The sequence below is a fragment of the Bubalus kerabau genome, chromosome 3, assembly GCF_029407905.1.
Source record: "Bubalus kerabau isolate K-KA32 ecotype Philippines breed swamp buffalo chromosome 3, PCC_UOA_SB_1v2, whole genome shotgun sequence".
NCBI lineage: Eukaryota > Metazoa > Chordata > Mammalia > Artiodactyla > Bovidae > Bubalus > Bubalus kerabau.
The window spans coordinates 41614307-41758485 of record NC_073626.1 but is presented as its reverse complement, the minus strand read 5'-3'; the positions used below and the strand labels follow the sequence as shown (position 1 = coordinate 41758485).

General features: G+C 41.7%; 3 protein-coding genes across 9 annotated transcripts; 1 reads left to right on the top strand and 2 right to left on the bottom strand.

The window, feature by feature from the left end:
* Positions 1-25220: 25220 nt before the first annotated feature.
* Positions 25221-33556, bottom strand: PXT1 (peroxisomal testis enriched protein 1). The gene is made up of 4 exons (XM_055571581.1): positions 33533-33556; positions 32692-32830; positions 30883-31013; positions 25221-25970 (listed from the first exon to the last, which is right to left on the bottom strand). The coding sequence occupies exons 1-4, from the start codon at positions 33539-33541 to the stop codon at positions 25866-25868; spliced, it is 384 nt and encodes a 127-aa protein (XP_055427556.1). The 5' UTR covers positions 33542-33556; the 3' UTR covers positions 25221-25865.
* Positions 33557-57810: 24254 nt separating this feature from the next.
* Positions 57811-94790, top strand: KCTD20 (potassium channel tetramerization domain containing 20). 3 transcript variants are annotated; one of them, XM_055571579.1, is made up of 10 exons: positions 57811-58207; positions 77755-77808; positions 78968-79112; positions 80595-80800; positions 84003-84276; positions 86578-86680; positions 87044-87164; positions 88232-88429; positions 89827-89937; positions 91235-94790. In XM_055571579.1, exons 4-10 carry the CDS (start codon positions 80641-80643, stop codon positions 91525-91527), a joined length of 1260 nt encoding a protein of 419 aa, XP_055427554.1. In that variant the 5' UTR covers positions 57811-58207; positions 77755-77808; positions 78968-79112; positions 80595-80640; the 3' UTR covers positions 91528-94790. The 3 variants fall into 3 exon arrangements, with proteins under 3 accessions (XP_055427554.1, XP_055427553.1, XP_055427555.1); XM_055571578.1 differs by lacking the exon at positions 78968-79112; XM_055571580.1 differs by lacking the exons at positions 77755-77808; positions 78968-79112.
* A 2233-nt stretch (positions 94791-97023) lies between these two features.
* Positions 97024-140682, bottom strand: STK38 (serine/threonine kinase 38). Of its 5 annotated transcripts, none has more exons than XM_055571574.1 (14): positions 140376-140682; positions 135796-135931; positions 123104-123155; positions 122098-122220; positions 120440-120523; positions 116753-116876; positions 114145-114299; positions 110554-110656; positions 109413-109474; positions 103800-103917; positions 102685-102808; positions 102373-102468; positions 101346-101440; positions 97024-98883 (listed from the first exon to the last, which is right to left on the bottom strand). In XM_055571574.1, exons 2-14 carry the CDS (start codon positions 135924-135926, stop codon positions 98384-98386), a joined length of 1767 nt encoding a protein of 588 aa, XP_055427549.1. In that variant the 5' UTR covers positions 135927-135931; positions 140376-140682; the 3' UTR covers positions 97024-98383. The 5 variants fall into 5 exon arrangements, with proteins under 5 accessions (XP_055427549.1, XP_055427548.1, XP_055427550.1 ...); XM_055571573.1 differs by having other exon boundaries at positions 135796-135928; XM_055571576.1 differs by lacking the exon at positions 97024-98883 and adding an exon at positions 99290-100908 and having other exon boundaries at positions 135796-135928.
* Positions 140683-144179: the final 3497 nt, after the last annotated feature.

The window sequence follows — 144179 nt, the reverse complement described above, 5'->3', positions numbered from 1 at the left end:
GAAGCCCAAGAAAATAAAATTTGTTACTGCTTCCACTTTTTCCCTTCCTATTTACTATGAAGTGATGGGACCAGATGCCATGATCTTAGTTTTTTAAATGTTGAGTTGTTAGCCAGCTTTTTCACTCTCCTCTTTCACCCTTATCAAGAGATTCTTTAGCTCCTCTTCACTTTATGCCATTAGAGTGGTATCATCTTCATATCTGAGGTTGTTAATATTTCTCCTGGCAATTTGATTCCAGCTTGTGATTTATCTAGTCTGGCATTTCACGTGATGTACTCTGCATATTAATTAAATAAGCAGGGTGACAGTATACAGCCTCATCATACTCCTTTCCCAGTTTTGAACCAGTCAGTTTTTCCATGTCCAGTTTTAACTCTTGCTTCTTGACCCACATACCAGTTTCTCAGGAGACAGGTAAGGTGTCTGGTACTTCCATCTCTTTAAGAATTTTCCACAGTTTGTTGTGATCCATACAGACAAAGCCTTAAGCATAGTTAATGAAGCAGAAGTACATGTTTTTCTGGAACTCCCTTGCTTTCTCCATGATCCAGTGAATGTTGACATTTGATCTCTGGTTCCTCTGCCTCTTTGAAACCCAGCTTGTACATCTGGAATTTCTTGGTTTAAGTACTGCTGAAGCCTAGCTTGAAGGATTTTGACCATAAACTTGCTAGCATGTGAAATGAGCACAATTGTATGGTAGTTTAAACGTTCTTTGACATTGCCCTTCTTTAAGATTGGAATGAAAACTGACCTCTTTCAGTCCTGTGGCCACTGCTGAATTTTCCAAATTTGCTGACATATTGAGTGCAGAATTTTAACATCAACAAATCTTTTACGATTTTACAACAAATTTAGAAAATTTACTTTACAAATCTTACAACAAATTTTAGCAAATCTTTTAGGATTTTAAATAGCTCAGCTGGAATTCTGTCACCTCCACTAGCTTTTTTCATAGAAATTCTTCCAAAAGCCCACATGACTTCACACTCCAAGGTGTCCAGTTCTAGGTGAGTGACCACATCATCATGGTTATCCAGGTCATTAACTTTTTTGTATACTTCTTCTGTGTATTCCTGCCACCTCTTCTTAATCTCTTCTGCCTCTGTTAGGTCCACACCATTTCTATCCTTTCTCATGCCCATCCTTGCTTGAAACAGTCCCTTGATATCTCCAATTTTGTTGAAGAAATCTTTGGTGTTTCTCATTCTGTTGTTTTCCTCTATTTCTTTGCATTGCTCAGTTAAGAGGGCCTTCTTATCTCTCCTCACTATTCTCAGGAATTCTGTATTCAGTTGGGTATATCGTTCCCTTTCTCCTTTGCCTTTCATTCTTCTTTCTCAGCTATTCTCCTCAGACAACCACTTTGCTTCCTTGCATTTCTTTTTCTTTTGGATGATTTTGGTCACTGCCTCCTGTACAATGTTTTGAACTTCTGTCCATAGTTCTTCAGGCCCTCTGTCTATCAGATCTAGTCCCTTGAATCTATTTATCACTTCCATTGTATAATCATAAGGGATTTGATTTAGGTCATACCTGAATGGCCTAGGGGTTTTCCCTACTTTCTTCAATTTAAGCCTGAATTTTGCCATAAAGAGCTCATGATGTAAGCCACAATCAGCTCCAGGTCTTGTTTTTGCTGACTGTATAGAGTGTTTCCGTCTTTGGCTGCAAAGAATATAATCAATCTGATTTTGGTATTGACCATCTGGTGATGTTCACTTGTAGAGTTGTCTCTTGGGTTGTTGGAAAAGGGTGTTTTCTGTGACCAGCATGTTCTCTTGACAAAACTGTTAGCCTTTGCCCTGCTTCCTTTTGTACTCCAAGGCCAAATTTGCCTGTTATTTTAGGTATCCCATGACTTCCTACTTTTGCATTCTAATCCCCTGCGATGAAAGGGACATCTGTTTGTTTGTTTTTTTTTGGTGTTAGTTCTAGAAGGTGTTGTGGGTCTTCATAGAACCAATCAGCTTCAGCTTCTTCAGCATCAGTGATTGGGGCATAGACTTGGGTTACTGTGATGTTGAATGGTTTGGCCTTGGAAATGAACCAGGATCATTCCATCATTTTTGAGCTTGAACCCAAGTACTGCATTTCAGACTCTTGTTGACTCTGAGGGCTACTTCATTTCTTCTAAGGGATTCTTGCCCACAGTGGTAGATATAATGGTTGGCTGAATCAAGTTCGCCCACTCTTATCCATGGTGGCTCAGAGGTTAAAGCATCTGCCTGCAATGCAGGAGACCTGGGTTCGATCCCTGGGTTGGGAAGATCCTCTGGAGAAGGAAACGGCAACCCACTCCAGTATTCTTGCCTGGAGAATCCCATGGACGGAGGAGCCTGGTGGGCTACAGTCCACGGGGTTGCAAAGAGTTGGACGCGACTGAGCGACCACTTCACTTAGTTCACTGATTCCTATGATGTTGATATTCAATCTTGCCATCTCCTGCTTGATCATGTCCAATTTACCTTGATTCATGGACCTAACATTCCAGGGTCCTACGCAATATTGTTCTTTACAGCATCGGATTTTGCTTTCACCACCAGACACATCCACAACTGGGTGTCGTTCCTGCTTTGTCCCAACTGCTTCATTCTTTCTGGAGCTGTTAGTAATTGCCCTCTGCTCTTCCCCAGTAGTATATTGGACACTTTCCGACCTGGGGGGCTCATCTCCCCTGGGCGTGTCATATCTTTTTGCCTTTTCATGCTGTTCATGGGGTTCCAGCGGCAAGAATACTGGAGTGGTTTGCCACTCCCTTCTCCAGTGGACCACATTTTGTCAGAACTCTTCACTGTGACCCATCTGTCTTGGGTGGACCTGCACTGCATGGCTCAGAGCTCCACTGAGTTATGAAGCCCCTTCCCCGGTAAAAGGCTATGATCCATGAATGGGTAGTATATCATGGGTGCTTAGTACACAGTTGTTAAGTAAATAAATGATTTCATTTGAAGTTTCTCAACAAAATGCAGCCAGTAGAGCAGAGAATGCTGTTACTTATTCTACAGATATGGAAACTTAGGCTCAGATGTTTGACTTCACTAAAGTCACCAGGGAACTGAGGGAGCTCAGTCCTTTCAATTTCTAATCAGCGGCTGAGGGTGTGGGTAGAAGGTAGGGAGGCTTGTGCCCCAGAGAGGACTCATCTGGGCCTCTGCTCAGCAAGTTGGTGACCTACTCAGAGATAAGGTGATAAGAAAAGGAGTTAAGTTATTCCCAAGAAAGAGCCTGGGAAGCTAGGAATTGCAAAAACCATTGCCGGGCTGGTTGGGAAAGGAGAAGTGACATCCTTGAACAGGTAGCTTTTTGGTGCCCACAGTTCCACCCTCCCTCCTGCTACTAACTCTGCCCCGAGAGGTAGTGAGCGCCCCATCACTGGAAGTGTTCAAACAGGGGCTGGATGTCTCCTTACAGAGCATGCCTGAGTTGGAGAGTTACATACATCTTGGTAGGAGAAGGCAGGCCTTCTGTCTCAGAACAGACACTCTGCAGATTAGTGACCCAAACACCAACACAAGAGGCTTTGCGCCACCTGGTGGACAAGGGTTTAAACTGCAGGCCCTTCCAGGGAGAGAAGCCTGCAGCCTGAGTGTCCCTGGAATCCTAAACAGTGAAGCCAGTTTCCAACCATTTCAGAACCACAGTGAGAGCTCGGAAAGGTTAGCACTGGGCCAGGCACCGGCATGTATCAGAGAAGTCACTGTTACAGGGAGGACTTGTTAACAGGACTCAGGAGTTCTGAGCACGTGCCTGGATTTGAAGAGACCACGTCTTTCCCAAACTTTATTCCAGATTCCTGGGATGACAAACTGGGAAGCTACTTGGGGGAAGCGGGAGTGGGGGCCGCGGCATGGAGATGGGGTGTTGGGGAGGTGAGGAGGAGGCTTATTTGTTCATTCTGCCCATCTTTGTGTTTGGGAGTGACCCTGAATTATCTCTGCCTAGAAGTAAAATTCCCCAATTCAGTTCTGCATGAGCCTCCACGAAACCACCCATAAAACCCCATCCCCGTCATAGAAACAAAACAAAACAAAAAAATCTCTCTATATTTTTGCTCCATGGGTATCAGATTCTGAAAGATTTTGTCTACCAAAGTGCATATCTATTATCTTACTGTATCATTTATTATCAGTCAAAGGCCTCTGCAGTAGGTGGGAGGAGCTATGATGAGCTTCGTGCCTTGCCTTACCACAGAGAGTTCATTTAAGGTGAGCATAAGTGAAACATCTGAGAGCGCAGCGGGTCGGTGCAGCCCCATCTGAGGTGAGCCTCATCCTGCTCATCCCCTCCTAAAAACCTGAAACAGGCCCCAGCTCCGGCCCCGGGCTCTGCTCTGGGTGGTGAACCACAGAGAACGAGCCCCCATCTTGGGCCGGCTGCTCTTCTCACCATTTCTCCTTCTGGTTTCACTCATTCCTGAGGAAAGAGCACAGGTTTAATCAGCGGGTCACCCCAAGCCTGGATCTGGCTGTCAGAGGCCAGCCAGGATCCTGTGACGGGGTGCAGGGGAGCCCCCAGCACAGGACCTGGGACTGCACCTCTCAGGAAAGTCTGTTGGGTGAACAACTGAAGGCCCCCTGTGGACGGGCTTCAGATAGTTTTTTATTCTCAGAGCATCACTTACCACATGAAGTAGGTTATGTGCAGGTTTTGCTGTTGGGAGTTTCCCTCTGCGTTCCTCACTGGTCAGACCCAGAACCAGTGAGAAAGAGACCACCCTCTCCCTAAGGCCTCTGCCCTCACCTTCTCAGGGTCTCAGTCCCAGTCCTGATCTGCTTCCCTGAGTGAGCCAGGCTGACCCCAGCACGAGCTTCAGGGACCCCTTTGCCAGGGATGGGCCTCTGCAGCCTGCCCTGCACCCAACATTGTCCCTGACCCCTCGGACCAGAAGGCCCCCCTCCCCACTGCACCTCCAGACCTCACCCTTCTCTCTCCACTTGCCACCCCCAAACGTAAGCTTTTCTTTGGAGCTGTGTTTGTTGGGATAACTTTTATTGAAATGGTGATGATGTTAAAAATCAGAAGAGACATGTGTTTCTGTTTTAGCAACACTCCCCAAGGCTTGGGCATTTTGTTGTTGTTAAGAAGTGTCCAGTGAGTCAACTTTTATTTAGATGATGATAATATTGGGGGTCAGAAAAAAATTTAATAAATTAAAGGGTAATGACGACTTGGTGGCCAGAGGTTTCTCTTCTCCACTTGCCACAGACAATGCCGTAGCATTCAGGCGTCTTCTCCAGAATGGGCATGAGTTTTTACATAAATGGAGCCTTTCTCAGAGCTACTTTTGGCAGAAATTTTATAACCACTTCACCATATCTCTCTGCAAGTGGCCACTTGTGAGAGTAACAATGGCTTTGTAATACAGACCACATCTTTAACACAGAACTGAGTTCTAAGGGGGGGTTTTATCTAGGCCTCAGCGATGGAAGCATCCTGCTTGGAGAGAACAGAAGACTTAGTGAATTACAGTATTCTGCCCTTAGCTCTGCTGCCTGATGACGCTGTTGATCAGCAGCAGCTGGGCTTTCTGACCTGAACATCAACCTCAAGTTCCATTTTGGATACAGAGATGAGTGGGTGTGGGGGGAGAGGGAGATTGAAGATGACAGACGTGGCCTCAAGCAGAAGAGTAACTAAATTAGTAATTGGTTGTGTTCTGTTTGCTCATTTTTGGTTTTTTGGCCAGGCCTCGCTTGCCGGAGAAGGCGATGGCACCCCACTCCAGCACTCTTGCCTGGAAAATCCCATGGACAGAGGAGCCTGGTAGGCTGCAGTCCATGGGGTCGCGAAGAGTTGGACACGACTGAGCGACTTCACTTTCACTTTTCACTTTCATGCACTGGAGAAGGAAATGGCAACCCACTCCAGTGTTCTTGCCTGGAGAATCCCAGGGATGGGGGAGCCTGGTGGGCTGCCGTCTATGGGGTTGCAGAGAGTCAGATACGACTGAAGGGACTTAGCAGCAGCAGCAGCATGGCTTGCAGGATCTTAGTTCCCTGACTAGGGATTGAACCCAGGCCCACGGCAGTCAAAGCACTGAGTCCTAACCACTGGACTGTCAGAGAATTCCCTAGTAACTTTTTTTTTTTTAATTGGAGGAAAATTGCTTTACAATATGTGGTCTAGTAACTAGTTTTTAAAGGTATAATGAATTTCTTCTCTAACTCCTTTTATTATCGGCAGGTGTGTAAAGTGCTGCTTTTCCTCCCATCAAGCCGTGTGTGTCTGTCAGAGCTGATTGTAATTCCTGTAAGATGCGTTCAGTTTAAGTCCACTCATTTGCCTGTCTTTCCTTCCAGGTAGCTATAGATTCTCCTGCATTGAACAGGGACCCCAGGAACAGTTGTTCTCCACACTACATCCACCACTAGCAGCCCAGCGAGTACCTGAAGGCCTTGGTGGCTGCAGGGGAGATTTGCCAGGACTCTGCCAGATATGAGACTCCCCATCTCTGTGGGTTCCCATGGCCCCTGGATGACCCTGGGCGGAAGAAGGGAAATTGAGTCATGCTAACGCTAAGGAGGGGGCAGAAAGACGCCTACGTTATCGTCTCTGCATCAAGAGGACCTGAGTTCATGCCAAGCTCACACTGAGCACCAAAAACAATCCTTGCTCAGCTTGCTTCTTCTCCTTGACTGGCAGGACCACTGGATAGTGGTTTTGGTTTCCCTTTTGTGAAGTTTCAGTTTGTGCCTTGCAATGCAAAGTCTGGTTCCGTGGACCAGCAGCATAACCTAGGAACTTAGAACGTCAAGCCCCACTTGAGAATCCGAATCGACATCAGCCTTGTAACATGATTCCCAGGAAGTTTGGTGATTCATGTGTACTCTGGAGTTTGAGAAGCACCAGTTTAGCGGGCACTATTCCATCTGATCCTCACATTAACCCTTCTGTCGTGGGTGCTGTTCAATAGCAGAGGAAAGCCGTGAAGGGAGGTGAAGTGCCCTGTCACACAGCCAGAGGCAGGATTTGAACCCAGATGCAGCTCCTTCCACACCGTTAGCTCATAATTGTGGGGGTCACAGCTTTAAAGTGGAAGTGAAAGTCACTCAGTCATGTCCAATTCTTTGGGACCCCATAGACTGTATAGTCCAGGAGTTCTCTAGGCCAGAATACTGGAGTGGGCAGCCTTTCCCTTCTCCAGGGGCTCTTCCCAACCCAGGAATCGAGCCCAAGTCTCCTGCACTGCAGGCAGATTCTTTACCAGCTGAGCCACAAGGGAAGCCCTTGGTAACTTGAGCTATTGATAACTTTAGCGAGGGTCTGTCTGACCATGTGCACATGTATGTGTCCACGCCAGTGTGTGTGTGTTGGTATGTGTGTATATAGCAAGCACAACTTTGAGATCAGATGAGATCAGATTGGTATTATATATTTATTTTAACTAGGTGACAACTTCGGAGAAGGCAATGGCACCCCACTCCAGTGCTCTTGCCTGGAAAATCCCATGGACCGAGGAGCTTGGTGGGCTGCGGTCCATGGGGTCGCTAGAGTCGGACACGACTGAGCGACTTCACTTTCACTTTTCGCTTTCATGCATTGGAGAAGGAAATGGCAACTGACTCCAGTGTTCTTGCCTGGAGAATCCCAGGGACGGGAAGCCTGGTGGGCTGCCGTCTATGGGGTCGCACAGAGTCGGACACGACTGAAGCGACTTAGCAGCAGCAGCAGGTGGTAACTATGGGCCTTTACCATGAAGACCTTTACCCTGTAAGAAATAATTTATATAAATTACATTAAACTGAATTTATTCTGCCTTTCCAGTATTTCCACACTGAGGTGACATTGCTCACATGTTTGATTGATGCAGGAGGCTCTTTGAAGTAGGACCAGTATAAATATAAATATGGGTAGATCTCAGTTGAGTGCCTGGTGTGATGGTAAAACAGGGCTAGTTAGTAATGAGTAGCAACTGATTGACTTGTTAAACTAGGAAAATAGAGTGACTCCAGTTTCAGAGAGATTTCATGGGATAGCTGATTTCTGTTCGTCCTCATAATTGGTGATAACTATATTAAAAGTCTGGCACCATAGGGAGTGACACAACCTACTGACCAGCAGATGCAGAGAAACCAAAAGACAGGCAATAGGAAAGTTTCCATCAGTGTCCTTCCTACTGGCAAGTCTGGATTCAGCTTGGTCATCGCCAGTAACTCAAATGGGTGTGAGGCCAGTTGAGGGCAAATGAACAGGCCCAATCAAATCAGACAGCTCTAAACACTAGGCCCCTGCCCTGCTGACATTCCCCATCTTCATGTCTGGAATAGAGGGCAATAATAGCATGTTTTTTCTTTTAGTCGTGCCAAGGGGCTTATGAGATCTTAGTTCCCTGACCCGGGACTGAACCCACACCCCTGGCAGTGAAAGCAGTGTCCTAACCACTGGACTGCCAGGGAATTCCCGATGATAGCATTTAAATTTTATCTTGTTGAAGTGCCACGTGTGTTATTGTCTGTGAGGACAACTTGAATCTCAGCTCTGATTCCCTCAGGTGCCAATTCAGGGAGGATTCTTAGAGAGGCTCATGTCACATGGCGATTTCTACCAAGGAGGGAAAAGATGGACAGATTGCGTCCCCACTGTCAGAAACTCCTCCAGATGTCCCCAAGACACCAACACAGCGATCCTCTTCCGGGGTCTCTGTTCCTCTGGCCCATGTGCTTCTCTTTGTGCCATTTCTAGGGTGTGATTTCTGTAACGTCACAATGTGGTTTCAAGTCAATGCGTGAGTTTCCTCCAGCTGCTGTTCTCCTTTCTCAAGATCCTCCTGGCTGTTTGGGGTCCTTTATGGTTCCGTGCAAATGTCAGGATTGTTTGCTCAGCTTCTGTGAAAAAATCCATTGGAATTTTGATGGGAATTGTATTGAATGTGCATACTGTTTTGGGTAGAATGGACATTTTAGCATTACTAATTCTTCCCATTCATGAGCTCAGAATATCTTTCCATTTATTTGCGTCTTCAAATTTCTTCATCGATGTCTTAAGGTTTTCAATGTGCCCCTCTTTCACATCTTGGGTTAAATTTATTCCTAGGTAGTTGGTTCTTTTGATGTTTTTGTAAATGGGATTGTTTTCTGGATTTCTGTCTCGGATAGTTCATTGTTAGTGTGTAGAAACACGACAAGTGATGTTTGTATACTGATGTTGTATCCTGCAGCTATACTGAATTCATATATTGGTCCTAACAGATGTTATTGGTGATTTGATGTGGAAAGCTGGAATTAGAAATCCCACTGTTTCTGCCACATCCCGGTCATCCACAACACCCAAGACACAGTGACTACTAATATAATCTTCCCACAGCGCCCTTTTAAAATACGTGAAATCATATAAAGGTGAATTGCGTCGTCATTTTGGGTGAGCAGCATCTGGGCGGGCCTTGGCCTCTATAGCAAAGCTTGTTGTTTTCTGGCCTTTTATTGACACGAGTGTTCTGAAAAGTAACTTATTTACCAGTAATTTCAAATGTACAGGAACTCTTCAGTGGTGGTACAAAGTACTGACTCTCGCCGCTGCTCACAAAACACGCCAGTGTGCCTTGCCCAGAATCATGACAGTCTTCCAGGGAACGAGCACGAGACCTTCACATAAGGAAATCACTGTGGTTTCCACATTGTCATCCAATCCGCAGGCCCACTCCAACTTTCACCAGCTGCCCCGGCTCTCGGGAAATGCCTCTCTTCATTCGGATCCTGTTTATTCTTCTGGAACCATGAGGATACTTTTCCCTCATTATTGCAACCTTGATGGATTGAAAGTGTACAAAATAAGTAAGATCTGGGTGGCCTTTTCTGTATTGTAACATGTATTAGTACTTCATTTTTTATTGTGATTAAATGTACTAACATTTACCATTTAAACCACTTTACGTACACACTTCCCTGGCATTAACCACATTCACACTGTTGTGCAAATTTCCTCACCATCCATGTTCAGATCTTTTCCATTTTCACCAATGAAACTCTGTAGCCATTAGATACCAATTCCCCTCAGCCCCTGGCAACTGCATTCTACTTTCTGTCTTTGATTTTGACTTCTCTGGATACCTTGTTTAAGTGGAATCATATCATTTTTCATATATGTTGTAGCTTGTGTCTGAATTTCCTTTGTTTTTAGGGCTGAATTTTCAGTGCTTTTTGTGTATACCACATTTATTGATTGATGGACACTTGGATCACTTCCACCTTTTGCTATTGTAATTAATATTGCTATGAAGATGGGGGTACTATATCATTTCCTACTTTCAATCTTTTAGGTTATATACCCTCATGTGGAGTTAGTTGATGGATCATATGTTAATTCTATGTTGAAGTTTTTGAGGAACTGCCGTACTATTTTCGACTGAGGTGATGTCATTTCCCTTGATTCTTTTTCTGGCAGAATAATATGGCTCAGCCATCGTATCGCTTATCCATTTACCCGTTGGTGGACATTAGTGTTGTTGATCTCTCTTGGCTATTGCGAACACTGCAGTTTCAATAGACGTGTACATCTGTTTTCAGTTCTTTGGGTTCTATATCCAGGGGTGGAGTTGTTGGGCCATATGGCAGTTGCATATTCATAGGGTAAACACAGGTTGCATCGTTTTCCAATTTCCACAATAAGGTTTAAAAGTTCCAGTGTCGCTGCATTGTTGCCAATATATGTTATTTTTAATTTTCTTGATTATACTCACTTTAACGTGGGTGAAGGAGTTATTGCATTGTGATTGTAAGTTGCATTTCCATCATGTCTTTTCATCTGCTTGTTGACCATTTGCATGTCTAGTATGGAGAAGAGTCTATTTAAGTCCTTTGTCCATATTTAAAACTGGGCTGTCTTTGTTGATGAGTTGTAAAAGTCCCTGATACATGCGGGATAAAGACTCATCAGATATATAATGTGGAATTATTTTCCTCCATTCTCTGAGCTGTCATTCCACTTTCTAAGTTGCATTTTTTGATGCAAAAAGGGTTTTTGATTTTGAGGAAAGCTGTTTTCCTTTGGTTGCTGGTGCTTTTGCTGTCAGATTGAAGAAACCATTGCTAAATCCAAGATTCTGAAGATTTATCCCCATGTCTTATTGGAGATTTTACACAGTTTTCCTTCAGTATCCATGAGGGATTGGCTCCAGGACACCCTGCAGATACTGAAATCTATAGATGCTCAAATCTCTTATGTAAAATAATCGAGTTTTGCAAATAACCTAGGCACATCTTCCTGTATACTTTGAATCATTCCTAGGTTATGTTGAAGAACTAATCCAATATAAATGCTATATAAATGTTGTAAAACAAGTAAATGCTATGTAAATAGTTGCTGGCATGTGGTAAATTTAACTTTTTCTTTTTGAAAATTTTTGATTTTTTTAAAAAATATTTTTTGCTCTGGCATTAGTTGAATCCATTGACATGGAACCCGTGGATACAAGGGACTAAGTGAAATTTTACTTTTTACTTTTAAGGCTTCTGTGTGTTTTGAGATACTCTTTGTGTGTGGTATGGAGTACGAGTCCAGTTTCATTCCTCTGCTTGTGGATAGCCAATCACTTGGCACCATTTGTGGAAAACACCATTTCCCCCATTTGTTTTCTTTTTTTCTTTTCTTTTTTTTTGGCTGTGTGGCATGCAGGATCTTAGTTCCCTGACCAGGGGTCAAACTCATGCCCCTACAGTGGAAGTGCAGAGTTTTCACCACTGGACAGCCAGGGAAGCCCCCCACTTCCCCCCATCTTTATTGCTGTTGACTGTAGTCTGACATCCATTCATCGAAGACAAATGGGTTTATCTCTGGGACCTCTATTCTGTCCCATTCATCTCTATGTGTATCTTCATGCCAGTATCACCATGTCTTATTCAGTATTGCTGTGTGCTAACATCAGATGTTGGTAAGGGTGAACCTCCAACATGGATTTTCTTTTTAAAAAATGGTTTAGCTCTCTTTAGGTTCTCTTGAAATCCCGTATTTCAGGTGTCGTATCCTGCTGTCCTTCACATGGAGGAACCCCAATTTGCTTATGCATTATCTCCTGAAGACATCCTGATTGCCGTAAGGTTCAGACATGAGAAGAAGTTCTGTGCATAATAGCATCCTTGTTTTTGTTTGGATACAGCTTTTCCAAGCAGTTGTATGATTACTGGACGCATGAAGGGTGGCTCTCAAGGTATGAGACCTGTTTGGCTTTGGAAGATACTGCCAGCCCGTGTCTCAAGAGGCCGAATGCGAGTCCCATCCCCAGTGAAGGAGGGCTGCTGCTGTTCCTCCTCTTCCGGTTAGCAGTGTTGCCATTTTGGGAAGAGGTTAGCAGCCCTAGTAGGGGTGGGCTGTCTTGTTGTTTTTAAGATTGTTGTGTCTTTTTTTTTGGCTGTGCTGGGTCTTCGTGGCTATGTGGGCTTTTCTCTATTTGCAGCAAGCAGGGGCGTCTATGGGGTCGCACAGAGTCGGACACGACTGAAGCGACTTAGCAGCAGCAGCAGCAGCAGGGGCTACTCTCTAGCTGTGGTGTGTGGGCTTCTCATTGCAGTGGCTTCTCTCGTTGTGGAGCACAGGCTCAGTAGTTGTGGGACACAGACTTAGTTGCTCTACAGCCTGTGGGATCGTCCCAGACCAGGGCTTGAACCCATATCCCCTGCATTGGCAGACAGATTCTTTACCATTGAGCCACCAGGGAAGCCCCTGTCTTGTTGTTTTAATTTGTCATTCTCTAATGGTATATACGATGCTGATCATATTTTGTCCACTTATTTATTGTCTGTATATCTTCTTTGGCCAGGTGTCTGTTCAAATCTTTACTCATTTGTAATGAAGGTGTTTGCTTTATAGTTGTACAAATTCTTTATCAGATATGCATTTTTCAAATATTTTTTTCTCCCAATTTATGACTTGTCTTTCAGTTTTCTGAATATTTCATAAAGTTTTAAATTTTTAAAGTCTGTATTCAAAACTTTATTTATTTTGTGAATAGGCTGTTGAGGTTTTGTGTTAAAATTCACCAAGCCCAAGTTTATGTAGATTTCCTTCTACGTTTTCATCTAACAGTTTTTATCCTTTTGCATTTTAAATGTGTTTGTGAACAATTTCTAGTGAGTTTTGGTGTAAATTGTAAAGTTTGTGTCTACAGTCTTTTGATTGCATGTGGTTTCCAATTAATTATTCTATAGCTATTTTTTGGAGAAGTCATGGGTTATTTGGCTCCATTTCAGTTTGATTTTCCAAATTTAATGGCTTCTGCAGGTTTGCCAACTGGGAGCACGGACTCCACTTAACTGGGAGGTCGCAGCCTGCGCTTCCCGACCAGCCAGCAGCAGTCCTGCCTCTCTGACCCTTGAGATGCATTTGTGTTTCCTTCCAACCTGTCACAGCCCAGGGTTTGGGCGTCTCCCCTTCCTGTCCCCTCCACAGCCCGTTGCCTCTCAGCAATGTTGAAGGTGACCTGAAGGTCTAGAAATCTCCTCACCCTCTGTGTCTGAGAAATGGCCTCCTGTGAAGAACCTTCCCCACAACGATTCTGCTGGAACTCAAGATATCCCCTTCCTTTTTTTCTTTTTCTTTTTGCACACCACCCCCCCTCACCCCACACAGCATGTGGGGTCTTAGTTCCCCGCCCAGGATTGAACCCAAGTGAGAGTGAGGAGTCCCAACCATTGGACTGCCAGGATCCACCCTTTCCTGACCAGGCCACACAGTCCCAGACCCGCCCTGGGCTTATCAGCCCGGAGCTGACCCGCTTCCCAGGATCAGTCAGAAAGAGGACCTGCCCCATGTGTTCCCCACCTCCCCAGTGGGAACTGCAGCCACTGCCCTCCCCCTCGGCAGAAGGCCCCTCAGGGCATCTCCCGAGTCAGCCTCTGATCCTCAGTCAGGCCACCTTTCATGCCAGCCCTAGCCCGGGCCTTTGTACTTGTGTTTACACCTCTCCGTGGAGAAATCTCCTTGCCCCAGCTATCCAAATGTTTGCAGACCTTGTCTCTCTCCTTCCAGCATTTCAGCCTCAGAGTTACCTGTCACCACTCACAGTCCCTGCAGAGGCCAGAGATTTCTCCTGGAAGGAAAGACTCTAGAGAAATCACAGGGATAAAGGCAGAGTGCAGCCAAGCCTTGCCTGTGCTGATGCCCAAGAGGGTGAATGATTTCTGGTGAGAATTTTAAAGTCCCCCAAGTAATAGATCATCTGCACGCATACTGTGTCTTCCTGCTCATTCTAAATGCTTGTCATTCCAGAACTTTAATGGGGGAATTTCTTTATCTCCTAAATATGCCAAGTGGGGCTTATGTTTAAAAAACAGTATCACGGTACCTCCAAGGGTTTCCACACACAGCAAGGATGCCATTTGTTCAGACACTGGCTGAGAGCTTGCCAACAGAAGCCTTGGTCACGACCCTCCTCCCATAGGTGAGCCTCCTCAGGTGCCTCCTACACATGGGCCCAACCCCATCGCAGAATCCTAGATCGGCCAAGGGCCTGGCAGGCAGCTGGCTAGAGATGCAGATAAGAGAAAACTGCCCAACAGTGGTTCAGAAGCCTGGTCCAGCCAACAGCATCCCCACGCCAGGAGCCACACACCACACCTGGAGTTCTGCTAGGTGGGGATGTGCCAGGAAACCGTGAGTTAGAAGGAGAGGTGATGGCGGGCGCAGCGAGAGAAGCTTTGCAGTGAGAACAGTTTCTGTTCCCACCCCTGCCACCGGCTTGGTGTTTGGTCTCCAGCACGCCCCTCCCTCGTCGGCCTGGGCTTTCTCACCGGTGGAGAAGTGAATTGGATGCCAGCTTATTGAGTTTTCTCTGAGTTTGAGGTGCCTCTTCTAGCCCCATGGGCACCTCCCTCGCACTTAGGCACCTAGTCGTTTGGGGTCCTCAGCTGATGCAGGTTAGATTTCCGTTGGTCCTTTCCTAAGGGAAAGGTGGGAAGGAAGGTGCGGTTTGTTGCAGAGACAGATCTCCCTGCCCCTGGGAAGGCAGGACCGCCGTTCCCGTTAGCTCCTCTGATAGCCCTCCACTGCCATCAGCCGGTGAGTAAGTGTGGCTTCTTCCCGATCACGGTGCAAAATGTAGAATTTCTCACAAAGAAATTTGACTTTAATGAGAGGGTAGATCATAGGAGAGAATAATTAGACAGTATACACATGCCAGGTTAATTTTAAAGCAAAGCTTTTAGGTCAAGTTATCTTAGTTACTCCATTAACTGTTTTCAGCTAGCGGTTTCAAAAATTGTATTATCAAAATACCTGGCAGTGTAATTGCTTTCTGCAGCCTGTTCTCATTGTGACCTCAGAGTCAGTGCCTGGGCTGGTGTGAGTGTGTGTGTATGTGTGTGTCAGAGAGAGGATATGAATATGAGAGTGTGTGCACACACACTGGGGGGAGGGGCCTTCCTCCTGTTTTTTCCTACAGTAGTACCTTATGTTTATTTATTATGTATAATAATTCGTATCTCCTAATCCCAAACTCCTAATTTATCCCTCCCTCCTTTCCCCTTGGCTCACCTTAAGTTTGTTCTCTATGTCTATGAGTTTGTTTCTTTTTATTTAAATAAGTTTGTTGTGTCATATTTTAGATTCTATATGTAAGTCATACCATATGGCGTTTGTCTTTCTCTGATTTACTTATTTTACTGATTTAATTATGATAAACTCTAGGTCCACCCATTGCTGCAAATGGTGTTATTTTGTTCTTTTTTCATGGCCGAGTAATATTCCATATTAGTTATATACCATATCTTCTTTATCCATTCATCTGTCGATGGATATTTAGGTTGCTTTCATGTCCTGGCTATTGTAACTACTGCTGGTATGAACACTGGGGTACACGTATCTTTTCGAATGAGAGTTTTCCCTGGATATATGCCCAGGAGTATCACTGCCGGATCCCATGGCAACTCTATTTTTAGTTTTTGGGGCATCTCCATTCTTTTCTCCATAGTGACTGACTGATTTAAAGCCAGCTTATGTGATTTCAGGGGATGCTGATTGATTTAAAGCTGACTCACTGACTTAAAGTAGTGGGGTGGGCTAGGGAGGGGCAAGTGACCTGGGAGGTTTGAGAGAGAAATGCCCCCCTCTGCAGGCCACTTCTTTGTGCTTGGAGGGAGAGGGGGAAGCAATCAGGCAGCAGTTCGCCCAGGGCTGAGGAGGGAGGGAGGGGGAAGGGCTGAGAGCGGGCCTTAGAGCAGATGGCCACTGGAGGGCGCCAGAGCACCGGCAGAGCCCACCCGCAGCTCTCGGGCTGGCCCTCCGGGCTGGGAAAGGAGCTGGAGCCCGGGCTGGTGAAATCCCAGGGACGTGCCCAGAGAGGAGGGGTTGGGTACCGGGAGCTTCTACCCCGGCCCAAACTGCCTCGCCTCACAGAGGGCCCAGAGGTCTACCGTCAGCACCCGACGCGGACACTTCCAGCTTGGTCGGCTGGCGCAGTGGTTGGACAGCCTGAGAGGAAGTCTGCGGTGTGACTGCCCTTTGTTTCCCCAGAGGCGGGGCTCGGCCCAGAAATACTGGGCTTGACTTCTGGGCTTGCAGTTTCTAAGCTATAGGCCTGCATGCGTGTTGACATCTGGAAAACGCGGCTGTGGTTGTGAACATGGAGCAGGCAAAAGCGGTAGTATTCTGGTGGGCGTCTGGTGGGCGCTGTGCCCTTTCTCTCAAGAGTTCTCCCCAGACTTTCTTCTTCCCTTCCCATCTGAGCCTCTTCCTCTTCCCTCTTCCCTCCCCCCGGCCCCTTTCTAGGTGGATCTGACCTAAAGCCAGGTCATGTGACTTAAGGGTGTATGACTGATTTAAAGCCAGATCATATGACTTAAAAGGTATGACTTCGTTTTCTTCCGATTTTTAAAAGAAATTGGGCGATTTTCATGGGCCCCTAAGAGTATGGAGGCCCTCGCACTGTACCTGCGATGCTTCTCTCCAGAGCTCTTCATCGCTTCCTGCCCCCAGCTGCGTGAGAGTGGAAGGTGCTCAGGGCTCATCAGGTCCAGCCTGATAGGTAAGAAAACCGAAGCAGAGAAGAGAAACGACTGTCTGAGGCCACCCCTTGACAATGACAAGGACTAAGCCAACCTCTGACCACCACGTCCCAAAACAACACAAAAGAGAGAACTAGTTTTCGTGTTTGGGAAAAAAGAGATATGCATCATGCATTCCTTCCTTTATTCCAGCTCCAGCCACGTGCCAGGCACCATGCTGCTGCTTGGGACAGAGCACAGAGTGAAGCTGGCAGGAGGGACCCCAGGAACCAATGACTGTCTCATGACAGTCCTGACCAGAGACACAGACGAAAAGTGCGCTGCGCTACAAACAGAAAGCAGAGCAACAAAACCCAGCATGGGAGGAAGAAGAGGCGTCCGTTCTTTATTTGGAGACCTAAGAAAGAAGAAGAAATGTCTGAATTGACCCAAATATTATTTAAGGGGAAAAAAAAGGAATAGAAGTGAGAGTTGGCCTTTGTGGACAAAACCACATAATCAGGATCTGATGGTACTAACCAAAGATTGACAAGTATCCCTGGAAAAGAAGGAGGGAGCCATATGTGTGTGTGTGACATTAATTTAGTGGGAAAGGTTAGCTAATTTTAGGTAAGATAAAACCACAACTGGCTCTCTACCTGGAAAAATCTGTATTTGGACCTTCACCTCCCACTCGTCACAAAAATCAGTTCCAGATGGATTAAGGCCTAATGAACTGAACAATAAATAGCAACCCTAACAGAAGTGGAAATAGAAAACCATATGCACTGAACAAGAGTAGCAGAGACTCAGCCGGGACTGGAAACTCAGAGACTGTAATAAAAAGTGAAGCACATATTTGGCTGCATTAATTTTTATATGTGTGTCAAAAGATACCATAAACAAAATGAAAAGAAGATGGATTTGGGGGAATTCCAAAATTCCCCGTTGCAATGCAGATGGCAGATAAAATGCCTGCAGGCTTCCCTGGGTGGCTCAGTGGTAAAGAGTCTGCCTGCCAACCCAGGGAGACACGGGTTTGATCCCCGATTCCTGGGAAGATCCCGCATGCCGCGGGGCAACTAAGCCCATGTGCCACAGCTACTGAGCTTGTGCTCTGGAGCCGGGGGCCCCGCAGCTACTGAGCGCACGTGCCACGACCACTGGAACCTGTGCTCCCTAGAGCCCGGACTCTGCAGCAAGAGAAGCCACTGCAGTGAAAAGCCCATGTGCCGCAACTACAGAGAAGGCCCAGCATGGACAAATAAATTATTTTAAAAAATAAAATGCCTGTGACAGGTCGAGAGCATCTCTAAATTGATTTTTTTTTTTAAAGACAAAGAACCTTCCCAGCAGTTCACAGTGCAGCCGGGTTTATCAGCCTCGGCACTGTAGACCAGCGCCTTGCTGTGGGTGCTTTATAAGATACATAGCAGCATCCCCGGTGCCTACCCACTAGATGCCAGCCTCACCCCTCCCCAACTCACGAGTTGTGATAACCAAAAATGTCTGCAGACATTGCCACATGTCCCTGGGGAGGGAGAGAAAAACCGCTCAGTTGAGAAGCTCTGCAGCAGAGCGGATCCACTAATAAACATGTGGCAGGATGCCTCAGTAGCCAGGGACAGGCAGAGAGCAAAGTGAGATGTCATTTTAATGATAACACCTATACCTAGCATGAATGCAAGGAAAAGGCTGTGTGGAGAATAGCAGTAGGACTTTAGAGTCTCCAAGGGAGATCTCTGATAATGCAGAAGGGAGACACAAAAAGTTACCTGCTGGGGCCTCCCTGATGGTCCAGTGGTTAAGAATCTGCCTTGCAATGCAAGGGACACAGGTTTGGTCCCTGGTCTGGGAAGATCCCACATGTCATGGAGCCACTAAGCCCATGCTGCACAACTACTAAGCCAATGCTCTTGAGCCCAAGAGCAGCAACTACTGAGCCCACGAGCCCTGGAGTGCATGCTGTGCCACAAGAGAAGCCATTGCAACAGAAAGTGTGTGCACTGCAACCAAGAGCAGCCCCGCTCACCACAACCAGAGAAAGCCTGTGTGTGGCTGTGAAGACCCACCACAGCCAAAAAATAAAATAATTAATTTTTAAAAAGCTGTATGATGTACAGCTCAGAGGCTGTGTGCCGGTGTCATGCAGGTGTCGGGGCAGGCCTGCACAGACAGCCAGGACTTCCAGGAACTCTAGGGACCAACTGCCAATTGCATTTTGAATGTGGTTCTCTATTCTGTGATATTTGAGACCAACAGCCCCCAAATTCAAAATTACGATATCTGAGTCAGAGGGGTCTATTTTCCTGTGTTTGGCTGGAGGGTGGGAAAGAATTCCACCCCTTTCTGGCTGTTCTGCCTCCATGAAAACACGAAAACTATGCTGAGAGGGAAACCCCTGAATTTTGCAGACATTATCAACCACAGATGGGGTCCTCCCAGGTCCAAAGAGATGGGCAGGAATTTCCCTCGTGGTCTCTGAAGGACCTAAGGTCACACACAACCCCCAGTAGCACCTGAAACTTTGAAGCCTGTCATCTTCCTGGAATGTAATTTGTTTTTTCTTTCATTTCCACATGCTGACTCCTACCCTCACCTTTCATTCTCTTGCAGTCAGCACCTCCAGTCCAGTGATAAGTAAAAGGGACTTTTTTCAGTCTACAAATAATAAGTGCTGGAGAGGGCGTGGAGAAAAGGGAACCGTCCTGCACTGTTGGTGAGAATGTAAATTGGCGAAGCCACTGTGGAAAACAGTATGGAGGTTCCTCAAAAAACTAAAAATAGAATTGCCATATGATCCAGCAATCCCACTCTTGGGGGATTGACAAAAACTTAATTCAAACAAAAAGTTAATTCAGACAAAACTCTTAATTCAAAAAGATACATGCACCGCTATGTTCACAGGAGCATTATTTACAACAGCCAAGACACGGAAGCAACAGGTATGTATATATATATAAACTGAATGTTAAATGTTCCCCAGCCATTAAAAAGTATGAAATAATACCATTTGCAGCAACATGGATGAACCTAGAGATTATCATACTAAGTGCAGTGAGAAAGACAAATACCATATGATATCACGTACGTGTGGAATCTAAAATATGACACGAATGAGCCTACCTACAAAACAGAAACAGAGACACAGAGAACAGACTTGTGTTTGCCGAGAGGGAGGGGGTTTTAAGGAGGGAAGGATTAGGAGGTTGAGATTAGCAATAGATGCAAACTATTATATATAGATGGATAAACAACAAAGTCCTGCTCTACAGCACTGATAACTGTATTCAATATCCTGCGATAAGCTATAATGGAAAAGAATATGAAAGAGAACATATATATGTATAACTGAGTCACTTTGTATACAGCAGACATTAAACACGACATTGTAAATCAAGGACAACAAAAAGAATTTTAAAGGGACTCTTCTGTTCCTCTTGTGTTCGAAGAATATTAGGTGAAAAGGTTTTTCCTACAGGACTTGTGCCCCAGGAATGGCCCAGGTTCTAAGCACGGGGTCAACCAGCAGAATCTGCATCAAGCCCTGAGGTGGGGAAGGGGCGCAGGGCAGGCGGCCCTGTGCGCTGCCTCGTGTTCAGCCATCAGGCTCTCACCTGCACTGCACGCGGTGAGGGAGCCACCGGTTGTCCCTCATGAAGCTCCAGGGGCTGCGGCTGCTAGGCCCTAGCCAGCACTCCTAGGCCCTCCTTCCCCAAACCCCAAACTTGACCCCCAAAACTGGAAAGTCTGATGGGTGAAATCTCAAATAGAGCCAGGTGGTGTGCGCTGGGGTTCCAGCTGAGCAGGTGCACAGGGTGCTCTGGTCATTTGTATCCTCCTGGGAAATGAAAGAGTGGGAGCAGCTTCCACTCCCACAGGGTCGGCTTCAGGGAGGCAGGGGGCTGGCCCCTGTGGGAGCGGAGTCCCAGAGTGCCTGAGGGCTCACTGGCTGGGAGGCACAGGTCTTGCTCGCACCCCTTTCGCAGATGGGCAGCACTCCTCGGGGGGCAGAGGTTGTATTCTGCAAGACCTGCAGAGCCAAGGGAATCCCTGGTCCTGGTCTCGCAGCAGCAACAGACCAACTTCATGTTCATCTCTGCAGATGCCGGGGGCGGGAGGCCCTCCTGTGCTGTCCACCCAGACCAGGCGCTTCTCCCCTTAAGGGTGAATGGCCTTTACACCTCCGACCCCGCCATGGCCTCCCCTTTGGCCTGAATGCCGTTAGAGAGGCTGTGATGCTCTTCTGACCTAGACCCAGGTACTTAGTGGATCCCAACTGCCACCTTTTCTCAGCCCCCGGCTGCTCCAGGTGTGATGCCCACCTGCCCATCACCCGTGTGTACCTGCTTCAGCTCCCTCTGCCTTGAGGGGAAGCCGAGGTAGATTGTAACCACTAGAGCAAACCAATGCACAAGGAAGAAAAGGAGGCAAGAAGCCTTAATAACCTGCCAAAAGCCAAAGGTGGGACTTCCGTGGCAGTCCAGTGGTTAAGATTCCACACTTTCAATGCAAGGGGTGCAGGTTTGATCCTTGTTTGGGGAACTAAGATCCCACATGCCTTGAAGCCAAAAAAATAAATTAAAAAAAAAAGAAAATCCTTTTTAAAAAAAAAAGCCAAGGTGTAGACGCCATTGGCTTAGCATTGATAAATCATAAGCACCTAGAAACCTGTAAGAACAAGAACAGAGACCCAATAGAAGACTGAGCAAAGGACATGTGTAGACCATCCACATTTAAACAAAATGCCAAATAGCTTCTGAACATAGAAGATGCCCAGACTCTCCCTTTGTAAAAGATGTGCAAATTAACATTATTCTGAGATAATAATTTTTAACCTGCTAATTTGGAAAAAAATTTTAAAGTTTTGTAACAATCTGCTGGAGAGGCTGAGGGGAACAGAGAACTGAGGACATGTAAGGTGGTGCAGCCCCTCAGAAGGCAGGATGGCAGGATCAGCAAAATTGCAAATGTGTAGCCTTCACCTAGCAATCCCAGCACTGGAAGTGTATTCAACAGATACTTAGTCGTGTCTGACTCTTTTGCCACCCCACGGACTGTAGCCCGCCAGGCTCCTCTGTCCATGGGATTTCCCAGGCAAGCACACTGGAGTGGGTTGCCGTTTCCTTCTCCAGGTGATCTTCCTGACCCAGGGATCAAACGCACATCTCCTGCATCGGCAGGCAGATTCTTTACCACTGAGCCGCCAGGAAGCCCCTACTCAACAAATAGACCTGCCTATATACAAAAGGTACATGGTTATTTATTTCAGCATGGCTTACAGTACCGAGTGATTAGAAACAACTCAGGCATCCATGAAGAGAGGGCTGATGAAATAAATGATGCTGCATCCATTTAACAGAATCCTGTGCGTCATCCAACAGGCTTTCAGTGGACTGTGGCCAGCTCTCTTAGAGGCAGTACAGCAGAGTGGGTAAGTCCCTGGACTCTGAGGATAACCAGCTGGCTTGGAAACCCAACTATGTCACTTACTGGCTATGTGCCCTTGAGCAATTTAGTTACCTTCTGTACTGCCTCTCTCTGAAAAATACTGCCTTCGTTTCCTTAATAGTAAAAATATAGTGTGTCCCTTACATATGAATTTTCAAAGATTCGAATGTGCATCTTATTCCAGCAAGGAACTAGAACTTGTGCCATCAGCGTCAGGTGTGAGTGAAAGTGCAGCTTGCTGTCCATCTCTTATGGCTGACAATCCTTCAGCTCTACCATCTACCACGTTCCCTCCTTCCTCCAGTCAGTATCTCTTGTTGCCTAGTCCCTCGATGACAGCCCCTGTATGCTAACTGTTGTACTGTACTACTGGACTTTTTTAAAAATATATTTATTTATTTGGCTGTGTTGGGTCTTAGTTGAAGTACACAGGATCTTTAATTGCAGTGTATGAGATCTTTTTAGTTGGCAGCATACGGGATCTAGCTGTTCCTCCATCAGGGAAGTCCCCATACTTTTCAAAGTACTGTTTTGTAAGATTTTAAGTGTTTTATTTTTGTATTTGTTTTTATGCCTTATTTGTGTGAAAAATGTTATAAACCTATTACAGTACTATATAACCAATCATATAGCCGAAAGCAAAAAAGAACTGAAGAGCCTCTTGATGAAAGTGAACGAGTTGGCTTAAAACTCAACATTCAAAAAACTAAGATCATGGCATCCAGTCTCATCACTTCATGGCAAATAGATGGGGAAACAGTGGAAACAGAGACTTTATTTGGGGGGGCTCCAAAATCACTGAAGATGGTGACTGCAGCCATGAAATTAAAAGATGCTTGCTCCTTGGAAGAAAAGCTATGACCAACCTAGACAGTGTATTAAAAAGCAGAGACATTACTTTGCTGACGAAGGTCCGTCTAGTCAAAGCTATAATTTTTCCAGTAGTCATGTATGGATGTGAGAGTTGGACTATAAAGAAAGCTGAGCGCCAAAGAATTGATGCTTTTGAACTGTGGTGTTGGAGAAGACTCTTGAGAGTCCCTTGGACTGCAAGGAGATCCAACTGGTAGTTCTAAAGGAAAAGTGAAAGTCGCTCAGTTGTGTCTAACTCTTTGCGACCCCATGGACTATACAGTCCAAGAAATTCTCCAGGCCAGAATACTGGAATGGGTAGCCTTTGCCTTCTCCAGGGGATTTTCCCAACCCAGGGATCAAACCCAGGTCTCCTGCATTGCAGGTGAATTCTTTACGAGCTGAGCCACAAGGGAAGCAGCCCTGAATATTCATTAGAACTGATGCTGAAGCGGAAGCTCCAATACTTTGGCCACCTGATACGAAGAGCTGACTCACTGGAAAAGACCCTGACTCGGGCAGCAATTGAAAGCAGCAGGAGAAGGGGACGGCAGAGGATGAGATGGTTGGATGGCATCACCGACTCGATGGACATGGGTTTGAGCAAGCTTGGGGAATTGGTGATGGACAGGGAAGCCTGGAGTGCTGCAGTCCATGGGGTCACAAAGAATCCCACACAACTGAGTGACTGAACTGAACTGATGGCCAGTCATGTTAGTTGAGTACCTAGGCTAACTTTGTTGGGCTACGAACAAATTGGACCTAGGAACACACTCTCCAAATGGAACTCATTTTGGATGTAGGTGACTTACCATAGAGCTAATAATAATAATACCTGTCCCCTAATGTTATTATGAAGAGTAAATAAGTTAACGTTTGTAAGACCAGTAGTACCTGACCACCATGCTATCAAGGTACAGAACAGTGTCTGTTAATTAAGTGAAGTCGCTCAGTCATGTCCAACTCTTTGCAACCCCACGGACTGTAGTCTGCCAGGCCCCTCCATCCATGGGATTTCCCAGGCAAGAATACTGGAGTGGGTTGCCATTTCCTTCTCCAGGGAATCTTCTTGACTCAAGGATGAAACCCAAGTCTCCCATAGTGCAGGCAGACTCTTTACCATCTAAGCCACCAGAGAATTACATGCTACCTTTTGTGTGTGAATATATATTGTTGTTGTTCAGTCGCTCAGTCATGTCCAACTCTTTGAGACCCCATGGACTGCAGCACACCAGGCTTTCCTGTCCACTATCTCCCCGAGTTTGCTCAAATTCATGTCCATTGAGTCAATGATGCCATCCAACCACCTCATCCTCTGTCATCCCCTTCTCATGCCCTCAATTTTTCCCAAATCAGGGTCTTTTCCAATGAGTCATCTCTTCTCATCAGGTGGCCAAAGTATTAGAGCTTCAGCATCAGACTTTCCAATGAATATTCAGGGTTGATTTCCTTTAGGATTGACTGGTTTGATCTCCTTGCTGTCCAAGGGACTCTAAAGAGTCTTTTCCAACACCACAGTTCGAAAAGCATCAGTTCTTCAGTGCTCAGCCTACTTTATGGTCCAACTCTCACATCTGTACATGACTACTGGAAAAAACCATAGCTTTGACTGTACGGACCTAGGTTTGTTATAGCTTTTCTTCCAGGCAGGTATTTGTACAAAGAAACTCTGGAAGGGTATGTAACAAACTTATAACTAGAATTTAGGAAAGCAAATAAGAGCAAGTGTTTTCATTGTAAATGTTCTTATATGATTTTGATTTTTTAAACATATAAGTGAATAAATACATACTTGAAAGAGTTAAAAAATAAAGAAGATATTTTATGGAAGCCAAAACATAGGTGATGATAGGCATTGCCTGAAACAGACTTAAAAAGATGGGAACATTTCCCTTTGGAAGGACAAAGATGACACTATGTATGATCAAACTACAAAATTATGAACTTGTATGAGCAGGAACAAGGGGAATCCCTCTTTCACAAAAGAAATATGCACAGGTGTTTCATGCTCAATAAAATAACCATATTTATTTCATTTTTAATTATTAACTTTCTAAAATAACACTTTTCCTACAAAGAACTCAGAACTTACAGTTTATAACAACAAACTTTCTTAACACTCGTTGTGCTTCTCAGAGGGCAGAGGGAGGGAATATGAGGTAGACAGAACGGTAAAAAGAAGCAGGGGTCGCTGCAGATCTGGACACAGGCAACAAGAGTGAGGCCAACAGGTCACTGGAGGGCCTGTTACCCAGGGAGGGGGCCAGGAGGAAGCACCCATTTCTGTGACCTCTGGTTTGGGAATGAGGTTCAGTGGCACACTCATGGGAGATTCCCTTCCAAGGCTTCCTTATAAGGAGCACTGGGGCTATCCACAGTGCTGGTGTTTCCTAAGCAGTGAGGCCTCCTGGGCTCCTAAGTTCCTTGGGCTCCACCATGAGACCGTCACAGACGTCTCATCGCTGGCTGACCAATAAACAGACAAATGGCCAGTGGGTCCGCAGTTCTTCAACAAACCAGACAAAAGCAACCGCGATGGGTGACAAGGAGAGGAGGAGCAGAAGGGTCTTCTTTGCATCTGCCCCGGTGGGATTCATGTTTTCTCAGAGGGTCGAAGGAAAGCAGAGCCTGCCGCTTACGTTCCTTCTACATCAAATGGTTGTTCCAGAGAAAGCGCAGCAGCGTGTGAACTCCTCCAAAGAAAACGAAGACGTAGTGAGCCAGGATAGCTCTGCCTTCTTGCTGAAAGTTCTGTTTAAAAAGAGAGCAAGAATGGGAGGGTGAGTTTTTTAAAAAGGCGATAAAATAATCCAAAGTTAGAAATTCAGTATTAATATTAATTCAGTCAGTGCCACAAACTCGCTTCTCGGGCTGCTCCGTGAAGTGTCTGAGTGGAAGAATATCTTGGTCTATTAGTGATGTCCGTACAATCCACACAACCTGGGGAAGTTTTCCTCTGGACATCTTTTCCCATCTTCACCATCACCAAATTGGGCACTCTTTTCCAGGTTGATTAACCTCTTCCTCTGGCTTCCCAGAGCACTTTCTAAGTCCTCCCAAAGAACCAAGGGAGTCTGCTTTGGGGTTGAAGAATGGACTTTAGATGGTGAAGAGGGGGTGAGTGTGAGCATGGTTGGAAGCAAAGACCTCAGCAGGTTTCTGGTGCGTGCTCAGTCGCTTCAGTTGTGTCTGACTCGCGCAGCCCCATGGACTGTAGCCCACTGGCTCCTCTGTCCATGGGATTTTCCTGACAAGAATACTGGAGTGGGTTGCAATATCCCCTCCTCCAGGGGATCTTCCTGACCTAGGGATCAAACCTGCATCTCCTGCATTTCCTACATTGCAGGAAGATTCTTTACCGCTGAGCCACTGGGGAAGCCCATAAGTAAATACCACTGTAACTGGAAACCATGAAAGAACTTGTTTTTCCCTTTTATAATTGATATCAATTTAAAAATCTGAGCGACTTTGACAGTGGTCCAATGGTTCAGTGATTAAGACTCTGTGCTTCCACTGCAGGGGGCGCAGGTTCAATCCCTACTCAGGGAACTAAGATCCAACATGCCACGTGGCATGGCCAAAAAATTTAAAAACTTTTAATTAAAAAAAGAAAAATTGAATTTCTTTCCAGCAAAGCAGACAAGAAAATGTATAGAGCACTGAGTCAGATGCGCATATATTTAAATTCCAGTTTTGCCACTTAGTTGCTGAGTAACCTTGGATAGGTTATCTAATCTTGCTGAACCTCAAATGCTTCTCCTGAAATACCGACTCCACTAATTCATAGTTATTTGGAAAATTAAATGAGACAAATAAGAGTATCTCAGAGTACCTGAAAGAAAATGTTTAGTAAATGTTCATTTCCCACCTGTCCTTCTAACAAACTTAAGAAACTTCTTATACATTACTGTTAGGGTCCCAGAGAAAACAGATAACACACTCAAATTAGGATAATACAGGGTCGGATGAAGACACTTTACAAAAGTAGGGGGAGGAGGCATAAGGGTGGCGTAACAGCAGAGGCATTGCCACTCCTCGGCCTGTAGGGACAGGGAGGGGGCAGCTTCTAGGACCCAGGATAGAATCTATGGAGAAAAATTTCAAAGGCACATTTAAGATCCTAAAAGCATAGAAAGACTGTTTTAAAACATACTTTATAGCTAGGAAAATTACATGCCCCAGATTAAAAAAAACAGGTCCTTGAACCAAAACCCCTCAAAACTAGATGGCAAAATAGGTTGAGAATCAAGGCCTATTTGAAAACACCAAACACTTGCTTAAGTGAAAAGAATAAGAAGTCAAGCTATGTGATAGCTTGAGGACAATCAATTCAGCAGATAAAAATGCACCTTGGTGAGCTCCTTGCCTGGGAGTTCCAAGAGCAAGAATCAAACTTTCTTTAAATACATCAAAAGCAGGAAGGCATCTGGAGAATCAGTGAGACCACTTGATTAAACAAAGTACAAAATGTGAATAAATGATTGCATATGAAAGAAATATACCATGCCAGATTCAAAATTTTGTTGAAGTTACTTGAGTTAAGCCTGGAAGCAGCAGAGTAAAGCCTTTTAGCATTTTAGAGTCAAACTAAGGAGGAATTTTTTAAATTATTTAAAAAATATTCTGTGGTCTATTTGAAGTGCTCTAAATGACAATTTTGTGATACAAGAAAGATTACTTTAAAAGTGTAGGTCAAAGCCAGCTTTGTAAAACATTGCAAGAAAAGCTAGGGCAGGAATAAGTATAGACATAGATCAATGGAATAGAATTGAGAGTCCAGAAATAAACCCCCAATTTATAGTCAGTTGATTTTCGACAAGGGTGCCAAGGCAATTCAGTAGGAAGAGTACTCTGTTCAACAGATGTGCTATGACAACTTAATACCCATATGCAAAAGAATGAAGATGAACTTATAACTCATACCATATATAAAAATTAGCTCCAAATGAGTCAAAGACCTAAATTTAAGAGCTAAAAGTCTAAAGCTCTTGAAAGAAAACATAGGCATAAATCTTCATGATGATTTCTTAGATATGACCCAGAAGCACTAGCAACAAAAGAAAAATAAGTAAGCTGAAATTCATCAAATTTAAAACTTTTGCACTTCAAAGAACACTGTCAAGATGAAAGACAACCTTCAGAATGGGAGAAAACATTTGCAAATAACATATCTGATAAGGGACTTCTATTCAGCATATATAGAGAACTGTGCTGCTGTGCTGTGCTAAGTCGCTTCAGTCACGTGCGCCTCTGTGACCCTATGGGCCATAGGCCTCCAGGCCCCTCTGTCCATGGGATTCTCAGCAAGAGCACTGGAGTGGGTTGCCATGACCTCCTCCAGGGCATCTTCCTGACCCAGGGATCAAACCCACGTCTCTGACGTCTCCTGCATTGGCAACCTCTTTACCATTAGTGCCACTTGGCAGGCCCATATAAAGAGCTCCTGCAACTCAGTAATTAAAAGACAACCCAATTTTAAAATGAAGAATCTGAATAGACATTTCTCCAGAGATTTATACAAATAACCAATAAGCACCTGAAAAGATGCACAACATTAACTATCAGGGAAGTGCAAATCAAACCCACAATATGATTCTACTTCACACCCGCTGGGCTGGCTATAATCAAAGAGGTAGTTAACTGATTTTTGACAAGAATGTGGAAAAACAGGATCCCTCATACCTTGCTGGTGGGCCACAATGTAAAATAGTACAGCCACTTTGGAAAACAGTCTGGAAGTTTCTCAAAAAGTTAAAGTTGTCATATGACTCAGCAATTCCACTCCTACGTATGTTCTCAGAAAAACTGAAAACACTCATCCACACAAAAACCACACAGATGTCCATAGCATCATTATTTATAATAGTCAAAAAGTGGAAACAACCCCAATGTTCATCAGCTGATGAATAAACAAAGTGATATATATACATACAATGGAATATTATTCATCAATAAAATGAAGCATTGATTCATGCTACAACAGGGATGAACCTTGAAAAAAACATTGTGTTAAGTGAGAAAGGGACGACAGAGGATGAGATGGTTGGATGGCATCACTGCCTCAATGGACGTGAGTTTGAGCAAGCTCCGGGAGTTGTGGCCTGGCCTGCTGCAGTCCATGGGGTCGCTGAGTCGGACATGACTGAGCAACTGAACTGAACTGACGTGAAAGAAGTCAGACATAAAGACCACATACTATATTAGTCCCCTTATATGAAATTTCAGAATAGGCAAATACAGAGAAACAGAACGTAGATTGGTGGGGCTGGAAGGAAAACAGGAGGAGAGAAGAAGGGACTACTATTGGGTTTGGAGTGCCTTACTGGGGTGATGAAACTGTTCTAAAATTGATTATGATGACGGCTGTACAACTCTGTGAATAAACATAAAGCCACTTATTATACTGCTTAAATGGATTAATTATATGACGTGAAGTTTCTCAATAAAGTTTTTTTTTTTAAAGAAAAGTTAATTTATTAAGCTGCAGAGGTAAATTTAAGACATAAGTAAACTACAGCTTAAAAGGTAAGGGGAAAAAATCATTACCAAAAAAAAAAAAAAGTTAAGGGAAAGGAAGAAAAGGAAAATGGAAGCGGAGGTGACATAGAGAAGTGACTCCCTGATTGGGTTGAGATAAATGTAAAAAATAGGTGGCTGTGATTTTTCCTACTCTGCTCGCTCCAGAGAAAAAATTAGAAGGAAGCAGGAGTATTCAGAGTGCTGGCTGATACAGAAGCAGAAGAGCTGAACTAAGGACTTGCCTGTAATTCATAAAGCACAGTCATCAGTGAAAACTGCAGAGGAGACTGAAGCATCGGAGGAAGAGTGCTCTGTAATAAATGATACGCGGCCAAGAAGTGTTCAACCCAAATAAGGCCCAAAACAAATTAAGTTGTTGCCTTTGATAACATGTACTGATCATTTTCCATCTAATTATCTCACTCAATGTTCAGAACAGTCGACTGGCTTCATTCTAAATATAAATCAGAACATGGCACTCTTCTACTCTCCCTCTGCAGAAGCTTCTCTTATAAACACTTAGGGTAAAACCCAAAAACCTTTTACCACCACTCCTAAGACAGAGGCCAGCCCCTGGACCTCAACTTCTTATAATAATCAGGAGAAACAAAGAAATCAGGGAGAGCTGGGCTTAGAGCAGAACCTGGGTTGGTTCAAGGAGGATAACCACAATCTAAGTCAAAGGTTCTCCTCCATGATGGAGCATTACATTCACTTGGACTCATCTCTCAAGGTGGGGCCCAGCATCTGTAGTTCTTAAAACTCCACAGGTGATTCTCACATGCATCCTAATTTGAGAGTGTGAAGCAAAGTTTCTCACATTTATAACTCAGATCCCCGAGGGTGTGTGCAAAATGGTAAATTCTGATGCCAGAGCTGTGGGCTGGGGTTCAAGATTTTGCACATCTGGTCAGCTGCCAAATAATGCTGATGCCGCTGGTCTGTGGACCAGTTTTTTGCGAGGCAAATGTGAGATCAAATACTGGCATTGGCTCAGGTTCTCAATTTTCAGACCTAATGCTTGGTAATCTGGACATTATTAATCCATGTGTTCTGCTAATTCCTGGGCATTCCAGCTACTTGGCAGCCATTGTTCTGTTTGCTCTTTCCAGCTAGGCCCTTGCTGGGGAAATTTAAGTCTCACCTCTTGCACCATTCTCTGCTCAATGCTGTCCCCAATGTTTCTCAGCCGCACGGCCAACTTGTGAATAATTTCCTCCTGGTGATGGTTCTGGCCAATACTATCCTCCTTGGGCTGAGAAGGTGGATTGTGATCTACATTGATAGAAAAGAGTTCAAAGAGATAACTGCATTAACTATCACTCACCACTAGTCACTTAAAACTGTCTTAGACAACAAGAGGAATGAAATCCCATCATCATAGTGATTATTGAAAGCAAAGCCTTGCACTGGAATAAATAGCTCTGTCCAGTAGAAATATAATTCAAGCTATATATAAATTTAAATTTTTCTAGTGGTAAAATCAAGTAAAAAATAATTTTAGTAATGTATTTTACTTAAGACAGTATATCCAAAGTTCATTTCAAGTCAGTTGCTCAGTCGTGTCCAACTCTTTGCAATCCCATGAACTGCAGCACGCCAGGCCTCCCCGTCCATCACCAACTCCCGGAGTCCACCCAAACCCATGTCCATTGAGTCGGTGATGCCATCCAACCATCTCATCCTCTGTCGTCCCCTTCTCCTCCTGCCCTCAATCTTTCCCAGCATCAGGGTCTCTTCAGATGAGTCAGCTCTTCGCTGACTCATGTCAGCCAAAGTATTGGAGTTGCAGCTTCAACATCAGTCCTTCCAATGAACACCCAGGACTGGTCTCCTTTAGAATGGACTGGTTGGGTCCAAGGGACTCTCAAGAGTCTTCTCCAACACCACAGTTCAAAAGCATCAATTCTTCAGCGCTCAGCTTTCTTTATAGTCCAACTCTCACATCCAAAGTATCATAACATATAATCAATATAAAATTATTAGTGGTATGTTTTGCACTTTTTTATTTAAGCTTTCAAACTCCAGTGTTTATTTTATACTTACAACACATCTCAATCCAGATATTAACTAATTTCATTGGAAAACCTTGTATTTTATTTCATGAAGTGTTGATTTGTATTTAGATTTCATGAATTTTACAATTAAAAAGTAAATTCATATATCCAAGTTGTTCCACACATACCTAAAACTTTTCCAACAACTAAAGCAAGTATCAGTTTTTTAAACTTAATTAAAATTAAATAAAACTTAAAATTCAGTTCCTCAATTGCACTGGCCACATTTCAAGTGCTCTATTATATTCCAATACTGAATGTTTAATATCCAAAAGGAAAAATTATCTCACTTTATGCTGAAAATTGTGTGGATATATACATATCCACATAGAATTCTGAAAATAAAACTGTCATGTAAATGACCTAGTGGGGAATTTGGAAAAATCTCATTGTTAATCTTTTCAAAAGAATAACTCCTTCATAAAGCAAATAACAAGCCTGAATGTATTGGGACTTTAAAAAAATGTTGTATCAACATACAAAATGTTCTTTCCGTTGCACTTAGGAAAACTTTTAAGCAAACAGGACTTTTAAGGTTTTGTAAGTGCTTTTCCACTGCCAGCTATAATGTGAATATTTTATTGTCTCAGATGGTGGTCATCTTTTTATAATCTTGATTTTATTCAATAAAAAAGAGAGAGCTAGGGCCTTCTGGTTTAAGACTGAGCACAAGCATTGACCTTTCCGTTTCTCCTAGTCCCTCCCAAGACCCCACCAAAATGAAAGTATAAAAAGAGTAAAACTGCAACAGTGAAAAGAATGGGAAGCAGAGTCAACAGCAGATGAGAGATCTATACATGTTTCTAGAAGGCAGAAAGAAGAGAAGACAAGATATAGACAAGTGAGCCAGAAAGAGAAAGTGCCAGGAACCCATGATAGGAAGCCCCTTCACTCACCAGGACCCGGAAGCTGGGAAAGGGGAACATGCCGTTGACTAGAATTCTGAGGAGGATCTACTGTCCCACTTGGTACCCTTGGCAACCCCAGCCCACTGGACCCTTCAGATTTCAGGTGAAAAATCCAGACCACTCTTCCCTAACACGAGAACAAATCTTGTGGAGAGAGCTAAAACTTCTTTATGAATGTTGGTGCCTCAGGTCAAAGGTCTCTTTGTTCTGGCATTTGAGGGATCTGGGGCCAGAACGTCAGCTCCCCTAACTCACCACCCTAAAACTGCCCCAGTTCAGACCCCCTATTTGAGTTTCCATTCAGTGAGGAGCCCTGGGAAGCAGTGAGGCATCGTGCTAAGATTCTGAAGCCAAATCATTTGGGTTCAAATGTAAAATCTATAGATAAAACTGTGTAACCTGGGAAAGTTATTTAATCTCTCTATGCCTTCATTTTTTCAATTGTAAAATGGGAATGGTAATATATTATTTTATCAATTCGAAGATTTTATAATGCCTCCAAAAGAGAATATGTTTTATAGTCTATGGCATGTCATATTCCAACAGCATTGTTTATCTTCTTAGTAGGAAACAAAATTATAGTACATTTTACAATTGATGGAATATTAAACTTAATGAGTGGAGAAGTAAATGGCAACCCACTCCAGCATTCCTGCCTGGAGAATTCCATGGACAGAGGAGCCTGGTGGGATATGGTCCATGGGGTCACAGAGTCAGATACGACTGAGCACACAGCACAAACTTAATAAGATACCATAGTAACTACCTTGTAGAGGGGTTGTTGAAATGATTAAGTGAGTTAATACATTTAACCTGTGCAGGACCATACCTGGAACATGGATAAATGCTATATGAGTGAGTGAAAGTCGCTCAGTCATGTCCGACACAGACCCCATGAACTGTAGCCCACCAGGCTCCTCTGTCCATGGAATTCTCCAGGCCAGAAAACTGAAGTGGGTAGCCTTGCCCCTCTCCAGGGGGGAATCTTCCCAACCCAGAGATTGAACCCAGGTCTCCCGCATTACAGGCGGATTCTTTACCAGCTGAGCCACCAGGGAAGCCCAAGAATACTGGAGTGGGTAGCTTGTCCGTTCTCCAGCGGATCTTCCCAACCAAGGAATAGAACAGGGGTCTCCTGCATTGCAGGCTGATTCTTTACCAACTGAGCTATCAGAGAAGCCCAAATACTATATAAGTGTTAGCTACTGCCACCAACTGGGAAAACAGTCCTCACATAACAGCAGAAAAAACCCACATGAGTTAACTGGTTAGTTTTTTTTTTGTTTTTTTTTAATAACAGAAGATCACCAGGCAACTGAGAAGAACAATAGAATGAAAGAGAAATACCAGATAAACAAACAAAATAGTGATCCTGAAGAAAACAGATGTAATTCAGGAAACAGAAGAGAATGTTTGCAAGTTCTAATGTATAATCTTTAGAGTGATTTAAGAAAATATTACATTTAGCGACTTCCCTGGCGATCCAGTGATTAGGATTCACCTTCCCCAGGGGTTGTGGGTTTGATCCCTGGTCAGGGAGCTAGGATCCCACAGGCCTGTGGCCAAAAAAACAAAACATAAAAACAGAAGCAATATTGTAACAAATTCAATAAAGACTTTAAAAACAAATGGTCCACATCAAAAAAAATCTTTATTAAAAAAAAGAAAGAAAATATTACATTTAGGAAACAAAAGAAAATGCTCTGAAAAAAGATTAAACCTACAACAAAATCTTTCCGTTTTTAAAAATATGATTGCTAAAATTAAAAATACAATTGACCGTCTGAGAAAAGAAAATCACTCATAAAAAAATCAGAATTTTTAAATAGGTGAGATAAGATAGGTGATATACAGAACCAATCTGGAAAGACCAGCACCGGATTAGTAAGAGTCACAGAAAGAAACAGAGGAGGAAAATTGTTAAACAGCATAAGACAGCTTCCCAGCACAAACTTCAGATTAGAACATCTCACCAAGAAAAAAGCCCCACCAAATTCTCAGGACAACAAAAGGGGAAATAAAATCCTCACCTCAGGACCATACTGACATTTCAAAAGATGTCATTTTGGCTAAAGATGCTAAAGATCTCCAAAGAGAAACAAGGGTTAGTTTGATGACTGACTTTCCATCAGTAATGAATTCTAGAATATAATAGAACAATTAATACCCTCAAGAATTTTTTTTTTTTTTGGTCATGCCACTTGCTTTGCAAGATCTTAGTTCCCCAACCAGAGAGGTTGAACCCTGGCCCTTGGCAGTGAAAGCATCGAGTCCTAACCACAACCACCAGGGAATTCCCACCCTCAAGGATTTTATAAAAAATTCTTTTCAACCTAGAAGTTTCTGCCTACCTAATTCTTGATAATTTGTGAGAGGTGAATAAAGACATTTGCTGACATGCAAGGACTCAGGAAGTTGTTCTCCCATAAACAATTTCTTAGGAAGCCTCTTGAGGAGGTTTTGCAGTGAAACTGAGTATGACTAAATCAAGGGGAAAAAAAACAAAATCAGCAAAAGGTGGATCCAACGCTGGGAAGGGGAGTCCCAGGATGACAGGCCCAGATAGTGATGAGATTGGAACAAAAGAACAGCTCTAGAAGCGAGGTCTCCAAGGAAAGGGAGATTTGATCAAAAACATAGCATGACTGAAAATTTGGGAAACTTGATGATATCATAACTACAAATCACGTGAGCAGCGGAGGAGAGGCAGTGAGAAAGTCCAGAAAACAAAGGTAATACAGAAAGTTTATGGTGCAAATGAGAAGCCAATTAAGATGTGGCTTAAGTTTAAAGCTTTCCTTTAAAGCTTTAAGCTTTCCTGATAGCTCAGTTGGTAAATAATCCGCCTGCAATGCAGGAGACCCCAGTTCGATTCCTGGGTCGGGAAGATCTGCTGGAGAAGGAATAGGGTCACAAAGAGTCGGACTCGACTGAGCAACTTTCACTTCCATGACCCACTACTTGTAGATCTGGATTATGTAAACTGTCAATAATCCATCATTTAATGTACAGCATACTGTCTCAAAAACATATGTAACTGTGCTTTGACCTTTAATGGACAGAACATTTCTCAGAGTTTTCTGAGAGGCTATTCTGGGGTTATAATCTTCAATTTGGCTCAAAAGAAAATTTCCATTTCTTTCTTAGACCAACTGATCAACTGTCTTTGTTGGCACTCAGCCTGATTTGAGCAATCACAGCTTTAATCCACTATTTCATTACTTGGAGATGTTTATTCTCAGGGAAAATCACTTCAGTACCTATGAACTTGATTGGTGGTAGTGACCACTCCTGAATCCCAGAGCCTTAAGAGAATGTGAAGAGTATTTGCATAACCTTACCTTTGTAACATAACAAGTGGAGAGGAGAAAGGGCAACTGAGTGGGGAGACCTTCCAAATGAGTATCATCAACTTCAAAATGGGTTTAGGGCCAGCCCTACCTGTGCCAGTCAAAAGCATGATGATTTGCAACTATCATTTTAACTGACTGTCCCCTGGGAAGTACAAAATCTAGTATCTGCAGTATGAAGACGGAATACAGGTTGGGTAAGTTCCAGTAATGGACACTGGGAGAAATGGAGCTGTAAGAATGCTAATAAGCCTTGGGTATTTCAGCTGGGTAGACAAAGGGGCAGAGAAGGAAGGACCTAGAGATAGGACACGACAGAAGATTGTGCTCAAAGCAAGAAGTGTGTTTTGTATTCTGGAACTCAGCATAACAACTATTTGTATTTCATGCATGTCTGAATAATTACTGGCGAAACACTTGCAGCATGGCAAATGCGTGTGTGCTCAGTCATGTCCAACTCTTTTTGACCCCATGGACTGTAACCTGCTAGGCTCCTCTGTCCATGGGATCTTCCAGGTGTGGATACTGGAGTGGGTTGCCATTTCCTCCTCCAGGGATCTTCCTGACCCAGGGATCAAACCCACGTCTCTTGAGTTTCCTGCATTGGCAGGTGTGTTCTTTACCACTAGCGCCATCTGGGAAGCCCAAAATAACAGAGATGATACTGCATATTAGATGTGTGTATCAGCGTACTTACCTACTGGATACACATTGTCTATGTCAGTAATTATGGGTTACCGTTACTCCCTAAGAACTTAGAATTAAAAGAAAAAAGTATTTTCTGAGAACTTAGAGGCAAGATCAGTGTATGTTTAGTGGAAATGGATGAGATGAGCAGTCATCAGAAGGGGAGAGGCTACTAGCTCTCCCTTGCCCAAGCCATTCCCTCTGTCTGCAACTTGCACCCTCCTTAACCCGCTCAGGCCTCAGTCCAGGGTTACATCTCCAGGGAAGCCTTCTCTAACCTCCCTCCTAGGTCAAAGCCCCATTATAGCATCTGGACCTCTTAGCACCCTATCACATTACATTTAACATTGGTATATGTGATTGACTGCTGTCTGCCTTCTTTACCTGACCACCAGTGCCAGGAAGGAAGGGGCTGTTGCTGTTTTTGTTCACCATTGTCAGCCGAGTATGTAATGCAGTGCCTAAAATATAGTTGGCCCTAGTATTTTTTTTTAATGAATAAAGTCAATGTGTCCATCTAGAGGAGGAAAGAGACAGATGGTGAGCCTTAGGAGCACAAAAAAAAAAAAAAAGAAGCAAAAATCAGCGTCCAAGGGACTTTCCTGGTGGTCCAGTGGTTAAGAATCTGTCTGCCAGTGCAGGGGTCGAGGGTTGGTCCCTGGTCTGGGAACTAAGATCCAACATGCCATGGAGCAACTAAGCCCATGCACCACAACTACTGAGCCCTTGTGCCCTAGAGCCCATGCTTGGCAACAAGAAGCAGGCACTGCGACTGGAAACCCATGCACCACAACTAGAGAGTAAAATCTAGAGAGTAAAATATATATATATATATATATATATATATATATATATATATAAAATGAACACCCAAGTGTTACAGGAAGGGGACCCTGGAGGGCCCCCCTTTCTGCAATACAAGCATTCTCAGAAGCAGAAAGAAGCTGAAAACTGGACCCTCTTCCGACTTCTACAATTAATATATCCCATTTACACTACCTATGTATCTATGAGTGTCTCTGTGTTAGTTGCTCAGTTGTGTCCGACTCTTTGTGACCCCATGGACTTTAGATCACCAGGTTCTTCTGTCCATGGTATTCTCCAGGCAAGAATACTGAAGTGGGTTGCCATTCCCTTCTCTGACCCAGAGGTTGAACCTGGGTCTCTTTCATTGCTGACATATTCTTTTTCAGCCACACCCCACACCTTGTGAGATCTCAGTTCTCCGACAAGGGACTGAACCCCGGCTTCTTGCATTGGGAAGTGCAGAGTCCTGTACAGAAGTACAGAGTCCAGATGCCAGGAAATTTTTCTGTGTGTGTGTATATATATCTCTGCCCTTTCCTATCAATAAAGAAGGAAATGGCAACCCACTCCAGTATTCTTGCCTGGAAAATCCCATGGACAGGGGAGCCCGGCCAGCTGTAGTCCACAGGTCACAAACAGTCGGACATGACTGAGCACACACACTTTTCCTAGCAATACTTTTTACATTTTTAGAGGTGGACAGGGCCTCTTTCCCCTTTTAATCATTTTTGTTTTCCCAAGAGTGTCTAATTTATCTTAAACGACGTATCAGGACGGTTGCTCTGGACTTCTCCAAATCCTACCCACCTCCTCAACTTTTCTAAGTGTCTTTTAGTTCTACATGGGCTTCCCAGGTGGTGCTAGTGATAAAGAATCCTGACAATGCAGGAGACCCAAGAGATGCAGGTTCAATCCCTGGGCTGGGAAGATCCCCTAGAGGAGGAAATGGCAACCTACCTATTCCAGTATTATTGCCTGGAAAAACCCCATGGACAGAGGAGCATGGTGGGTTATAGTCGGGGTCGCAAAGAGTTGGACACGACTGAGCACAGGTGTATGTGCGTGCACACACACACACATTCTCCATACAAATACTATGGGTTCCTCCCCACCCCAGCACCAAACAGATATGTTCATATGGCTAGTGTTCAGTTCAGTTGCTCAGTCGTGTCTAGCTCTTTGCGACCCTATGGACTGCAGCATGGCCAGGCTTCCCTGTCCATCACCAACTCCTGGAGCTTGCCCAAACTCATGTCCATCGAGTCGATGATGCCATCCAACCATCGCATCCTCTCTCGTCCCCTTCTCCTCCTGCCTTCAATCTTTCCCAGCATCAGGGTCTTTTCCAAGGAATCAGTTCTTCGCATCAGGTGGCCAAAGTATTGGAGTTGCAGCATCAGTCCTTCCAATGACTATTCAGGACTGATTTCCTTTAGGATTGACTGGTTTGATCTCCTTGCAATCCAAGGGACTCTCAAAGAGTTTTCTCCAACACCACAGTTCAAAAGCATCAAATCTTCAGTGCTCAGCTTTCTTTATAGTCCAACTCTCACATCCATACCGTAGCTTTGACTAGACAGACCTTTGTCAGAAAAATAACATCTCTGCTTTTTGATATGCTGTCTAGGTTGGTCATAGCTTTTCTTCCAAGGAGCAAGCGTCTTTTACTTTCATGGCTGCAGTCACCATCTGCAGTGATTTTGGAGCCCCCCAAAATAAAGTTTCTCACTGTTTCCCCATCTATTTGCCAGGAAGTAATGGGACCAGATGCAATGATCTTAGTTTTCTGAATGTTGAGTTTTAAGCCAGCTTTTTCACTCTCCTCTTTCACTTTCATCAAGAGAATACCCCCAAAGTAACACAGATAAGTTTGGGCTTCAACCAGTCATTTTCCAGCCAACAATGGCTTGTGATTTTCATTTTCAGTCTGTGTTGCACCATGGAACAAAAGCACTAAGAGGAGAAAGGGATCTTCTCAATCAGCTTCTTCATTAACAGTTCGCTGTATCTAATTTATCTAACCTATCTAATCTATCTCTGTCATCCTTCCATCCATCCAATCAGGTTCCCAGCAGGAGGGCTTTCCAGGGTCCTCCACGCGACCAAACACACCTGGATGACCGCGCGTTCAGGGTTCTCCTCAGACACGCTGCCCAGACCCCTTCGGCGGCCGGAAAAACCCTTGGGGCGGGGCTGGCAGTAGAGGTCACGTGAGCGGCTGTGACCAATGGGAAGTGCACACGGCGCGCTGTGCCCGGAGGCGGTCTCCCGCGCAGGGGTGGCGCTCGTTGTTCGCTACTACTACTAAGTCACGTCAGTCGTGTCCGATTCTGTGCGACCCCAGAGACGGCAGCCCACCAGGCTCCCCGGTCCCTGGGATCCTCCAGGCAAGAACACTGGAGTGGGTTGCCATTTCCTTCTCCAATGCATCAAAGTGAAAAGTGAAAGTGAAGTCGCTCAGGCGTGTCCGACTCTTAGCAACCCCATGGACGGCGGAGCCTACCAGGCTCCTCCGTCCATGGGATTTTCCAGGCGAACTTGTTCGCTACCTGCTTCAAATCCGATTGCGAGGGAGGGAGAACAGGTATCCGGGGTACACCACCGGGCCCCTCCAGTGACCCTGGCTTTAGCGTTCTCGACGTCATAAATAACTCAGTGGCCCTCACACTGCCCCCTTCAGTCTGCGCATCCCCATTCCTTCAGCGATAAAAGGGGAGAAACACGATGCTTCTTGCTGAGCCTGTGAGGGAAGGAAATGGGAGTGGGGGTGGGGCGCGGCTTCTGGCCGACACCGCCTCTGACTGAGCGGTAACCGGCGGCCGTGGCATGCACTGTTGGCGCACCAGACAAAAATGCCAGACACAGATTTTACATACGCAGTAAAATGAGAACTCTATGCAAAAAAAATATGCAGATTAGGCTGTTGGCTGTCACTCTTAGTAGCATTAGTAATTCTTCACCCTTCTGCTTTTTTTGAGGTGAAACTAATTAGGAAAGCTTTTGGGGTAAATGTGGCAACCGCCCACAGTGCACCTCAGTTTCATAAGGATCGGTGAGGATTAAGTAATATCAGTTCAGTTCAGTCGCTCAGTCGTGTCCGACTCTTTGCGACCCCATAGTGTGAAAACACTGGAAAAGGTTTGCAGTAAAATACAAGTTCTAGAATAGTGCACAGCTTTGTAAATATACTAAAAGCTTCTGAATTGTGTGCTTTAGAAGTGTGAACTTTATGGTACGAGTTACATCTCAACTTAGAAAAACGAAATGTACGTTCTATAAGGTAATAATAGGTGACACAGTCTCAGGTTTGGAGATACCATTGTTGACACCTGTCCAGATGAAAATTCAAAATTTTGGTCAACTGAGTTCTTTTTAGAAAATAGATACCATATTTGATGTGGCGGCCAGAGTCTCATTGCTGCTGCTAAGTTGCTTCAGTCATGTCTGACTCTGTGCGACCCCAGAGATGACATCCCACCAGGCTCTCCCGTCCCTGGGATTCTCCAGGCAAGAACACTGGAGTGGGTAGCCATTTCCTCCTCCAATGCATGAAAGTTAACAGTGAAAGTGAAGTCGCTCAGTCGTGTCCGACTCCTAGCGACCCCATGGACTACAGCCTACCAGGCTCCTCCGTCCATGGGATTTTCCAGGCAAGAGTACTGGAGTGGGGTGCCATTGCCTTCTCCAAGAGTCTCATTAGGATGCTTGAAATATCTGCTTTCTTAGTGGCACGTAATTCTTTTAAAGTGGAAAATAGTTTGAGATTAATTTAAATCCTTTCAGGTGTCTAGCATGTTTTTAATCTAAAAGTCTAAAACCGCATGCATTTAACTCTAACATTCTTTAATGCTTTTCCAAACACAGCACTTTAATTTTCCAACATTTTGGGACATTTAGGAATCATACATTTTTTAAAAACAAAATTTCAAGTTTATCTTTCCCTCATGTTCTTTCCTATATTGACAATATCAAGAAGGAACCTACACTGAATTTTCCCTACCTTAACAATGCAGACATTTTCAGGTCAAGTTTAAAGGTATATTTTTATTAAAAGATGAATTTGATTTATTTTAGTGAATTTGGGATCATCTTAATTAGTTGTCACATCAGTGATTCAGAACTCATAGAAACTAGGAGATTTATACCATGAAGCAAAGTCGGTTTTAGATTTTTACTATGTAAGAACTTCGATGAATAGATTTACACTACTTCTTAATGTTTAAATACTCCAGTGCCCAATTTTATATCTTCAGTACCAGGAAAAATACAAGCTAAATAGAATATTTAACTTAGCTTAATACAAATAATGTCTTACCTGGTTTCCTTGACATGGCTGAAACTGGCTGGGAGCTGACAAGTTCGGTCATGTAAGCACTCTGAAAACTGTATTTCACCCACAGTGATTTGCAACAATTTGTTACATTGGGAGAGGGATTCTGAAGTTCTTTAGGTTCATAAACAATGGCATCATGTTTTTTCTTCTTCATGTTTTTTTCCTGTTAAAAATATTTTCAGAGGATTTCTCCGATTTCTCAGTATATATTTGGTATGATAAATGAATGCTGATATTTTAACACAAACAGCCTTTATTCCATATATTAAAAGATTTTGCATTTGGGTGGAAGATGGAACAGGGTGATCTGTAAGTTCTTTTTTAACTGAAGTAAACATCTATGTTGTTTACTCTTTAGATCTGATACATCACCCTGTATCCTCATCTCCCAGCAGTTTCTCATCATAATAGTTACATTCCATCCAGGGAACAGTCTTAAATTAGTACACATAGAAGAGAGACAAATTATTAATAGTATAGCCAAAAGAAAAATAGATTTAAAAAACCTAGACAGGTGGGGAAGACTGGAGATGGAATATATTCTTCAACCTACTGCAGGGTGTGTGTGTGGGGATGTGTGTGTGTGTATTTCCTCCCCAGAATGGCTCTTGTATTCCCTCTTTAATACTCCATATACACACAGTCCATCTCTGCAGATGCCAGTGAAGGCTATTCTGTGCACACTCCTCCCTTTTCTTCCAATATTAAAGTACCAATCGGAGAAGGCAATGGCACCCCACTCCAGTACTCTTGCCTGGAGAATCCTAGGGACGGGGGAGCCTGGTGGGCTGCCATCTATGGGGTCGCACAGAGTCGGACACGACTGAAGCGACTTGGCAGCAGCAGCAGCAGTAAAGCACCAATCCAGTAAGTTGAAGAACTGATGATTTTCATTGTCTATCAGTATACTTACTTATCTTATTTTAAAGGTTGGCCACAGAATTTGACTTGCTATTTTACCTTCTAAATCTAAGCAGTTAATAAAAAATCAAAGAATGACTGAGAGGTCAAACCATAAAAAACAACTGAAAGGTAGCAGAGGAGGCCTTCTGAAGCATTGCATCAGTACTGTCCAATATAAATATGTGAGACACATATGTAACATTAAGTTTTCTAGTAGATACATTAAAAAGTGAAAGGGAATAGGTAAAATTAATTTTAATGATATGTTTTATTTAACCAAATGTATCCCTAAATAAATTTCAGTGTTATCATTTCCACAGGTAGTCAATATAAAACTTATTAATGAAATATTTTATATTCTCATTAGTGTAAGTCTTCAAAACCTGGTATATATTTTACAGCGCATCTCAGTTCAAATTAGCCACAAATGTAGTTCAAATGTAGCCACTTTGGGTGCTCAGTAGCTACATTTGGCCAGTGGCTACTGTATTGGACAATAAATATGATAAAGCTGTATTGCAGCTTTAGAGGAAAAAGCAAGAACTGAAAAGAAATGGCTTTGAGAGAACGACAGTAAGCAGCGATCTCAGCTAGAAAAACTAAGTTGGGGGATATCATCAGGTAAAATTCTCATTTTTTTAAATTAGAGGATAATTGCTTTACAATGTTGTGTTGGTTTCTGCCATACTACAGTGCCATCAGGTAAAATTCTAATCTCATCATTATTCAAATGTATGACATTTTCCAGTATAGGATGCTATTACAAATTTTGATTATTGTAATTTGGGCCAGATTTGGGGTGTGGGAGCTGTGGGATGAAGTGTAGTGTGTGCCTGGTCATTTTTGATGCCTTAGGCTGCCTGACATTTTAACTGTTCTCATCAGGCAATCTTCTAACCTTTATTTGATTTCTCAAGTTAACTTTCCATTGGGAAAAGGACATCCTCTCCAGCTAATGCCTCAGAGCTAGATCAGACCTGGGTACAATTATTAAATTACTAAATGAGCAAAATTGACAATCAAGATACAGTTTTGGGGTGAGAGTCTTGTCTGAAAGAGACAGCTGACAGCATTACCCACCAGCTCATTGTTAAACTGTCATTTTGTACTGGTTGTTCACATGACATTGCTAGATAATTGAGAATAAAGTATCTAATTATGGCCTGTTAAAGTAAATAATTGAGCATATTAGACTTCATTTTCCCCAAATAGGTTTTTATTATAATTATTCCCAAGTAACTCTGCAGGATGTTATGAGATATTTATTGAAACATGATCAGTGCTAATTATACAGCCATCTTTTGGTATCCATGGAGGATTAATTCTAGGATCCCCTTTGGATATTACATCCACAGATATTCAAGTACTTTATATAACATGGCATAGTATTTGCATATAACCTATGCACATCCTCCCATATACTTTACATTATCTCTGAAATGAAGTGTTAGTTGCTCAGTCGTGTCTGACTCTTTGCAACACCATGGAGTGTAGCCCGCCAGGCTCCTCTGTCCCTGGAATTCTTCAGGCAAGAATACAGGAGTGGGTTGCTATGCCCCCATCTCTAGACTACTTATAATACCCAATACAATGTAAATGCCATGTAAATAATTGTAAATATAATGTAAATACTATGTAAATAATTGCCGGCCCACAACAAATTCCAAGTTTTTTTCTTTTTGAAACTTTCTGGAATTTTCTTTTCTGAATATTTTCTATCTGGTGGTGGTGGTGGTTTAGTTGCTAAGTCGTGTCCGACTCTTGTGACCCCATGGACTGTAGTCTGCCAGGCTCCTCTGTCCATGGGATTCTCCAGGCAAGCATACTGGAGTGGGTTGCCATTTCCTTCTCCAGGAAATCTTCCTGACCCAAGAATTGAACCCAGGTCTCCTGCATTGCAGCAGATTCTTTACAACTGAGCTCCAAGGATGCAGAACTGGTGACTACAGGGCACCAGCTATATTTTTCATCTAAAATTTATTTTTAAATATATTTAAGAAAGACACTAAACTCTTGTTAGTAACAACTATACTAACATAGTTGTTAGTATAATTGTCTTTACAAACTGCTGTGACTACCTGAAAACTTGAGGAAATCCAAGGATTCTCAAAAGCATAGTCATGGGAGGTATATGCAAGTCTAAGTAATTGTTGAGCTGATATATGTTGTCTATTTAATAATCATTGGTTTATATTAGGTATCTTATTTCAAGGCATAGTAATGATATTTTTCATTTAAATTATTTATCTATGCTGTAGGTTGTTCTAATTTAATGTTTTAAATGTATGTGAGTCAGGTTTTTATCATTTCCTGCAGCAACTAATTCATCTGTGGGTTCATATTTTGTTGTCTCTGTGTGGTAGGCCTCGAAGATGTCCACATCTTAATTCCCGAACCAGTGAACATTTTCCTTTCTACAGCAAAATGGACTTTATAGATGTGGTTAAAGCTATTGAAAAGCAGAAATTATTCTGGTTTATGTGAACCTGAACTAATCATATGGGTCTTTTGTAAGAAGGAGGCAAGAGAGTCAGAGAAGGAGATGTAACAGTGGACGCAGAGGTCAGAGTGATATGCAAAGGAATGCAGGCAGCCTCTAGAAGCCGAAAAAGGCGGGGAAACTGATTCCCTCCTAGAGCCTCCAGAAGGAATGCAGCCTTGCCAACCCATTTTAGATTTTCTACCTCCAAAACCATGAAATAATAAATTTGTGTTGTTTTAGGCCATCCAATCTGTGGTCATTTGAAACAGTAGGAATAGAAAACCTATACAGTGTGCTGACTTGCGGGCATATTTCATTACTGCCAGTACACGATTTGTCTGTGTTAGTCACTCAGCTGTGTCTGACTCTTTTCAATCCCATGGAATGTATTTTTCAGGCAAAAAATGTATTTTTGCCTGAAGAATTCCACGGACAGAGGAGCCTGGCCTCGCCCTCTCCAGGCTCCTCTGTCTGTGGAATTCTTCAGGCAAAAATACTGGAGTGGGTCACCATTCCCTTCTCCAGAGAATCTTCCCAACCCAGGGATCAAACCCAGGTATCCCACACTGCAGGCAGATTCTTTACCATCTGACCCACCAGGGAAGCCCACATGATAATTTAAAAAGTGTTCATTGTACAATAAACCCAAGAGTCCATATTATGGTGTTTTCATATTAATAGCTAGACAATTATAATAATGAGGATTGTTGAATTAAAAATAACTACTTATTGGTAGCAGCAACTGTAAATTAAGCTACAAATCTTTATAATGAGCAATATATGTTATCAACAGTAAAAAGAACATACTGATCCCCTACTGAATGCTAAGCATTACACTAGACATTAGCAGTCAACAAGATAGAAATGTTCCCTTCCCTTGTGGAGGTTAGCAGAGGAGTTAGGCATGTACATTAATTAGAGTCATGGCAGGTGTTATGTAAATCTACTATAGGGAGTGTACTTAACCTAGTCTGGATGGCTGGGCAGGATTCATCAATGAATGATGTTTACCTGGGACCTAAAAGATGACTTGGAATTGGCCAGCAGAGAAGATGAGGGAGAGAAAAAGAATATCTCAGAGAACTAGAATACCAAATGTAAAAGCCCAGCAGTGGTAAAGAATTCAAGGCATTTGAAGAACTAAAAATAAGTGAAGAGTTTTCAATTCAAGGTAGTGAGACCTTCCCCATACCACTTCTCTCGAAAATAAAAAGGAGAGAAAAAAAACCCCCACAAATTTCATCTTTATTTAGACTTGATAATCACCCTAAACTATGGCACATGAAAATGGAAAATTGATGGAGGGCGGCAAAGGACTTAGAAGACCCAAGGAAGGTCAAATGTCAGTGGTGAAGAAGGAGAAACCATGGAGAAACAAGGCACGTCACCAGGAGGAACCCTGAAAAGACTCCAGAATTGGAAGCAGGTAAAACACAGAAGGAAGTTAGAGGAGTGGAGATGGAAGGACTGTAGCACTGGAAAGAGAGATTTGTTTGAAAATATGTTTAAAAAGTGATCAGATCCCCAGGTCCTGACTCCACCTGATAGAATCAGACTACTACTTTTACCATCATGTGAAACAAGAAATGTCACCTCTGGAACAAGTAAACCAAAGGAGTTCTAATATGGCGACACCAGGCATAGATTAGAGTGGGAGTGAGACATCTTAATGAAAAGAGAGGAGCTGAGTCTGAATTTGAATATGAGATACCAGATCTCTTCTTATTCTCATAAAGAACATCAGAGCCATGTTCTTATCTCTAGCAGAAAATAAAGAGTGCTTCTCAGGAAAAAATAACCATGCCAGAAAAAAGAACCACAGATACTGACATTTAAGGGACCCATAGGAACAGCCTACAGTGAATCCCTTCAACTGACAAGACTCAAACACACACTTGTGGCCCCTGATCAGCTTTGTGGCCTTTTCTCTTAAAATATAAGTGGACAACAATCCCCCCAGCGGGGACAACAGTCCCCCCTGGTGGACTGTAGCCCTCCAGGCTTCTCTGTCCATGGAATTCTCCAGGCAAGAATCCTGGAGTGGATTGCCATTCCTTCTCCAGAGGAACTTACCAACCCAGGGATCAAACCCTAGTCTCCTGTATCGCAGGCAGATTCTTTACCTTTTGAGCTACAGGGAAGTCTGTAAATACTGGATTTATATTGAAGGTTAACTTCAACATAAGATAATTTAAAATCTCCAATACGTAAGAATCAGGGGAGAAAGGAATTGCAAGAAACAGAGACAAAGCGAGGAGCATAAAAATACTTCCAAAAAAAAAATCGTAGTATATCATCAGAAAAGCATTACATCCATGAAACAAGAACAGGATGCTAGAAGAAGAAATAATCTAATAGCAGCTGGAAATTACAAATACCTTAAATAATTAAAATTCAGTAAAAAATTATGTACTGAAAGAGACAAAGAAATCCTCAAAGTAGAATGGCCTTGGAAATTGTTACAAGTCTGAAAGAGTCATGAGAACATTCTGCAAGCTAACTGGCTGATCTCTTTTTAAAAAGTGGTATTATGGGAGATAAAATGGTGGGCAGATGGGGAGCATCGCCCTAGATTAGAAGATGCTAAAGAAGGAAAACAACCAGATGCTCTGTGTGAACTTTGGATCCTGGTTTTAAAAAGGAAAAAAAAAAAAACAAAACACAAAAACAAAAAACCTGCTATAAAAACTATTCTGATACAGTCAAATGCATTCTTTGTGGAGGTCAAAGTAATTAGAGAAGCAAGAGATGAGGAAGGGGATTAGGTGTTATTGGAAGGTAGTTTTGCTTATTAATTGCTAGTTAAGGGTGTGAAAAGCCGGGCTTCTTTGTTATGGGACTTACTTTGGCCTTTAGTATGCCAAATAAAATTTGGGGTCTGAAAATGGAAATTATACTACATTACACTAACTTACCTGACTCTAGGATAGAATCATCTTTAACATCTCCTGAGATGTTCATGTTTAGCCGAACATTTTGTGTGTGCAGGTTCCTCCAGAATAGACACTGTCGCAATCGTCATTTAGCATATGGTGTTTAGGGGCTCAATGAATAGTTATTGGATTGAAATGAATTATGAATTAGAGGCTTTTTAAAGCATTTGTCAGAGCCTAACAATTACATAGGCTTTTATTTTGTGCTGGAAAAAGCATGGATGTTCCATGTGAGTGATTTATTTAGGAACTTTGGGAAGGTAGCCTTGTAACTTGAACTTCCTGGGACTTTACTGAGTAGTGTCATAATTATTTCAAAGCCAGAATAATAAAGTATTATCTGAATATGAAAAAAAAGTGTTCTAGAGGATTCCCTGGTGGTCCAGTGGTTAGGACTCTGCACTTCCACTGTAGAGGGCACAAGTTCGATCCCTGGTCAGAGAAATAAGATCCTGCAAGCTGCATGGTGCAGCCAAACAACAACAACAACAAAAACAAAAAAGTTTCTGGAGGAGAGCTGACTGTATAAATTGTATAAATTTAAATTTGCTGTACTTAGAGAGTTATACCTTTTATATGATATAAAATTAAATGTATGTAATTATTGGTCTTGTTTCTTTACCCTGCATCCTACATCTCTGCCATGACTTCATGAGACAGAGGCAGGACTGACAGTGGGTTAGTTCCTAGGCCTGAAGAGGCCTGGTGTGTTTCTGCTTGTCCTTTTGCACCTTTGCCATCCCCACGGAAGAGTTTTCCTTGGGGAACTGCTGCCCTTCAGACTAAGCATCAGAAAGAATGCAACTCAAAAGGCAGCAAAATGTCAACAGGCTAGAATTAGACTCTCTTTTTACCCTGCCTTTCTCCCAGAGGAAAAAAATTAGAGCTTTATCATCCAAATCTTCTGAAGAAGCATAAATTACATTCATTCTCGGTGGGGGCGGGGTGGGGGGGAGAACTAAAGAAATGAAATAATGAACTCTTTGTGCAATAGAGTAATTCATATTTGTTTCTCCCAAGAAATGACTATATCAGAGTGCCTTGCACACAGTGAATGGGCAATAAATATTTGTAGAATGAAAAAAGGAACTCAACTCAGCTCTCCTGGCTTCTGCTGCAATTCTTTGTTCTTAGTCTTTCCTTCCCTTCTGAGACGAGCTTCCTCCCTCTCCATTCCCAGCCTCTCTGCCTCTCTGATTCCTTCCCTACCTCTTTGTCATTCTCTCTTTTCCTTCTCCCCAACTCTTTTTCTTCCTATATTTCTCTCCTCTTGTTTCTTCTTTCTCTTTTTCCTTTTTAGTTTGATATTGCCTCCACCTTTCCTTCTTTCTGCTCCCCTTCTATTCCCTTGGGATTTCTCCCTCTTAGCTAAACATACTAAATAGTTATCTGTTTGTTTTTCATTGTAAAGTTTCTCAGAGAGCAAAGGGACCAGGACGCATGCTTTGGTAAACAAATTTTGTCCTTTTTTCATTTACTGAATGTTTGGGGGAAAGGAGAAAGTGTGATCTGAGCAAAGTAAAAGAACCTCAAGGTTTTATGTGGTGGCTCAGTGGGTGGCTGGAATCTATTCTGTGAGCCTAAATGTCACTGGTTCAAATCCTAGCTGAAGAATGTGCATTTGGGGACTTGCCTTTTTGTTTTCTTTTCAAAATGCAGTTTATTTAAAATCCATATAAGGTTAAAAAAAAAAACTTCCCAGCATCTTCAGTATTGAGCTCGAGAATGAGACTTGTTTGTTGGTAAACAGGGGCAGTGGTCAGAGCTGGTGGGTGGGATTGGAAGGTCTGAGTCTGTAAACTGGTAAAAAGGGTAATGAGAGATAAACATATCAATGGTTTACACACAGCCTCTGCTGAAGCCTGGGCTAACGTGTATCTACATTTTTTGACTCTCCAGTCTGACTCCCTACAGAACTTCTGTTTAAGAGGATTGTTTGATTCTTGACTCTCAAGCTGAGCATTCTATTCTCTGTACTTTTAAAAAGTCATAGAATTCTGAGATGAAATTATCTTCCCATGTAGGATAGGAAAGGGAGGGAATTCTTGCCCTCAACAAAATCTCAATGGGAAGTGTTAATAGATTACTCCCCCGACCTTTATTGGAATTTAACCATTAAGCATCAAGAAATTGTTTTAGTCTCCTTATGTTTTCTCATTCCATTTTACCCCTTTAACACTCAAAATACACTCCTACCAACTTGTCCATTATCTTTAAAAATGGACAGTATCTAAATAAAATTCCCAAATTGTAATTCAACATGGAATATCTTTCAAAAGTTTTCTAAAAAGCATTTATTTTTCTTTTTAAAGTAATTTAACCTTAAAGGTCAGTTTTCATTCCAATCCCAAAGAAAGGCAATGCCAAAGAATGCTCAAACTACCGCACAATTGCACTCATCTCACACGCTAGTAAAGTAATACTTAAAATTCTCCAAGCCAGGCTTCAGCACTATGTGAACCGTGAACTTCCTGATGTTCAAGCTGGTTTTAGAAAAGGCAGAGGAACCAGAGATCAAATTGCCAACATCCGCTGGATCATGGGAAAAGCAAGAGAGTTCCAGAAAAACATCTATTTCTGCTTTATTGACTATGCCAAAGCCTTTGACTGTGTGGATCACAATAAACTGTGGAAAATTCTGAAAGAGATGGGAATACCAGACCACCTGACCTGCCTCTTGAGAAATGTATATGCAGGTCAGGAAGCAACAGTTAGGACTGGACATGGAACAACAGACTGGTTCCAAATAGGAAAAGGAGTACATCAAGGCTGTATATTGTCACCCTGCTTATTTAACTTATATGCAGAGTACATCATGTGAAATGCCAGGCTAGATGAAGCACAAGCTGGAATCAGGATTGCTGGGAGAAATATCAGCAACCTCAGATATGCAGATGACACCACCCTTATGGCAGAAAGTGAAGAAGAACTAAAGAGCCTCTTGATGAAAGTGAAAGAGGAGAGTGAAAAAGTTGGCTTAAAGCTCAACATTCAGAAAACAAAGATCATGGCATCCAGTCCCATCACTTCATGGCAAATAGATGGGGAAACAGTGGAAACAGTGTCAGACTTTATTTTTCTGGGCTCCAAAATCACTGCAGATGGTGACTGCAGCCATGAAATCAAAAGACGCTTACTTCTTGGAAGGAAAGTTATGACCAACCTAGACAGCATATTGAAAAGCAGAGACATTACTTTGTCAACAAAGGTCCATCTCATCAAGGCTATGGTTTTTCCAGTGGTCATGTATGGATGTGAGAGTTGGACTATAAAGAAAGCTGAGCACTGAAGAATTGATGCTTTTGAACTATGGTGTTGGAGAAGACTCTTGAGAGTCCCTTGGATTGCAAGGAGATCCAACCAGTCCATCCTAAAGCAAATTAGTCCTGAATATTCATTGGAAGGACTGATGTTGAAGCTGCAACTCCAATACTTTGGTCACCTGATGCGAAGAGCTGACTCATTTGAAAAGACCCTGATGCTGGGAAAGATTGAGGGCAGGAGGAGAAGAGGACAGAGGATGAGATGGTTGGATGGCATCACTGACTCAATGGACATAGGTTTGGGTGAACTCCGGGAATTGGTGATGGACAGGGAGGCCTGGCATGCTGTGGTTCTTGGGGTCGCAAAGAGTCAGACACGACTGAGCGACTGAACTGGAACTGGAAGGCAAATACTTTTGTAATCTCCATTGAGTTAAGAAACAGAACTTCAATACCTATTAGGAGTCCCTTCTGTCTATTGCTTCCCAATCACAACCGTTTCACCAACAAACAAGTAACCATTACCGTAACCACTTTCACTTCCTTTTTAAAAATGGTTTGACCACACAAGTGTTCTCCCCTAGACAGTACAGGTTTCCCCCTACACACATACATGCACATTTGAAAAAATTGAACTTTTAAGTCTTTTTTTTTTTTTAACTTTACAAGTTTTCTCTTGAAGAAAAGAGGCCTTTTGACCTGTAGTCCTCTGTGGTCAGGACTTCACAGATTGTGTGATTCATGGTGCAGTTCAACATGTCCCTCTGTTCTCTGTTTCCTTTAAATTGGCAACTATATCTCAAGTCTAGACCCACTTTAGGTTCCATCCGTCTAGCAGCATTTTAGGTGGTGGGGTGGTCTTCCCTCGGGAGGCATATAATATCGAATTCTCTCTTTTTATAATCTTAGGACCTATTGATGCATAATGCCTATATCTATTAATTCACAGGGGACAGCAAAATTAGGATATTCTATCATTTCTTTTTTTACTTCATAGTGGAATATTCTGATGTGGATTCACTTCCCTTTATCTCCTATTTGGTTACCAAAATAAACCAAACTTAACTTTTTAAAGTTCCCTTAGAGGAAAGACCCTGTGGTTATCATCTTTGTAATTCTCTTGGGGTCCTACACCTTTGGACTATGGTTGTATATTTATTGATTTTGCAGATGAAACATAGTCCTATAAATGAGACTAAATGGATACTGAAGTTGTATGTAAAGCATATGTACATTAATAAAGATTTAGTAGCAAATTCTAGTCACCAGGAACTTAAAAATTCTTGCTTCTCTGGTTGATTATGTATTTAAGGTCCAGTCTGTTTCCTGCTGGTTATAAGCCTTTGTGACTTTCATAAAGAGATTGCTACTGAAGGTGAACAGATGAAAGTGAAGTACAAAAGATTCTTGTGAATCTACTTTGGGTCAATATGCAGGGTTATGGCCCCCTCTAAAAAGTCAGAAATAGTCATTTGCATCTATATTTGAGCCCAATTTTGGACTCCCAAACAAAAGTGATTATTCTTTGATAAAGTCTCATTTGATATGTCTGCAGGTCTAGAGATTATACAACCTAAAGCATTTAAAGAAATTGTTTTTGCAAATGTAATTCTTTTGAGTGAGTTAAAAAATCTTGGCATTTGGGGGTTTGTTTTTATATTTACTACATACAATGTAGTATGTAGAAAGGATAATTAGTTTCTTATATGATTAATTGATAATAGCTATTACTTTAAAATATTTTCATTCTAAGATAGAGTCAACCTTAATTTACTTGGTTTTAACAGTTGAAGGCATTTAGGGTGCCGTCTAGAAGTGCTCAGGAGTTCACCTGGAAGCAGGTGGAGCTGCCACTCACTCAAGGAATGTCAAGCAAGAACTTTGGGGTCAGCTGGTCTGAGTTTTCAGCCCACCAGAACCACTGAGTAGTTAAATGACCTTAGATACTTTACTTGTTTATGTCTTGTTTTTCTTGTTTGTGAATTTGAGTAGTAAAATTTATCTCCCAGGTGTCAACCAAAAAATTATGCAGGAGGCTACAAATAAGAAAAGTTTACTTAGAACTGTAACTGGGGACACATAGATTTGGGTAACCCTGAAGGAGGGTTCCTGGTAAGAAAAAGAATCAGATCAGATCAGATCAGATCAGTCGCTCAGTCGTGTCCAACTCTTTGCGACCCCATGAATTGCAGCACGCCAGGCCTCCCTGTCCATCACCAACTCCCAGAGTTCACTGAGACTCACGTCCATCGAGTCAGCGATGCCATCCAGGCATCTCATCCCCTGTCGTCCCCTTCTCTTCCTGCCCCCAATCCCTCCCAGCATCAGAGGCTTATAAACACAAAAAGCCATGAGGTTGTTAAAAGTTGTCTGGCAAAAAATGGTGATTAACTCCAATGGAAGTCAGAAAAATACTTGTCTTTAAGGAATCATGAGTTTTTTAGGGTGAGAGTCCAATAGGTAGATAGACTGTCAGCAGTCTCTGGCAAATGTTCTGGATTACTTCATCAGATCAAAAGGTCAGATTCCATCCAGACTGAGCATGCATATGTCACATTTCCTCAGTGGCCTCCTGGCTCCATTTTAGAGAGCTGTCTTAGCAATACCAGCTTCATTTTTTCCTTCACACAAGGCTTTTGAGAAGTTGTCATGAGAAATACTGTGGAAAGTGCTTTGTAATATTTACTGGTAGTAGATGTTATATTTTGGAGAAGGCAAAGGCAACTCACTCCAGTACTCTTGCCTGGAAAATCCCATGGACAGAGGAGCCTGGTAGGCTGCAGTCCATGGGGTCGTGAAGAGTCGGACATGACTGAGCGACTTCACTTTCACTTTTCACTTTCCTGCATTGGAGAAGGAAATGGCAACCCACTCCAGTGTTCTCGCCTGGAGAATCCCAGGGACGGAGAAGCCTAGTGGGCTGCCATCTATGGGGTTGCACAGAGTCAGCCACGACTGAAGTGACTTAGCAGCAACAGCAGCAGATGTTATATTTAAGGAACTTAAATAACACAATCAAATGAACTATATTGCCTTTTGAACTGGCCATTGTGACAATCGAAAATTTCTGGTCTGCCAATTTGACATTAAAAAGGTTTCAACTCCAGATACAAACACATCTGAGAGATTCAGGTTTCGGAGATTCATTAAATTAGAAATAAATTGATAAAAATCAGCTTTCTATGACCATACAGTTTTCATACTTCATCTCCTTAATGTCTACCCCCAAAATATCAGATCTGATATGCTATTCATTATATGAAATTTGTTTTTGTTGTTTACTCGCTCAGTCGTGTCCGACTCTTTGTGACCCCATGGACGCTCATTAACAGTTTATGAAATTAGAAGGAATAATAGAATAATTTACTCTTAACTCCTAATTAAAAGACACAATAGTTAGCCTAATTCTCCAATGTTGGGGCCAGAGTTTTGTAATATATTACAAATTTGCTGAAAGAAACCTTTCCATAAAGTGAGAATTTGTTTCAGGAACTGCCTTACGTGAACATCAGAAAAGTTTTTTCTTTCTTTTCACTCAAAGGACATGAGAAGTGTAATATTTCCTGCCATATCAGTAAACAAGGATGTCACAGTTAGCAATTGCAGCCCTCCAGTGTCAGCCAGTGAGCTTTGAGGACCCTCAGGAAGGAGAAGAATACCTGCTATCTAGCAGCCATCAGACAATGGCCACTTCCCACAATGAGCCCTGAGGAAAGGAAGCTCAAGACCTGTAGACCTTGGATACTGGCCCCAGATGCTGAGGTGCGTATGAAAGGAATGATTTCAGTGAGCCCAGACTCTTGCATCTTCCCATACAGAGAAAAGTGTTAAATTCCTTAACTTGGAATATTTGGTTTTCTTTAACAATAATCATTTGATGTTCAGACTGCCTGCCCTTTGTTGCAAAACTGTATAACCTGGCTCCTCTCCCTCACCTCCTCGCTCAGCAGTAACCCTAACATCTCAGGGTTACTTGAGATGCTTGCTGTCTCCTGGGATTGAAGTCCTAAAACTTCCCACCAAATAAAACATAACTCTCAACTTTTAGGTTGTGAATTTTTTTTTTAGTCAACAGACATAACACTGTACTATATAGAAATGGAAATAAAGGCTTTAGTTTGAACAGTTCTCTATGTTAACTCTGGTTGTAAAGCTTGGATCCTGTAACACTTTCAGATTGGTTTATATTTATCTTTACTATTGAACATTGTGAGAGAGACAATGCTGTGTTTACCAATCTTTTTTTCTTGTTCCTTTTCCCCAGCACACAGGAAGTTGTACCTCCCAGCCTTCTTGGAGTCAGTCAGGTTTGGCCATGTGACTAGCTCAGGCCAATGAAAGGTCAGCAGAAATGAAAGGTCCATATCCGGAGAAGGCAAAGAAAAGCCTTTGCAGGATCCTCCAGTGTAGCTCTTCTGCCATCTCTGATGTGGAACCTCACATTGGGTTGGCAGAGCCAGAGACGGAAGCAGCTGGAAATGCTGAGTCACCACGTGGAGGTGAGCTGCCCTGGAGAGTCACCCGACCTACAGGTGACTAGTGCAGTACTATAACCGAGCCCATCCTGATTAAAACACAGGTGTTGTTCAGTTGGTAAGTCGTGCCCAACTCTTTGCAACCCCATGCCAGGGGACTGCAGCATGCAAGGCTCCTCTGTCCTTCACCATCTCCCAGAGTTCACTCAGATTCATGTCCACCAAGTTGGTGATGCTATCTAACCACTTCATTCTCTGCCACCCTCTTCTCCTTTTGCCTTCAATCACTCCCAGCATCAAGGTCTTTTCCAATGAGTTGGCTCTTCGCATCAGGTGGCCAAAGTATTGGAGCTTCAGCTTCAGCATCAGTCCTCCAATGAATTTTCAGGGTTGATTTCCTTTTGGATTGACTGGTTTGGTCTCCTTGTTGTCCAAGGGATTCTCAAGCAACACCACAATTCAAAAGCATCAGTTCTATGGTGCTCAGCCTTCTTTATGGTCTAACTCTCACATCTGTATATGACTACTGGAAAAACCATAGCTTTGACTAGAGGGACCTTTGTCAGCAAAGTATAGTCTCTGCTTTTTAACATGCTGTCTAGGATTGTCTAGCTTTCCTTCCAAGGAGCAAACATCTTTTAATTTCATGGCTGCACTCACCCTCCGCAGTGATTTTGAAGCCCAAGAAAATAAAATGTGTCACTGCTTCCACGTTTCCCCCTTCTATTTGCCATGAAGTGATGGGACTGAATGCCATGATCTTAGTTTTTTGAATGTCAAACACAATGCTGGATTCTTTACAGTCATTATAAGTGAAGAGAAAGAACAGAATTCGGTAATGATCCTCTCTACACTCTAAGATAAAATTATAATGAACAAACTATAGCTTCGATTTTTTAAAGCTGTTGTCCTTAATGAGGCAGTTTTGCTATATAAGTATCCAGCTACCACAGCAAGCTACTAGAATAAGATATTTTCTCTTATTCCTTCCGTTGCAACTCTAATCCTAACCAGTAGCCCTAAAACTAGTTCTTAGATTCTTAAGTAACAAAAAAGTGCACTCAAAATTTAAGAAATTGTGCTATTATTAACTTAATTGGTTCTGACAATTTTAAAATAATACTTTGCATAATCAGTATAACTTTTATTAACTTTTAAAAGTGTAGAGCATGGGAACCCACTACAGTATTCTTGCCTGCAGAATCCCATGGTCAGAGGAGCCTGGCGGGCTAAAGTCCATGGCGTCGCAGAGTCGGACATGACTTAAGCGACTCAGCACACAGCATGCACTCAGTAGAAGGCACGACAGAAAGGACTGGCTATTTCTGTCCTTTTATATGCTTTATAGGTCATGGAGTATACATAGATTTTTTGAGTGTTGAAGTATTTTACTCATAACACAATTTTCCAATAATTTGCTTTAGGGTGAATAAAAATTTGTTGAAAATTCAGCTTTGTTTGCCATAGTATGTAGTTTCATTAAACTCAAGATTTGAGAAAAACGTGGAGCTTTTCACCCTCCATTCGGTCAGAATGCATATTCAGTATAGGGATTTCCAAGCAAAACGTGTTTAAAGAACTCCATTATTCTTATAAACTTCTCCTTCCAGATGTTATGTAAAGATCCGGGCTTCACAATTTTCTAAAAGTGTTGGCTGTCCTGGGTTCGATCCCCGGGTTGGGAAGGTCCCCTGGGGAAGGGACCGGCTGCCCACTCCAGTATTCAGGTCCGGAGAATCCCAGGGACAGTATAGTCCAAGGGGTCGCAAAGAGTCGGACACGACCGCGCGACTTTCACACTCACTCACGCATTGGCTGTCCCGGGGCTACGCGCGCTTATTTCGCGATTCAGATATAACTACTAACTTTTCCGTTTCAGACTTTCAATAATTGAAACAGGGCATCCGCAGCTCAGAAATTGACCTCTCGTGGCTGTGCAAGTGGGGGAGCGCCCTCCCCGGCGCCGTGGGGCAGCGCCCTCCGTGGCGCCGTGGGGCGTGTCGGGAAGGAAAGGGGACACTCCGAGGACTGCGGCCCAAGGGGCGGGCCTGAGCCCGGCCTTCCCGGCGTGCCCCGCGCGGCGAAGGGGACTCTTAACGTGAAGCGCCGGGTGACTCAGCCGCGTGGCCGCGCGGGCTGGGGCAGGGAGGTTCGGGGCGCGCGCCGTTGCGGCACGGCCGGTCCCCGCGGCGGCTGCTGGCGGCGCCGTGAGCGCGCGCGCCTCCCAGGCGGATTCGGGCCCCGGGCTCCGGAGCGCGGCGGGAGCGTCAGGTAAGTGGCCCGACGCGAAGAGCCGGCGGGGGTGAGTGCGGCGGCGGGCCTGGCCCCGGGAAGTGCCTTTGTGTCGGGGGGTAAGGGGACCCGCTCCTCAGGACGGCGCTCGGGCGGCAGCCCTCCGGGTCGTACCCCCATCGAAAGGCCGCGGCGCTGCTATCATCTCGAGGAAAAACGTTGACAAACGGGTTCCAGGCGCCGGTTTTCGTGCTGAGGGTAAAACCTGGTAATCCGGGGAAGAAGGGGGGATCGCTTTGCGTGGACATACGTCTACACAGTCGGGGGACAGCTGAAGTATAACTTGAGTTTCCTGCAGGCCTTTGGTGTTTTTATCCTAAAGGAGGAGAAATAATGAGAGCCCGGGAGTGTTTATTGATAAAACATTTGCCTGTTTTGTTTTTGTTTTCTGGCAATTCATTGAATTCACTAAAAATTAGGTCGTTGGGTCGGACTTCTCGCTCTTTGCACCCCTTCTTCAAAGTCTTCCTTCTCTGCCACCCACAAATTACCAGCTTTCATCGGTGCTGAAGAGCTGGGGGAGACTGAACTGGTAATTTTCTTTTAAATAAAACCTTTTTATAGCGTTGAGTGTCTTCAGTTCTGCACTATTCAAAAAATCTCTTCTCTTTTGGAGTTTGTGATTCTTTCTGAAAATTCCAGGATTGATCCGATTTATTTTTAAACGAGAAACCAGTGAATAAACTAATAAGATAAACAGGCGGCAAGGAACTGTTAAACCCGCTTATGAAAATGCATTTTTCAGACCCTTTAATAGTCCCCCTGTTAGCTGTTAAAGAACTAGCAGCAGCTGTTACCTGAGAAATTAAGAGTTTTTAATGGTCCCCAGTGTTGTTATCACAGCTGAATTTGATTAATCCAGTCAAAAGAACTTCATCCTCAACTTATTCTCACCCTCCCTGCAACGTCTGGGACAGTTCTTAAACATGAATTTGCTCCTTGAAAATGTAAATACCCCCCCAAAAATGTAAATACCCGTCTCCCAATTTTTTGTATATTAAAATTGTTTATATAATTTTAAAGATTACTTTCCACTTGCAGTTATTACAAAATATTGGCTATGTTCCCTGTGTTGTATAATAACATCCTTGAACCTGTCTTACACCTGCTAGTTCTTACTTCCCACTCCCCACCCCTTTGTTACCCCGCTGCCACCCTGTGATCACTAGTTTTTTCTCTATATCTGTGAATTGGCTTCTTTTTTGTTATTTATTGGTTGTATTTTTTTTTTTTACATTCCACATATCAGTGATACCATGCAGTATTTATCTTTCTCAGTCAGACTTTTCACTTAGCATACTGCCATCCGAGTCCATCCATGTTGTTGCAGATGGCAAAATTTTGTTTTTCATTTTTAGTTGAGTATTAGTCCATGGCATATATTTACTACCTCTTTATCCATACATCTGTTGATTGACGTTTAGGTTCCTTCCATATCTTAGCAATTGTAAATAATGCTGCTATGAACATTAGGGTACGTGTATCTTTTCCAGATTAGTGATTTTGGTTTTTTTTTTCAGATGTATCGCCAGGAGTGGAATTGCTGGGTCACATAGATCTCATTTTAGTTTTTTAAAAACTTCCGTACTCTTTTCCATAGTGAGTGCACCAGTTTACATTCTGACCAATAGTGTAAGATGATTCTCTTTTCTCCACATCCTTGCCAACATTTGTGTTCTTTTTGATGCCAGCCGTTCTGAGAGGTGTGCGGTGATAACTCATGTGGTTTTTATTTGTACTACTCTCAGAAATTTGATTCTGGAAATCAGTGATGGGTCCTGAGTCTGCATGTTAAGCAAGCACCCCCTTTCTGGGTCTGTTATTGGTGATCCAGGGACCACACTTAGAGAAACAGCAAAACAGACTGGCCTGAGAATTTTTAGAACTGGCCAACTTCCTTATCCTTTTGTTGATTTTTATTCTGCTTTGCCCCCTAGCCAATCATAAGCCAAAAAGGTCTGAGTCTTTAGAAGGAAACTAAAGAGTGCTTTCTTTGACTCTGCCATCAGGGTGAGTGAGTGAAAGTCACTCAGTTGTCTGACTCTTTGCGACCCCATGGACTATAGAGTCCATGGAATTCTCCAGGCCAGAATACTGGAGCGGGTAGCTGTTCCCTTCTCCAGGGGATCTTTCCAACCCAGGGATCAAACCCAGTTCTCCTGAATTTCAGGCAGTTTTTTTTTACCGTCTGAGCTACCAGGACATTGGGGTAGGAAATACATATTCTATATGCCTTAGAGATTACTGTGTACTAAGTTGCTTCAGTCATGTCCAACTCTTTGTGACCCGATGGGCTGTAACCCGCCAGGCTCCTCTTGTTCATGGGATTCTCCAGGCAAGAATACTGGAATGGGTTGCTTTGCCCTCCAGGGCATCTTCCCAACCCAGGGATCAAACCTGCTCTCTGACGTCTCTTGCATTGGCAGGTAGGTTCTTTGCCACTAGCCCCACATTGGAAGCCTGCCTTAGAGATAGTCTGTGCCTGTTAATCTGTCCTTTTATCTTTCGGGGGCCTGCTTCCAGTATCATCAGCTCATTAGAAATGCCATTAGGCTAAATCTCCCCCCTCCCAACTAATTTCAGTCTTCTTCCCTTTAGAACCAGGACAGCTAATGCTGTGTAATTCTCATGGCCTTGAACTCAGATTTCCTGTTATGTAGCAGTGCCAGTAGCATTTACGAGGGCTTTCAGTTTATCTGAACATTAATTCAGTCATCAGATACCCCAGTAATGCCTATTTTGTAGTAGGCCATTTTAGCAACAACATTACAAAGATGTCACAGAGTTGCATTGCTCTCTTGAGGCAAATATGAAGGCTGGATAACCTCTGCTGCCGAAAGCTTTTTCTGTTTTTTAGTCCTTCAAATATTAATAGACGTGTAGGGATGAGGTTAGAGTTAGGCTGTGTGTTTTCTGACTTTTTTTTTTGTCTTTGGTTTCTTCTTAGTGTCTCACTTTTGTTCCTAACCTATTACTGTTGATTCACAAAATACTGTTGTCTTTCCTTCTATAACCTGGGCTTTCTGATTATTGCGTCTTCCTCAGGGACGGGGGAGCCTGTTGGGCTGCCATCTATGGGGTCGCACAGAGTCGGACACGACTGAAGCGACTTAGCAGCAGCAGCTGCTGCCCCTGAATCTGTACATGCCTACTCCTCCTTGGCTAACTGGAGTAAAAAGTGTAGGGAAATTGTTGGAATGCTGAATGATTTCTAGTTGGAAGACCCAGAGTCATGGAACTGTGAGGCTTAGAGATATAAGGGAACCTATTACAAATGTATACAGTGCAGTCCTCTTGCTTTTTTTTCCCCCGCCTCTTGCCTTTTAAGATGAGGAATCTAAGAGATGAGATGGCAGAGTGAGGACCCCTGGCTCCTAGCCCAGTGTTCTTCCCACTAAATCATCTCAAGAAAAATGCTTCAAAAATGGAAGCAGTTTAGAGAAATTCAGTTATAAGTAGATGAAGAAAACTGAGACTTTCACATGAATACAAAAGCAATATTTGGAAAAATGGAGATGGAAGGAGAGTGTGTTCTAACCACATAAACCAGGAAGAGTAGGAATACTAAAATAAGGAATTCTGAAGCTTGAAATAATGAGCAAATAGTTCTCTTGTAATCCCAAGAAATGTTATGAAGTTGGTATTTTTTTAATTCAGTAAAGGTTAAGATAAGTACATTGAATTTTTATTAAATGTTGGATGTTTGAGCAAAGTCCAGAATTTTTTTAACTTGCCATGTAACTATACTGTTGTCCTTACCCAAATTATTAGGTATCTCTGTTGGAGACAAAGTAAGACTGATCTAACTGCTAATCTGATTCCATATACCTCTTATGAGAAATGAGATTATTGGAATAGTATATGCATTTCTGGAATAGTAGGAAGGAAAGAAGTACAGATGAAAGAAGAGAACTCCATGCTATTTTTCTTAGAGTCCCCACAGTAGACGTTTTTGGATTGTTCTTGTATATTCAGGAAGGTAGAATTAGAAATAGTAAGGATTTGGAACTTTCCTGGCGGTCCAGTGGTTAAGACTCTTCACTTTCCCAGCAGGGAGTGAGGGTTTCATCCTTGGTGGGGAAACTTAAGGTTCAGCTTGCACCAGGGTGTGGCCGAAAAAAGAAATAATAAGGACTTATTAATTAGTAGACATTGTTATGTACCAGACTGATTAGTAGACATTGTTTTGTACCAGACACTTCCGCTCAACATGTCTGCATTTCTCATTTAATTTCCTTCATTTTATAGCCAATGAATCTAAGACATAAAGAGCTTAAGTTTGCCCAAAGTCATACACCTGTCAGTGGCTAAGCCAGCGTTCAAGCTTAGACCGACTCCATCAATTAATATTTATGCTCAGTAGTGCCCTCCTTATTCTTCTTCACTGGGCAGTGGTTAAGAATGTGGGCTTTGGAGCCAGTTTTTCCTGGGATTAAATCCTAGCTCTTTCATTTACTAGCTTGGACATTCATCAGTTTCTTTCTCTGAAACAGAGGTTGTAATAGTAGCTACTTCAGAGGGTTATTAGGATTGAGTTAATTCATGTAAAATGCTTTGATCTACACCTGACTATTGTGAGTTCTTGGGAGATGCTGACTGTTAATTGGTTTTTTAAAAATAATTTACGATACTGTTGATATTTTCTTTAGATTTAGATTGTCCTTTCGAGTGTTTAAATGTTAAGGCTTTTATAGTGTAGATATAAATTAAACTTTCTTTCTTACTGTAACATGGGGGAGGCAGGGCTTACTAAAATTTTGGAAAGCACTGGGGTATAGTAGAAAGATCTGTGACATGATTTGGTTAAGGTTATTAGAGAAAGTTCACCTTTCTTAGAATAAAACAACTAATGATCTATACTTTTATAGGAGGGCCACAGTATATACCTTAAAACCATGTAAGATTCCTTCAGTGTATTTGCCTTAAAACTCTTTTGGTGGGAAAGGATAAAATTTTAATTTTTGCAGTTATATCTATGTATTAGTTTGTTGGGACTGCCATAACAAAGTACCACAAACTGTGGTTTAAACAGTAGAATTTCCGGAGGCTTGGAAGCTCAAGTTCATTTAAAGGCCACATTCTGAGGATTTAGGGTAACAGACTTCAACATATGAATTTTGAAGGAAACACAATTTAATTTAGCTCATAGCAGTCTGTTTAGGGAATTAAATGCCAGGTAATCTGTCCCTGGTGGCTCAGTCAGTAAAGAATCTGCCTGCAGTGCCGGAGACCTGGGTTTGATCCCTGGGTGGGGGAGATCCCCTGGAGAAGGGAATGGCAACGCACTCCAGTATTCTTGCCTGGAGAATTCCATGGAGAATTCCAGAGGAAGCTGGTGGGCTGCAGTCTATGGGGTCACAAAGAGTTGGATACGGCTGAGCAACTAACACAGTCTGAACGTTCTGTTGTCCTTATTGAGCGCCTTCCACCTTGGGACTTGAGGATCATGCTTTATCCTGTGCCTGCCCACATGTCCTGCCTTCCACCTGTTCCTTAGAGCTTGCTGTTGAGTCCCCTAAGAAGCGCATCACGCCTCCACATTAAGTCCTTGTGTTGGATTTAAAGCTATCAAGATTATTCTGTCATCCTATTGAGTAACCTGCTTGAGAAACTATTTCATGTATTTAACCTAAATTCCTCATTTGTCTGGTATCCCTAATATTTCTTCTTGAATCTAGATGGAAAAAATGTCAAGATCTCTTAAGTAGTGATATGTCATTTTCTTCTTAAACTTTAAAAAATTTAAAGTATTCTAAGATTTTTTAAAAACTTCCACCATTTTCTCGAAGAGTTCCCTGTTTTTAGAGGTACATTTTCCTTTTTTTTTCCTCATTTTAAAAGTAGTTAACACATTCATTTTAGAGACTTTGGCATATTCAATAAAACAGTTTTTTAAAAATCACATATGATAAGCCTATAGTTAAGGTAGAATATTAATATTTCTAATCTTTTTCTATGACTAAATTGTTTCAACTTGCCTTTTTAAAATCTAGTTTATCAGTACTATTTCATGCTATTTTAGTTATTATAAAACATTTTTTAGTCTTTTCATGTGATGAATTATATTAATTTTTAGAATGTTAAGCCAACCTTTGTATTATCCTTTTTTATGTATCTGGGTTTGATTTTTTTTTTAAAATAATTGGTATAGGATTTTTGTGCTTATGAGAAAAAGTCGTCGGTAATGCTTTTTGGAAATGTCCTAGTGAAGTTTTGAGTCAGTGTTATATGCTGGCCTCAGAAAATGAATTGGGATGTATGCCGTTTTCCTGTTCTCTGGAAGAGTTTATATTGATAAGATTGATATAATTTCTTCCTTTAAAGATGTTGAAGAATTTGCTAGTCAAGTCACTTGGTCCTGGAATTTTCTCTAAAGGATGGTTTTAATTGTGGATTATGGTTCTATGTACTATTTATATACCATCAAAATAATCTGTATCATCTATTTGTATATAAATACAGGCACATATATATTAAGTTATTTGTTGAAGGGTGTTAGTGTATACCATGTGGAGATTGGACTAGGACAAATTTTTTCTTCCTCAGAGAACCTCAGTTCTGCTCTTAAAGCCTTGGAATTGGATCAGGCTCACACACATTATCTAGGATAATCTTCCTTATTTAACCTAAAATGATTAAATACTTTAATCACATCTACCAAAAAACTTTATAGTAACACCTAGATTAGCATTTGATTGAATAACTGGGACTGACATCTGGGCTGACATCTAAAACTGACCATCACAGTTCCTCCACAGTCTTGGCTCTCTTGCTAGTTGTCTGACGCCTTCAAATAGATGTGGTTTTTTTTTTTTGTTTTTTTGTTTTCTTTTTTGGTTTCACCCATCCCATTCTGATGGATGCATTATTCTAGGGGATAGGACTTACCAATGCATGGAAGTCATGGTGGGAACAGGGAGGAAGGCAGACTTCAACTTGGCACAAAGGAAAAAAAAAATCCCCCCCCCACCCCCCAGGCATTAGTGGCCAACAATAGGATGAGCTAATAATAAGCAAGAGATTCTTTATTTTGGAATAATTTTAGTTAGACTGGGCTGAACTAATAGTGTTTTTGTAGTCCTAGATGGAAGGTGATTTGGACCCCAGATCTTTTTGAGATTTATGATTGTGGGGGTAAAATTGGGAGCCCATCATCATCAAGTGACCAGCATTTAAAAAAAAACAAAACACCTATCATTTTCTGTCACCATTATTTTATAAAAGAAAAGACATTTAATATAAAAAAATGAAGTAAAACTTAGTTTAGGTACCAAGAAAGCATTAAACTAACATCTGCCACAATTCTTTAGTTCACATTTTAATATTTTTTAAATCAGGCTGTGTCTTAAAATCATGTATGTAATATGATAGCACTTTCTTGAAACACTGTTCTTAGATTGATGTCTTAGTCAATGTCAGTTGTCTTAGAATTGGGATAATAATTATGTTTGTATGCATGCATTACATTATCTCCGTTGCCCTCATTTTTGCTATGTCAGTGAAAACTTTCGACACTGATTAATACTGACACTGATTAATGCTGGTCCTTGAATCATCTTCTGACACAGTGACTGTAGATTGTCTCCAGAATTTTCAACATTTGTTCTATTGCTACAGTACTGCTTCATAGATCTGTCCCCTAAGACCTTCAGATCTTGCCATACAAGAACTCAGCCTTTCTTATCAAATGGCCTACTATATTGAATAATACATTTAAAATTTTAAAAATTGTACTCCCTTGTACTGTTTAAGACATCATTGCTAATAGTATAGATCTTGGAAATTTCCTGGAAATTTGCCATTAAGTAATCTTAACTTCAGTGTCTCTTCCTGTTATATACCTTGGATTGTTCCTAGCTTAAAGTTGTCATTAGAATGAGCATAACTAGTTGAATACATCAAAAGATAGAAGCACCCTGTGTGGAAATTACAGGATTTTATCTACTCTCTTTTTAGGTAATAAAGTTGAGAGTTATAGCAGAATTAAGTAATGTCTTAAATTGAACTCGGAACTCAAGATTGTAAAATCATCTGCTATCTGGAGTTAATTGATTTAGAGGTTCTTTCAAAGCAACTATTTAAACAGAAAAGGTGCTAGGGGTGTTCATTACTGGCACAGAAAGGTCATATGTCTTGGCTCCAGATCTTTGGCTTGAGATCATATCTCCAAACTTGGGAAACTTAATAATAGACTTCATGAAGTAAATCAGAAGTAAATCTCCAATAAGCAGAGATAGCACAGCTTAAGGGTACCATGCGTTTGACTCTGAAGCCAGAAGCCTGTGTTTGAAGCCTGGCTGTACTATTTATTGCTGTGTGACTGTGAGAATTTTTCTTCTTTATTCCTCAGTTTCCTCATCTGTAAATAAGGATAATAATAGCAGCTACTTCATAAAGGTTTTTTGTTGTTTTTGTTAGTATTAAGTTAAATAACATTTATAAAGTACTTAGAATAACATGTAGCAAATGATATATGTTAAAATCAACAAAGGTTAGTCCATCTAGACTTAAGATGGACTGTTTGTGGTAATTTGGCATATTGAATCTCAACTGATTAATTAGTGATTCTAATGTAGAATGTGTTCTTGAGTAATTGAGTTTATATTTGGTCATTTAAGGATGTAAGAAAACTTTGCATCTTGAAAGGGGTTGCAGTATTTAAAAACTTCTTCAGATAAATTAATGAATCTAAGTTTAAGGATTTACTGAAGGTTTTTTGAGTACTTTAAGATTGGCTTGATAGGCAGTTGAAGTACTAAAACACAAAAAGAACATGCTAAAAGATTGTGCTGCTAAGTCGCTTCAGTTGTGTCCGATTCTATGCGACCCCATAGATGGCAGCCCACCAGGCTCCCCCGTCCCTGGGATTCTCCAGGCAAGAACACTGGAGTGGGTTGCCATTTCCTTCTCCAATGCATGAAAGTGGAAAGTGAAAGTGAAGTCGCTCAGTCGTGTCTGACTCTTAGCAACCCCATGGACTGCAGCCTACCAGGCCCCTCCATCTATGGGATTTTCCAGGAAACAGTGCTGGAGTGGGGTGCCATTGCCTTCTCCCTAAAAGATTATAAGTATCGTTAAAAATGAAATATCAAACTTAGGATACTGGGGATTCAACTATATTTGTCTCTTTTTTGTCTTATTAGTGAGTAAAAAAGTTATTCTCTAAATCCTTTTGTTTAATAGTTCTTTTAATTAGGTGATTTGATAAAGTTGTAAAGGAAATTGTTTAAAGGCCTTTAGACAATTACTAATTGAATGTAAGGTCTTTAAGTCTTAAATTCAGGTAACTGTAATACAGTCTTCTGGCACAAAAGCTGTTTTTGGACCTAAGTTTATTGGCAGAAAGGCTCTCAGAGCAGTAAGTTAGGAGCGTCAAGTAGAGGAGACAGGGAAGTGTATCCAAGCAGTTACAATCTCGCCACTGCCATCCTTGTGCTTTTATCTGCCAGCCTGGCCTCTGCCAGCAGCTCATACGCGAAAATGAAGGCGGGAGTGTGGACTCGGGCGCGCTGCCTTTCTCCCCTGCATCTCCCAGCTGCTACCCTTCTTGCTGTCACCCCACTGAGATCCTGTCACGCCTAGACAGTTCCAGTAACCTCTTACTCTCCTTGTCCATCTGTGGTTATATTTATTTTAAAGCAACATGTTGAATATGAAACTTCTCTATGTAAAAACTTCACCTACAAGACAAAGTCCTTAACTCTGTTTTACTTTATAATTCAAGGCCTCTGTAAACTAGCTGCAACTTGTTTTTCAACCTGTGTTCTCCTAGGGTTGTTCTGTACAGCCATCTAAGTTGTGTGTTGTATAGCTCCTTAAATGGTGGTGTGCGTGGGGTTCCCTGAAGTTGTATGGTATGATGGTTACTCTGTTTTCTCCCACCCTTTTGTATTAATCCTTCACTCTGACCTGGCTGGTCTACCCCTCCACTCCTTTCTTATAATAATAAAGCACCTTTTCACTCTTACTTTTCTACCTGTTATACATCATTTAACCCTGTTTTATGCCCTTTGTTTTCTTTAATAGGTAGAACCAAAGTTCTACATCTAAGAACCAAAGTTCTCCGCATCTATGGAGATGTGGAGTATTAAACAGCCATTAAAAGAATGAGGAAGATTTCCAGTCACTCCTGCGGGGTGAATTTTGAGATATAGTGTTAAGAAAAACAGCCAAGTACAGAACTGGATATGGTATTCCATCTTTTGTATGAGAAACAGAAGAATTAAGAATTTATATGTATATACACATATTATCTATAAAGAGAAACATGAAGGATAAACAAATTAATAAAACTAGTTATGTGTAGGGAATAGATAGGAAAATATTGGAGGGGAAGGGAGAGATATCTCTGAGCATTCCTTTTTTGTAACACTAACTTTTGAACCATGTAAATGTTTTACATAATCAAAAATTAAAATAATGAAAAATAAGCTATAGTTGATTAAAAAACAAAAATGAAGCTAAATTACAGGACATACAGAATAAAATAATATAACTAAAAATAAACATAGCATGCTGACGATACATCCCTAGTGAAATGTAATTCAAGGACAAAAAGAATTAGCCCCCAAAAGACACTTAAACTTAGTGGCTTTAAATGTTAGTAACATTAATGTTATAGTTTTAAAACTGAATTATGAGCCAAGATTTTCATTGTGAGAGAAAAGATATAGTACTAATATAAAATAAGTAAAGAAAAACCATAATGTCAAATTTGAGGTGAAAATATCAGTATAAACTGTTTGTGTTTTAAAAAATCTCCAGGTTTGCTTCTAAACCATTTCAGTAGACTGTAACACCCCAATAGATAAGATACCTGGTGTTCAGATCTTGATTTATAAATGCTTTTGTCCATTAAAAAGAAGAATTGGCTGACTGTAAGTCAGAGTCAGAGATGGTGAAAGGTGAGCTTAGAAAACTTATATAGGAAGTAACCTCAAAAAACCAATAGCTGCTGCTGCTGCTAAGTCGCTTCAGTCATGTCCGACTCTGCAACCCCATAGACAGCAGCCCACCAGGCTCTCCCGTCCCTGGGATTCTCCAGGCAAGAATACTGGAGTGGGTTGCCATTGCCTTCTCCAATGCATGAAAGCGAAAAGTGAAAGTGAAGTTGCTCAGTCTTGTCTGACTCTTAGTGACCCCATGGACTGCAGCCTACCAGGCTCCTCCGCCCATGGGATTTTCCAGGCAAGAGTACTGGAGTGGGGTGCCATCGCCTTCTCCAAAAACCAATAGAATTGTGTTTAAATGACAGATGAAGGCTTGAAGGGAATCCCACTAGCCATACCTGAGACAATTTGAACCAATAACTGGAGAAGTTAGTTATTGGAGAAGTTAAAAAAAAAAAAGATGGTAATGGATCATTTTAATGCATTAGATTAAAACAAATCTTTGAGTTCATAATTAAACTTAAAAAGGAAGATACAGGGAGAGTGAAGTAGTAGTTCTACTTCACAGAAGAATGCTAGACAGTAAATGTAGGAAGAATGATAAAATTAGAAAGTCATCATTTTGTAGTCCCAAACGTAAATGTATTAATAATTGGTTTGGGCAAGAATCATCAATAGATGCTGAAACCCCTGGGTGAAAAGTTACTGGGAGATAGGATATCAGATCTCTTTTTACAACAGAAAGAGCTGTTGCTACCACTTTATCCACATAATCAGACATTCCCTGTAGTGGGGCAGCCTGGCATTACGTGACTCTGATGTGATGGCAGTTTGAAGGGCACAACTGTATTCTTGTTTAAAAAAAATTTAACTTGTATCACATCACATGGAAACAATGAGATGGATGTTAGAACTGACCTACACTTTTTAATTTAAAATAATTTTTAAATTATTTTAAAGTATAAATATTTATTTAAATTTAAATTTATTTAAATATTTATTTAAATAATATTTAAAGTATAAATAATTTTAAAGTATAGTTTATTTATAATATTTTATTAGGACAGCAAAGTGATTCAGTTATATATTTTTTCAGATTATTTTCCACTGTAATTATTATCAGCTACTGAATGTAGTTATGTGTTAGATGGTGAATCCTTGTTGCGTATCTATTCTATATGTAGTAGTTTGTATTTGTTAATCCTGTTCTCCTAATTTGTCACCCCTCCTCTTTCTGCTTCGATAACCAAAGTTTGTTTTCCATGTCTGGCAGTCTGTCTGTTTTGTATATAGGTTCATTTGTATTATTTTTCAGATTTCACGTGTAAGTGGTATCATAATTGTCTTTCTCTGACTTAGTATGAAATTCTCTAGGTCTGTCCTCCATGTTGCTGCAGATGGCAATATTTCATTCTTTTTTATGGCTGAGGAGTATGCTTGTGTGTATGTGTGTTTGTATGCGCGTGCATACACGCGCACACACATCTGTATCTATATATCACACTTTCTTAAGCCAGTCATCTGTTGATGGTCCCTTGGGTTGTTTTCATGTCTTTGCTGTTGTACATAGTGCTGCTGTGAACACTGGGGTATGTGCATGTTTTTGAACTAGTGTTTTTGTCTTTTCTGGATATGTGCTCAGGAGTGGGATTGCTAGATCATATGATACCTCTATTTTTAGTTTAAGGAACCTCCATACTGTTTTTTGTACTTGGCTGCGCTAATTTATATTCCCACCAACAGTGTAGGAGGGTTCCCTTCTCTGACCTAGACGTTTTTAAAAAAGTCAATTTCATGTAAAACAACTGTCGCCCAAATTGTGGCGGTAGGGACAGCAGGATGCAGAATATGAAAGACTCAGAACAGCCAAATGTAAGGAATGAGCCTTGATTGACTTATGGATCCCAAAAAAGATTATGCAGGAAAATATTAGGCCAATTGAGTAAATTTGATTATTGGTTATATATTAGTATTATGCAAATGTTCATTTTCTTAGATGTGAGAGCAATACTGCTGTGTGTTTTTTTAAGAGAATGTTCTCATTCTAAGAATGTGCTTGCTGAAGTAACTTGGATGAAGTGTTGTAATGTTAACTTTTAAGTGATTCAGAAAAACTTGTGTGGTGGGGGAGCAGATGATCATTGGTAAATCTGAAGGATATATAAGATTTTACTGGTTATAATAATTTTTTCAATTTTCTGTAGATTTGAAAAGTTTCAAAAAAATAATGTTGAGGAGAAAATCTTTGCTTCAGAGCCCAGCTCAGATTTTATCTCATATGAAGACTTCCTTTTCCCAACCACACTGTCTAGAGGTGATTTTCGCTCCAACTTCTGTGTTTACTTTATAATCCCCAAACCTGAGTGCCGCATAAGAGCTGCCTAAGAAGTTGACTTTTTAATTTTTAATCACAAATTCCAGACTCATTGTAAGAATAGGCCCGAGAATCTGGAACTGCTGGTTTGAACCACCTGTTCTGTATTTATTACCTGAAGTTGCTTGTCTTGTTCATATAGTCCCACCTCTTCAGTGGGAGCTTGAGGCCAACCCTTGAGAGCATCACTCTCCTTTGTGTTGCTCCGTACCGGCACACAGTGTGCCTTCCACACAGTAGGGGTTTGGTAAACGTGCTGGCTATAATATATATGTTGGGACTAATTTGTTGATAATCTGAAGAGACTACCAGAAACTTCTCCATGGTTTTGAGAGATGTAAAAAAAAAAAAGAAACCTAGCTGATAAAAGCACTTAGTCAGTACAAAAGGTCCATTAGAAAGATGTATAGTTTTTAGTTCTAAAACTACAGGTTTGGTTTATAGAAATAACATGTTACCAGCAAATGTTTGGAATTAAGAGTTAACAGTGGTATCATAGTTGAGTTTTATTGCCTCTGCAAATGGATATATAAGGACTCTAGTACTTGATCTCTATGAAAATACAGATACCCAGAGATACAGTTTTCTCCCTCTACACTTATTGATGTGATTGACACATGGCACTGTATATGTCTAAGATGTACAACATAATTTGACTTAAATACATAATGATATGACAGTAGGTTTAGGGAACATAAATCTCATATAGAAACATGACAAATAGAAAAAAAGATTCCTTTTTTCCTTGTGATAAGAACTCTTAGGATTTACTCCCTTAGCAACCTTCATAGGTAAGGTAAAGAAAGCAGTGTTAATTATCTGTATCATGTTGTACATCTCCAGCACTTATTTATCTTATAACTCGAAATGTGTACCTTTTTTTTTTTAATGCTAAGACGATTTTTTTTAATCGGATAATTGAGAGGTTTTGGTATTGGAATTGAGATAATGAATGAAAGTTGAGGTTAGGTGTTAACGCAGGAAAGAAGAAACAATTAGAGATTTAAAGAATAAGGTCTTTGAAGATTTTTATAGGCTTGAAGCTGGTTTTGAGTATATAAAAAGTAATAATAGCTAACTTTTTTTTTTTTTTAGTGTTTACACATGCCATAGATTGCTTTGTCAATTCCCTTAATTTGAGACTTAATGAGGAAATGGTATGGGAAATGGGAGAACATTTCATAGCATTAGTTCTTTGAAAAGAAAAAAAAAAAAAGAGTTAAGGGAAGGGAATTGATCTTTACCAGGGATTAATTATATAGTTGCTTAGACCCACAGGAAGAGTATATAAGAAAGGCAGGTGTATGAACCTTGACCAGTATTCAAGAAAAGCAAAATCTTGCACAGAAAAGTATTCTAGTATAGCTGCAATATTAACCTAACTTATCTTTAAAGTATATAATGTATTTATGTGTATTAAAATAGCTGAAATAAACATTTTTACTTTGAATTAAAAACTTGACTAAACACTCTTATAAATAGTAAAAATGCTCTAGTATTAATACATCTAATTATCCACACATTTAAAAAATATTTCATTGGAATGAATTATGGCAGTAATATTTTTGGGTAAAGCAAATTTTTACTTCCATATAGTAAGAGAGCAAACAGAGCTACATTCTGAGTAATAAACTGGTATGCGTGCAACTGCCATCGCCATTAAATTTAATGCTTTATGAAACTTAATAATTCTAAACTAGCAATCACTGCAGAAAAAAAGTGAGTGGTTAAGATATAATTTTAAAGATTAAAAGAAAAAATTTCCCTGTTGACAACTTAAAACCATTCTAGAAGTTCTAGATAAATGACAGAAAAATGATGTCAAGATTGTTAAATTGGACAATTGTATTGACAAATAAAATTAATCAGTGGAACAGAGTTTAAAAACCAGACCAAGCATAAATTATGTTAGTGTTTGATTAAAGTGCCATCTCAAATCAGTGTGGGGAAAAAACGGACTCTTGAGAATATATTAAGGCAGTTAGTTGGTTAGCCATTTGGATTTTGTTAGATCTATACTAACTGGGCTTCCCTGCTGGCTCAGCCTGCCAATGGTGGGAGACAAGAGTTCGATCCCTGGGTCGAGGAGATCCCCTGGAGAAGGAAATGGCAACCCACTCCAGTATTCTTGCCTGGGAAATCCCATGGACAGAGGAGCCTGGTGGGCTACAGTCCATGGGGTCACAAAGAGCTGGACAGGACTTAGCAACTAAACAATAACAAATTCCTGAGGGAAAAGTGGAAAGACACAAAAGGTCAGGTTCAAAGGGCAAGTTAGGCAACTGAGGCAAAAAATAATTCAGAGAATTCTAAAAGTAGTAGTTGTTTAACCTCTGTCATGTCCAACTCTTGCGACTCCATGGGCTATAGACTGCCAGGCTCCTCCTCTGTCCATGGGATTTCCCAGGCAAGAATACTAGAATGGGTTGCTATTTTCTTCCCTAGGGGATCTTCCCAACCTGGGGATCAAGCCCACATCTCCTGCGTTGCAGGTGAATTCTTTCTCCTGAGCCCCTGGGGAAGCCCTAAAGGCAGTACCATGTGTCATTTTGCTGAATCAGAAAGAAACGTAGCTGAAATCAGTAGAACCATACAATAGAACATAGAAAGTATATTCAAAAGTGGAGGATGACGTGCTTCAAGAGCCCAATAAATGGTAACTAAGCAGTTGTATAAGGGAGATTCATATAACAGATGTGTCTCTTGCTTTTGTATAGCACTTCATGCTTTTTTTCCCATACATCTTAATTGAGAAAGGACTATCTAGCTTTGTAGTGGCTGATACCATCCCATTTTTATGGATGAAAACACTGACGCTAAAGAATGTTTTCTTGGTGGTGAGGCTTAATTATCAATAGTAACAACACCAAAGCCAGAAACTGCTTTGCCTCAGTCTAGTGGGCGGTCTTCGGAGAAGGCAATGGCACCCCGCTCCAGTACTCTTGCCTGGAAAATCCCATGGACGGAGGAGCCTGGTAGGCTGCAGTCCATGGGGTCGCGAAGAGTCGGACACGACTGAGCGACTTCACTTTCCCTTTTCACTTTCATGCATTGGAGAAGGAAATGGCAACCCACTCCAGTGTTCTTGCCTGGAGAATCCCAGGGACAGCAGAGCCTGGTGGGCTGCCGTCTCTGGGGTCGCACGGAGTCAGACACGACTGAAGCGACTAAGCAGCAGCAGCAGTGGGTGGTCTTGTCATCATACCTTGTCATTTATACTCCAAGGAGATGAGAGCAAGCCATGGAAACATCCAGTGATTCTCATCAAGCCCGACAAACTTGACATGAATATCACTGCTATTACCCAGTGTTTACCCAGCATGGGATTTTTTTTCCCTGCCTACTGAAATCTTTTAAGGCTCTTAAAGGTGAAATTTTCCAAGTGTTGATGAAAATGAATGACTTTTTGCTTTGTGACAACCTAGAGGGGTGGGATGGGGTGGGAGGTGGGAGGGAAGAAAGTCCAAGAGGGAGGGGATATATGTGTACCTCTGGCTGATTGATGTTGATGTATGGCAGAAGCCAGAACAATATTGTAAAGCAATTATCTTCCAATTAAAAATTTTAAAAAGAGTGAATGACTTTTCAATGACCACACTAAAATGAGCTATCATATTTCACACTATTTCACTAGCAAAGATGAGGAAGGTTGATATGCTGTTAGCCAGAGTTCTGGAGAATGGATGTTCTATGCTGCCAGAAGGAGTATAAATTGGTATGTTTATAAAGGACAGTCTGGCAGTATACATCAAAACTTATTTACGTTTTTCTATAGTAATTGTATCTCTAGGCGTTTACTCCAAGCTTATAATGGAATATGTGCCCAAAGATACATGTGCATGTATTTTACCACAGCTTTGATTTTTGAAGTATTTATATCTTTCTATATTGACTTTTTTTTAATTGAGCATAGATTGCTTTATAAGCAGTAAAACACTGATGCTATTTTATATATTGAAAAATACAATTATTCTATCACAGGATTCTTGGATTATGACTATAACTCCTATTTGATAAGAACTACAGCCAACAGTGACCCTGGAAACTACTGATTTTCTCTTTACTTTCTGACAAGCAATAGAAGGAAAAACTTGTAGAATCATTACTGGATGAAAGGCAGGATGATTTGGGGGAAGCAGTATGATTAGATGAAAAGAATATGGAAATCAAAAGACCTAGGTTTGGAATCTGCCCTTGCTTCTTAGCTGCAGTTGTGATTTAGGCAAAGCTGCTAACCGTTCTAAAACCTGTTGTGAAGATAATTACTGTCTTTCTCCGAGGGTTGTTTCAGTTTCAAATAAGATTAGATTTCTGAAAGTTTCTTTGCAGATTCTATGGCTTGGGAATAACAATAGTCAACTTTATTGAGTACTGTGTGCCATGCATTATACTAAGCACGATAAGAAATTGCCTCATTTCATCCCTTGTATCAGCCCTGTGTGGTTAATGGCTATCCTCCTCTCTTACAAGTGAGGAGGTTGAGACATAGACCTAGAAGCCTGCCCAGGGCAGCAGCTGTAAGAAGTGGAGCCATGATAGAGAATCATATTTGGGGAGCAGTGTAACGAGGTCTCTAAGAAGTGTTCATCTCAGCGGTCTGCTAGACTTCTTTGATGAAGATAGCAAGTGTGAGGGAAGGGAGAACCCAGCGAAAATAACCTAGCAACAGAGGTCTCTTTTCTTTGTTAAATTATTATGGGTTTGGGAACATACTGTGGGGAAACTATGAGATTTAGAAATCATATGGATAGATTTTATATGGGCTTATTAATACTGAAGTGGTCTCACTGAATATTTTTAGAAATAACCTAGAAAAAGAAAAACCAGAAAACAGAATTTCTTCTGAGATTTGAACATTAAGAATACACACGCAAAGGAAGTGAAAAGAAAACCTTCAGTGGAGTTGGGTTAAACATATATCCTCCATCTTGAAGATGGCAGGCTCTTAGCTATCAGTAACATCCTAGGAGGAGATCTTGTGGACATTTTTAGATCGTATATATCACTTCTGTTGTCTCTCCCCTCACCTTCACCCCTTTTTAACCTATTCCAGAGATCCTGGGTATCATCACCAGAGAGCACATGTGAAGCACAACTGGAAAACCTATTCCCCTTTAATAGAACACATTAGCAGAGTTCTCCTTGCTGTGAAGTAAGAAAAAAGCATAACGGAACTAGACCAAAGTCAATGATAAGCAGTTAACATAGTTAAACAAATGTAGTGGTTTTCACATAAGAACAGACTGAAAGGACTAGGATTTGTCAGTCTGGAATGAAGGTTGGCAATGTAATTACTTTCTAAATTTAAGTGTGGAGTATAGATGAAGGGTAGATTGGTTTGTTTACCAAATTCTGTGGCATCTTGCCTCATCTTTACCATCCAGCTTTTACATAGATTGGAGGCATGGTCCTGAAGTATAAAAGGATCCTACTTTGTAAAAGATTATACCCTCGTATCATTAGCAGTCTGAAGGCATTATGCTTTTGAGATCTGTCCATGTGAAGTTTGGCCCCATAGGCATTCTAACTACATTTTCAAAATCTGAATAGTTCAGTTGCAAGATCTGAACTCAGTTACACAAATCACGTTTCCATAATCTCGTTTTCTTCATAAATAATTGATTAGGGAATTGTAAGTAAAAAGAAGAAAATACATAGACTCATTATGGATTAATACTTGAGAGGGACTATGTTCTAGGGAGAAACCAACATGTCATTTTTTTTAGGTGCAAAGACTATATGGAGCAAATTCCACTATCAAAGATTGTACACAAATTTTCCAAGGTGGGGAGATTATAATAAAGGTTTTTCCATTCCGGGTCTGCTAGAGCAACTCTTTAACAAAATAGGGGCCTTCACAGGAGGCCTATGAAATAGATAAATAATACAGAATAGATAAATAATAGATAATAAAATAGATAAATATATATATTTGTGTAGCTCTTTAGAGTGTTTAAAACATGGTTTTACATACTGTGTGGAAATGATGCTTGAGCTGGCTTGCTGGATGTTTGTTTTGTTTCACAGCTATACAGTCAGAGTTCCATTATTTATATATCTGTAATTCCTAGTTCTTTTCTGAAGCAGTCTCTTCAGTTACTGTTACAGAGTTCAGTTCAGGGGTGTGTCATGATCCTTTGGTTCTTATCATTGTATACTGTTATGACTTTTAGGTCTGTGTTGGCCACAAACAGTTTTGTAGCAATGGAGAACTATATTCAAGTGCTTTGCTTATTTCTTTCTTTCTTTTCTTTTTTTCTTAGATCTATTCTGAGGACCAAGATGCATTTGGGGGATGGTTACAGAAATGAGCCATGGTAGGCAATAAAAATATACATTCAAAGTTGAATGAAACATCCATCCTGGAAGGGGAGCAGACCCTTACCAAAATGTTGAAACTCATTGCTTTGTTACTTGTTGAAGAATTCAGTATCTGTCAGTTTGCTTCTTAGATTTCATAGATCAAGAGTGTTTTCTTCTGTCATTCTAGGATTATAGAAGAATTAGTTTATAGGGGACTTTGAGAAATGATGGTGGTTTCTTAAAGTGTGTGCCACTAAGCATTAATCCTGAGACGGTTTCTTGGGGAAAAAAAATGTTTTGAGGCCAAATTCTTTTGGAGAAACTGCAAATTGGGTCCTCTCTTGGAATTTCATGGTACACGCTGATCCTATTTATTGAAACATTGTAATGGTTAGAAACAACTTAATTCATAGATAGGAAAGCAGAATCGTAGAATATTACACAGCAGTTAAAAATTAGTGAACTAGATAGATGTGTCTTCTAACATGGGTGGCTTTAGAATGTTAATTTCAAAAAAAAAAAAAAAAGCATATTACAGAGTGAGAATGTATAGTTTGTATGTTTTTTACAAATGATATGCTTTTATAGTATACCTGTATAACGCTTGAATTCTTTTGCTGCTGCTGCTAAGTCGCTTCAGTCGTGTCCGACTCTGCGCGACCCCATAGACGGCAGCCCACCAGGCTCCACCGTCCCTGGGATTTTCCAGGCAAGAATACTGGAGTGGGTTGCCATTTGCTTCTCCAATGCATGAAAGTGAAAAGTGAAAGTGAAGTTGCTTAGTCGTGTCCGACTCTTTGCGACCCCATGGACTGCAGCCTACCAGGCTCCTAAGAGGGAGAATTTTCATGTTTTATTTATAATAAAAATTAACTAAATACAAATAAAATGCTTGTCAAGTGCTCAGCAGGTTACTTTCTTTTTCTTCATTGGAGATACCTGCCCCTGCTAATTTTCAAGCATATCTTTCTGTTTATTAATTCATTGTTGTAAGTTAAACTGAATTTTGAGCCCTGGTATTATTCATAGACTGGGAAGAAAATGTTTTCATTATAGTCTATTATAATGAAACTTTTTCACACATTGTAAGGAATAAATGAAGTAACTTATATAATGGTCTAGTCTGTGCGGATTCTCAAGAAATCTGTTTATCCAAAGTTGTTTTGTTCCAAGAGATATTTTGGAGAGCAACAAAAAGAAGTTTGAACTTGGTTCTGGAGCAGCTAGTGAAGAGTTAAGCAGCGCCAGTACACAGAGTGGAACGTGGTTCAAAACCAGTTAAGCTGACAGAAGCAGACCGCCTTTTGGTCCTTCCTGTGTTAGTAATGCTTTGTCCAGTTTCATGGATCTTCTTTATCTTATTCTCTAGACTTGATTTTCATTTTGACATCTTCTGAGTCAAACTTGAAGGCAGTGGTGATTCTATTTGACTTTACCAGTTGCTAGGGATCAATTTTAAGGGGCCACATGTTTTGTGTAAATACATAAATACATTTTTCTTTAAGAAAGGGTAATCTGGAAAAAGCTGTAGCCATTTGTCCGGTTTTCCAACAGAACGTTCACTTTATCTCCTCAGTGTGCCTTACGTTGTAAGAGCTATTGTCTGAATTTAAGATTTCATCAACTGTGGAAGTGTCTCTCTAAAATTATTTGCTTTCAGGCATCTGTACTGGCTCCTTTCTTAAAAAGGGCTCATTATTATATTGATATTTTGTGCAAGTTAAAACAGGACTAAATGATCAATCGTTATGCTCAAAAATGTACTAATATAGATTATGAAGTTATAAAAAATCAAATGCACAGTTTAAAGTGTTTATTGGCACCTCTACGTGCTTGCATGTCAGGAAATTCAGAGTTGTTATTAAAACATGTTCCTGATCTTAGTGATGAAATTTCTTCCTAAAGCATAACTTCTTCCTCCTATATTGTTTTCATGCAACCCTCAGGCATAAGCATTGCTAGTGATATGCCTCTTCTATCAGAACACCTAGTGGAACCCAGTCGAATATAACAGTGAACGTGCTAAGTAGGATGACTTTCAGGGATGTTTGCGGCCGCTGGGCAGCCCCGGAGGGTGGAAAGGCTGCGGGCAGGGTGGTCACCCAGAAGAGAGGCGCGAGGCGGCCATCCTGCCCAAGCAGCGGCTGCGCGGCGCACGGCGTGCCTCGGGAGGTGCCGTTCACCACGGCTGTGCGCTGCTGGAGAGAGTTAGGCTCATAACCAGTGACATCTTGTTGTAATTTTAGATAGGGGTCAGGCAAAAGGTACAGAAAGTGAAAGAGAGAACTTACAAAGGAGAACTCGAGCACCATACCTAAATTTATTATTAAAAAAAATTATTTTTAGCGCCCATGACTTCCGGTTTCAACTGTCACACTAGCACTGTAGTTGCGCTGCTCATTCCCTAGCGCTCAACTGTTGGGGAATGTATCTCTCAAGTTTTTGAGACATATGGGCTGGTTTTCTTTAATTGACAATTTGAACTCTCTGTCCCTTATGTGAATCTGTGGTATAAACACCACCAAGTTATTTTACCACCAGTTAATACGCAGAATTGAATGTGAATATGGGCAAAGTCAGTAGATTTGATGTCTGTTTATAAATAAAGTTTAAAATTATTCCCTAGTAACAAGTTTATCAGTGTTCTTTGTGATTTGGTAAATACAACTTAAGTCAGCCCAATTCCTCTCAGTATAAAATCACAGAAATGTTTAAGATGTCATTTCTTCTCAAAACAAGAATAAGAACTCTCTGAGAGTTCTCTAGTTAGTTCTAAATTGTGCATATTGCTGTCTTCCAGGATTTCCCTGTGATCAAGCAGACAGTTCAGGATACACAGTCCAAGGATGAATGTTCACCGCGGCACTGAGAGCGACAGGTTATTGCGGCAGGAGGCCAGCTGCCTGATGGATGAAGCTTCGGCTGCAGCTCAAGAAAAAGAAGCAAACGGTCCAGCTTCTTCTGGTCTTCAAAATCTTACTTATCCTCTAGGTCCCAGGAATGATGGTATGATGATTAGCTCTTTCTTTAGTCTGGAGGGCTCTCTGACACCTGAGCACCTATTCTCCCAGAAGGCATAAATGTTCTTACTCTAAATAATATATCCAGTTAATTGGCTTAGCTTACATATCACAATTATATAAAGCTATTACCAAAAAATCTCCACTTTAAAAAAAATTTATTTATTTGGCTGTGCCATGTGGCACATGGAATCTTAGTTTCCTAACCAGGGATGGAACCTGTGACCCCGGATTGAAAGCACGGAGTCGTAACCCCTGGACAGCTAGAGAAGTCCTTTTTTAAATTAGAGTATAATTGCTTTAAAATCTCCATTTACTTAATCAGTTTAGTACATCTAACTTGGTGATAATAGTATAAGAAAAATAGTCTTGGGTTTGGAGATTCACATTCTAGCTGTAACCATGAATGAGTGCCTTACTCTTTCTGAGCCCTGCTTTCTTAATCTAGACAGCAAGGATGTTAATATTCTCCTTACCTCACAAGGCTAGAAGATACTGAGTTAATGGATGTCAAGGCTCTTGATAAATAGTTAGGTTCTTTTTAACTTTTAATAAAAACAGTAGCAACAAAAATAATAGCAGTTACCATTTATTGAGCACTCACTGTGCTAAAATTTTATTTTTTTAAATCAAGGGTGGCAGACTGATCAACTCTGAACCACTGCCTGTTTTTATAAATAAAAATTTGAAACACAGCCATCACGCCCATTTGTTTACATACTGTCTATGGCTACTTTCCTGCACTGTGGCAGAGACTGTGACCCACAAAGCCAAATATAATTACTTTTTAGCTCTTCACAGAAAGTTTGCTGATCCCTGCTTAGATTAATCTTTTTACAGATGGGGAAGCTGAGGCTTCAAAGGTTATTAGTAACTTGCTCAGGTTCACACTGCTAAGAGGTGGGGGACTGGGATTTAAACCTGTGTCTTTCTGGCTAGCCTTTGCTGACAGAAAAGCAGAGTGTACCTGCCACCCTAGAGTGCCCATTACAGAGAATTTATGCAGCGAATCTCCTCCTGCTCACCCATTTAAGTAGGATGGAACCTGAGGCATCCTTCAGGAATCAGCCCAATTTAATTGCCTCTTTGCTGGAGGAAAAATCAAGTATTCTGCAGAACTGAAGTAATAAATTAGGTACCTAGTTTCATTTTTAAAAACAGCACTTACAGTGCTGAAAGCCTGGCTTGGTGATTAAAGTTTTTCTTGCTACAAGCTTGCCCAAGGATTATGTAGAAACTTAGCTCCTGGTATCCAAACAGAGAGCCACATTGAAAATTTACCAGAGGCTATAGGATGTGAACCCTAAACAGGTTTTTGGTCTAAATTTTGGTTTCCTTTCCTCTAGAAGCAAATGTAGAGAAGGAAATGGCAACCCACTCCAGTATTCTTACCTCGAGAATCCCGTGGACAGAGGAGCCTGGTGTCCATAGGGTTGCACAGTCAGACACGACTGAAGCGACTTAGCATGCATGCATGCATTGGAGAAGGAAATGGCAACCCACACCAGTGTTCTTGCCTGGAGAATCCCAGGGACGGAGGAGCCTGGTGGGCTGCCATCTGTGGGGTCACACAGAGTCGGACACGACTGAAGTGACTTAGCAGCAGCAGCAGAAGCAAATGGGGAAAAATCAAGTATACTCTAGCTAACAGTTTATTTGATTATCTTAAGTGCCTGAAATAAAACTAATTTCTCAGAGGTCATGGGCAGTAATCCTGTTCGTGAATTATTGTAAATGAATTTAAAAGACGTGAAGAGTGGGAGAGACATGAAGGGTGGGAGTGAGAGATTAAATTGTACCTATAACATTTCATTTCTTTCTAAAAAAGTGTGAAGAAAATTTAGGAAAATGTTAACTAAGCAAATCCAGGTGATGTATACATACTGTATTAACTCTAGGCTTTGATATATTTGAAATTTTTCATTTAAAAAAAACACATTATTTTCCATTAACATAAAATATACTAGGAGAACTCCCTAATTCAAAGAATCTTCTGGGACTTCCCAAGCCATCCACACCCCCACTGCAGGGGTTGCGGGTTTGATACCTGGTCAGGAAACTAAGATCCCAAATGCTGCATGGTGTGGCCAAAAAAATTTTTTTAAAAATCTTCTGGTAATCCTTTTGAAAATATTTTTTCCTTATCATCTTCTGTATACAGCCAGATTTCAGATATCTGGTTTTCAGCCTGTTCACATGAGGTGGTATTACACATTTTTAAGTGCTGTTGCATACTTTATTTCAGTTGATAGTCAAACCAATCCTGTGAGGTAGGTGGAGTGAACGTTATTTTCACTTTACAGATAATGAATCAGGTTTAGAAAAGTCAAATTCTTTAAGGAAATGGCTCTTTGGTGATACTAAAACAAAAATTTTGATTCCATGAATGAATTCTAATCCAAGACCATTTGCATTGGAACTTTTCCATTGAGAGCAAGACCTGTCTGTTCAGAAAATGGTGTTGGTAATGTTAGGATTCCCCTATGCATAATGAAAATGCATTTTTCAATGAATTTCTAGGAAAAGTGGGGCAATTAAGAGACTATCACTATCCTTTTTGGAAAATAAAATTTAGAAATGTTTTTTAAGAATGTAGAAAACTAATAGTGTTGACTGATGAAGTTACCAAGTTTCTTAAAATGCAGGAAATATGGTCAGTATTTAGAGATAGAAGTGAAAATGAAAATAAAGTGCCTGTGAAACAAGACTAGGGGAGGTTTGAAAATATGGCAGAGGGTTGCTTGTTTTCCGTAGAAATTCTTCTCCAGTGTTCAATCATTTTATTTTTTGGCCATGCCCCATGGCTTGCGAGACTTCCTTCCCTGAACGGGGATCAAACGTGGGCCCCCAGCAGTGGAAGCAGTGAGGCCTAACCACGGGACCTCCAGGAAATTCCCTAATAGTTATATTTTTAGAGTGCGGGCATTACTGCCTTCATTGCCCTCTCCCCAGCACACAAAAACATACACAACGCAGAAGAAAAAGCTCCTGGGCATCCAGTTTGAGTCTCGAGTTTGTTTTTTCTTTATGTGCTCTAGACAAGTTTTTGCCTTTGGATACCTAAAGCTTGGGGATCTTTTATTTAATGTTTTTTGTTCTTGTTTTTTTAAAAGGATAAAGTTTATTTTTCTCCCGAGGCTTTTTGCTGTCAAGTTATTTTGGTTTGTTTGTATCGTATGATCTTTTAGACCTTCCACTTGACTCTGCCTCTCAGCCAGCAAATCTTCCGTTCCCTCACATGATGTCACTTCCTGAAGATGTCAAAGGCTCTTGCTTCCAGAGTGGGAATAAACGGAATCATGAACCCTTCATTGCTCCGGAGCGATTTGGAAACAGCGCTGTGGGCTTTGGCTGTAACGTTCACTCTCAGGGGCCAGAGAAAGTGACACTTCTTGTGGACGGCACACGCTTCGTTGTCAACCCACAGATTTTCACTGCTCATCCGGATACCATGTTGGGCAGGTAATTGATAATAATTTCCTTCCAAATTCACTCTCTTCTCTATGAATAGAAATACCTGCTGTTTGCCTTGCATTAGATGTGAGAATGAAAACATTGAATTGCTTACTTTTCTACCTTGATACTTTCGTGAAACAGCATAAAAACCTTACATGTGTTGGTGATTTTGGGGGCTAGGTACTTTTGAGCCCCGACAAAGGGGAGTGCAAAAGGTCCAGGTGGCATCAATTTCTAAGACCTCCATCACTAATCAAGCTTTCTGAAACTAGATCTTTGTAGCTGGCTGTTTTTTATGATGATGGCTCTCTCTGTTCTTCATGTTCCATTCTCTGTGCTGCTTCATTCGGAATATAGTCTTATTCTCCCCTCAGCATCTCCTGCCTCCAGCTTTTTATGGCTCGAGTTTAGGAAAAGGAAAGCATCTGTTGAGGAGGATTACCGTCCCAGAAGTATTCTTAGAGCCTGGGCTGGGAGTGAGGAGCTCTCCTTCTAGCCAGCTGAACACACCTTAATGTGTAGAGCAGACTGGGATAAGAGTAAAATCATTTGAGTGTATACACACACAAACATTTGGCTTTTCATCTAGTACTTAATAGTGGATCTTACCTAAAGATTTAACCTCTCTCCAGACTTTGAACTGATTTTAACTGAATTAGAAATCAGAATGGACCACATCATTTGCTGAATTTTAGGCTAAGTGAAATCTAAGCTATTCAAATATGTGTCTACTTACATATATACAAATGATGAACTGGCTGATGAACCAGTCAGTTTTAACTGAAGCCAAGCCTATATATTTCTTAAACATATGACTTAAGATTAAGCTAGAACATTAAAACATTTTCTAAATTGGTTCTGTTTTAGACTTGACTTCATGTCTTCAGTCTTGGTATCTTCACCACCACTTCTCCCCAGGTCCCCCAAAGAAGGTGCTTCTTAGGATAGGCTATCTGTCTGAAGTAGGCTGTCTCTGAAAGTAGTGCTCAAGAAAAGAAAGGCAAGCGTTTTCTGGGTAATGATTCCTTTATCTAGGTGGTTCATCAGTGAGTCAGCCGAGGTCATGAATTCTGACAGTTTTCTTGGGTTTGTTCTGTCCTGTGGCTACATAAAGTATTCATATCCCTGGCCACTGAGCATACAGATGTGGGCCACTAGTCACAGGGGACAAGCTGAGAAACAGAATGATTAGTGCAGATCCATGCCACTCCTGGATGAATGGCTCTGAGGTGGGGTTATGTTTATGGCATGTTGTTCACTATTTTGATTCATTGCTAATAAGCTACACTTCACCCAAAACATTCCAGAAAAAAGTCAGCATTCTTTGAAGACTACTTTTATCAGATGGATTTTTTATGTACAGTGCAGATTTGGAGAGCATGTGACTTTTTTTCAGACCTTGGAAAGCAGCCAGTTCAGGGTGGAGCATAACAGTTTTGAACAGCTGGACAGCAGGGCTTCCCAACAGGTTAAGGAAGGAAAAGGCAGTGAGTCCCTGTTGGGCTGACTGACGATACCACCTGCCCTGTCCTTTGTGCTGGCTTCTCCTTCCACAGCTCCTGCACAGACATGCAGCAGGGGTAGTAGGAGTCATGGGGCCAGTTTTTCTGGAAGGGATCTGAGAGAGGGAGGAGGGATGGGAATGGATCCTCCCTGTGCCTTCATGACCTCTGAAGTCAGCCCAGAGCAGGCCTGCCTCTCTGAAATATGTCAAACTGTTGATGATCTAGTTCTTCCCCTCCTTTTTGGCTTGACCTGAAATTCCCATCATTAGTTAACTCCCTGAATTGAAGAAGGGCATTTTTTCCAGAGCTCGGCTGTAAAATGTACCAGGAAAGGGAAAGCACTAACATCTGCACGAACTAGTTCAGATTCGTCTATCAGATGTTGAAAAGCAAAACTCAGAAAAATCAAGGATGGCGTGCTGGATGGGTACATACTGATGGGTGAGGAGGAGGAACAGGAAGGCTCAGGGCAGGAGACACTGTCACCCAGGATGCCGGTGCTCCGGAGACTTCCCAGGTGCCGCTGTGCGCCACAGAAGCTCACTGCCGGTGACTTGGAGAGGCTGCTTTGTTCCTCATTGCACTCAAACACTGAAAGCAATTGCTGCCGCCTTTTTCTGTCTGAAGGGAGTTTCCTAAGACTTAAGTGTGTCTTATAGGGGTTGAGTCCTGGTGCTCTGTTTAAAATTATATTGTAAGAGGGGAATGGAGTCTTCCAGGATACGGTGAAGAAGGGAGAGAAGTTTCATCTGTGGAGAATCCTGCTTGGAGAGGGTAACACTGTTGCCTGGGTATCTTTCAGGATGTTTGGACCAGGAAGAGAGTACAACTTCACGCGTCCCAACGAGAAGGGCGAGTATGAGATTGCAGAAGGAATCAGTGCAACTGTGTTCCGAACGGTGCTGGTGCGTAGTGACCTCGTGTTCCATCCTCTTCCCTGGGGGCATACATAGTCAGAAGCCTTCAGAGTTCCTCAGACTGCTCTGACTTCAGGGTTTGTCATTTCTAGTTATTGCCTTTCCTGCTTTATTTTCTCTTCCTGTAATTCTTAAGTCCTTCTTGCTTGTGTGAGCTCACTCAGGTATCAGGTTGTGATTAAACATGTGAAGATGGCCAGGAGTCACTTTGCTGTCTAATGAATCACCAACTTGGTGATAGTTCTCGTAACCCAGCACTTTACCTGAACTAGGAATGAATGAGTCAAGGTTGAAGAGGGACATTTTCATCTTGTTCTTTGACTACATTTCCTCTTTTTAATCTCTTTGTAGGATTATTACAAAACTGGTATCATCAATTGTCCTGATGGCATCTCTATACCAGACCTTAGAGATACATGTGATTATCTCTGCATTAACTTTGACTTCAACACTATCCGATGTCAAGATCTGAGTGAGTACAGGAGAAGCTGCCAATTGCATTTGAGCAGCTAAACTTTGAATTTGCTTAGAATTAACATTTTTATTACTAAACAGAAAGCATTTTCAGTGTGGGTTGAAGATCATCTGCAGAGAAGAGACATGGTACTAACCATTCCCTCTTTTGCTTCAAAACTCTGTGAGGAAGTAAACACAGGACCGTGAGTGGGCTCTAAGGTGGCTTGACCCCGTGAGTCACCAGGCTAACTGCTTCCTCTCTTGGGATCTCAACTCTTTAACAGATAAGGATACTGATCCTCAGATATGACACAAGGTTCAGTAATAGTCACAGGACATAAAGTGGCTGGGTACTTCTTACAGTTTATCAGTAACTTAGTGTTTGTTAAGTGCTTTATAGATGTGAACTTGCATTAATTTTCACAATTAACCCTTGAAAGATGGGTGATAATCTCACTTAACAAATGAAAAGATGGAGAAATTGGCTTGTTCAAAACTCTAAACTTTAAAGCTGGGATAACTGATTGTCTGAATACAAACTCCACGCTCTTATTACCTAAGCTTTGTGAAATGATTTTAAAATTCTTTAAAGTTCATGATACATTTTCTTTGATGTTCCATGACGTTCTCTGGATGTGTGGTTTCTCCACTGAGTCTAGTACCCACTTAGAGAAAGTCCCTTGGTGTCTCCAAACCTTAGATTATTCCTCTCCTGTGGTACTCTAAATTGCAGTCCAGAGCATCTTCAGAAGAGGTGCTATAAAGAGGCATCCCCAAATAGTGGTTAACCATTATTTGGGTTAACCATTAACATAAATTAATGTTTATGTTCTGATATTGCATGTTGAAAAAACCTCAACTGATCAGAATGCTCGGGTTTATTAAACAGGAGATTGGTAGAATGTGTAAAGCATGTAACAAATTCAGCTTAATTATCACCTCAGAGCAGGATACATTCTCTGCCCTGAAGTGAGCCACTTTTCTGGACCTTACCAATGATAACAGCCGTTTACCTCATCATCTTTTCACTCCGGTAATGCCTGCATTTGAGCAGCAGATGTTCTCTTGCATTTTGTCTCCCAGGTGCTTTACTGCATGAACTGTCCAATGACGGTGCTCACAAGCAGTTTGATCACTACCTCGAAGAGCTGATCCTGCCCATCATGGTGGGCTGTGCCAAGAAAGGGGAGAGAGAGTGCCACATTGTTGTGCTGACGGATGAGGATTCTGTGGACTGGGACGAAGACCACCCCCCACCCATGGGAGAGGAGTATTCTCAAAGTAGGAGCCCCCAGCATGATGCAGATGTTTTCAGCAAGAAGCATGCTGCCCGGTCGTAGCTAGACCTTAGAACCAGTGGGCTGTTGCTGGTGAGCAGCACACTCACCTGGATGATCAGTCTGGTGATGCAGGTCTTTCCTGCTGGGGCGTACCGTGAGCGTGCCTGCTTCCCACGCCTGCCCCTGGCGTCCCTGCTGGTGCAGCACCAGCCACACGCTAAGAGGTGCTTTCATTCCTTTCTCCATCTGTTTCATTTTTAAACCCTTTTGAATTGGTAGTAATTCAAAATTCAGAAAATATAAAAGGATATATACATCGAAAAGTTTTCTTCCCACACCTGCCTCATCTACCTAGTTTTCCTCTTCAGTTTCTTTTATATTCTTCCAGATTTATTCAGTGCACATACATAAGCAATTATGTACATGTTTTTTTCCCCAAATGATACCATATTGTAGAGGCTATTCTATATCATGTCTTAACATTAAAAGCTTCCACCATCTTTTTAATGCCTGTATAGTATTCCATTGCCTGACTGCCATAATTGATTTAACCAGCCCTTTTGGTTACCATTTAAGCTATAAATTATGGCTGATGCTCCAGTGAATTATCTTTTTAAAGAAAGTCTTTTCATACATGTATATCTCTGTAGAATAATATCCCTAGAAATGGAATTTCTGTGTCAAAACCTTTGTGCTTTTATGATTCTAATAAAATTTGCCAAATTATCTTCTCTAAAGGTTGAGCCAGTTTATAACTCACAAAACAGTATATGATGAGTTTATTTCCCATTTTTCACCAAGACACAGTTTTACTGAAATTTATATGTGCCACTCTGGTAGGTGAAAAACAGCATCTTGCTGGAGTTTTAATTTGCATTTCTTATTCCATGAATGAGACTGAACATCTTTTTAAAAGCCGTTTTAATTTCCTTTTCTGTTAACTGTAATCATGCCTTTTGCCCATTACAAAGATGGATTGTTAGTCTTTTACTTAGTGGTTTGCAAAAGCTCTTTTTGTGACTACTCTCCATAGATATCAAGGAAATTAGCCCTTTGTAATAAGAGTGGCAGGTATTTTTCTCAGTTCGTTGTCTTCTTAGCTTTGTTTGGTTTTGGGTAAGCAGAGATGTTTTAGTTTTTCTTTATGTTTTTTTTTTTTAGGTTTTTTTTCTTTAGGTTTTATGTCATATCCAGAAAGCCTTCCCTACTCTGAGACTATGAAAATTTCTTAACATGGTTTTCTTATGGTTGATTTATTATTTAACATTTACTCTGTGATCCATATGAATTTTTTGGCATCAGGGCTCAGGTCATTCATTAGTCTGAATCTGTTAGCTCATCTCCTTTCTCTTACAAAGGTATTCACTCCATGACTAACCCCGGACTTATTTTTTCCAGTTCTTTATAGCTCTAAGCTCTACAGATTTTTCAAATACATTGAGAATCGGGATGTTGCTAAAACAGTGTTAAAGGAACGGGGCCTGAAAAACATTCGCATTGGGATTGAAGGTAAAGAACAACCCGTCAGTATCCAGCTCGCATGGCCTGTGGGTATAGTTGGAGCTGGGGCCATATCTTATGTCCTTGAAACCTGGTTGCTGAGGGCCTAGAGAATAGAGACCCACATGGAAGCTACATTCCTACCCAAGTTTGAAATTCCAGTTTTTGTTTTGCCCGTATGTTTTCTTTTCATTTCCAGTTGAAAATGCTTTAAAGCAGCTGTAGGAATAAGTTCCAGTTGACTGCCTCAGGATACAGAGCAGTCAGGGTGAAGGACACTGGAGGGAAATGCGGGGCTCCTGGGCTTGCCACGTGGGAGGGCCATCTGTTTAGTCAGCTGTCCTGGTGAGGACCTTTCTGGGATCTGGAAGGGTCCTTCTGACAACTACCTTGGAGACTTGTTTTATTCCCTGCATACCTCTGAGGAATGTCTGGGTGTACTGACAGAACTGCTTTAAATGATTTGAGCAGGGGCTCCCAACCTGTGATCTCCATGGAAGCGAACTGGAGACTGACTCTCGGGAGAGTGCGGAAGCCATCCTGGTCTCCCCTCCGCAGGCCTTTTGACACCTGCGTTTTGCCGCTGTAGCTGTCTCAGTGTTGCCCACAGAACCTGTCACTGTGTCTGACTTAGGTTGGAACTTCAAGTTGGAAGAGATTTTTGAGATCATCTATTAAACCTCTTTCTACTACGTCCTCCTTTATCTCTTTGATAACCATAGGGACAGAGGGAGAGGGGTCACTCCATTTCGCAGAGTAGCCCATCAGACTGTCCTACCATGAGAACATTCTTCCACAGTTGGTAGATGACCTCCTCCCTCTTCCGTCTTCGTTCCAGTTCTAGTCTGCGAAGGTGAATAAGATTTCTCCCATTTCCGTGTGACAGCCTTTTAGATACTGTAGGCAGCATCCCAGTTTTTCCTTTAGGCTTAAACATTTCACATTTCCTTACCTATTCATGCAGGATGCCCTGTAGGCAACAGAATTAGAGGGCCACAGTAGGATTTGTGTCCTGTAGTGCTGAAGCCAGTAAAAGACAGACCTGTGAAATTATTAAGAGGCTTCTCCCCCTTCCATTAGAAGGAATACACTTTTTTGTTATTTCCCTTTCAGGGACAAGACCTACTAACCTGGGCAGGAGGGCAGCAGGCCGTGGGCAGCGGGGGCTGGAGAACATGGTCTCCTCCCTGTGGTTTCACACAGTCTTGCGATTTGGGAGGAAACGGATGCGGTTGGAAAGAAGGAAGTACGGGAACCCAAGTGATCGATTTTCTGGGGTTATGATGGCCTTTTTTCCCCGTTTCAGGTTACCCTACCTGTAAAGAAAAAATTAAGAGGAGACCTGGCGGCCGGTCGGAAGTAATCTATAATTATGTGCAGCGCCCCTTTATCCAGATGTCCTGGGAAAAAGAAGAAGGGAAGAGTCGCCATGTGGATTTCCAGTGTGTCAGAAGCAAGTCCCTCACAAATCTAGTCGCTGCTGGAGAAGATGTCTTGGAGGACCAAGAAATATTAATGCACCATCCACCCCAGGTGGATGAACTTGACCGGCTGAATGCCCCACTTTCTCAGATGGCTTCTAATGACTTTCAGGATTAGGGCCGGCTGTGGGTCTGTCCCTCTGCAGGCCTTGTCTCTGTATGGGATGCCCAACCAGTCCTCCCCTGGTTTGTCTCACTGAGGAGACATGCTTCTCTCCCGTCCTTTCCTCTTCTCCCATAATTAATCTGTATCCTTTTCAGTAAGCCTGTGCCTCCAGCAGGGGATGAAAAAGCACTCGCTGGTAATTAAACTACCAGCTTTGCAGCAGCCCTGGAAACTTGAAAATTTGGGGTCTGGTGCTGTTCACCAAGTCTGCATAACTGGGGAAGCAGAGAAGGAAGTCAGGACTCCTGTTGCCTCATATTCGGCAAAGCAGTTCTCATCCTTCGCACTCTGTTCTTGGTTGTTGTTGATTTTGTTTTATACCAGGCACATTACTTAGCAGCAAAGGGACCAAACTTAAAAAAGGAGACAATCTATACCTTCTACAAGCAAACACTGGTGGGATGCTCATTAGAGGTTAGTGAAGATACCATCCTGGTGGCATCTGTGCCCAGGCTGCCTGTGGGAAGAAACAGGCTCTTATTCAAAATGTCCAAAAGGAAATTCTTAAGAGCTTCAATTCAGTTTTGTTTTTCATTATTGCAGTGAACAATCTAAAACCTCACAGATTCTTTGACAGGAAGGATTAATGCATAACAGTGTTTATGAAACCTTTTTAGCTGCAAGGTTTTTGAGCCTAAACAGATTATTATTCCTTTGGAATGAAATTCACAACCCAAGTTGAAGAAGCTCTCCAGATCAGGCCACTTTGATTCTCCTGGCTCGGAATCTGGTGTGAAGCTGTAGTCTTCACCCTAGGCTAGCATGTTGCTCTGGGTGTGTCTGGGAGACCTCAGATATGGTGTAACAGGCTTTTAAGATGGGAGCAGTAAGTTTCCAAAAGTGCTCAGTTTCTCAGTAGAAAGACCAGTAAGCTTGGGAAGAGGACTGGGGGTGGATCTGAGTGGGGAAGCGTCACCTGGTTAGGCTTTGTCCCAGTGTAGGATTTTTCGTTGTATGTTCATTTCATACTATGGAATATTTTAGGTATCAGGGTATTTTGATTTTTTAAATAACCTATCAGTTGCTCACACACTAGGTAAGAAAACTATACTAATATCAACCCCAAAAGAAGAATGGGCAGAAGGGAATCCAGCTTAGTGATTTCATTGCTGTGGGGTCTGTGTTAACAGCACGTGGTCACTCCCGTCTGTACTGATGTCCCTGTGGCTGTGAACAGCAGAGCTCACTTCAGAGTTTACAGCCAGATGCATCTTGAGACTTTCTCCCATTTTGTGGTAGAGGCTGGCCTTCCAGTCCCCGAACCTGAGCATTTAAGAAGGGACACAGTTTCCTTCAAGTTCTTTAAGAACAGGCCTGGTTTTCTTAAATTCCATACGATACTGTGTCTCCTGTTTCCATAAGATACTATAGGGCAGCTGCTCAGGGCCATTCTGTGACTGCCCTAGTCACGGTCCTCCAGAGGGAGCCGGGAGTGTGCCGACAGCTGCTCTTCCCAGGCTTGCTGAGCGAGAGTTCTTAAGGCGCGTGTTCTGCACACGTGACCAGGACCAGTGTCCCAAGGCACGTCAATGCTCTGTTCTTATTCAGAAAAATTAGTAGCAAGGGGTTAAACTGAGCCAACCCCCAGCTACAGTTACTCTGATGAACACTGGCATCCATTTGTATGGCTGATGGCCAGGGTTGCCGTTGAGGGTTAGTGTTATTTTGTAGCCCAGAGGGTAGTTTTAATTCTGTGAAAAGAATGGGCTCATATTTGAGGTCAGGTTTGGCTTTGACCTTACTGGTACTACATTTACACCCATGAGTAGTTGACCAGCCCAGATTGTTTAATGGTGCTTCCTTTACACTTTTCAGTTGACTTCCATGCCATCACAAAGGAAACTGGAGTTAAACTTTTGTGTAGTCTGTAGTAAGTATGTGTAATTTCTGTTTTATAGCTTATATATTAACATTTAGGGGTAAACGTGTCTTAGCTAATACAATTAGTCCTTGCTTGGGTACAAAGCTAGGTATGAAAGTAGGGCTTGTACTCTGTTCTGTGTAAATAATTTAACTTCCTCAGGCTTTCACAAACTAGGTCTTTTTTCCCCCCAGAATCGGGCTGACGTGCTTTGGGACCCAGCGCTTGGGTGTGAGCGCGCTGGAAATGCGTGGACGTGTCACCAGGCCCTGGGGGCTGGGGGGCAAGCAGGGCCTGCAGGCTCCCTCTGGTGGAGAGGCGTGTCTTCGGCGGCCCCTCCCCTCTGGCCTGGATTGAAGCATCGCTCTAATTTGGTGGCTCCTCTCAGCCACAGCTGCTGTCCCCAGGGCCAGGACATTCCGCAGTTCTCGCAGGGCCAAGAGCTGGGTTACAGTCACTCCCATCAGGAGTCAGCTACTGGCCAGCTGGGCAAGAGGTGTTTCTCATGAAGAAGGTAGCACTCAGGTTTGGTGTTTTTTCCCTAAGTGCCTAAATAAGAAAGCCAGGCTGTTTGTACATAAACATTTTCATAAGAAAATGGTTTTGCCCAGACTGTCTTATTCAGAGGTATCTGTGTCAGCAAACAGATAAACCTGAATTGAGGTTTAGGATCTGAGTCTGTGTATGCATCAGGTCATAGATAGCTGATGAGGAAACAGTTGCCATTAAGGAGCTGGATGCAGGCATGGAGACAGTGTTAAAATGTCTCTGAGATGACTTAATGGTTTCTCCAACATGGAGAAAAGGAATTAAAAGAATGACAGAAAAAAGGGTAAGGACGCTAGAAAGTAGCTTGATTTATTGCACAATATGCAATAGCCAATGCTGTTGTGAACTAAATTCCGTGTGGTAACCTAATGTATGCAGGTCTGTGGAAACACTGTGGAATAAGCCCAGGAAGGATGGATAGTGTTCCAGCTGGTCCTCCTTGGAGGAAACACAGCCAGAGTGTGCTAGGAGCCTTAACTAAGTAATAGTCAATAGAAGGTTAAGAGTCAGTCTTGGTGATTCACTCAGTGCCACTTCTTGCCATCATTTTGAAACTGTTAAACTGGGCATAGTTCAGAAAGCAGACCTGAGGCCTTTGTGGGAGATGGAGCCGTTTGTGCTCTGGCGGGATACCGTCTGCAGGAGAACATGACATTTCCTCTTTAAGGCAAAAGGCTCGTAGGTTTTGCCTCTTTACTTTGTATTTACCTTTAAAGTTGCACTTGTTCACCTACCAGTGTTTACGAAGTCCTTACATTTGGGATGCTTTTTCTATAATAAAATGTTACCATTTGTGTCCATGTTGTTTTGTTGTTGCTGGTTTTAGCAGAGTAGGTTTGGAGCCAGGGCAGCACACAGGCTGTCCAGAGGGTCTCTTCTTCCCACACAGCTGGGAGCTCCCCTGGAGTCCATGTGCGCTTTCCCCGCCCTGCGGCTCCTTGTGATTCCCAGGTTCCAGAGCCCTAAGGGTCTGCCTTCTCAAGTGTCTGGTTAACTTGCATTCAAGACCTCTTGAACCCTCAAATCCCAACTAAGTAGGACCCCACAAAGCCAAATGTAAAATAAGGTAGGACAGCTCATATCTCTTACGTTCTAGTTTTGGTTTAGAGCAAGTGAGGAAACACGGCAGGAGTGAAAGCCAGGTGAGGTGGGTCCCTGGAAAGCACTGCTATGGGCACCTCGCTCCTCCTCTGCTCTGTCTCAGCCTCCTCTACTCGGGTCCTCCTGGACTCCCTCTGCTCACTTCGCCTGGGAGCTTATTGGTGATACAACTTCAAGGGTGCTAAACAAGCCGGCCTCCCTGCCAGGCCTGCCCTTAACAGCACAGAGGTTAAGAACATGCTCTGAAGACATGGCCTGTTGAGGATGTTCAAGGCCAAACACTGCTTAATCATGGGGACACGCTGCCTAGGACACAATTCCCTCCCTCAGAGGGCTTTTATAATTGCGTGGAGAAGACAGATCCATAAATAGCTGAGGTCACTTGGGAATCCCAAAAGGGTAGAGTAGCCAGTTCTTACTGTGAGGATTAGAGGAGAGTTCATGAGAGGATTCTATACATGATACGTGAACCAAACTGTTAAAGACAAACATAGTGGTTTTGGATCCATGAATCTAAATGGAAGATATTCCAAACCAGTTCAACTGTATAATCAAAGATGCAAAGGTGAAATAGTTGCCTGCTGTCATGAGGGAAGAGGATGGGGGCATGCAGAAATAAGGCCAGAGTAAGAAGGACCCCTGTACCTCAGACAAGGTGTTTGGTCTCACTGCATAAGCTATTGGGAGCCTTAAGAGTTTTATCAATAACCTCAGATAGGCAGATGACACCACCCTTAAGGAAGAAAGTGAAGAGGAACTAAAGAGCCTTCTTTGATGAAAGTGAAAGAGGAGTGAAAAAGCTGGCTTAAAACTCAACATTCAAAAACCTAAGATCATGGTGTCCGGTCCTACCACTTCATGGCAGATAGATGGGGAAACAATGGAATCAGTGACAGTTTATTTTCTTGGGCTCCAAAATCACTGCAGATGGTGACTACAGCCATGAAATTAAAAGATGCTCCTGGGAAGAAAAGCTACGACAAACCCAGACAGCATATTAAAAAGCAGAGACATTACTTTGCCAACATAGGTCTGTATGGTTTTTCCAGTAGTCATGTATGGATGTGAGACGTGGACCATAAAGAAGGCTAAGCACTGAAGAATTAGTGGTTTTGAACTGTGGTGTTGGAGAAGACTCTTGAGAGTCCCCTCCGACTGTAAGGTCAAACCAGTCAATCCTAAAAGGAATCAATTCTGAATATTCACTGGAAGGACTGAAGCTGAAGCTCCAATACTTTGGCCACCTGATGTGAAGAGCCAACTCATTGGAAAAGACCCTGATGCTGGGAAAGATTGAAGGCAGGAGGAGAAGGGGAAGACAGAGGATGAGACGGTTGGATGGCATCACTGACTGGATGGACCTGAGACCAGATCTGAAATTTTAAAGAATTTCTTTGGCAGCAGGGAGAACAACAGACTTGAAAGGGGAAGGAATAGGAACAAGGAGGCCAGCAAAGAGACCACAACGATGGATTCAGCAAGGAATGATGAAGACTGGCAGAATGGACGAGCACGCCCAAGAATTATACATGTTCACTGATGGGGAGTTGTGTAAGAAATTTCTGGCTTGGACGGCAGGAAGAATGAGCTAGAAAGAAGGCGGTGGAAGCAAGAGAAGCTCCCTAAACAGTTTGCGCTGGTAAGAGGCCTTCTGGGTGGTAGTTTCTGATAGGCACTTGTTATGTGGGATCTAGAGTTCTGGGGAGATATTCTGGGCAGGATGGTCATTTTGAAGATCTCGCCACAAAAATGGCAGTTGAAGTCACAGTATGGGAGAAGTCACAGGAGTGAAAAGAAGGCAAAGGCACTGTTCTAGGAGCCCCAGCACTTAGCCAGCAGCAGAACTACAAACAGGAAGTTAAAGAGGTGGAGCAGTTGTTTTTAAGTCAGCAGTGAGAGTGCCGCAGAGTGGTCAGGTAAATGGGGGCTGAAGAGAAGCCAGTGGACATGGCAGTTAGGACACCAGTGACCAGAGGAATGCCTAAAAAAATCAGTAGCATGTTTTGCACATGGGATAATTAATACTAACACATTTCATACCACTGGAAGAAGGCAGAAGCAAGAGGGAAATGGAGTAACACTGAGAAGTGTTCTTTAGAAAGTAATACTTATTCGTAGCTCCATGCCTCCATCACTGCAGGGGAGCATACCTGCTGCTGCTACTAAGTCACTTCAGTCGTGTCCAACTCTGTGCGACCGCATGGACTGCAGCCCACCAGGCTCCCCCGTCCGTGGGATTCTCCAGGCAAGAACACTGGAGTGGGTTGCCATTTCCTTCTCCAATGCATGAAAGTGAAAAGTGAAAGTGAAGTCGCTCAGTCGTGTCCGACTCTTAGCGACCCCATGGACTGCAGCCTACCAGGCTCCTCCATCCATGGGATTTTCCAGGCAAGAGTACTGGAGTGGGGTGCCATTGCCTTCTCCGAGGGGAGCATACCTAACCAGCCTCCCAAACCCTGGCCTGCACTTTCCCCTCTGCTAAATCTCTGCTACTTGTAAACATCTCTCAGAAGTGTCCTCAACCTTCCCAGGAACTCAGGGTTGGCTTAACAGCACTGTTACAGCAACACTAATATAGCAGTAACTTTAGAGTTGATGCCACAATTCTGTTAAGCCGACTTGCTGGCTGGGAACTCTTTCCTCACACCGATCTGTGGTTCAGAACCACAGTGGGCTCCCTACTGCTCCCTCGAGTGCCTGGGATTGAGCTCTGTGTTTTATGGATGCTTAAGTATTATGTGGGCAAGATGTTTGTCTCTGAAAATATTCCTGAAAAGCATCATAGAGCCTAGTTTTTAAGTCAGTGTTGGCTTTGATAAGACGATTCCAGGGAAATGTTTGCTAACTAGGAAAGGAAAAAACATTCACCGAATCCTTTTTGCATTCAATTAAAAACACCATTTGGGTAACACACAGAGGCCCAGGAGAGAGTAACAGAAGGTGATCCAGGAAATGTATTTTCCAAGGAAATGATTCAGAGAAAGAGTATTAGCAATCAGTGGCAGAGGATTCTTATGTTATATAGATGAGCACTGAAATTAGCATCTGCTAGTCAGTGCCTATAATCCCAAAGGAATTTGCCTCTTTTAAAAGTAATTCTTAAATAGGTACTGAAGAAAATTCTGATGTACTCCTGAATCAAGGAGACTGAATGACATCAGTATTCAGTTTCACTTTAGTACGTGGTACAGTTAAGTTCTATTATTTTCTAACTCCCCGCTAAGAGACAGAACCCAGAGACAACGGTTCCCGACATTTCTTGAAACTCATGAGCCACGGGAAGACAACACATTCTGTTTAAGCTGCATTTAAACAGATGCCTGAATTTAAACAGATTCCCACCCTGCTTGGTCTTTGCCCGAGGCTCCTTTCCTGGACCCAGAGAAGGCTCCTCACAATACATGTCCCGAGCAGAGCCCTGCTCTGGTGGACTGCAGGAGCTGAGGTGTCCATCTTGGCAGCTTGTGGGGAAAATGGGGCTGAGCTACAAACAGTTGTACAAAGGGCCCACCAGCTGACAGCACTTGGGTCAGCAAGTCTCCCCTCGGCCTCACTGCACTGAACTGCAGGAGCGCCCGCTGCCCTGAGACAGCCAGGTGCAAGGAGCAGGGGCGTGGGGCCGACAGAAGATGTCTCTTCACACGAACTCCGGTTCAGAAGGGCGGGCTCCCATCTTCCCTGAGACAGTAAAGTATTCTGCCTAAAGATGGCGTTCGCTGTTGCAATGCTTTGCAGACAAAGGGGTTGAGAAGAAGCCACCAGCACTCTGCCTCTTGGTATTACAAGCCACATTTGCTCTAAAACACACAAATTTATACAACTGTTTTCACACAGTTTATTCAGAAGTTTAGAAGTTAAAATGTGGGCATCCCCCCAACCCCTGCCCCACCAAGAAAAATCATCCCATGCCACTTTCCAACATACAGACCATCGCCCTCCTGTTCTCATTACCCATGCTTACCACACACTCTTGCAAAACACATGGGGGTCAAGGCCCCAACTATTTGGTAATCCAAAGAAACTACACAGTTACACAAAAGACTCTCACTTCCTTTTCACCAGCAAACCATGAATCAAAGAATAAGGGGCAAACACATGATCTTCATCCAGAGTTAATATTTCCCTAAAATTCTTTTTCCTTCCTCTAAGTCATTAAAACCCAGAGGTTTCACTTACTACTGTCACTTTGATACTCTTTTAAAATTGTCCTGAATGGCTAAGCTAGGACATACTTTCCTTTCATAGCTGATGTTTACAACCTCAAGACTGGCAGGAAGCCGTCTCCCAGTTGTGACGTGGCTACGACACTCTGCAATATGCAAAGTTATCACATAGGTGCAAATGACGCTGAGGGAGTCATCAAAATTTTTTAAAGCAATAATGCATTAATACGGAGCCTCCACATTTTTCTGATGCAGCAGAAGTTCTCTAAAGGTGGTGGCAGCTGTGAAAGAAAAGGCACTTCGTGCTAAAATTCAGAGGGTCTCTCTTCAGAGACCACCCCAGCAGAAAGGCCTGGTCAGCCCAGGCCTACAGGTGACCCTTTAGGGTGGAGAGGACCATCCCTCAGGAAGGCATCTGCAAAGGAAAAATTTGTAATCATGATTCCAAGGCAAGATGGTTACTTGAAGTTGGGAGAGGAGAAACAGAGAATACAAATACGGCTGCACCAGGGACTGAGGCGTGAGCTATACAAGCGTCTGCAGGCGGGCTCTGCACTGCGTCTTGGGCTGGCTCCCTCCGCTGCAGGACGTCCTGGAGACACAACGGGAGCAGCACCTTAGCCAAGAGGGTTCCCGGCCGCCTGCTCCGCCCAGGCTCCCCCTGCTGTGTTCTCAGGAAGGCGCTGAGGTTCTGTTGGCAGCACTTTGCGTACTGCTGGTCCATGGCAATATCCAAGGGGATTTTCTGATACAGTCGTGAAGAGAAGGTGAGGATTTTCCATGTGATCTGAGCCTCCATGGTGATGCCCAGCAGGCTTTGGGCCTTCTAAGAGCAACGATGGATCAAGCTGGGCTCCTCCATCAACACTCAGAAAAGCAGCAGGAGTATTTTAGATGGGCAGGAGCAAATAAATCAAAATGGACTGAGAGTCTTTACCCTAGTACCATAAATAAAGTGCACCATGATTGGAGGCTATAAAAAGCCACTTGCCAGAGGCTGAGGTCTGGGGAGAAACCACCATAACCACCCATTCAGAATGGCGGATCATTTCCTTCAGCCAGCATGCTGGCTGCTGACGCTCTTTATTGCTTTATTTCCTTTAGTACTACGAACTTTTAGCCGTAAAGAAAAAAAATACTTGGTGGGCTTGACAGGAAGCATGTCACAGAAACCCAGAACTGGCTGATAATAAGTTTATGTTACAGTCTCAAAGTTGGATGATGGCTGTTTTTCTCCCTTCGTTCTGATGAACTTAGGAAAATTTGAGGTTTTTTTTAAAACATCAGATTGGCTCATGATACTTCTAAAGAACAGGACAGCTGTTCATGGCCAGCATAGTACAAACAGTTGTCTTTGTTCCACCGGTCATCAGATGCCATGGAAGAGAATCCACTTACTATCACCATGTTCACCACGTTGGTGGGTTCCATAAACTTCCTGGAAACTCTTTCAAAAGAGTATGTGAGAAGAAAACCATAATGTTGTACAAAGAATTCTGCTCAATTTAGGATCCCTATTCAAGGAAAACTATTTTGCTGCTTTCATGTAGGAAGGTATCGCCCCCCGTGCAGTCAGGCCCTCAAAGCGCTTGTAGGTGTAATTGATGAAGACCCAGTCTTTGTTCTTGTAGTCTGTGTCAGGGTGATTACTTGTTGCCACTGGGAAAGAAACAGATGTCAGAGTTGATTCACAGCCTTACCCTGATGGACTACTCAGTACTGAAGACGTAACATTCTGGAGAACATTCTGCAGATTTTCTACATTTGCTTGCCTATGTTCCTTGAACCTCATATTTTTCACAATATTTTTAAAGTTTTATTTTCCCACTTCTGTCATTTCAGGTTACCTAACCTTTAATTTAATAAACAAGAGAGCAAATCTTTGTGGTTGAGCCGTCTAAATGTGGGCGTTTGTATTCACTTTCCATTTGGCAAGGTCTCACTTGCTGCCCAGCATTAACATTGGAAATATACTTACAAAGAGCCTGAAGAACTGAAGTTCCTCTCCATGTTCTCTACCCTGATTTGTAAACATCACACCCACATTTGGGGGACATAATGCACTGATAAGGCAGCTGAGGTGGTGGTGGTATTACCTGTTGGCTTAAGAATATCAGATTCTGGAAACTCATCAAAGTTTGAGGTATCATCAATGCTTTTGATTTCAATAGATATTGCAGCAGGTCTCTCTCTGCCAAGAACAGACATTCCAAAAATTACTATGGTTAGTAATCATACGGGTCACAACTAAAGTCCGGGAAAGACCCCTGATCTGACTGACAGGGAAACCCTGTCCACGGACAGGCAGCCTTTATTTCCTTTGAAAAGCTACGACCACTGACAGCCACACTAGCTGACTAAATCCAAACAAAATCGTGATGAAAAATATAACAATTATCCATAGCCAGGAAGAAAGACAAGAAAAATAAGGTGAAATTAAAATTCAAAGTTAGCATACTCCTGACAGCGTGCCCTGTCTGCTGAAAAGGGAAACTCAACCTCTACATGTCCCTTCGTGCAGGGCTCTGCCCTCTTCTACCAGAAGTGCCACCGAGTAGAGAGGCTAAAAGGCAAAGGTTACAAATCACAAGCATGCAAATTAGGGACAATTATGAAACAGATACAACTTCATCTTCTGTTTAGCAACCAGGGAATGCTGGCTACAGCGGTGTGGGCAGAACACTGACAGCGCTCTACGACCCACTCCCACGACAATTTCATGCTCCCCCGCCTCCCCCCCAACTCCTTTCTTCCTTCTCTACCCCCCAATAACAGCCTCCACCTGTGGGCACAGACTGTCCGGCTGGTGGCCCCCAACACTAGAGAGACTGGTGTGTCCGAGGTAAGAAGCAAGTGAAACACGATGCTCAGGCGGTCCTTTCACCATGGAATCCAAAGGTGTTTCACTCTGCAAACAACTGCTGGCTTCAACAAATCCTGTGGCACATGGCTGACAGGAAGTCCCAACTCCCAATCCTTAACGGGAATGAAAATCAGGACAAGACCCTGAATGAATTTCTAAGAAGCTCTCTTCCCATACTTGGCATGCCAGTAATGGCTTCTAAATTAGTATTAAGCAAGCTATAGACTCAAATTATCCTGAAAGCTTTTACATGGATATACCTGATATGTTCCCAGTCAACACCTTCAAAAAAAGAATTATTTTTGATTTCCTCAACTCCAGGGGCTCCAATTCTATGTTCCCATTCACAGCAGAATCTGGAAAAGAGAGGCTTTTCAGCACACCTCAAGCAGTCTCCTCAGAAAAAGAAAAGGAATAACCTCCCCCTTTTTAAAAAAAAAAAAAGAGAGAAATGGGAGGAAGCAGAGGGCAGACCTAGGAAATGATGAAATTTCTAAAAAAAAAAAAAAAAAAAAAGGATTCATTCATCTCAAAAGGCCTAGGTGGGGGACAGGGGAAATGTTCTCTGATACCTCAAAATTAGATCCTTGGCTTTCTCAGAAATAGGAACTTCTGGAGGAAAAGTCAAAGTTTCTTTCCAGTTCATCACCTTCTTATATGTCTCTTGAGGGGTCTCAGAACAGAAAGGTGGGTAGCCTGTAATGAAAAGGGAACTTCGGAGCTTTCATATCCCAGAACTCTTGAATCTGAGTGAGATTATTCCACTTAATTTGATTCTAAAAGAATTTTAATGATCCTACGTGTCCTTTCCTATGTGACATGGACAGGATTCCTACTCATCCCAGGAAACAACTAAACCAATTCTTCATTTCCCCCAAATCCAAAGTGAAGTTGTGCTTCTGACACCACTAGGGAGCCAGCTACTAGCTGGGGCTCAAGAGGAAGGACAGAAGCCGAGCTGTGGACACGGGGCTCCCTGGGCCCCAAGAGGGGAAAAAAAGGATGCGGCACTAAGAAATAACCCCTTCCAGGAACATCCTTATCTGGGAAAAGTGACCCCATGCCTGAGAACTGCAGGGGAGAGGGCAGTCACCGCGTGTCGCTCCACCTGCCCCCGGCACGGATCACATCCGCCTCCACACACACCCATCCCACGCTCTGGAGACAGCAGCCAGACGCTGCCACACCGTCATTTACATGGACTCGCTCTGGGCCACCACAGACGGGGCTCTCCTAGTGCTCAGGCATATGGCACCCCGCCAGACACGTCCCCTAAATACACAGATACACCAAGCAAGAGGGAGAGAGGTCAGAGCAGTCCATGCTTTGAAGGCTTTGAGAGAGAAGGGGGACAGCAAGTAAGAGTGCTTCTAATACTGCCCAGTGAAGGCTCTCTGAATACAGTGGGTGTTTAATAAATGCCAGTGAATGAAAGAGCTGCCAGATGGAGAGGATGGAAAAGTCAGAGAAAACCATGATAAATGATCAGCAAAGCCACGACAGGTGCCCATGAGCCCGAATACAGTGGGATTCATTCGATGACCCAGAGTTTTCTACCCAGGAAACTTCATAGTGAAAGACATGGGGGGAGAAGTGCTCACTTAGGTACCCCAACTGAAACAGCCTTATCAATGCATGGCTCCTTCCTTACCCCACAGAAAAAGTTCCCTGAAAGCACGCGACTTACCAATGAGCATTTCATACATGATCACCCCCAGCGACCACCAATCACAGAGCTTGTTGTACCCGGTCTGCATGAACACCTCAGGAGCAATGTAGTCAGGAGTGCCTACTGTGGAGAAGGCCTGAAACACGTACCACATGTCAGGGAGGCCTGGCAGGAAGGTGGACGCCCAGAGTTCTGTTCTAGAGACCAGAGGCTATGAGACCTCCTGGAGCTACCCACAGACTAAATAAGCAGGAAGGCCTCTCCACAGCACTTCCAAAATGAAAATAAAGCCTTGTCAGTGAAGTGAGAGGCCATTCACTCAAAGGCAGAGGTCAAAGGGATCTGTCAGGTATAATAGTACCATAACAGACTGAGTACCCAGTGTGTGTCAGGCTCTGATACTTTTATGCTTATGAGCCTATGACAAAACTCAGCAAAGAGGACTCTGTAGATAAAACTCTGACGCCCAAAATGGCTTTGCCTAAGGCCTCAGAACTAGTCAGGTGGTAGACCCCCGTATGGAAATTAAAGATAAAATTATAAACTATTGGTCAAAAGTTTACAAATATCTACTTACCAAACTGAAACATGTATGTAATAGTTCTTAGGCGGTTACTTCCTAAATTCAAATAAGCTACTCTCTCACACCAGGACTGCAATACCAGGCGAACTGCAGTCACGGCCTTCCTGTGCTCAGCGTTTGAGGGCTTCCCAGTGGGGAAAGCTCAGATCTAAGTGCTTTCCGTGTTATACAACTTGTAAAGTTAAAAGCCACAGCTGTGTGGTGTTTTAAAAAATATTATGAAACAGTGCAAATGTATAGGAAAAAAAAAAGGCACAGACAATACAACATCCACGTACCCATTACCTATATTAAAGAAAAGTTAATAACCTGTGATACTTTTCTCAGGTCATTTGTCTTTTTAAAAGAAACTATGTAAACAAGAAAAGTGAGACTCCTTCCCTCTTCACTGAAGTCATAACAACCTGAAGTTGCTGTGTTATGACTGTATAGAAATTTGCATAAATGACAAACTACTCCTTGCATATTTCAACTCTTAATAAGGGGTTTCATGCTGTGCTGTATTATTCTACAATACTACAACTTGCTTTTTCTCTTCCACATTATGACTTTGAGATTTACTCACGCGGCTCTTAGTTCACCCATTTCACCGCTGTGCGCTGCCGTGACATTATATAAGCGTCACAGTGGTTTTATCCATTCTTCTGTAAATGGACACTTATGCTGCTTCCAGTGTTTCATTCTAACAAGTAACACCTGAATAAACATTCCTGTAACACGTCCTGGGCACTGGGAGTATTGCTGGGTCTTCCATTATGAGCTTCTTCAACTCAATGAGACATCTTCCAGTTGTCCTCCAAGGTGGACAAGTTGTCCTCCTCTTTAAACATGCCCAGTGGGGATAGCTCTTAGCGATCCACTTTCACCAACACTTGGCTTTGCCAGACTTCAATTTTTTACCAATCTGATGAATATGAAATAGGATCTTGCTGTTTTCATTTGCAAGATCTCTAGTAAGGCTGAGTGCCTATTCATCTGTTAATCAGACATTCAGTTTTCTTTTTTTTTCGGTGAATTATTGTTCAGATCCTTTGACTATTAGCTTTTTTCCCAGTTGCATCACTTTTTATCATTGATTCATTGGAATTCTTTTTTAACTTTAAAAAAAACAAAACCTTTTTAGGCCTCACAGTTTGTGGAATCTTAGTTCCCCGACCAGGGATTGAACTCAGCCTGGCAGTGAAAGCTCAGAATCCTAACCACTGAACCGACATGGAATTCCATTCCTCTGATTTTAAAAAGTAATTTTGCCACAAGTCTCTCAAACTGAGATCTTAGTTTTGTTTTTGAGCTTTGTAAAAATGGTATCATTCTACATGCAATCTTCTCTTGCTACTTGATTTTTCCTCTATTTTGTTTTTAAATTTGAACCGTGTTGTCACATGTGGCCGTTGTTCAATTATTTTCACTGCTAAACAATATTCTATTCCAGAATGTAACCATTTTCCTGTTGATGGACACGGTTATTTCTAGTTTTCTGCTATTATGAAAATGCAATAAAACATTCTTATACATATCTCCTGGTTCAGAGGTGCAAGAGTTTCTCCAGGGCATCTGACTAAGGGTAGGTACGCACATGAACTGGAAGATGATTCCAAAGGAGTTTGGCCCATGTGGCTTGCCTCTTATTTTGCTTATATTTTTCAATATACAAATTATTCTTCTTTAAAGTAGTAAAATACACTTATTCCTTCACAATTTGTACTTAATTACCTGCATTATTTCTCAGTATGTTATTTAAGAAACTCTTCCTTACTGAAGTCATACACATATTGTCTTGTATTTTCTTCTAAAACTTGTAAAATTTTATTTTCCATCTATAATTTTTTTGTGTATATGATAAGGTATGAATTCATTTTTTCCATATGAGTAATTGTACATTGTTTTCTTTCAAATATGCATGTTAAATAACATATATGCCACTTTTTTAATCTTTCAAGTTTGAAATATGGATTGGGCTTTCCCCAAGAAGCATTAATGTTTTAATTCTAATTATAAAAGTTAAGAAACTATAGAAACTCTTCAAATTAGACTAAATATATTCCAGCAAAGCTGGATGTTAAGTAAATCCTATTTGTCCGAAGATTTCCATTATAAAACTGAGATCTCTTGCTACAAAAAAAAGAACTTCAAGATACTAAGGTATAATAAAAAATCCTGGAGTTACAGGATGCAGGCAACAGCAGGTTCCAAACTGCTGTAACGTGCTCACCTGGGAGCCAGAGCCCTCCCTGGGAGTCCATGCTCACTGCCCCACCTGTAAGTGCAGGTAAGCAGGGACCGCCCCCTGCCCAAACCTCTGTTTTCCAGGCGGATGTGTCCTCCAATTTCAAGCTCTTAATACCTAAATTCTGTACTATTTTTTTTCCTTTTGTTGTCTGAGTGTTGTTTACAGTGTCAACTGCAGCTGTGCTTAAAAAGTTTTGTTCATTGTTAAGAGTAATTTCAGATGTGTTGCAACTTACTATTTCATTTAGGATTTTAGGGGAAATAGCGATTTAATTTCTTTCTTAATCACTTCTGTAAATTTTACACTTTAAAAAATTAACTGACAAAGATTAGACGCATAGATGTACTTCAACTTTTACCTCTGTTTAATAAATAAATTAAGGTTGACTCATACCTTGTGGCTCAGTTGGTAAAGAATCCACCTGCAATACGGGAGCCCTTGGTTTGATCCCTGGGTTGGGTAGAGCCCCTGGAGAAGGGAAAGGCTACCCACTCCAGTATTCTGGCCTGGAGAATTCCATGGACTGTACGGACACAACTGAGCAACTTCCACTCATACCTACGTCCTAATCGGTTACTGGCCTAACAATCACCCAGGACCATACTGGCACTACAAATATTAGAATGGAATTTAAGCAGCCAAAGATGAAGGTAAAGCCTCCACTTGTTTTCTGTGATTTTCAACAGACTGAAAAGTAACAGGCTGGGTGAACAACTACTTATGTTAGGCTTACCCTAGAGCAATAAATTTATACTAAGCATTAACTTATATTAACCTTCCACTAGCAGAATGGGATCACTTACGAAAGGTCAAAAAAGCACAGGGTTAAATGGCCTTTTGAAGACTGACGGTAGCTTTATTTCCAAGTTATCAAAGGAGGTAAATATGAGGATGACCACTTCTGCTGTAGATAAAAAGGCAAGAACCTTAACCAGAGCATGAGAAACTAAGTTTATTCAAATTAAAGAATAGTAAATATTAAAGATCATTTAACTCCAAATGTAGAACTTGTGGAACCTCCTTCCTTATAGACCTATAAGGCATTCCTAGTAAGTTTGACATGACTCTCTGGTTTATGTCAAAGGGCATGAAGCTTCTCCGAGTATGAGGATAATTTAAGGTATTTAAGATTAATTACCCCCAAAATAAAAGTGGCCAAAGATTTAATCTTAGTTTGCTTTAAAAATTGTTTTTTAATCACAGAAGATTCCTTACCTTTTGTTACCTTCCAAAACACAGATAAATATCAGTCTCCCAGTAATGGAGGAGCCACTGTCTAAGAAACAGTTTCTTAGGTAGAGGGTCTCAACTTTGACTGCACAGCAGAATCACCCAGAGCCCTTTTAAAGAACCAGGTACCCAGACTATATACCCCAAACCAACTGCATCACAATCTCCTGGGGTGGGACCCAGACCAGACATCAGTATGTTCTGAAGTTTCCCAGGTGATTCTGGTGAGCAGCCAAGGCTAAGATCTATCGCTCTGTGACAGACAATAGAGGCATGTGAAAAGATTTGTTCCCAATGTTCCCTAATCCTTAACAACCTATGTAAACGGTGCTTCAACCACCTATAAAATTTAAACATTTATAGGTATACCAAACTTTAGTATCCCCAAATTAATGTTAGAAAAGATATCAAACATTAATCTCATTTACTATATTTCCAAAAATGTTTGGTTTAGGTTAATGCCTCTCCCAGGGCCCGGGTTTAACATAAAAATCATAATATTCAAAACATGGTCTTGAATGGACCTCAAATGAATCCGAAAAATGCAAGCCTTTCCTTTGATTCTTTCTTAATCCTAAGGCTTCCAACTTTCACATATGACTAACAGGTACTTACTAGCAACCTATTAAATGAATTATTAGAAATACCACAAAGAACCCTAATTCAGTGTTTTACTAAGGACCCTGGCCAAAACATAGTATTTGGCAAACCTGCCAAGTTACAACTGTGTACACCAACAAGCAGAAATGCCACAATTTCTAGAAACACACACACATGATCCTCATTCCAAGTTAGTCAGTTTTCCATCCTTGCCATTCTTGCTTTCTAATGACCCACTGCCAGTTTAGCTTTACTATTTTCAATTTGCTATTGGGTTTCTTGCAAAGCCTAATATGTAGGGATATACAGTCCTATTACATCTGGTCAATAATTTTCCAATAACTAGACAATGGGATATGTGCATTGTCATTTATGAACCAATGAATCAGAATAAAAGTTTGCCTAGACAGAACATTTCAGTGGTAAATTTGCACTATTTAAATAAGTTCCACCATGTTACTGAGGTAATGCAATAATGTTATTTATTTTTAAGCTTACGGGGCATAATTTTATGTGTATATACACGAATTATTAAAGTAAGCCTTTCCCTTAAATTTCTCTCCAGTTTTTAATGACCAAGTTCTTCTTTCTGCAATAACATAGGAAAGGGTGGGGCAGGCGAACTAAGTGAATCACAAGTTTGAGAACCACAGCCTTGAAGTTCTGGGTAGATATTTGTACTTAGTTTCAGTTTGAGAGAACTCCAGAGGGAAAAGGTAGAGGAGGAAGGAAAGCAGCTGTCACCAATGTAAAAGGTCAGAATGAGGTCATCCACTGAAAATGTCATGACCAAAACAACCTCATTTTATATCTGCCCTCCTTCAAAATACAACTTTTGGTGCTACCAATGTGACAGGCCTCCCTTAAGGTAATTTAAAACAAGGAATAGGTAAGCTGCAAACATTTATCAAATGCAAATTTATGTGCATATTTCTAAACTGATTCATACTTGGTTTGTAGCATTTAAGAAGCCACAGATATTACTTACTAGCTGACGTCTATTTCTTTTCCAGGTTTCTGCTTTCCTTTTGGAATTCATGTTCTGAAAAGCTAAAAGTAGAGAAAACAAGTTCTAATAAGCAAAGTTCAGCAATGTTTACTACTTTTTTAGGCTCTGGTTCAAGGCACAGGAGACCCTCAAGTCTCGCTTTTCTCCCCACACACCAAGAACTCTGCATGATACATTTCCCACCAAATCCGTAAGCCCCAGTCAGAGGCGCTAAAGCATTGATTCAAAGCATCACGCATAGAGTTTTAAGCCACACTTCTCTGGAGATAATATGACCAGATAGGAGGACAGGCCTTAAACAGAATTACAAGGAACTGAATCAGAATCACAGGGAATTCAGTCTCATCAGAGAGAGGCGAAGGTCCTCAAGTAGACCTAAAACATGCACAACTTTTCAAATTACTATCAAATTTCCAAGAGTAGTAACTCTTACATAATCAGAGACTTCTGTATATATTATACACTACAGACATAGCTTCCCAAGGATGAACTGTAATTTTACTACATAGTTTCAATGGTTTGGGGCTTCCCTGGTGGCTCAGATGGTAAAAAATCTGCCCGCAATGCAGGAGACCTGGGTTCGATCCCCGGGTCGGGAAGATCCCCTGAAGAAGGGAATGGCAACCCACTCCAGTATTCTTATCTGGAGAAGTCCATGAACACAGGAGCCTGGTAGGTTACAGTCCATGGGGTCACAGAGAGTTGGACACGACTGAGCGACTAACCCTTTCACTTTCACTTTTCAACAGTCTGACAGAGCGCAAGTAACTTGCAAGCTTCTTCCTGCAGTGACAGAAAGAAGCACCAATGGTAAGTCTAACCTGGAGTTGTTCCCAGGATTTCTTCCTCTACTACTTTTGTTTGCCTGCTCCTTGTTCATCCCTTGTAGCCTTCTCAGGAGAGCTCCAAAGAATGCTTGTTGGGACATCTGCCTTAACCCATTTGGTGGCCTTCATCTTCTCTCACCACACAGTACAAATCACAGGCAAACCTGTGAGGTATTTTTATTCTCGAAAGACTTGAACTGTGAGAATCTCCTACTCCATCCTGCATATTCTGGTTACCAGGGGGAATAAGCTCTTCCAGGGATAAAAAGGCTACCATCACTGTTAACACTTACTGAAATCACTGGGGAGGCTGTGGTTCAGATTCCTATAAAATTCTGTCCTGTGTGCTTTTTTCAGCCCTGTGCAAAGGCCAAAGTCAGAAAGCTTCACATGGCCCTATGGAGAGGAAACAAGGGAAAGAACAGATGAACGTTCACAGATGTGGAAGACAACATTATCCTCTCCAGCTCCGTGCATTACCCATTACGGCTCCACAACCAAAGGATGCTGCTGCTGCTTTTATTATGGGGAGAAATATATACTAGCAAATGAATTAAAGATCACTCCAAATCCTATTATACAAATATTATATGTTTTGGGTGTATCCACAGTATCTAATTTTACCTCTTAAACTACCTCAATCAATATTCTGTGTTTCTTCAAAATTGTTTTTAACATCTATATAATAATCAAATGACTCAGTACATCATTTTCTACCTATCCCCACAATGCTACTTAATCCAATCTCAAGTCATGTGGATTACAATAAGCATCCCACTGCCAGAGAGGGCCCGTGTTCCCAACCCTAGTCAGGCATGATACAGAGGATGGTCTTTATAAAAGGCTGTTTGAGCAAGTCTTTATTCACATAGCTTTTTCTCCACTTGAATTATTTCACTGGGATAAATTCCAAGGAGTAAACTATTCCAAAGACAAAGGGAATCTACTTCATTGTACAGTTCTTGGTAAGTGTTGCCATACTGTATTCCAATCATAAGTCTTTGACTTCATCATTCTCTTGAAAGAAAACTCACACCTCCTATGAGCCAGGCACCATGCTTTTAAATGTGTTGTCTCATTTATAATTCTTAAGCCACCTTTCATAGACTCAGAGTCATTAAACGGCTTGCTGGTGAAATGGCAGCACCAAAGCCAGAAGTCAAAGCTCTTTCTCTCCAGACCAGGATTATTTAACCCGTCTTCAACCCCTGATCTCATCTAGAAAATGCATATCATGGTATCTTCCTGGCACAAATGGTGAGAATTAAGGCTTGTAAGGCTCCTTTCCTGGTTCTCTAAGGTAGAAGAGGGTGTTCTAGGGGTGGTGAGATTTTCCACTGCGGGACATTTGGCCCACACCAAAAAGTCCTTGGTATTTAGTTCTGTCTAAAATGGATGTTTTGGGGAGGGTATGGGGAGGGAGGAGGGTTCAGGATGGGGAACACAGGTATACCTGTGGCGGATTCATTTCGATATTTGGCAAAACTAACACAATATTGTAAAGTTTAAAAATAAAATAAAAAGAAAATTAAAAAAAAATAAAATTAAAATTAAAAAAATAAATAAATAAAATGGATGTTTTGGATTGGACCAAATTTCAAGGAACTTTTGTCATGAACCAAATGGCTATAGTCAGGACCAAATGTCCACCTACCAAAATTTTAGGTAGATAAGGAGGTAAAACCAAAACTAGGGGAGCAACTCTTGCTGCTGGGAGCAACTCTATACTGCTCAAGGTCACACAATCAGAAGTGATGTGGCCAAGGACTGAGCCCTGGTGACCTCCCCATCTGTGGTCTTTGGTCCCTAACATATAAACATCCCAGGGTACAAGGCTACAGAAGCCTTGCTTAAGAGTAGCTTTCTGTGTTGTTTTGGTTTTTTCAATCTCATTACGTTTGGCTCTGTGTGTGTGTGTGTGTGTGTGTGTGTGTGTGTGTGTGTATACACACGCAGGCACAAGCATAAAAGGTAAACTACCAAAGATGGCTTTGAGCCTACTAACCTGCTAGTTCCCTTTTAGATTTGCAAATAACCTGTTCTACAAGCCAAGGAAGTGTTTCACAGTTTTAATTACATGTTTTACCTAGACAACTCCAGAACAGTCTTAAAAAACAGTGCCTGGAGCAAATGCTGTTCAAACCTCGATTTTCAGAGAACTCGGTAGCACTTCTCAGTATACAGCAGGAACTCAAAATGTCTACATTTTCACTTTTACAACCAATATGGCTAAACACATAAATGAGCCCTCTTCTACAAGTCTGGGCTGACATATTGTAGAGAGCATGTCTGCACCAAACAGGTGTCCCCAGTCCTCCTCAGCTAGACTGAGTCCCCAGCTCTTGGCCTTCAGTATGTTTGCCGGCCTTGAACACAGACTTAGCCTCCAGTGAAGCCAGCACTAAGGCACTGGGTACAGGACCAAGGCATCTGAACCCAAGACAACACAGAGCAGAGCTGCTACTTTATTAAAATATATCTGAGCTTAAGGACAGAAAAATAATCTCATACACGTTACCATTTTACTATTCACTTTGAGGACGCTAACTGTACATAAACTGGCACAGAGAGAAAGCTACTGAAGCTATTACACTAAAACAGTTGTTACTGGGACTCCCCTGGTGGTCCAGTGGTTAAGAGCCTGCCTACTAACGCAGGGGACACGAGCTCGATCCCTGGTCAGGGAGGATTCCACACGTCACGGCGCAGCTAAGCCCGTGTGCCACAGCTGCTAGGCCTGCATGCTGCAGCTGCTGAAGCCCGCCCCCATGGAGCCTGCGCTCCGCAAGGGGAGACGCCACACATCCCACAGGTTCCGCAAGAGGAGCCACCACAGGGAGATGCCCACACAGCCCAAGTGGAGAACAGACTCCACTTGCTGCAGTTAGAGAAAGCCCGAGCACCCAGCACGGCCAAAACTACTCTATTTATTTAAATAAAAAATAACAATAAAAAAATATTTTGAACAATGACATTATATTTTTCTTCTTTATAGCTCTCTGTATTATTAAAATTTTCCACTATGTTTGTATATTATTCTTCTAATGAAGGAAAAAACTATTAACCAGAAGAAATTACTGGACAAATCTACTCTCAAAACAGAAAGATTAAGGTTTTCAAAGTAGACTAAAACTGCAGATTTTTTCCAAAGACTGTTATCAAAAGACAGTAAGAAAGGAAAATACCCTATGAATTAAATTTACTTTCCTACTTAAAAGAATTCAATCTAGAAAACAATTCTATGTACCAGAACACAACAATCTAGAATTTTAAAGCTGGAAGGAACTTTGGAGCATTTCGCAATCCATATATTCACTTCATAGATGAGTCAGGTCCAGACGGTGGAGTAACTTGTCAAGCAGCATCAACAACACAGCAGCACAGGGATTCTCCTCTGATTTGCTGAGAGTTAAGAATCAGGCAACTCAGTTCATGTGCATGTCTAAAGCTAACTACAAAGAGGCCATCAGGGAAGCTGAGCAGGACTCCGCTTTACGCGCAGGGCACAGGGTCTGGAAGCTGAGCTTTGTGACAGCTCTGTTGCTGTCGCCGTAATTCCTAGTTCTAGGCTGGGATCCTCAGCAGAGGGGTTCTTGACAGGGGATGCGTTAGTGTAGTTAATCATATGAGAAGATGATCATCTTTGGCTTCACTACAAAATAACTTAAATCAATTTTATGCTTAATAATTTTTCAAAATGTTCTTTAAGAGGAAAATTAAAATTATGGAATTCATAAGCCGTTCTTACCTTAAAAAAAAAGAAGAAAATACACCAGGGAGCTCACAGCTCCCCTACTGTGATTACGACAAGTCGCGCAGGGGTTAAGGCAGAGGCTGCTCAGACAGGTAGAGACACGCTGGTCAGCCTGCACACCTCACAGTACCTTGCTGTCCAGGAGAAGGTTGTCTGGTTTGATGTCTCTGTGGATGAAGCCAAGTTGGTGAATAGAGTCAATGGCTAATACTGTCTCTGCTATATAAAACTGAGTCTCCTCTTCTGTCAGCGTGTCTTTTTTCATCAACAGGGTCATCATGTCCCCTGGAAACAAGAAGGTACAAAGTACACACACGTACACACACAAACACACAAAACAATATGAGTAACAGCCAGTTTTCAGATATGTCCTCCCTACCTGCCACCATAAGGCGGTGCTAAATAGGCCTCTGCTGTGTCCCAGAGATGACCTACTATGGGTGGAAATGCCCAACATGAGCAGAAATGGTAAGCAGTTTCTAACACTTAAAAGCTAAAATTCACAGCCACAGATGGCAAAACACTTTCACTAAGCTAACTGATGCTGACCCCTGAGCAATGATTTCCACTTTACTTTGGAGAGAGAAAAGAAATTTCTCCCACACTAAAATAATAAACCAATCAATCAATAAATTTGCTTAAGACAATTTTTTGGACTGGGGAAAGAGCTACTTTACTTTCACTTGGCACAAATACCTACCAACTTCTCTAAGGCATTTCCACATTCTAACAATGGCTGTACTACAGTTATTAAACAGGCTAAGTAAAGTCAAAGTCACTCAGTCGTGTCCGACTCTTTGTGATGCCATGGACTATACAGTCCATGGAATTCTCTAGGCCAGAATACTGGAGTGGGTAGCCTTTCCCTTCTCCAGGGGATCTTCCCAACCCAAGGATCGAACCTGGGTCTCCCGCATTGCAGGTGGATTCTTTACCAGCTGACCCACAAGGGAAGCTCAAGAATACTGGAGTGGGTAGCCCATCCCTTCTTCAGCTGATCTTCCCAACCCAGGAATCGAACCAGGGTCTCCTGCATTGCAGGTGGATTCTTTACCAACTGAGCTATCAGGGAAGCCTAAACAAAAAGGTAAAAATCTGGGGAGGCTGTAAACAAGCTTTCCACTGTCTATTCACAGAACACTAGAACATATATAAAAAAGTAGGATTTAGGTAGCAAAGTGTTAGTCAACAAAAGCTGTTGTAAATATGAACAGTAAATGCTACAGACTAGGATTTGTAATAACTGCCTCCCAAACGTGCATGGTGAACACCTCCCAAGACGAGTGGGGTTTTTTCTCCAGTGCTTATTTGTGGGTACAAAATGCTTTATGCAACTTTTACAACACAATGTCAGTATTTTAGTAGGAAAGTAACTTCGTTAGTTTTCTGCAAAGTCAAAATTTAAGTATTTCTGCTTAATACCATCAACATACAATGGTGAAAAAAAGATTCTGATCCAATTCAACAGTCAGACGAAAGCAAAGCAAATATGAATAAGCAGTTTAAAGGTAAAAGAAACAGGAAAGATTCAGTTCACATTGCACAGAAAGCCATTTATGTTAGAAAATGGAAAAGAGACAGAAACCTCGGATTTTAATAGTGTGTCATGCTGCTTATTTCTAACTTTTACCCTTGGGCAAAAATTAAGGCACTTATTAAGATGCTCCCAAAACTTGAAAAACATGATTTCCTAATCACTCCTGGCAGCCACACATTCAATCTGGAGGCACATCAGTGAGGCCAGCTCTGAGGTACCCGAGTGGCCGTAGCGCAGTGGCCCAGGAGAGCAGCCAGTGGCCTCACCTGTGCGAGTGCGCCCATATGATCAGAGCGCTCAAGCCAGAGGGTCTGGGCCGTGCAGGCCAGCCCTACCAAGTGCAAAGAGCAGGGTCCAGGGGACACGGAAAGCTACGGAAGACGGTGCACGTAAGGCTTGCAGAGACGCACGTCAAGGGGCTGGCTGGTTCCTGAGCTGGTTCTTACTCCTATTTAACAACTGACATCTAAACGTTAAAAAGTTTCTCCTCATTCTGTCATATAGATTCTTTTCTAACCTTCATCAGCTGTTAATAAAAAGTACTGATGACCCTAGATCTAACTAAAGGTTGTCACCAGATCAAATATTATGCCACAATTAGATTAGCTTTGGTATAAAAGCAAAAAAAGAGAAAGTTTTCTCTCTTTTTTTTTTCTACCAGTGTGCTCACACTTTATCTGCTCACTGGGAAACAGACTGTGTTCCCCAGAACAGACGCATGTTCTATTCTGGGTTTACTTTGGAGCTGTCTTACAAGATGTACATGCCAAGTTACCAAAAACTTTAAATTTCAGAAATAAGAAACAGATTGTGACTACTAATATATGTAATGAGAAATTCATTCTTTATAAGTTACAGGGGGGAAAAAGTTGAAGCAAAGAATGTAATAGCTTCAATCTTGTCACTTGGGTAAACAGACTGACAGGAGGACAGGCAAAGCTCCTAGTTTATTTCTATATATTTAAAAAGAAAATAAATATCCGTCTGAAATCCTGAGAATGAATGAGAAGGTTACTTTTATGGCCCTAAAGCTGTAGAAAGGTACTCAGCACAGAGAAACTACTGACCTCCTTTACAGACCTAAAAAGATACAGAAAGCAACTTTGTGAGCACGGTTAAAAGTAGAGAGGAGGGTTAATCCATGTAAGAGAGAAACCACAAAACAAAAAGGAAAAATGACCTTTCATCGTCAAGTAATTACCTCCAGGCAGGAACTCCATGATTAGGTAGAGGTTTAGCTTATCCTGAAAACTATAGAACATTTTCACAACCCACAAACTGTCTGCCTCCACTAGAATGTCTCGCTCCGCACGAATGTGGCCAACCTGGAGGTACACGCATTGGATTAATGACAAGCCTTGCTCTGCTTTATCAGACTGCATATTTGCTTAAACAATTTAAATACTGTTGAGTATTAAATTGTGATGATGCAAAAGATACAGCTTATGCTTAGGCAAACCTACGAACTCAAAATTGACAACATTTGACTTGAAGGTATTCGGTAATGAAAACCTGAGTGATGAAAGGCTTGAAAATGGCAAAAATCAACGGCTTTAATGCAAATGGAAACTTTAACAGTGCTATAAAGTGAACCTCTGATTAGTTAAAATTACCATTCTTTTCGTATCTTTTTGTTCTAATAATTCTTTTTTGATAAAAGTCCCCAACATGAGACTCTAAGCAAATCCTGTCTCAGGTCTTCAGAGACATCTGTGAAGACGGCACCTTGACAGTCCCCGATGCTGTGATGCCACAGTACGTGCTCACAGCTGTGCTCACAGGAGGCACTCAGTTCTGACTGAACTGAAACATGACAACAGCTAAGAAGAGTTGTAGATTCATTTATGACACTGCCAGTTTTCTATTTCTACTGAAATATTTAGCTAGGGAGACCAAGCTAGGACAAAGATTTGGGAGGATTACTTTATTAATTTATTATTATCAAGTTGACTTCATCTACATTAAATATACAATAATAATCAAAACACTGCTGCATATCACCAAGTCCCACCCCTTTTCTTCTTGTATAAGTGCTGTTAAGTTGCAAGACTGGGTTGAATCAGATCTAAATTTATTACGACTCAGGCTGATCCTTGAGTAGAGGTTTTTATCTTAACATGTGCTCCAGGCTGGGACCTCCTACAATGTTTGGAGGTGAAGATATACCAAGTTCACAAACTGGCACTTCTACTGGCAAACTCAGCCCCTGGTGGTGGTTTTGTTTGATAGGATGTTCTGCGTGCTTGTCTTAATGGATGTCTTCAGCAAAGCCAGGAGCGCTCTATTCCATTCGGACACAGACCCCAGAGCTTTCTCTCCTGTCTTACACCTACCTGCCTCATCTTTCCGTGCTCACTCCTATGGGCCTAAAACTCCTACTGAGTTTTCAGTTTCTACTAAAACTGTTTTCAAGGAAATTTTTAAGTAACTTCAGTGTTTTAGAAATTTTACATTTTTACATCTCTACTTACGGCATGAGGGTGGGAAAAATAGAAGAAGGTAACAGTGATAAGGAATGGGGCCATAAAACTAGGATGAAGCCCAGTGAAGATCTGAGGAAATGCTCACGCCACTTGCTGGCTCTGCCCCAGTCAGTTACCACACAAAGACTGCACGAAGCTGACTTCCCCCACCTGTTCCCTTGGCTCCTGTGAAGGCCTCTGCCTACTGCAGGGACACACGGAAAGGACAAGCATGACCACTGCTGCCTGTCACTCACCTTAGAGGGCAGGACAGTAACAGCAACATTCACGGTTTGTCACAGGGAAAGCTGCAGGCATAGTGGCCACACCCTGCCCTTTTCTCCTGGGGCTGAGACAGCAAGTCAAGAACTCAAGGTCTAGGGGTGGAGTCAGGCGACTTTATGGGAGGGTGGGCTCTGGATTCCCTTTCCCCTGCTCCATAAACACTGAGTGGGGTGGGGATTATGTGCCAGCTGTGACCCAGGGCACTAGGAGAGCAGAGGGAACAGTCTTTGGGTCCATCCTACCTCTACACAGGCATCACAACCCGGGGCTGTCCTTTCGCACAGGAAGAGAAATGGGAAGAGACTAGCTAAACACTGGTCTCTTATGCTCTAAAATTCATTTTCCAGGTAGCAGAAACTTCCATCTTGTGAGAGAGAATAACAACCAGAACTCTAAATGGGTAGCTGTAATTCCTGCTCAGTTTCATAAAAGCAAGTAAGATTTTTTCCTCTGGAGAGGGCACCTATACCTACAAGAAGTCAGGCTCTGAATCTGTACTTTGTCAGCCCCACTCAGAAGTGATGGATTTGCCCCACAAAGCTGCTGCCTGCTTCCTCAAGACAGCTGCCCCAGGTCATGTCTGTGGCCGGAAACTAACTGGACCATGCTGAGATCAACCCTAGGGAGCTGAGTCCATCAGCTACAATGGCGCTAACAATTTAAGTTAATTCATTTAAAATCCTAATTTGAACAGACACTTCCTTTATCTTCATGTAGAAAGTCTTTAGAAACTGATTTTGAAGAAGGTACAGTACTTGACAGAATGCCTTTAAACAGCATGTTTGGATCATCCTCTGTTACCACCTGTTACCTCTATGAAGGATTAGTACGTGGAAGTTATGATGTGCACTTCTCTTTACAATTTTACCCTACTATTCATTTGATAAAGAAATACTTTGAGTCTTGATTAAAACTACAGGAAATATATCTTGTAAAAATAAAATTTACTTGTGACATACAAACTATATGGACTAATCAATACAGCTTCACATTCTCCTTTTCAAGATTAACTGAAGCTCTTACAGTGTCAATACCCTTATCGCACTGATTTTTAGATACATTAATAAGGCTGGTGTGCATTTTGAATAAGGTTGGTGTTAACATATAATGTCTGAACATCTACTGCCAAGGTATTTGCTACTTCTGACCAAAATTCCTGGGAGTCTAAAGCTTCTGGGTAACATAGGAAAATTAAAGAGAAAATTAAAATCCCAAATTTTGAGCTAGCACTGAAATGAAGGGCAGAAAAGCCTTGGTGATTATAGCTCCTCTCAAGCGGCTGGAAGGATTGGGTGTGGGGCCAGCCTCCATCCTGGCTCTGGGGTTCTCTATCTGGAGCTCTCCTTTCCAGGGGGGTCTCTCTGCCCTCCTGTAGCAACTGGTATTTTACAGGATATTTGCAGGCATCGCCCACTACAATCTGTTCTGCTAAATTAAATCAGATTTATAGAAAATCTGCCTTCTCACTTTTAATATATACTGTCTAATATTTAAAATCATACTTATTCTGCATCAAGTACTGGATGCAGCTTATACATCTATTTGCAAAGTAGATTTGAAGTTTTAGAAAATTTTCTTAATCATTAAATGAGTCTGCACTGCTGTGAAACCTTCATTATATTTTTTCAAATTCATTCCCAAAGAAGACTGGCCTCTCTTACGTAGTGAGAAGCCACTCAGAAGATCCAAACTGGGTTTGCGTGAATTTACAGAATGAAGCATGTTAAGACCTATTTTAGATCAAACTCCAAATTCTAGTTCCTAAGTCTCAGTTCCAAGGTACAATACACCACCTTCCTCAACATTCTGTAAGGAACATGCTACCCCAGTAAGTACAACCTCAGAAAACTGCTCTTAATGACAAGGACAGCTTGTGATCAACTGCGAAACACAAATAGCAGATGTTTCTCTAATAGATTTTCAACTTTAAAAAGACTGCACATAATGTCTTAGGCATTATTTGTACCTAAAATATATGTAACTGCTTCTACTGTGGGGGAGGCGAGAAAGAAAAGCAATATTATATGACAGGGCTAAAGAAAACTAAGAGAGGAATATACACTTCAATTAAGCAAAAAGAACAGTTTTAGAAGACAAAAATTCGTCAGGTAACTAAAATTACTGCTACAATTGTGCTTTACCTGCTCTTTTTCAAGCATATCTGCTTTACGAAGTATTTTCATTGCATACACATGGCCCGTATCTTTCTTCTGAACAAGCCGCACCTAAATATTATAAGAGAAACGCCAAGAGTTCACGATGCCAAACTAATGCTTTCATGTATAACAAGAAATCATATTTAAACTGAAAAAGTACTGCAATTTTTATATAAGCAATAACAAAGCAGAACAAAATGCTTTTCAATGTTTCAAAATGGATACATTATACACAGTGAGGTCAGTGCCGAAACACCCTCAGATATCTATCTGCACCTCTGGATAGCTCTGGCTCCCTAGCTGAACAGATCAAGCTAATTCAAAACCCTCACTTTGAAGAAAAAAAAAAAAAAAACCCTCACTTTGGATTCGTTAAACCCATGACACATGTCATCCAGTCAGCTCAAAAAAACCTAAGGAAATGTTTACAACAATGTCTAAAACAACAGCAAAAGTTAAGGCACAGGGAAAAAAATGCCTGGCAGTGGGGGAGGAACTAAAATGTATAATTAGGGAAATAGAGTTTTCTGCAGCTCTCCTTTCTCTTTTTTATCTTCCTTTTTTTTTTTTAAGAGAGAGAGAACAGATAATTTATGATGAAAAGAAATGGTCTGCAAACCCAAATACAACTCCTCGGCAAGTCCCTGCACATTCCCTCCTCCTCCCCTAAGACAAGTATGTTTTCTTCTCCCTGAAACATTATTTTCCTCGAGTCCCAAGTCCCCTCCTCGTTGAACCTAAAGCTCTTTTAGACGTGGTCCTGTACCTTTTCCTCTCTCAAGAGGCCAACAGGGATTCTGAACACTGAGGGATCAATTTAATCTCTCACCTGTGCCTTTGAATATGTACTCACATTTCCCCTAGGTGCTGGTTTTTAATAATGTGCTGCTCCTTTTGTATTCACAACGATAGTGAAACTATTGCATCAGTAGGTTGTTCACTTCGGGTGTTTTCCACAAATGGGGAGGATCTTGCACGGGCTCATTCAAACCCTCCCCAGCAGACTGCCCTTGTGACCAAGCAGGATGCACTTGGACAACCAGCTGGGACAAAGCTGCAAATGCTTTCATTCTCTACCACCACCCACATTAACTTATTTCTATAAATTGTTTCCCAGGGCTATCTTTTCAGAGCTGTACCAATCTGGCAGGAAGAAATAAAGGGTGGAAATATGCTGCAAGTTTGCTCTTGGAGAGGCAGTGTAATGGGAAAAGCAACAGCTTTGAGATCAGGAAGACCTTGGCCCCGCTTTGGTACCACTGCCCAATGGATATGTGACACTGGAACATTATATATCCCCTCAGGTTTAACCACATCATGTATAAAATATTAGTCATGATTCTAGGAAAGAAGCACTCACTAAGCAATAAATATTGATTTCTTTCTACCTATCAACTCTCCCTCTAGATGAATACTTAAAGCATCAACATCATCTCTAGCAAAACAGAGAAGAACAAGTGGATCCCTGGGACAGTGAGAGGGCAAGAAAAAGAGGACAGAGAGCAGGTAAAGACACGGGGCTCAAAGCTGGGCCCACCCACTCCGTGCTACAGTTCTATCAGCCATCACAAGCTCACGTTACATTAGAAGCTTCGATGTGCTGTGGGATTCCTATATTTGATAAGTAGCTATGGTGTTTTTACCTCACCAAAGGCTCCTCTGCCTATTACTTTTAAGGACTCAAAATCTTCCAGTCCAAGTCTTGTTCTCTTCAAACGAAGAAACTCTGTTTCCTTCCGAGCATGCGCTGATCTCCGGAGTCGTTTCTAATGTTTAAACAGAGAGGGAGAGAGGTGGGAAGGGACTCTGCAACAAGTCTTATTTGTGGTTTAGGCCACCCTGAAAGCAGGGCCCCACCAGACTAAGCACCATCTGTTCACACAGGAAAGCACCGCAGAAGGACCCTTAGGAGGTCAGCCCTGCCTCCCAGCCCTCAGACACAATAACCACACTGAACAGAGGACGCCTCCTCTGTGGACGTGGATGAACCTGCTTCACAGCCTGTTACTCTAATGTTCCTAAAATGGAAGGATAAACTTTCAACATTTAACTTTACTTGTACACAAGTATGGCTTTTAAATTTCTCTCTGGATTTTTTACACATTATGGTTCATTTTATGCATTAACTTTCTATTGTTCCTACAAGTCTTGGGTATTTTTCACAATTTTCCTGGGTTCTATGATTCATTCCTCTTTTTGAGAACACTTCCATAGCCATTTCAGTTCTTTTCACAGTTTCTTATTTATTATATTTTCTGCCACATCTGTGGGCATTGGGGGAAAAGGCTGATTCGAGAGATATTTCACCTTGACAAAAATTTCAGAAATTTGCTCCATTTCTATGGAGCATTTTCAGTGAATTAAAAATGCTAATTTGCTTTTTAAAATTTTAATTTTATTTCACGTCTTCCTTTTCTTGGAATTCTAAAACTAATTAATTTACTACTACAGAGCCTAGAAGTCATCCTTCTTGGTATTTAATAATTAACTTCTCCCTCTGCATGAGTACCTAAATCCAGAAGCACACCAGCCCTCATAATTTCCTGTTACAAGTCAAAACCCTTCCTCCATGCGCCAATGCTAACAACTTGCTACACAAGACATGATCTGCCAGGCTTGGTATCAAGGAAATTTTCCAATATTAATTACCTCTTCATCCTTGAGGCCTTCTTCTTCCATCACTTTTTCTAACTTCTTTTGTCTAAAAATAAAGACATATGAAATTAACATTTGAATGATAACTTTGTTAATCTATGTACAGTTTTTTTTTTTAACTGAAACAGGTAAAACTCAAAATGCTTCATTAAATCAACAAATTACAGTTACTAAGGCAAGTGAAAAGATTCTCATCCTTTGTTAGTTCTACATTTTGACAAAAATTGTTTAAGATGTTAATGCAACAAAGAATCTAATTTCAAAAGGTAAAGTTCTCTCTCTTTGGGTGTGGTAGTTCTTCCTTAACAAACCAACAGCTGGTGTCTGATAACCTCTTCTATCAGGGTGTTTCTCTCCCTGCCCCAGACTGAAATCCACTTCTTTTGTTTTCACATGTTCCTCCTCCTCCCTGCCACAAGCACAGCAGTAACCAAGGTAAACACAGAATTTGGAGATTTAAGGGGGGTGAAGTTCAAAAAAGGTGATTAGCGGCACTAATAAAACTTAAAAGACACAAAGCCACATGGAACAGCCAAAACAAACAACAAAAAAACAATACCAAAAAAGCACCAAAAAAAAAAAAACCTTGACATTTTAAATCCTTGGAGTAGGATACCTTAGAAACTGCATCCAACGATATTTTTGACCTATACTCTCATACTGATTTGATAAAACTAAGAGAAACAAGTAAAATTTCCTGTTATTTATTCTGCATAATAAATGAAAGCACAGGGGCTGGAATCTCCTCTATCCCTGTCAGGATCCCAGGTAACAGGCCAGCTGAGCAGGGCAGGGAAGAATGCCACACAAGGATGGTTGACTCTCAGTCTGTACACATCTAGGAGCTACTAGAGGCTTGTACACAACTGAATGGTGTTTCTCTTTGAGAATGGCAGCCTGTAGTGAGCTGATGGACTATCAGGAAAAGCAACAGACAGAGGAGAAAGGAGACAGGAGACAGAAGTGGGAAGGGACTCTGGAACAAAAAAAGCTATCATGAGTCAGACGGACAATAAAGACCTGGAGCTAGGGCTGGAAACTCAAAATGATGTGAACAGAGTCACTGCAAATATGACCCGTTGACAGAAGGAGTCAAGCGAACAGTCTTGGAATTTCTTGTGTGAGAGGATAATGATGCCACTAACTACGACAGGGAACACACAGAGAGGAACATGGGACGATAATGAGTTTTATTTTAGTCAATGAATATTTACTGCAATACCAGTATTTAGTGAAAATGAATATTTTTATTTAATTATATTTATTTACTATTAGAAATCATATTACAGTACAAATCCACAGGCTCAGATGATACACAAGAATTTGTGTCCAAACTCCCAGGAAGTGAAAAGATCTACTGCAACTCTGAAGGAAGAAGAAAGCATTTACATGACTCCCAGTCTGCCCACTCCTCTTCTCCTAGTTCCCAGAATGTCTGGGGATATGCATCTATGTGTGCATACACATCAGAGAGAGAAGGCTGTACCACTGGTAACTTCCGAAGTGAAAATTAATTCCATTTTTGTGGTTAAAATGTTGAAGTTGGGAAGAGTAAGAAGAGTAAACACACACAAAAAAAGTAAACTCATGGTAAGAACTATAAGAACTCAACCCTGGTCAGCTACTTCTGGGCCCTGAGTATCAAACACCATCATACTTTCTGACTACATGTTCTCTGAATGATCACACCAGACGGTGACAGCAGTCTTAACATGCTATCACACAATGTGTGTTACAGAGACGGCGCCTTCTGAATTTTAAATCTAAATTCATACTGTATTCTACACTGCCGCTGCAAGTGTAATTAAACTGGTCTCAGTAGATAATCTACCTGAGAGTAAAGTATTCAGCAGCATCAACATCTTGAACACAACCAGCTTCTTTTCTTTTCTGGCCACTGCATGCAATTTGTGATATATGAAATCTTAGTTCCCCAACCAGGGATCAAACTTTTGGGCCCTCAGGCAGTGAGAGCTCGGAGTCCTAAAACTGGACAGCCAAGGAATTCCCCTCAGATTCTTTTATTAGAGAAAATATCCAGAAAAAACCTACCATCCAAAATGATCCATGGTAATGAGTCACTGGGACCAAGTCAAAGATCTTGAAGACACCAAAAATGGCATAACACAGTGACATCTTACAAAAGGCTTATGAATCACATCCTCTGTGAGACAATACCACAGAGTTACTAACTTGTTAGACTCATGTTGGCATTGTGATGACAAGAAAATGCCCATGCTTTTGGAGATGCATATTGAAGCAGACAGGACTAAAAAGACAGATGTTTCAAATCTGCTTTAAAACACAATAGCAAGAAAAAATAAAATGGAATAGATGAAACAAATTTAGCAAAGTCTTGACAATCACTGAACCTAAGGGCTGACTGTATGAACAAAGGCAGGCTCCTCCACTACACGTCTCTGGTTGCAGGGCCAGGTAGCTTAACACCCCAGCCTCTGGTGAGGTCACTCCAGCTCGGCTCCAATGTTCCAAACCAGGACCCTGAGAGGGAGAGGCACTTTCACACATAGAGGCCGCACCCAACCCCACCCAGCAAGGCTTCCATGAGCTCCCTCTATTAGGGTGTGAGACCATTTCCCACATGAGACAGTAAGTTCTTTTGAAGACAAGGACCACATCTGAATCCTCCTTTTCCACTAGGAATAGTGCTTTGTACACAGCAATTTTTTTAAGATGTCTGTTGTTAGTCGCTTAGTCGTGTCCAACTCTTTGCAACCCCATGGACTGTAGTCCACCAGCCCATGAACTTTTCCAGGAAAGAATATAGGAATGGGTTGCCATTTCCTTCTCCAAGGGATCCTCCCGACCCAGGAATTAAACTTAGGTCTTCTGCATTGCAGGCAGATTCTATACTCTGAGCCACCAGGAAAGCCTAAGATGCATTTACTAAATTAAAAAAAAAAAAAAGAAGTGTCACAATGTACGCACACATTCATGACTACTTGTAATCAGCCGCCCTTACTACACCTAATTTATACTCGCCTCCAACACAGCTTGATTCAGAGGCAACAGGGATGGGAGGAAAGGCTAGTCTACTCTACAAGCGAGTTGAGTGGACAATATTTCTAATTTCTGCAGATGAGTCACTTAAAACCAGGGAAAATGGTATAGAAATAAACAGTGGGTATCTCCATGATCAGAACTGAGAATTCTCCAGAATTACCCTAAAAATGAGTATTACACAAATCTTTAAAAATCTCAACAAATTAGTTTGACTGATATCTAGTCAGTTCAGTTCAGTCGCTCAGTCGTGTCCGACTCTTTGCGACCCAGGGAGTGCTGCATGCCAGGCTTCCCTGTCCATCACCAACTCCTGGAGCTTGCTCAAACTCATGTCCATCCAGTCCGTGATGCCATCCAACCATCTCATCCTCTGTCATCCCCTTCTCCTCCCACCTTCAATCTTTACCAGCATCAGGGTCTTTTCAATGAGTCAGTTCTTCGCATCAAGTGGCCAAATTATTGGAGTTTCAGCTTCAGCATCATCCTTCCAATGAATATTCAGGACTGATTTCCTTTAGGATGGACTGGTTGGATCTCTTTGCAGTCCAAGGGACTCTCAAGAGTCTTCTCCAACACCAAAGTTCAAAAGCATCAATTCTTCAATGCTCAGCTTTCTTTACAGTCCAACTCTCACACCCATACATGATTACTGGAAAAACCATAGCTTTAACTAGACGGACCTTTGTTGGCAATGTCATGTCTCTGCTTTTTAATATGCCGCCTAGGTTGGTCACAGCTTTTCTTCCAAGGAGTGAGTGTCTTTTAATTTCATGGCTGCAGTCACCATCTGCAGTGATTTTGGAGCCCAAGAAAATAAAGTCTGTCACTGTTTCTATTGTTTCTCCATCTACTTGCCATGGATTGATGGGACTGGATGCCATGATCTTAGTTTTCAGAATACTGGGTTTTAAGTCAGCTTTCTCACTCTCCTCTTTCACTTTCATCAAGATGCTCTTTAGTTCTTCACTTTCTGCCATAAGGGTGGTGTCATCTGCCTATCTGAGGTTGTTGATATTTCTCCCAGCAATCTTGATTCCAGCTTGTGCTTCATCTAGCCTGGCATTTCACATGATGTACTCTGCATATAAGTTAAATAAGCAGGGTGACAATATACAGCCTTGACGTACTCCTTTCCCAATTTGGAACCAGTCTGTTGTTCCATGTCTGGTTCTAACTGTTGCTTCTTGACCTGCATACTGATTTCTCAGGAAGCAGGTAAGGTGGTCTAGTATTCCCATCTCTTGAAGAATTTTCCACAGTTTGTTGTGATCCACACAGTCAAAAGCTCTGGCATAGTCAGTAAAGCAGAAGTAGATGTTTTTCGGGAATTCTCTTGCTTTTTCTATGATCCAACGGATGCTGGCAAGAGCCAGAGCTCTCCTACCTTTTCTAAATCCAGCTTGAACATCTCGAAGTTCACGGCTCACGTACTGTTGAAGCCTGGCCTGGAGAATTTTGAGTATTACTTTGCTAGCGTGTGAGATGAGTGCAATTGTGAGGTAGTTTGAACATTCTTTGGCATTGCCCTTCTTTGGGATTGGGATGAAAACTGACCTTTTCCAGTCCTGTGGCCACTGCTGACTTTTCCAGATTTGCTGGCATACTGAGTGCAGCACTTTCACAACATCATCTTTAGGACTTGAAATAGCTCAACTGGAATTCCATCACCTCCACTAACTTTGTTTGTAGTGATGCTTCATAAGGTCCACTTGACTTTGCATTCCAAGATGCCTAGCTCTAGGTGAGTGATCACACCATTGTGGTTATCTGAGTCATGAAGATCTTTTTTGTACAGTTCTTCTGTGTATTCTTGCCACCTCTTCTTTATATGTAAGTCTAGACTCACCCATTCCTGGGGTCCAAATAAAACTGACACTTGCTCACTAGTAATAATCAAACATTGCACTTGCTCACTGTAATAACCACACATTGCAAAACTCATTATCAGATCAGACTAAAAGCAAACAGAAAAACCTGAGTAAGAATATGGAAGAGAAGTAGCAGCAGATGCTGGTTCTCAGAGGGTAAAATGTAGAAGAATTCTTATATGATTTAGGGGGAAGAAAGGGGAAAGCACAAAATTATTGCCTATTAAATTAGGCTTTTGTGGCTTTAATTAATCCACCAAAATAATATTCATAAAGAACAGAAACAACCCAGATCATTTTGTAAAAAGAAATGCCAGTTGCCTCAGTTTTCATTTCAAACTGCTACAAATTATACAAACCATTAATTTTCTATGAACCACTAGGCGATTATTAATACCTATCTCTCTTTATGGACACCTAGGATCACATGAGAGAATAGGAGAACTGCTATTGCTAGAGAAGCTTAACACAGAGGCCAGGAAAGGCAAAAGACAGAGTAAAAAAATATGAAATTTGCATTATTGGATGTATTCAGTTTGCCACCTATAAGGAGCTTCAATAAGCATTCTGCCACACTAGATTCAGGGAATTTAATTGTTTAAACCAATATGTAGGATTACTGTAGTGTTTCTATGAAATAGCCCAATGTTCTCATATTCTACTTTTATACAGGAGACAATTTCCAAATGATTTTCATTTTTCCTTCTGCCTTTCAGCTTTTATCTCATTTCCCTCTGCAGTAAACCCTTTGTTCAAATATAACCAATGTTGGACTTCCCTGGTGGTCCAGTGGTTAAGAATCCACCTGCCAATGCAGGGGACATAGGTTCCATCCCTGGGTCTGGGAAGACCCCACATGCGGAGGAGCAACTAAGCCCATGCACCACAACTACTGAGGCCACATGCCTAGCTCTGCAACAAGAGAAGCCACCGCAATGAGAAGCCCCACACTTGCCGCAACTAGAGAAAGCCCATATGCAGCACTAGAGACCCAGCGCAGCCATAAATAAATAAATAAAATGTTGCAAATATAACCCAGTGCTCTACTATAAACAGAATGGCACAAAAGTTGCATATAAATGGGAAGAAAAACTAGAGATTTTAAAGACAACAAGGTATATACAAACAAAAATTTGTATTACAACCTGATCTCTTTTTTTAGCCCCCAAATTTACCAGCCCAATACTTATTATTTCAAACTGCTCATCATATGTTGGAGAAGGCAATGGCACCCCACTCCAGTACTCTTGCCTGGAAAATCCCATGGACGAAGGAACCTGGTGGGAGGCCGTCTATGGGGTCACTAAGAGTTGGGCACGACTGAGCGACTTCACTTTCACTTTTCAGTTTCATGCACTGGAGAAGGAAATGGCAACCCACTCCAGTGTTCTTGCCTGGAGAATCCCAAGGATGGCAGAGCCTGGTAGGAGGCTGTCTTTGGGGTCGCACAGAGTCAGACACTACTGAAGCGACTTAGCAGCAGCAGTAGCAGCATCACGTTAGCCACATATTCATAATTAAATGTTTCTTAACCATCATTTGTCTCATATCATTAAAACTCTGCTTATTTGTCAAGGTTCTGTGATGTTGCCCCCATAACATCAAAACTCTTGAAAATCTCTGACAGTTCCAATTTGAGTTTACTTACTATTGTAGTAGCTCCTGCCAATCACTGTATTTTTTTAATTTTTAAAATTTTCATAGTTTTTAAACGTTACAATCCATTTACAAATATCACAAAATACTGGCTATATTTCCTATGTTGTACAATCCATCCTTGCAGCCTTTCTTACATCCAATAGTTTGTACCTCCCACTCCACTACCCCTTTATGACCCCTCCCCCTTACTGGTAACCACTAGTTTGTTCTCTATATCTGTGAGTCTGCTTCTTTCTTTGTTATATTTACTGGTTTGTGGTATGTTTTAAATTCTACATACAAATGATATCACACAGTATTTGTCTTTCTCTGTCTTAGTTCATTTAGCGATAATGCCCTGTAAGTCCATTCACGTTGCTGAAATGGTAAAAATTTCATTCTTTTTTATGGCTTAGTGATATTTCATTTTGTGTGTGCGTGTGCACATACATTACACATCTTCTTTACGCAATCCTCTATTGATGGACATTTAGGCTGTTTCCATATCTTGTCAACTGTAAATAATGCTACTATGAACACTGGGGTACACAGCTTCCTAAACTAGTGATTCTGGTTTTTTCTAATATATACCCAGGAATAGAATTGCTGGATCATACGGTAACTATTTTTAGTTTCTTGAGAAACCTCCATACTGTTTTCCTCAGTAGCTGCATCAATTTACATTCACACTGACCATGCAGGAGGGTTCTCTTTTCTCTACATCCTTGCCAACAATTGTTATGTGTGCTCTTTTTGGTGACAGCCACTCTGACAGGTGTGAGGTGATACTGTGGCTTTGAATTGCATTCCCCTGATATTAGTGAGGCTGAGCGTCTTTTCATGTGGCTGCTGGCCATCTGTGTTTCCTCTATGGGAAAATGTCTATTCAGCTCTTCTGCCCAGTTTTCAATCGCATTCTTTGATTTTCCGATGTTGAGTTATATGAGCTATTTATATACTGCTTTTTTTTTTTAATTTTCTTGGAGTGATAAAACCCAAAATAAAACAGTCTTACCAAACTGTATCAACAAACTTAAGACCAAATATCAACTCATGTCCAAAAACGAGGGCACTAAGGAAATGTAAAAACCAGAATAAGGTATCACCTCACACTGGTCAAAATGGCCCTCATCAAAAAGTCTACAAACAATAAATGCTGGAAAGGCTACGGAGAAAAGGGAACCCTCCTACACTGTTGGTAGGAATGTAAACTGGTACAACCATTATGGAGAAAAGTACGGAGCTTCCTTAAAAAACTAAACACAGAACTACCATATTACCCAGCAATCTCACTCCTGGGCTTGTACCTGGAGAAAATCGTAATTCAAAAAGATTCATGCACCCCAATGTTCACTGAAGCGGTATTTACAATAGCCAAGACATGGAAGCAACCTAAATCTCCATCAACAGAGGAACAGATAAAAAAGATGTGATACATATATGCAATGGAATATGACTCAGCCACAAAAAAGCAGAAAACAATGCCATTTGTAGCAACATGGATGGACCTGGAGATTATCATTCTAAGTGATGTAAATCAGTTAGAGAAAGGCAAATCATATGGTATCACTTATATGTGGAATCTGTTTCCCTTGTGGCTCAGCTGGTAAAGAATCTGTCTGCAATGTGGGAGACCTGGGTTCGATCCCTGGGTTGGGATGATCCCTCGGAGAAGGGAAAGGCTACTGGCTCCAGTATTCTAGCCTGGAGAATTCCATGGACTGTATAGTCCATGGGGTCACAAAGAGTCAGACACAACTGACTGACTTTCACATATGTGGAATCTAATTAAAAAATGATACAAAGGAACTTATTTACAAAAACAGAAATAGACTCACAGATCTTGAAATCAAACTTACAGTTACCAAAGGGGAAACATGGAAAGAAGTGATAAATTAGGAGACTGGGATTAACATATACACACTACTGTAAATAAAACAGGTAACAAGTACCAACTGACTATTATCAAATAAAATAAGGAACTTAATCAGAACTCATAAACATTTCTTTGTAACTGCAACACCAGAAGCTCTGATTTCAACAGAGCAGTTGTATTTGAAAATAACCATCCCCAACAGGTTTTACATGCCTAGAGCATGCAAATTTATTTTTGAATGCCCCATGATCCTAACAAAGAGCACTGTACAGGCTCTTATTTGTCCCAGTGAACAAAGCTAGCCACCACCACATATAAAGTATCTTGCTATTCTGCATACAGAGCTGCATATTTAAAATCAAATCATATATCCCATGTAAATTATGATTTCTACCCTCCTGAAGAAAATGATTGCAAAAATCCTTATCCATACCTTAGCACACCGAATCCAGCAATATATAAAGAGAATAATGCATTTTGACTAAGAGGGTTTTACCCCAAGAATGGAAGGTGAGTCTAACATTCAAAACCCAGTCCATGTAATTCACTATAGTGGAAGAATAAAGAAAACACAAGGTGATCATCTCAAAGATGCAGAAAAAGCATTTGACAAAATTCAACACCCACTCATGATAAAAATTCTCAAACAGGAACATAAGGAAACTTTCCCAATCAATGAAGAGCATCTTTGAAAAACCTACCTTAACATCATAACTAACAGAGAAATAGTGCTTTCCCCTGTAAATCAGGAACAAAAAATGTCTACTCCCATCACTTACATTCCACACTGCACCTGAAATCCTAGTCAATGTGAAAAGGTAAAAAGAAAGAAAATGTGTACAGACTGGAAAGGAAGATGTAAAACTATCTGGGTATGATTCTTTACAAAGAAAATTCTAAGGAATCTACAAAAAGGCTACTATGAAAGTAAATTAGCAAGTTGTAAGGTTTAAGGTCAATATGCAAAATTCAGTTATAGTTCTATATGCTAGCAACAAAAAAGTGGAGAATGAAATTTCAAATACCCACTTACAATAGCATAAAAAAAAACCCAAAAATATTAGTAATAGACAAACAAAAGACATGAAATGCCTCCACCCTAAAACTACAAAATATTGCTAAGAAATATTAAAGATCGAACAAAAATGGATTGATACGCATCAAAAAATTCAATATTGTAAAGATGTCAACCCTCCCTCAAACTGATCCACAGACTCAATACAACTACAACCATAATTCCACCAGGCTTTTCTGCAGAAACTGATAAGCTGATTTTAAAATGTATATGTAAATTCAAAAAACCTAGAATATCCAAAGTAACCTTGAAAAAGACAAGAACCACCACCAAGTTGAAGGCTTATACTGACTTCAAAACTTACTACAAAGCTCTGATAATCAAGACAATCTGATACTGGCATACAGACAGATAAATGAAATAGAACAAAGAGCCCAGACAGATTCACAATTATATGGCATTTGATTTTCAAAAGTGCCAAAGCAATTTAATGGGGAAAAGAAAGTTTGCAATAAAGAGTGCTAAAATAACTGGATATCCATATGGAAAATAAATTTCAAACTCCACCTCATACCCCACACACTTATCAATTCAAGATTGATCACATAAATATAAAAACTAAGCCTATAAAACTTCCAGAAGAAAACATAAGAGAATTATCTTCATGACTGAGGAGTAGGCAAAGGTTTCCTACAGGTCACAGAATGCAATAACCACAAAACAAAAAAAAAAGCCAAATTAGATGAACAGGAAAGCCACAGACGGGTAGAAACTTTGCAAAACACATCTACAGCAAAGGATCACTATCTAAGATATATAAAGAAATTCTAAAACTCAATAGTTAAAAAATTTGAACAAACACTTCACAAAGGAAAATATGGCCCAAAGGCATAAAAATAAAAATGCTGAACATCATTTAATCATCAGGGAAATGCAAATTAAAAAAACAATCAAATAACACTGAGCATCCACAAAAGCAGCTAGTTAAAAGACTGACAATACCAATGTTTAAAAAATATATATATAAAGCAACTACAACTCTCATACATCATTGGAAATATTTCAGAAAAATGTCTAGCAACTTCTCATAAAACTAAACATATATTTATGTATATTTATGAGCCAAGAGCCAGCTATTCCATTCCTAAATATTTACCTAAGAACTGAAAACATATGTTCGCAAAAAGATCTATACATAAATGTTCGGAGCAACTTACTCAGAACAGCCAAAAACTTTAAAAAGCCTAATTTTTTTTATCAATAAAAGAACATATAAGCAAACTATGGTACAGTCAGAAAACAGAATGGTATTCAGCAATATAAAGGAACAAACTATGGACACGATAGCAAAATGGATAAACTTTTAAAACATTAGGCTGAGTGCAAGATGCTTTATTCAAATGAATCCATTTACATGTTCCATTTGTATGGAACAGACAATATTAATCTATGGTAGAAACAAAACCACAACAGCAGTGGCCAGGGGTTGAAGAAGAATCTCCAGGAAAGACCCTTCTGGGGTGATGGTAATAGTCTGTCTTGAGAAAGGTTTAAGTTGCTGCTAAGTCGCTTCAGTTGTGTCTGACTCTGTGCAACCCCATAGACAGCAGCCCACCAGGCTCCCCCATCCGTGGGATTCCCCAGGCAAGAACACTGGAGTGGGTTGCCATTTCCTTCTCCAATGCATGAAAGTGAAAGTGAAGTCGCTCAGTTGTGTCCGACTCTCCGCGACCCCATGGACTGCAGCCCACCAGGCTCCTCCGTCCATGGGATTTTCCAGGCAAGAGTACTGGAATGGGGGGTGCCATTGCCTTCTCTGAAGGTTTAAGTTACACAGGTAACTTTTTTGTCAAAACTCATCAAAATGTACCCTTAAGGTGGTACATTTCATTGTATGCAAACTTTGAACTCCCTTAAGAAATATATTATACAAGCAGAAATATTCAGAAGTAAAACATACAAACATCCGCAACATACTTTGAAGTACAAGCAAAAAGATTAAGATGAATTAATGAATGTATTAAGGGATGGACAGATCAATATGTGATAAATGATAAATGTAGAATCTATATGATGTCTGTATGGGTATTTACTGAAAACAATCCTTTCAACTTTTCTGTGCTTCTGAATAGTTTCTTAATAAAATAATGGAAAAAAATTTTAAATGAGTTACTACATGGATAGTACACACTACTAGATCAGTAACAATACCTGCCACTCTAATAGGGAAGACCCTTTGCTGCTGCTGCTGCTGCTGCTGCTGCTGCGTCACTTCAGTCGTGTCCGACTCTGTGCGACCCCATAGACGGCAGCCCACCAGGCTCCCCTGTCCCTGGGATTCTCCAGGCAAGAACACTGGAGTGGGTTACCATTTCGCCTTATAAGCTTAAATTATATGTAATGACCCATCTCTGGTAAGCCTGCCTCTCATGTAATGAGCATTAAGCTAAAAGGCCTTTGTTTAGCTCATAGAACAATCATGACCAGGCCTACCTGTGAATGACTGTAGGGAGGAAGAAATTAAAACAACCCCTCTGGAGGCTGACTGGAACCAGGAAATGTCTGACTTTACTCCCTCTCCTGTTAGTGGAAGAAAAGCCTTAGGCAAGGTGGTTCTTAAGAGCTATGAGTCCACCATCTTCTCAGTTTTCTCACTTTCAGAATAAAGTCACTATTTCTTGCCCCAACAACTCGTCTCTCAATTTACTGGTCTGTCAGTGCAGCAAGCAGCATGAGCTTGGACTCAGTAACGCCACTACTCCCACCACTCACGTGATTACTAGGTGTGACGCACTTTGGCGGGTACTCGTGTGTTACATCCAATACCTACAGCAATGCTGAAAGGCAAGCAGTACTCTCCTCATTTTCCAGATAGGAGAACTGATGTGCAGAAAGACTAAAAATCTGTTCTAACCTCATACATCGACCAGATGGTAAAGGCAGGATTCTAAACCCAGATCTGGCTCCATAATGCTGCTCTTTCCATTATATCACAGTGCCTTAACGATGAACTGCAAGGTTTTGGTCCAATTAACTTCTTATAGTACCATGGAATTTTATGTTCTTGACCAGTAAACAGAAATAGAAATAAGTGAGTTATTAGCAAGGACCTTGGAAATCAACGACACTGTTACTCCACTGTAATGGAATTGGTTAGAACATGGTTGCTGCTACTCTTGTCTCCTTTCAATCATATTACAAATGTGATTCATGATACAAGAGAAGGATCCCAAAACCATGACTCGATTTTCTAAAAATTCTTTACCTCATTTCTCGTTCTTCATGTTGAGCAATAAGGTTGCTATAAAAATTCTCCAGTGTCACTTTGGTCATTGTCACCCTTTCCTTTGTGTGACTACTCATGGACGAGCAAGGTGTTGAGCCTGTCATTGCCATGGCTGCTAGAAACAATGAAAAAAAAAGAGGTCTTAGTTTTGGAGATGGAATCCACCAGTTCTGCACTCTCCTACCCTACTAGTAGGAATGTAAATTGACCTAAGTTTTCTGGAATACAAACAGTATAAAACAAAACCCAGACAAACAGAATACTTGGTGAAAACAAGTATACATTAAAGTTTTTTGACACAGAACTACCATGCCTAGGTATAAGGCCTAGAGAAACTATCACACAGGTTCCTTTTTTATTTTTCTTGTGCCAGTGGAACCCGTGCCCCCTGCAGTGGAAGCGCAGAGACGAAACCACCAGACTGCCAGGGACTTCCCCACTCCACACAGGCTCTTAAGGGAACATGAACAAGATGTGCACTATGGAAGATGGTCCTTATGCCATCAACTGTGTTAGGAGAAACTAGAAGCAATTCAGTAAGCAAATCAACAAGTAAAATGCTATGGAGACATACAAAGAAATTACCATATAGCAAAAGCGACATGAATATATCCTTAAGGAAGAGTGTTGCATTTTTTCAGAAAGAAGGGAACAAGACCACAATACCAGACACATATATTAAGAACATGTAACACAGACAGTACCAGTCTTTGCCATCTAGGAATCTACCTCGAAGGAATCAAAGACCCACAAGGATTCACACACAAGGGGATTCAATGCAACATTGTAATGACAAAGAAAAACTACAAGTAACTTGAATAACCAAGAACAGAACTGATTAAATCATGGTAAAGTCCTACAATGAAACAACATGCAGACAATTAAAATATCTTTAAATGTTTGTCAGGCAAGCCTTTAAAGAATAAAACAAAAAAAAACATTTTTCAGGAAAAATATTTCCAATCTAATTGAAAATAATGTTATAAAACAGAACATATACCATTTCACTTTTATGTGTTTACTGTACATGCACAGAATTATTAGAAACATGTATCAAAATGTTACCAGTGGGGAAAAATATTATTAGTGGTCTAACTCTAGGCAGTGAGAATACAATAGATCATCTTCTTGTTTGTGTTTTTCCACATTTTCTTCAATGAGTATGTACTAAGTTAACAAGAACTTTTAAATTTACAATTTCTATAATTTAAAAAAATCTATGACTAAAATCTTCACCTATCGGTATAAATGTACTGTGACATGGCTTATGGTATTCGACAGATGTCTGCTATCTATTTGAGTTGACAAGTTAAAACAAAGACCTATGATGGAAACAATACTACATAAGAAAAAAACCTGAGTCATAACTTTAGTGATGAAAGGTACCTTAAAAACAAGAGGCCCTAACTTCCTAGTTTTACATATTTGAAAACTGATACCAATGAGGTTTAAATAGCTTTGTTGTTACTTAGTCACTCAGTTGTGTCCACCTCTTTGCGACCCCATGGACTGCAGCATGCCAGGTTTCCCTGCCTTCACCATCTCCCAGAGTTTGCTCAAACTCATGTCCATTGAATCGAGGATGCCATCCAACCATCTTATCTTCTGTTGACCCTTCCTCAGCCTGCCCTCAATCTTACCCAGCATCAAGGTCTTTTCCAATGACTCAGCTCTTCACACCAGGTAGCCAAAGTATTGGAGCTTCAGCATCAGTCCTTCCAATGAATATTCAGGGTTGATTTCCTTTAGGATTGACTGGTTTGATCTCCTTGCAGTCCAAGGGATTCTCAGGAGTCTCCTCCATCCAGCACCACAATTCAAAAGCATCAATTCTTTGGCATTCAGCCTTTCGTATGGTTCAACTCTCACATCAGTACATGACTACTGGAAAAACCCTAGCTTTGCTATATAGGCCTTTGTTTGGCAAAGTGGTATCTCTGCTTTTTAATACACTGTCCAGGTTTGTCATAGCTTTCCTTCCAAGGAGCAAGCATCTTTTAATTACAAAAGTTTTCTTAAGGTTCTCCTCCTCTTGATACTTAGCAGCTTTTAAAATTGTTTTGGAAATTAAATGTAGCCTTTTAAGAAATGTGTAAACACATTATTACTAAGAAAAAAGACTTAACATTAAGCAATTTTACAAAAAGATACTGGGGGGGAAATCACATAAAGAATAATTTTTTCAGAGAAGAGATTCAAAATCAAGGCTCTACTTCAGTCATTCACGATGTGCTAAAATGATCAGTAATCACAAATTCAAGACACTGAACTTGTCTCAATCTTACTATAAAATGTTATTTTTTATGGGGAAGTTTCTGCTAACATCAAAGCAAACTCAAATGTTTTTAGGATATCAGAATTCTTTTTAAACCTCTGTCTGGTTTATGAAGCTTGGGTGTGGTTCCTTATTTGTCAGCCTGTACCCCCTCCACCCACAATGAAAACCACATGCTCTCTAAGTTTGGTGAGGAAATTTTAAAACCAGATTTAAAAACAAGTCTGAAGCAAGAGAGTGCTTAGTACTCCTCCCCTGTCTGAAAATTTCCAGAGAATGTTCTTGTCTGTCTCTACATATATACATACACATTTTAACAAATGAAATTATTTCCACATAAAAACACAACTAAAGAGTGTTTAAGCCTAAGAAAACAATGCCTTCCATATAACAGGCAGTTAGTAAACACAGATTGAGCAAATTAATGATTTTCAGTTGTCAACAAAGAACAAAATTACATTTATATTAATGGGTATATAAAAACTGGAGAACAAACATTTTGACCCATTTAAGTTGCTAGCGTGTCTTCCTAAACTTTGCAAAAGATCAACAGGAGATTAAGTGCACTCAAAGATACTCCTGTAAAAGGCCAATAATGTTCTAACAGAATGGTTTTCAGCCTTCATTCAGTCTCTAATGCAATGGCTAAGGTTACACTGTCCTTCCCTTTGGCCTTTCTTCAAACCCTCTCCCCCATCCTTTTCCTCTGCTCATAAATTCATAATTGATAATTCTAATAACCTTTCATCAAAAGTTACTATTGCCCTATAGCAATTTATAGGTTTTCTGGGTCAACCAAGTACTCTCTCCCTCAAGCTTTGACAACTCAGGCCTTCTTATCCTGACCTATAGGCCACTGGAGGCCCTTGCCCTATTTCTTTCATTCTCCAGCTCAGAATTAAGAAATGATAGGTAAGCAAGGAACTCTTAACAGTTAAAAAAGAAATCTAACAGAAGAATGTGATCTTCACAAGTTGGGGCAAACATTAAAAGGAGATCAAATGAAAACTATCATTGTATCTAGAGAGTTATACATGGTTAACTGACTGACTTTACAAAAGTACCCTGTGAACGCCATAAATATCCCCTTTCCTCACCAATTCTTTCTTTGTGACTGACAACCTAGTATCTTTCATTTGGACAATTCAACACTGGAGCTGAGACTATTCCTTAATAGACACATATCTAATTTTTCCTCCTGGAACTGTAACTCACTGGAAAGCAAGCACCCTGTCTTATAATGCTTTTAATATTCTTCCCCATATCGGGTACAATGCTACGCACTTAGTTGAGTATCTTATAAAAGATTTGCTAGGAAAAACTGGTTTCTTATGCCCATTACTAGGAGCCGAAAATATGTATGTATGACGGGGGTGGGGTTAGGACATGGAATGGTTTTCTATACCAAGCGGAATAGAGTTGACCTCATCCGCTTAAGAGGAAGCTGCCATCTCTTGCCTGGGGGAGACTGGAGCCTGTTATTGTGGTGGAGGTTGTTTTACGCTTAGGGAAACCACATCCACTGCCTGGCTAATTCCAACTCGGAGCCAAAGTGCGCTGAAAGGGAAAAGAAAGGCAGTGGTCTTCACTCCAGCCTTCCCCTGTACACTTCAAAAAGAACAAGATTATCTTTGGGTCTGTTCGTCTAGTGGGAGCTCTGGGTCACTCTACCTGCCATTCTGCACACTTGAAACCTTTCTGCACAGACTCTGCCCCAAGTCCTTACTTTCCTTCTCCACTCTCTTCTTTAAAGACGGCTTCACTACATTTTCCTGTGGTTTTCAGTTGGATTATCTGAAGCCCTGTACCCTAAGATTAACCATAGGGAAGGGGGCAGACGCAAAGGTAACCGCCCCCCCAAGGTGGGGGAGGGGGGTGGTTTTCGACAACTGCCTCAGACAACACCTCTCAGATTCTTAAGACTCCAGAAAAAAAGAAGAAAAGGAGGTGAAAATTGGTAACGACCGACAGACATCCTGGAGGGGACTGAGCGGTGGCAGCGAGGAGACAAAGCAGGCGACATGGAAAGAAGAGAGCCTGGCACCCCGCCCCAACAGCACTCGAAGACAGAGAAAGGACGGGGTGCGGAGCCTGGGAAACCATGTGGAGGACCGGCCAGGAGCCTCTGGAAGCCGGGAGGAAAGCACTGACAGCAGGGGCCGAAAGGGCAGGGCTGGAAAGAAGACGCCGGCGGGAAAGGGAGAACCCCAAAAAAGAGTCAGGGAAAGAGGAGAGAAGGGAAAAGGCCGGAATGGACGGAAGACAACGGCAGCAAGACACTCACCGGAGCCCCGGGCTGAGGGGAGAGGCAGGGCTGGGGGCGGCAAACAGCCGCAGACGCCAGCCGGGCCAGCGGTCTCGAAGTGAGGCAAGGCGAAACCCCCGCAGCAGCTGCCAGCTGACCGGAGGAGGGGAGGGGACGCGTTAGGGACTCTGAAGTAGGGGGCCGTGGGGCGGTTGCGGGTGTGAAGACGACAGGAAGAGCCCCAACTGCCGGAAAAGACGGCAAGCGCAGGGACCGAGGCTGCCCAGTCCCCAACCGCGGAGACGGGCTGGCGCGCCTGCCAGGGCGACGGACTGCGCAAGCGTGACTTCCCGGAGCCGCGGGGCGAGTTCCGGGTCTGCGCATGCGCCCCCCTCTCCGCCCCGCCCCGCCCCTCCCCGCCTCATTCCAGCTAGAGAGGCCGAATTGAGAGAAGTCTGAGGGGTGGGTCCTTTTTGGGGTGGGCGGGACCGGGCTGGGCTTGCCGTGAGAGTCCTTTTGTTTTTTTGTTTTTCATTTTGAAATAATTATAAACTCTCCCCCAAAGTGACAAAATTAGTACAAAAAGGTCCCTTTTACCCATCACCCATTCAGCTTCTCTCAACATCTTACATAACTACACTGCGTTATCAAAACCAGGAGATTAATATCGGCGGAGTACAATGGACTAGACCGAAGCAATTAACTAGATGACAAACCTCCGATTTAACCACTCGGGCTTGCATTCATTTTTGCGTGTGCGCGCCTACTCGCGCCCATCTGTGTAGTTCCATGAAGTTTTTTCACTTGTGTAGTCATGGTCCCCTACCAACTCTTGATTTCCATCATAAATCGGTCCCCACCCACCCCACCCCCGAGCCCTTCCCCACCCCCACCCCCCACCCCCCATCTACACTCCCTTAAAGTAAGGATTAGCATACTCTGCCTTGGATGGGGTGAGCTCTCATAGGTTTGGACATCTGATACCGGATACAGGGAAGGCACCCCAGTGTGCACAGAACCTGCTTTTCAAGGCTACCCAGCTGCGGAGTCTGTCCCCATCCCTTGGGTTAGCGAGGACCCAAGACTTTTGGATGCCCACTGGTTCCTTGAGAATGGAGCGCAGTGCTCTTGAGCAGAAATTATCAGGCTCCTGGAAACAAAGATGACAGTTTCTGCCTGCCTTCAACAGAGGCCATCTAGGCAGCGAAAGAAGCATGTGTGCAAGTCATTCATTACTGTTTTGTGGTATTACGTGCCCCCAGGCTCTTGTGTATCTGTGTAAGAGCATAAGGCTTGGTTTTAATCCTTCAAGCTTGGGTCCTAGGCTTTGTTTCCTTAATGGTCTTAAAAACATAGGCTTTCCTTGACTGCTTTCATCTTGCTGGACTTCAAAGCCCAGTTTCCTTTAGTCTCAGCACAAAAAAAACCACTTTGCTTTTCATTCTCCGTGCCCAGAGGCCCTTCTTCCCCAGTGCCTTTTGTTAAAGTCTTCCCTATCCTTAACGACTTAGTTACAGTGCCAGACTTTTGCATAGCACTTTTCAGTGTATGAACCACATGCAAGAACTTAATCTCAGGTGATCCTCACAACTCTTATTTTTTTCTTCTTCCATAATTATTGAGTTATAATGGACGTATAGCACTGTATAAATTTAAGGTGTCCAAAATAATAATTTGACCTATCTCACGAAATGACTATGACAATAAGCTTAGTAAACATCCATCATCTCATATAAATACAAAGTTAAAGAAACAAAACTTTAGGGCTTCCCTTGTGGCTCAACTGGTAAAGAATCCACCAGCAATGTAGGAGACTCAAGTTCAATCCCTGGGTCGGGAAGATCCCCTGGAGAAGGAAACAGCAACCCACTTCAGTATTCTTGCCTGGGAAATCCCATGGTCGTAGGAGCCTGGAGCGCTACAGTCCATGGGATCACAAGAGTCAGTCACAACTTAACAACTAAACAAAAACAACATTAGTGAAGAGGCTGCTGCTGCTGCTGCTAAGTCACTTCAGTCGTGTCCGACTCTGTGCGACCCCAGAGACGGCAGCCCACCAGGCTCCCCCATCCCTGGGATTCTCCAGGCAAGAACACTGGAGTGGGTTGCCATTTCCTTCTCCAATGCATGAAAGTGAAAAGTGAAAGTGACGTTGCTCAGTTGTGCCCGACTCTTAGCGACCCCGGTGACTGCTTATTCTTCACAGTGATTGGTTACAATATTAGACTTTTCTTAAATGATAGGGAATTGGTTAGTGGTTACCTCATAAAAATATTGGCGAAGAGTTTAAGTTCTGCCCATGATTTCCAGAGGCATAAGCAAGAAGTGACCAAGTCAAGTTAGTCTCCCTTGTCTTGCAAAATAAGATAAATTTTTTGATAAATTTTTTTAAAAAAGAAACAAAACTTTCATATATAGTATACAGCAGTGTTAATTATATTTATCATAGTGTCCATTACATTCCTAGTACTTAAATCTGGAAGTTTGTACCTTTTGACCACCTTCATCAACTTCCCCTCCCCACTCTGGTAATCACAAATTTGATACCCTTTTCTATAAGTTGAGTTCATTTATTTGTTTTTGATGTATAATTTATCTACAACTTTAGTTCCTGTTCTACAACATACTGTCTCAATATTTCTATATATCTCAAAATGCGTGTGTGTTCAGTCATGTCTGACTCTTTGCGACCCTATGGACTATAGCCTGCCAGGCTCCTCTGACCATGGGATTCTCCAGACAAGAATCCTGGAGTGAGTTGCTATACCCTCCTCTAGGAGATCTTCCCAAACCAGGGATCAAACCTGTGTCTCCTGCATTGCAGGTGGGTTCTTTACCACTGAGCCACCGGGGAAGCCCACATTTCAAAATGATGTAAGTCTATTTACTAGTGTCACCATACAAAGATATTACATAGTTATTGACTAAATTCTCCACACTGTACATTTCAGACCTATGACTCATTCATTTTGTAACTAGAAGCTTGTACTTTTAATCTCCCTTACCTTTTTCCCCCACCATTCTTACCTGCCTCCCCTCTAGCAACCACCAATTTGTTCTCTGTATCTATAACTGTTTCTGCTTTATGTTTGTTCATTAACATTTATTTTAGATTCCACATATAAGTGAAATCATATGGCATTTGTCTTTCTCCATCTAACTAACTTCACTTAGCGTAATACAGACCTCTAGGTCCATCCATGTTGTCGCAAATGGCAAGATTTTGTTCTTTTTCATGGCTGAGTAATATCCATATATGAATATTATATGTATATATATATATATTACATCTTTATTCATTCATCCATTGTTGGGTACTTAGGTTGCTTTCATAACCTGGTTATTTCAAGTAATGCTGCAATGAACATAGGAATGCATATATCTTTTCTAATTAGTGTTCTTGTTTTCTTTGGATAAATACTCAAGAGTAGAAGCTGAATCAAACAGTGGTTCTATTTTTAATTTTTTATCATAGTAGTTGCACCAATTTCCATTCCCACCAATAGTGCATGAGGATTCCCTTCTCTCCACATCAGAAAATAGCCATTCTGACCTTCACATCTCTTTGGCAAGTCACAAAGGTTAAGCCGCTGTTGTTTTACTTTTCAAGATCAAGGTCTTGCCCTTTATTTTTATTTTTTTCTAACATTTACTTTTTAACTTTTATTTTATGCTGCTGCTAAGTCACTTCAGTCATGTCCGACTCTGTGCGACTCACGGCAGCCCACCAGGCTCCCCCATCCCTGGGATTCTCCAGGCAAGAACACTGGAGTGGGTTGCCATTTCCTTCTCCAATGCATGAAAGTGAAAAGTGAAAGTGAAGTCGCTCAGTCGTGCCCGACT

What these genes read in the sequence shown, in the direction of transcription:
- PXT1 (XM_055571581.1), bottom strand. An exon ending in TTCCCAGCTTCCGGGTCCTG is followed by an intron (nt 31,014 to 32,691) that starts GTGAGTGAAGGG and finishes CTATCAATGTAG; the next exon opens with ATCACAATCCACCTTCTCAG. An exon ending in AGCAGAGAATGGTGCAAGAG is followed by an intron (nt 25,971 to 30,882) that starts GTGAGACTTAAA and finishes CTTTTTAAACAG; the next exon opens with AACTTTCAGCAAGAAGGCAG.
- KCTD20 (XM_055571580.1), top strand. Translation starts at nt 80,641, where the DNA reads ATGAATGTTCACCGCGGCACTGAGAGCGACAGGTTATTGCGGCAGGAG. An exon ending in TCTAGGTCCCAGGAATGATG is followed by an intron (nt 80,801 to 84,002) that starts GTATGATGATTA and finishes ATGATCTTTTAG; the next exon opens with ACCTTCCACTTGACTCTGCC. An exon ending in CCGGATACCATGTTGGGCAG is followed by an intron (nt 84,277 to 86,577) that starts GTAATTGATAAT and finishes GGTATCTTTCAG; the next exon opens with GATGTTTGGACCAGGAAGAG.
- STK38 (XM_055571574.1), bottom strand. Translation starts at nt 135,926, where the DNA reads ATGGCAATGACAGGCTCAACACCTTGCTCGTCCATGAGTAGTCACACA. An exon ending in AAGGCCTCAAGGATGAAGAG is followed by an intron (nt 122,221 to 123,103) that starts GTAATTAATATT and finishes TTTAAACATTAG; the next exon opens with AAACGACTCCGGAGATCAGC. An exon ending in ACCTTCTCCTGGACAGCAAG is followed by an intron (nt 110,657 to 114,144) that starts GTACTGTGAGGT and finishes TCCTCTCCATAG; the next exon opens with GGCCATGTGAAGCTTTCTGA.